General features: G+C 42.2%; 2 protein-coding genes and 1 long non-coding RNA gene across 7 annotated transcripts; 1 reads left to right on the forward strand and 2 right to left on the reverse strand.

The window, feature by feature from the left end:
• Positions 1-14,186: 14,186 nt before the first annotated feature.
• On the reverse strand, positions 14,187-58,407 carry SLC38A1 (solute carrier family 38 member 1). Of its 5 annotated transcripts, XR_011139479.1 has the most exons (18): positions 58,140-58,373; positions 49,713-49,802; positions 49,198-49,410; positions 41,941-42,016; positions 41,232-41,347; positions 35,371-35,444; positions 33,650-33,742; positions 33,221-33,302; positions 31,921-32,003; positions 30,962-31,020; positions 30,700-30,825; positions 28,455-28,534; positions 26,499-26,599; positions 23,118-23,236; positions 22,448-22,589; positions 22,245-22,342; positions 20,948-21,128; positions 14,187-17,221 (listed from the first exon to the last, which is right to left on the reverse strand). XR_011139479.1 is itself a non-coding variant. In XM_068933982.1 (17 exons), exons 3-17 carry the CDS (start codon positions 49,314-49,316, stop codon positions 21,051-21,053), a joined length of 1,446 nt encoding a protein of 481 aa, XP_068790083.1. In that variant the 5' UTR covers positions 49,317-49,410; positions 49,744-49,802; positions 58,140-58,373; the 3' UTR covers positions 14,187-21,050. The 5 variants fall into 5 exon arrangements, 3 of the variants coding, with proteins under 3 accessions (XP_068790083.1, XP_068790074.1, XP_068790059.1); XR_011139478.1 differs by lacking the exon at positions 49,713-49,802; XM_068933982.1 differs by having other exon boundaries at positions 14,187-21,128; positions 49,744-49,802.
• LOC138066245 (uncharacterized) lies at positions 55,628-80,922 on the forward strand. The gene is made up of 3 exons (XR_011139480.1): positions 55,628-57,239; positions 67,972-75,056; positions 79,520-80,922. It is a non-coding gene; the product is annotated as an uncharacterized lncRNA (long non-coding RNA).
• Positions 80,923-81,547: 625 nt separating this feature from the next.
• Positions 81,548-98,443, reverse strand: SLC38A2 (solute carrier family 38 member 2). Its single transcript, XM_068934011.1, has 16 exons — positions 98,113-98,443; positions 97,128-97,314; positions 96,714-96,795; positions 96,465-96,580; positions 93,283-93,356; positions 93,086-93,178; positions 92,810-92,891; positions 89,696-89,778; positions 88,677-88,735; positions 88,399-88,545; positions 87,540-87,619; positions 87,336-87,436; positions 86,827-86,951; positions 85,871-86,015; positions 85,661-85,758; positions 81,548-84,900 (listed from the first exon to the last, which is right to left on the reverse strand). The coding sequence occupies exons 2-16, from the start codon at positions 97,244-97,246 to the stop codon at positions 84,802-84,804; spliced, it is 1,503 nt and encodes a 500-aa protein (XP_068790112.1). The 5' UTR covers positions 97,247-97,314; positions 98,113-98,443; the 3' UTR covers positions 81,548-84,801.
• Between the last annotated feature and the right edge of the window lie 7,192 nt (positions 98,444-105,635).

A 105,635-nucleotide genomic window follows, 5' to 3' on the forward strand; every position in this document is an offset into this window, starting at 1 on the left:
ATTTCTAGCAAAAAAAGGTTGCTACAGTAGCTCCTTTCAGATAACAGTCATGTTCACTATGATAGCATTGTTTCAAAATTAATTAGCAAGCAAGTAGTAATTAGCCAAATCATATCAAGGAGGGATCAGATTTTATTGCTCATCACTTCCAGTCAGGTGAATTGAGATAGATAATTCTCGGTGAATTAGACCGAGGTGACACAAGATCTGAAACCCGCTCGATTCATAGATCACCAGTATCACTGGGAGCGCCCTTCAGCCCACCACAGCTTGCCCAGGGGAGATGAGCGGCTGCCCGGCCGATGAGCTGTGTTGATGCACAGCCCTGTCCGTGCCGGGATGAAATCGCAGTCATGCACTAGTACCCCTAAGCAGCAGATGGCAGCATGTCATTCTTTGAGAAAATTATTTGGTGTCTGGGAACGAAAATTCATAACTGTGCTGCTGATGAGAAACCGCAAACTCTGGCGAGACACTACTTTAATGTCACGTTACAATCCCCATCCTTCCAACACGCCTTCTGTCTTTTACAGGCTATAAATTACTTGTCTCTGCCTTTCCCCTTGAGATAACCTCTGATTCACACCCCTTCCTTCTCTTCCTCAACAAACACTTCTTTTACAGGATCAATAACACTTCTTTTTGCTGGAGTTTTATCCCAGTTATCCTCTTTTTTCTGGGGAGGGTTAAAGGCTGCAAGTTGTCAACGGGGCACTGAGCCCAATGACAGTCCCTCAGGGAAAGGGCCCAGCAGAGATATTGTTAGTTCCTATTAGATGACGCCAAAACTTCACAGGATCAGGCTTTATATGACCCGACATATTTAGCATTGTAATGGTACTGTAAGTGAGGATGTGCATTGTTTCCTGTGATTGTCAAGCCTTTGATGGAACTCCTGGTATGTGATGAATAATATTATTACAATATTGTACTTTCTTAAACATAGAGGGCATAATTAAAGTCCCACCCACAAAGGTCGGATACGTCTGACCTGCTATTGTTAAGAGTTAAGAGACTTCAATTTATTTTAACAATAGCTTGTTTATAATATGCAGTCAATGAATTTCTTGTCTTTGTGGAAGGTGTTATTTTGCTATGCCAGGAGTTTTGGAGTAAAGATAAAAATAGAGGACAGACACTATTGAAACAATTTGTCAATTACCCCAAGGTAACCAACTTCAGTGATATCAGTAAAATCATTATTTACAGCAATGTACCATCTGGTCACATATGTTTAAAAACAGATCTATCCCCTTAGTGGTAAGATTGCTAAATCAATCGTATTACAGATTACAGGAAGCTATAATACTTAAAAAAAAAAATCGATATTTTCCAGGTATGTCGCTTTCTTATTTTAACATAGTAAATTAGTTTAGACAAAAAATTATATTTCTCATTTTTATGTCAGTTTTTTACTCTCTGGATCTCTTACAGAAGCACAATCCTGTTCTGCTGTATTTGTGTCTAACATTGCTTTGGAACATTTAGGGGAATCCCGTAAAGTGAAAAAGAGTTTGAACAGTTAGCACAAAAAGCATCAAAATAATTGCTAGTGAAAGAGACTAGCAAGGAGCAATCTACTTTTAAACTGTTTTATGCATATGATAGCTCTCTGTGTATAATTAGTTTCACTGTTTTTCTGATATGACCGCTTAAATCTTCAGAGGTATTTCAGTTCTGAAGTCTAGGACGAGCCTGCGGTCTACGTTTATTACAAGGAGCCTAAACATTTTTGTGGAATCAGATATTAGTTCCTGATATACTACAAACACCCTAATCTGTACTTCGCTCGGTTACGGTGAAGCAGCTGGTTGTTGCAGGCTGTAAAAGAAAAACAATGAGAAACAATCCATCCTTCTCACTTTTTAAATAACAAAGGTGTGAAAGCGGGCAGAAACTTTACATCCAGTGAAGAAAAGTTTATCAATTAAGTCCTTTGCGATAGATTTCCACATGACGGTTCAAGCTGCTGCAAGCGGTTTGTGGAGTGAATTAACCGAAACTCAGTTCCTTCAGCTGCTGGGCAGGGAAGGATAGGAAATCTCGCACTCCTCTGGTGCCTACGCGGCCTGTCCACCTCGTATTCTCGCACACATAGGCACACACTATGGAGAACTCTCGTTGCCCTTTTACTGAGAAGACCATGCTACAACCACCTCACAAAGTGGCAATTTCGGGCAACTCTGCCTGCTCTATTGTTCTTCCAGCCCCTTCCTTCTCTTCTAGCCCCACCATCGTCCCTGGACAGCTTCTGGCTGGCTGTGCTTGTCCGCGTGGTCACCGCGTGCTCGGTGGGGCAACTTCTGGCCTGGCCTGCATCCAAATTTACTTACCACTGAAGCCCATGAATCAACGGGGACTGCATGTGTATATTATATTACTTTCCTTTCATACTGGTGTGAGAGGAACTCATCAGCATGTATGAATATATGTCGTACTGATGAAAATGCTGGACAGCTGAAGCAAAAAATCTCAGCAGCGTCTGGCAGCATTAACAGCAAGGCTAGAAAAGAGTACGAAGGACAGTGCCTGAAAGTGACTTCTCAAATTATTGCATGGATATCTGCAATTTTTCTTCTCAGGCTGGAGGGGAGAGGGCAGGGTTCAATACAACGTCAGAATGAGTCTAAATTTTGTTCATGATTGATTAAGCTGTCTTACTTACATAACCTATCTAATCCTACCTCTTAGCTCTGTAAATCACATCCCACAGCCCACTTCTTAGGCATCAACCCAGAGGATCGTGATGAAAAGAAAATCTCATTACCGATCAGCAGTGGAAGTAATAGAGAATGGGATGTAAAGCAAATTGTAACTTTGCTGCCTAGATTAAATCAATTTTATCTTCATTTTTATATGGTATTAATTCCTAGACAAAAAAAAAAACCGCAGAGAACAGTGTCTGGGGGTGGGGAGAATAAAGTAGATTTGGACTACAGGATTTTTTGTGACCAGAAGAGTCCAGATCTTATGCTTAAGGTGTGGGACTAGGGAGTGAGGAGCCAGAACATCATGTTTACCCCAGCATCCCCAGTTAAGCCCACAGATGAGCAATGAGGATTTTCAAAGAGACACTGAACGCAGGAAGAGAGCTCTCACTGGCATCCTGGCCAGCAGTAGCAACGTGAGGCACTTTAGAAAAATTTACTTTTATTTATGTCTGTAAGTAGGAGCTCAGCTCTTCTGGCAGTTTATCCCTAGTGGAGGAGACCAAGCATTTGGAAAATCTGACCTTGCGCAGCCTCCCGTGATATCTGGGAGGTGCAGTTTTGTGTCTTTGATTCTTTACATGCAAAAAAAAGGCAGTGCTGAAAACATTCACCTTTCAGGGCAGGGATGGGTATTAATTCAGTCACCACTACACCGAAAAAGGTAGAGGCTTTATACAAGTAGTTTTGATCTCGTCTCTTTGGATAGTTGTGTTTTTATTAAGGTAAATTTGCTTTTCATTGGGACTGAAATAAGATGCAGTTAATGAGTATGTGGGGAAGAAGTGGGAAGTGCAAGCAGAAGGAGGCACCGGCACAGTATTGTCTGCAGGGGCCTTGAAGCCCCAGAGGGCTGTTAGCTGGATATCTGCTGTTCTCCAGCTGTCTGTACCTGGAAAACAGCTCTTTTGGGGGGTGGAGAGGCCTTGATGTTCAAACGAGCCCCTGCAGACTTTGAGGATGGAGTAAAGGAAGGTCTTCTAGTGACATAGCACCATCTTTCTTACACCTTCTTTCACGAGAGCTTAATCCAGCACTTGGCAGAGCTGGGGAGTGGGATCACTGTGGCCATTGCTGAGGGAGGTGATGCCTGCACAGCCCCGTCTCTCTTTGACCAGCACTATTAGGAACCTTGTGTTTTGCAGCAATAGCAGAAGAAATGCAGCCAGGAAGGCCATGTGAAATCAATTTCTGTTTAATTATTAATTGCATATTGCTGTGCCGTACTGAAGAACTCAATCAAAACCCTATACTACCCAGCTACTTTTGGCTGCTTTCCTGAAGGTAAGCATGTGACTTTGGTTTCGACTGCTACTGTAAATATACAATTATTTATAAACTACCTCACAGGGACCATATGGTCCCCTTTTGAATAAAAATGCACAGACGGAGCTGAAAAAATCTGTGAAAGAGAGGCATAGTAAATTGATACGTAGCATACCATCTGCTTCCATGTGTGAATGATGTTATAACAAACTGCAGGAGGCACAGCTAAGAGAACTGTGGAGAGCCAAACTCCTTTATGCTGTTTGCAGATCTTCTGCCAGTCTTCTGCCTAGTATCATTTTTGCATTGTCATTTGCTGTGGCGGTAAACCGGGAAAGGCATATTGGCTAGCTGCTACGTGCTTAGGACTAACAACTGTCTCTGGTTTTCCCTGCATATTAGTATCCAATGAGCACTCTGTAGTTTGACTTCAATTGCTTTGATCTTTGCTAGATTTATGAAACACATTGAATATCACCAATCAGCCAGGCTAAAGTTAAAATATTTCTGACAATGTTTATTCTGTAGAACAACAAGGAAACTGCTGTAGAGCTTCTCATGCATTGAAATATTTTCCATATTGGACTGAAACATATTACAGATTTGCTTGAGAGGATGTTAGAATAACATTTGTGTTAGTTCTCAGTTACTACAAAAGACCTTTGAAAGTGGCATATCTCTGTTTTTTATTATTGTTATTTTAATATCAGGATGCCACAAGTACATGCGTCAAATGGAAACCTTTGAGAAGAGCCTTCAGTTTGGCTATTGTTCTTGACGCCATCCAGGTTATGGTGCAGCAGTGCTCAGTCTTAAAATGAGTAGCTGGCTATGCAGGTAGAGGGTGGCTTGTTGAAAGGAAAGGGCAGTGTAGCAGGTTATGAGTGTGGACAGGTTGTCCCTGTACTCTGCTCTGTTCAGTGTTACAGAAGCCAGAATGCTGGCAGTCCCTCGAAAGAACAAAGGAAATGATTGAAAAATTACAGTTTTATTATGGCAAGAATAGAAAGGGAAAGATGACAAGTGGGGCAGTCAGTCCCAGGAGTCTGGAAATGGTTCAGTGAACCTGTATGGCAAACGCAGTAAGTTATTTTTGCTCTCACGTGGTTTAGAAACTAGACTGAGGGCCACGCAGCCAGTTCTGCCTTTCCTGCCTGGCCCATAAGAGCAGGGAGGCAGAGAGCACAACGGTGCCTCCGCCTCAGCTGTGTGTGGGACGCCCTGGCACGTGGCCCATCCTGGCTGGTGTAGGGCAACCTCAGGTCTGAGCTGCCCCTGCGATTCCCTGGCTGTGGGTTGCAGCACCTGTGTGTGGCAGAGAGCAGAGGTACAGAGAGGCGCTCAGAATCTTTGTAAAAGCTTAAGAAAGAGATAATTTTTGATAAAAAGGCAGAGAGAATATACATTTAAAGAATATGAACAATCACATTTACAGAGTTAATATTATTGTAATAACATTGTCAATAATATTATCAATAATATTATTAAAATGCATTTAACTTGCTCAGGTTTTGACACTGAAAGTCCAACCTCAGGCTCAGTTAGTCACAAAAAGACAGAAGAAAGGGAGTTATAAATAAACGGAGCTGCTTTATTCTCTTCCCCTGGCCTCCTCTAGGCCCTCAGATGCTGAACAGTAGGCAAACAGGCCTTCTGGCCTGCATCCCCTTGCCGGGCCAGTCTTCAGGAAGGAGTAGTCTTAGGCAGGCACTTTCTCCCTTTGCAGTTTGTTTTACTCCTCCAGCGCAGGATACGCTTGAACTGAGTCCACTGTCTTTACTGACTGTGCATTGGAGGCAGTTTGAGACTCTCTGTTCACAAAGAGCAGTACAAAACACTAAGATAGAGTAGTGCGTCAAATGAAAGTATGGCCCTTCAAGGCACCTGTATTTTAATACAAAGCTTTGTGTCAGACTTTCTTTACGTCAGCCACTACTGAGGTTATTCATAGAAGATCCTTTTCCTCTTATTCCCACTTCTAGGCTTCCCAGATAGCTTGCAGCTTGCTGGATCATCTCTTTACCGGCCCTACCAAACTTCTTTGGCTTTCAAGCAGCCTAGACGGAAGATAGTCCAGCTAAAAGCACCATCTGCTGACTTGAAACGGAAAAAGCAGCAGGCACCCAGCATCTTGCAAGCTGGTCAAGGCTGTCGCAAGACACGAGGTGGGTGGCTAAACGATACAAGCACATTGGACTTGTGTTACGACTGCTTTTTTCAGATGTCAAAGCAAAACACTCAGCGTCTGGCTTGTCCCAGACCTTGTCCTGTGAAAAATGCTGTGAGCGCCACTGTAGATTGCAGTTGCCTCATTTCCTTGCTGGGAAAGGTAGATTTGTTCCACGGGTCTTTAGGAGCTTGTACGGTAGGTAGAGTAACAGTTCAGTTTCTGTGTGTTCAGATATAAAATGATAATGCGGGAGGAAATACTTCTGGTGACCTAGTTTCACCAGGGGTGGGAGCAGATGTATTTTCTATAGCATGCAGTATTGCTGCAAAGCCTATTGGCTTAGTGTCAAAATGCGGGTGTCCATGTTGATTTGCCACTTGATTTTGGACAAGAACAATACATTTGTGTCAGTGATTAGCCTGCGCATGTAGCCCACAAGGAGAAAAACATACAGCTGATGTTATTTTTGCTCTATAGAGCATGGAGATGAGGAAAAAGAACAGTAGTAGACAAAGAAACAGTGAGAAACATGAGTGCATTTGCAAAGCAACGTTGACTCAAGAACAGAGAAGACTCTTGTGCCAGTTGTGCAATCCTCAGTATCCATTGCTAGGCATATTGCCTACCTCATCTCAGCATGGGCAGCCATCCTTCACATGTTAGGTCCGGTTTTACATTAAACTTTACACCTGCGCTTCCACTTGCCTTTAATTTTTTTTCTCGATTAGTTGCACTCTGCAATAATGTTGACCTAGAAGGTCCGGAACGCCTGCAACTCGGTTACAGTGGTTTTCATTCCTTAAAATGTTTTCATCAGCAGTGCAACACTGGCATCTTTTGTTATTTGTTTTCCTGGCAGTTTGTTGGTTCTCTGTATCTTTTCAGAGTGAGTTTAGATAATTTTTCATTCCTTATCAAGGTTGGAACCAATAACATGTAATTTCTGTAGCAGTAATAGAAGATACAGCGTTGAAAGGTACATAATGTTTCTTTCAAAAAAAAAAAATCACCAAGCAATTCATGTATTGGTTAGTATCTCTGTAGAGGCCTATTAAGGCAGTTGTTCAGACTGTATAAATCTGAGAGTAACTCCCTCGGGCGCAGTGGACCTCAATCAATTTGCAGCAGTCTGTGAACCTTGGAAAGTCTGTGGAAGTGTTGGCTGGGAATAGCACTGTGTATCTAATTAGTAAATTAGTCTGGTGCCTTTCGGTAGTGTTCTTAGCACTTGACACTGGCTGCCAGTGACCTTTGTGAAAGAAGCCCTGTCCCATCCCAAGATCTTAGCGGCTAAATTTCTTCACTTGTAAAATTCAGCACTCTAAATGGCATCTTTATTAGCAGTTGATTAGCTTGTATTTTGTTGAAAATGTACAGCATTTTTGTATAGGTGCTATATAGCTAATCTGGTCTACGGTAACTAGATTGTGGGTGTTCTGCCTTTGGCTCATCCCTGAGCAGCAGCAAGGACACACGAAACCTCTTTTGCATCTCTGAGCCAGAAGACACCCCAAAAAGCCAATACTTCTCAGCCAGGTATCAGAGATGGTACAAATTGTGTGCTGGGACAGTGATTCTTTCTGGTGGAGCTCTAGAGACGGTTATAGGTGCTGTCTCGATGGATGTCTATAAAATAGTGGGGTTGAAATCACTGCGTGTTCTTCTTGTGGATGAATGCCCTCGTCATGCCTCTTCCTTGTGAAAAGGGCACCTCTTGGAGCCAGCTTCGATGACTCTTGCTCTTTGTGGATGTTGTTTTCATTGCTGAGCAATGCTAACCACAGTGTTTTCACAGAGGTAGGTGACTAGGTAAAGAGTATGTTGCAAGACATGTTTTCTAGCTATTAGTTTTGACCTATTTTGTTTACTGGCATCTGGACTGCTTGTAAATACCAAAATCAAAAAAACTTTCCATTTTTAGACAACTGTCCTTAGCCAGAGTGGTGTTCAGATGCCCTCAGAGGAAGTATGGGTTATTTCTGCAGTAAACAGGACTATCTGTGTGCTTGGCAGAGGGTTGTAATGTAAATATGTGTGTGTTCTTACTTGCATTAACTGGTTTATAATCTTTCTCTGTATTTAGGAAAGTGAAATTGTCCCCAGAGAAGTCAAAGTATTGCTGATTTACACAGTCTCAGTGTTTGCCTGGTGTTGTTGTGCCACCTACTTGCTCAGTATTTTAGGTGCTTGCCTGGGGTTTACAAACTTCTTGGGGTGCATCTTCCATGTGGTGAGATTCGGGCTCTGTTCAACTGGGAAGAGGAAGAGAGAAGAGCAAAGTTTGCCCTCTGTATAATTTCGCAGGCAGGGACATGCCAGAGCACTGGACAAAAAAAGATAATTAGCGAGTGCAAGTCTATCACACTTTCTAAAGATTACTCTGCATCTTGGAGGACCTTAGCTGCCCTATGAGAAAGATTTCAGGCCATTTCTCTATCTTCCAGACCAAAAAAGATCAAAATGTGGTCCTTTCTCTGGATTAAGTTGATCCTGACTGTCACAGTAATTGATCAGATCTTACATTAGGAAAACTATATTCCATGTGAAGATGAAACATCTGGTTTTGCAGTGATGTTGAAGGTTCATTGAAGCCATTAGCGAAACTAGAATTCAGTTATTCAAGCTTCTTCACAGAACAGCTTTGATAGTTTTCGCCTCCAGAACTCTTTAACAAAACAATTCCTGCATCTCTTAGTGCCCACGCTCCTGGGGTTTGTTGAATTAACGGGAATGACTGTGGATTCTAGTTAAAATAATCTGCCTGTGTAAAGCCAAGGACTTGACCCTGTTTGTTCTGCCCTGAAAGATGCCAATTAGTGCTCCACTCAAGTCAAAATTTAACAAAGGCTTGAATGTTCCTCTGCCTGTTGCTCAACAAGATTGTTTATCAATTTACACGGAGGCCACAGTGCCTTTTCAAAGTGCTGCTGGAAGCCTGCCAGAAGTAGTAAAAGAGACTGCTTTCATTGTTTAAATGCCACTGAATACAAGAATGGCAGACTGATGCTTGTTTTCCTTTTATTTTATGATGATCTAATTGTAAGAGATATATAATTCCTTGTTATGTCAGGGAAGTTGTTTCTCCAGCATCTGGTACTTTTCTGATTTATCTACAAACTGTATCTGAAAATTAGTAGGACAGCCAGCCTTCATGTAAAAGTACTATTGGGAACTGCTGCTTAGACAAAGCCTGAGAAGACTTCAGAGTGTGCAAGAACTAGATTTGTCAGTGAACATATAATTTTTTTTTTTTTTTTACATCCCAGTAAATTACAGGCTTTGGTTATGGTTTCAAGAAATGTGTTCTACAAATGTTGTAGCATCTGTATGCTGCTGTTTTTACTGCAGTCGTTGTACAGGTCATTAATCTGATCTCACATCGTAAAAATTTCTCCACCCTCTTTATGAGTTTCTTTGTTATCATAACACTTTCCAATACCTTGGCGCCTAACTCTGCTACACTCCATTATAATTACCCTGGGTAGAACAACTACTTTTTTATACTTGACATGCTTGGCTCTTTCAAATGGTGTTGCAGAGCACCATGTTCACCACATTTCTGTGGTAAATTGAACATCCAGGAACGCAGTTGGGAATTCTGCAGAATTGGTCTGGGAAGACATTTGGCCAACAGACTCCTTCTGCTCTGAGCCTTGTTTGAAAGCTTGGCAGCACAAAAGCTCTGCTCCTGCGTTGTGTTCCTCCCACCACTGATTCGCAGATGAAAAAGGATTATAGACGTCTGCAATGACATCCATGAAGTTACTCCAGCGACATCAGTGCAAGTGAGAGCAGATTGTGGCTCTGAGAAGACTTGTGCAGGAGGACAAATTGTGCATGTGTTTTAACTCAGCTGTTGGTGCTGCCACCATACAGTCACCTCCAGCACAGCAGGACAGGCCGAAGGAGCCTTCGCATGAGCTTTCACAGGCCACATCCTCCTTTATCTGACCTCACCAGCCAGCTCACCAGCACTGCTGCAGCCCCTTGAACCCCTGGATTCTTCTATCTGCGCACAGCAGGCGACCTCCAGATGGGCAAGTTGAAAAGAGCTGGTGCCTGCAAAGGTCACAAGAGAGCCTTAGGAAAGAGCCGGGACCTGAATGTTCGGGAATATTGCCACTTTGAAGATGACCTTATTACAGCAGGGGCAGAACTGTAGACATACAGTGCCCCCCTGGCACATACCGGTGTGCCGGGGATGGGGAAGAGAGGCACAGGACAAACCCGGCGCTAAGACACTGACCTTGCACAAGGGTATTTGCTTTTGCCAGCCACAGCCCTGGTAGCTGTCGTGTTGCCTTGTTAGCAGTGAGCAGAGGTGAGATTGGTTTCTATAGAAACGCAAGGGAAAAAGATGAAGTAGAATAGCAGAGATAAATGGGAGCCTCTGCATTTGGGTCTCTTACCACTGTCTCAGGTACTTTAGGAAAATAATTATAGTTCTGGCGAACAGGTTGGTCCCACTTCCCTCTCCTCTCAGCCCCTCCTCTGGCATTTGCAAGGCTCTCGGAGAGACTGGCCCTGTGCTGCTCCTGGTGCAGGGACAGGAGAGCAGAAGGCTGTGGCGAGCTAGGGAGGCAAACACCACGTCCATGGCAAAGCAGCCTGTGACAGATCTTGGGAACAAAGCGGAGAGGGTGGATGCCTATTGGAGTCCCTGACCAAGCTTTTGTGGCTGTCCTGCCATGGAAAGGAGAGAGGAAACGGCAGCTGCCGATGCTACTGCATTTGCTGTTTTATTGTCATCTTTCTAATCACAGTGAAACACCTCTGCACAAAGTCTGTTGCCATCGTATGTTATGCAAATAAACAGAAGCTGCAAGGGGACATTATTTCAGAAGGAGGATATCATCTGGTAGTAAATTCCTGAAATATTCCCAAAGTATTTTTCGATGCAAGGTTATGTCCTCCCTGCTGCTATATCCACACTGGCTTCACTCCATTGCCTCACGCCAGGAACACTTTGCCACCCATCAGATCTCCCACGGTGACTACCTCTATGTCACCTATTGCTCTGCCATGTTTGAGGGATTTGAGGTTGTCCACCTTCTAAAGAAAGTAAGAGGAGCAAGCAGCACTTGGCAGCTTTGTGCTGAAGTCTAACACTCATCACAGTAGCATCTGAGCAACTTCAAGTGGACTTGAAGCATGGCTAAAATTTGTCATGCATGTTCTTTCAGCTGCTGAGTTTTTATTACTTTGACAAAATGGAAACCTGCTGCTTGTGCATGTTACATAGGGAATGCTATGTGGGTCCTGTCCGCAGGGGTGGGAGGTCAGTGAGTTATCATTCAGTGGGAAAGTGATGAATGACTTATGTTACATGGACCCTGGAGAGATCCAGTAGTATCTGATCCCCTCCCTTGCTATTAGGATTGTTCTTTATATCTTTCCAGCAGCCAAGGCTACCTGACTTAGCAATATGTTCCAGTTTTTGCAAAGCTTGCATGAAGTGAGCATTGCTGGGAAAACAGCAGAAAACAGTGGAACAAGTAATTTTTCGAACTTGCTTGAACACAAGTCCCCGGAAGGAGTCCAGGAAGGACGAACTCATAGGAGCATGTTGTGAGTATGGTCAGTGCCTGATTCAAGAGGGCACGATCTCAAGTAATGACCTCCACCAAGAAGTAGGCAAGTTTCACCACGTTTACATCTATGGCAATGGGACACAGCTTAAAATCTGCTGACTACTAGGCAAACACACTCCTGAATGAACATAACATGCAGGAGGCTGGGGATCTGGTTAACTGTTAGAGACAATTACCTCTGGGAAAAGGACTCGAGGCTTAAAGTTGGATGGCCTTCTCCAGGGAGGGAATGTGGGTCCTGGATATGTTCTGACTCCTACTGATATATTTCTCCCCATTTTTTCCAGGGAAGTAATCTCTGTGTGGCAGGGCTCACAGCTGAACCAATAGCACAGGGATCTCAAAGAGGGCAGCAGTCAGCCGGGAACCACTGTCAGCATCATGAGATGGCTTTGCTCTGTGGACTGGCTCTCACTGACAGCACTGGCTCTTGCTCAGGAATAGAGTCTCCCCTGCCCATACCAGTTTACTTCCTGAGCCCTATTGTCTAAGTCTCAACCCAGCTGCACCTTTTTCCAAGAATCCCAATAACCTCAGGTGTTTCAAGCAATAAGCCACGGCAAGGCTGAGGCACATTAAGCCAGTGGAACTGTCCCTTGCCAAAGCCATGACATTTAGCAGTGTAATATGAACAGCTTTAAGAGATTTCATTTTCCCTAATTGCAAGTTGAAGCAGAAATGCATGATACCTAGTATTTGTAAAACACAAGCTCTCATATGACAGATGCCAGGCTGCCTGAAAAATTCTAACACTGGGATCTCTATCGAAAACAGTCAGAGGGTCCTATTATGGCCACCGGGCCTGCTGGCACAAATGAATGCAAAACAGCTGGTGCTATTGTCCTGCATGAATCCGAGGAGAACAAGGGGTAAGAAGTTACGTCCACATTCAATTTATCAGGGTTTTATGATAGGATAGGCTTGGAAATGAACTTATCCTAGCTGCTACCATCTCCTTTCTCTCCACACTTCTTAAAGTTGGTGGACTTACTTCCAGCCCTTGACACACTGGGAAATAAAACACCTTAATAGTGGCCTGAATGGAGACTTCATCTTTAAGACTGAGTGTGCAATTTCACATGAGCTTAAGTCAATCAAAGACCACACTTGAACCAGACAGGGGGCTCTTCCCGTAGGTAGAGCTGCCTCTCTTGCCCTAGAGAAAGGTAATTTTATTTTTTTCCTTTTTTTTTTTTTCTTCCCAGTAGGGAGTGCTCTGATGAACTCAGAGATCTAACTGACCATGTGGATACAAGAAGGCCAGTGCCAAGCCAAAGGCAGAAGTGTGTGGCTGGAAAGGAGGCTGGCGTTCCTTCTTTGGCTGTGTGGTTTTAGGTGAACTTCAGGTGAAGTTGGGAAAGTCTACTTCAGAAGGTGACAGCTGTTTCCTCTTTTCAGGAAGAAAATAAATGCAGTTTCTGCTCTTTTGCTCTAATCCACAACCCGTGGTAACCTTGTCTTAAGGTATGGCTCTGAGATGATTATATTTTGCTGGGTGGAGATGTGGGAGCAAATGGCCAAATGGGACAGGCTGCTAACTCCGGTCAGTGCAGGAGCTTGTAGCTCTGTGCTTCCGGGAGCAAGGCTTTTGAGATAGGTCCTTGGTTTTGGCTTGCCAAGAATCCTCTCATACATGAATCCTCCCATTGCCTTTGCTGCAGAGAGGACTTGGGGAATAATGCCACAGAGATATTGGCTTATCTCTCCCTGTTCAGTCAAGTAAGCCATTTATGGCTTACATATCTTATGGCTAGGACTCTAGCCAAGAGCTCTTTTCGTAAGTGGTCACTAAAACCTGAGCACTATTAAAATTAGTGCTCTAAGGCAAAAAGTTAACATTTTCCAGAGCTCCTAAGCCTCTGACAGAGGCACTTTGGCAGATATTGCTGGGAATGCTTAAGGCATTACTGTCCTCAGATATCTCATCCATCTGCTAGAAGATTCTGCTTCCGTAGCCCAGGAAGTACAACAGGGGTTAATCCGCTCCAGGCACTAGTTTGGCATCTGAGTTCAAACCCAAATACAGAGGCTCTTGAAGCTAAATCACCTGGCTTTACCCTGAAGCAGACAGGGGAACACTTGGACAGCCTTCAGGAAACAGACTGGACAAAGCACTGGGCTAGAGCAACAGTATCGTCCTCAGCCACTCCGACCTGTGGTGACTCTATGCCTCTGGCTTCAGGTCCCTTTAAAACTGTATTGGAAATTTTATGTAAATGCTCCATAGCCTTGTATTGATACTTTGCTCTATATACTGCACAGTCTAATGTATTAGCTTTGCAGAGCTGCATGCCTTGAGTTCAGTGAGACTACTCGCATGAGTAACAGCTGGAAGCCCATCCTGTTTAAGAGATTATAATGTGTGTATATATATGTGTGTCTATATATGTGTGTGTATATATATACATATGTATATTCACCCCTTTGAAAGAAAACAGCAAGACCCTGACATTACTTTAGATCACAGTTTTAATGTTTAAAAACTATAGAGGTAACAAGAGATTATAGAACTTAATACATTTTTTATTTACACACAGAAACTGAAAAACTGCATTGTTTATTTGAACATGAACAGCACAAAGTATGGTGATGTTAGCAGGAAGCAAAATATTACAATGACTCACTTGAACAATCTACTAGAGATGCGCTCATATCAAGTGTACATCATTCAAACAGTATTGTTTATAGTGGATCTGGGTGAGCCTTAACATACCTTGGGACTCTTAAAAACAGGTTTATATAAACAAGTCAAAGTTCAAGTCTTGTGGAAAAATACCTTTACAGTTTATATTTTGTTGGCTATAACACTGCAAACGAAATGTACATTTGTATTAGTTTGAAAAGGTCTGTAAAAGTGACTGCGTGTAAGTTTTTCCTTAAATTTGTGCTCGTGGTGAAAACAAACGTTACTTCAAGTTTCACTTTCATCCAAGACTATAAAGCAAACATGGAAAAAATACATTTATTTTTAGATACATTCCTCAACCTCTGTTTTTCATCAGTTCTGAAAATTACACTTCTGTGTTTTACAAGTGAGAAATTCTATGCGGCACTTGCCTATAGCAGCACTTCACCTTACAGCCGAGGCTGGGCTCTCATGGAGGCACTCTCAGGACATACACAACTGTCCCCCTTCCAGCATCTCCGCCCCTGGATGTGCACGTATCCCAAGACCAAAACACTGGCACCCCATCATGGCCTAAGAAGCCCCCCTGTGTAACGGGAGGTGCAAGCAGTCCCTTGTCAGCTGGCCAGAGCGCCCTCTCCTCAACTGGGAGGTGCTCGTGTTTTGGCCACAAGATAGCAGCATGCCTGGATCTGAGATGGAGGAACAGCCACCGGACTCTGCAGAAATGGAGCTGCAGGGAGCAGGCTATAAACAGCATGAATTGTTCTGGTTGTTGCCCACCCCTGGCTTAGAGTACTTTTTCTGAACTACAGCCACGTCTTGTGGCTGAAAGGGAAACGCAGAAGTCCTGATCCGACTTCTATTTGTACTAGTTGCCTTCTGTGGAAAATATTGGTATACATGCCTGAAATATCAACATGGCATAGCGCTGGGTCAAATTGCTGGCTGCAGTTTGCTCCAGTTTCTGCACAAGGCCTTTTCTGCACATTAATGCCATGTGAGATCTGCTGAGGAAGTAAGAGGTATCTGGGTGCTAAATAGGCCCCTTACATAGGGAGACATCTTACCCAGCAGCAAGACTGGATAGTTTGCTATTGAGAAAACAGGGAGACGTGCACTGGAATTAATTCTAGCAATTTCATCGGACCTTTTATTTTTCTTTTATTTGTTGTGTTAAGCAATGTAATTATAATTTCAAGTTAAGAATTTAACTTGTGAACTCTTGGGAGAAAGGAAAGGATATACATTTTGCTAAGTCAGAAGCTAAAGTATTTGTATTTCTATTAAAATTATTCTTAATATGCAGAGACTATTTCAACACTTCTATATCATAGGGGATAAAGAACTGCAAAAATATACAGCATCCTATTTATTTACAATATATATATATACATAAAAATGAAATTTCCTACAATACAACACAACTGCATAGATTTGTCTTCAGAAACATAGGCATGTGTACAATTTGTGAACTCTAGACCTTTCCAGCCCTGTACTTTTTATTAATTCTTTATCTTTTTCACAGTTTGTTACAGAAATCCTTACATTAGATACAAATAAAACATTCTTTGTATAGGTTATAGGAAATAAAGATTTTCCTGATGCCAAGTGCTCTTGGGAATTTTTTTAAGAGAGCACTGTGGTATCAGCTGATAAAGCCATTTCTTGGAATTGCTGATGGAACTGAATACATTCTGCTGTGCCTTTCTCCTAAAGACACCAGGGGTGGGACTGTAGGACTGGAGGTGGGACAACACCACATGGAAAGAGTTTTATTTTGACCAAGATGCTCTTTAGCCTTAATGTAAGGTTCAAGCAAAGAAACGTATCGATTTAAAGATGAACTAGAGATACCATTAATTATTACTGTTAGTTATTAATGCACCATCTCAGAAATAGCGATGGCGCTTATGTATTGTAAGGCAGACATACAGACAAAACCCACAGAATCTCCATACGCTGTCCAGCCTGCATTTACGTGTTTGACCTATCCAAGAGGAGCACAGGCTATGGATTTTTACGTAGCTCAGGAAAGCAGCCCTCGGGCGTAGACAGGTATCCTTGATCTCACAGGATGAGCCTGGCCTTTCTGCACTAGGCCTGCCTGTGCTAGGGCTGGGTGCCACTCAGGCTCCGCTTTGGCTCTACAAAAGGTCTGAGCCGGTGCACAGATTTGCCATTGGCCCTCTGACCAGAAGAAAGTGTCACCTGGAGAGATCACTACTCCCCAGATATTGTTCCCAAATAACAATTTATTCTATTTTCTTTATTATGCATGTTTACCACTGGAGAGAGAGAACAATAGCTGTATTCTGCAACCGTAAGGGTGGTTTAAGCTAACGAGTATTTTCTTTGCAATGTGCTGTGGGCTAGGAGAGGCAGCAAGGCCAGCTTGTAAGCATAGGGTTAACTCCTACAATCTCACTAGGAGCCCCTGTTTCTAAGTAGACCTTCCTTGTCCCTCACCATTCAATTGTTGTTATTATGCACACAATAACTTTCAAGTATTTTGTTGTAGTTATTAGGAGCAGTTTTGCATCCAGTCTATGAAATTTGCAGTGCTCACACTAGTGATAAACTCTCTATGAAAAGAAAGCATGCTACCACCTACTAAGTAGATACGGTACTCTGGATCCTATTAATTTTACAACAGAGAAACTCCTACAGCATTTCACTGTGCTTTTAAAATCCTAGCTAAAATGTGGGACTCGTACATCATTGGCTACAAGTTCACTATTCCAAATGAACTGAATAACAGCAGTACATTTTACAGATAACCTCATACAAATATTGTCATCCATCACTGATGTTGACAGTTACAGCAGGGTCTATTGCATTCTGTTAAGAATGTATAAACCTGATGAGAAAACAAAAAGCACGTTATTTCACGTTCATTACCACAGACATCAATAAACACATGATTCCTTTCCAGAAATATCTATAAATATGATGTCAGTAAATCAGTCTAAGCAAAATTCCCTCTTTTTCAGAGACCCAGAAACAAAGCCTATTTAAAGACTCAGGATTTTGGGCGTCTATTTTTCAGTATCTAAGATATGCTTTGATGGTCCAGTACCTTGGGTAATTTCACTCCGTGCACACACCCACCTCATTCTTCTCCCTATTTATCTAGGAAGACTCCAGTATACAAATAAACTGGGAAAAGGAGAAGACAGAGGAGCAAAGAGGAGAGAGAGGGATAGTGATGAAAGAGATTTAGAAAGATGCAAGGAGCAACCAGTCACCCAACAGCCCTTCAAGTCAAAGGAGGCTGAATGCCAAGACTCCATGCCAAAAATTCAGTATTTTTAAACACCAGACTTCAGAATACTTTGGTGGGGATGGGGGAATGTCACACTTATGACCTTGCTGGGACCTTGCACAGCAGTTGAGACCTATAGCTCCTATCTGGGTATTATTTGAAAGTTGCTCCCAGGATCTCCCTCCTCGCAACTCCCTGACGCACAGAGCTGCACTGCTCATAAATCAACAGCAGAAGAAAGATAAAGGGGGAAGGAAAGCAGCAGAGCCCTGGAACATTTTGAGGATAACTTGTACAGTATTCTCAGGTTTAAGTTAGCATTTTTGGGATGAGATCCAGAGAGGCACCTCAAAACCTAAAACGTGACCCCAGCAAGCTGATTCAGAGAACAGAGTTAGATGCTAGGCTCCTTCTATAGCTATCAGGGAGAGCTGGGTGCCTGTGAAAGGGGAGCCACAAACTTGCACCCATCTGAGTTGGGAAGATGCCCAGAACTAGCTGCAAGGAGGTGCCAAGCACAGGAGTTTGACTAACACCTGGATTCGTAGGCTATGGTATGGACTTCTTTCCTGTGAATATGGGCCTGCCTAAGCAGGAATGAGTCACATACAGAGAAGGTACAGAGAGAACTGGTGACCCATGCCATCGCTGACAAGGGTATGAGACCTTCCCTGCTGGAAAGTACAAGCTCCTGGATTCTCAACCTGACTCAGCCTCAGGGTCCCACATAACTCAGCGGTTAGTATTTCAAATGCTAGATTAAGAATACCTTGGGGGAAGGATGTCACACTTGTGACCTTGCTGGGACCCTGTGCAGCAAGGAATGGAAGTTTAATGGATCAGAAGGAGAAAAGACTAAAGAAAACCTGACTCTGTAGTCCAAAAGGCCATTTTGTTAAAAGGGAAGAGACTTCTAGTTTTGATCTTCCTTATAGACAAGGGTCGATTTTTTCTTCTTCTTCCTTTAAAGCCAGTAACTATGTAAGTTAAAATTTATGAGGAAGCTTAAACCCGTACCCATCACTCATTTTGTTAGTCCCTTGTCCAGTTGGCTAGTTTGTATGACTTACTGTTGAAATGAGAGTTTGCCTCTCTACAGGCTGAGGTGGACATAAAACCCACCTCTCTCATTCCCAGGAGGAGTACTGTCCTAGCTAGCTTATTATTCAGAAAGGTGGCTTTCTCCCTTGCTTTGTTTTTGAATCAAAAGAACTCAGACGCTAGGCATCTGTGCTGGATTCAGCACTGCCACTATATATATGTGCACTATATATATATACTGCACTATATATATGTTTTAGGCACACGTCTGGATCTGGCTGCTCTTATTTCTGGATCACAGAGGAGTATCGGCAGGAGCTAAGTACCTTAATGTCTAGACTGAGATACAGATCTAGAAGCCAAATTTAGTAAGTTTAGTTTTTGCAGCGTGAACTTTCTAACTAACCTTTTCCAACTAAATTCCAACGAAGGCCTCTAACCTCTCTGGATGTTACCCTTAGAAATCAACTTTAAAGGTCCTTAGAGGTGCCCTGTGCTCTCAACTCTCAGTGACTTCAAGCAATGTAGGATAATGCAATGGAAACTGAGGCAATTCAATAGCTCACAGAAATCCCAAGATCTTGAATTCTCCATCCCTAACCTTAAAAAGAAGAAGTTGCAATGACATATAATACCCACAGACAGCACTGCTAATGATGGTCTCCTTCCATAGTTACAATGGGAGTTGAAAATGAATCAGCTACTGGGAACAAGAGAGTCACTGCATACTGACAGATACATCGTGAATGCAGAGAGGGCATTACTTAGCCCTTGAACGTGAACCAGGGCTCTCTTTAGCCACTAGTTCTTTCAACAGGAGCCGGGTTCATACTTTGAGAGTAAAACTCAAGACACTTTTTAACCCACACAGTAAACGATGCAAAGCGAACACGTTTATGTAGCTGGCAGTGCACTAATAGAAGTTGTCTGCTTAAGATGGTTAACAATCACCTGCTTAGCATCTGAATCTCTGTAAGTAGTTCTCTACACCAGCTATAAGGCATTAGGCAAATGCTTATTTTGTGGACAACAGATGCAAGTTACAGTGTTTCTGCTAGTAGTAATTTAATATCTTGTCTTTAATTGTTATGGAGAATTGAGGGATGAGAAATGTAAATGAAACATTTTAAAAATAGAAAGTGTTTATGTTTGTTTAAAGAAGTGCTAAAGATTTCATTTTCCATTAGAAATCCAGCAGGGTGAGTCAAATCCTGCTCCCACTGCTGTCAAAAATCCTGCTGACTTCAATGGAAGGAGGATAGGACATAGGAGAGGAGCCAGTCTTTACAAGGTCAGCCTTGGGTATGTACACATGAATGCCAGAATGCAAAAGGCATAAAGTATGATTAAATCTGTAGGTTTCAAAAAAACTGGACCTTGCCATTTTTTTCCTGAAAAGAGTGGGGCATTAGTAAACAGGTTAATGCTGAAGAAAATGCAGATTTCCTATGGAAATCTTGAAATATCTGCTTTTCTTCACTCTCAAGTACTCTTTGCTTTCAGTGAAGTCTATTTCTGGTCAGTTTCAAACTGAAATATACCAGGGAAATGGTAGCTGGTGATGATCTTCCTTCTGCTCCCTGCACCCCTTCATAAAAACACACACACACAAAGGCACGCCACACACACACACACACACACACACACACCCACACACACCCATCCCCAAAGTGACAAAACAGCCAAGTCCTGTGACTGGCTTATTCCATCACAATGTTTTAAAGACGAGCACCATATTTAGGACCTACATTTATACATTGCTAATTTACGCTCTCATGGTGCTTTTCACATTCACATCCAGAATGCTACACTTACTCGGTGAGGCAAATGGTATACAAAACAATAACAAAACAAAACAAACAAACAAACCAAATGCATACAATTTAAGAGTAGAATTTTGGTTAAAAGGCGAGTGGAAGGGTGTGAACTGACAACATTTGGAACAATTATTCCAGTCTGGACTGATAACAACAAATACTGCTTGCTCTAAAGGAGCAGAGCTTATGGTTTAAGGGCTAAGAATAATAACGGAACAATGCAATTCAGGGGTGGAAGAGGAAAAACAAATTAATTATGATGAATTCCTATGAGCAACGCTCTATCTATAATTGTCTCACAGACAATTAACACAGACCTAACGCTGATCTGATAACTCGGTATCATGGGACAGGGTGATATGTCTGTTCGAAAAATGGGTCTGTTTACTGCAAGCAAATGCATCCACAACAGTATTTTCAGAACTGGATAGTCATTATTTGGATTTGATTTGAGTAAACTCACAAAAGATGGAATAGATAACAGAACGGATGGTTGCGATTTTGGTGTGTAGCAAACAGGGATGTCTCCTTTTCATAACGAGGTTAGCTTTTAGTGGCTTTCGGCACTACTGTACCCAATTGTAGATGACCAAAGGAATGCTCACTAGGGAAAACATTATCCCCAGTGCCAAGAAAAGAGAAGCCTGGAACAAAAAGAAAGGCAAATTAATGAACAATTAATTGAAATATGGTAACTTTTCTTCTTCTTAAGGAGATTTACACGGTGATGTATCAAAGTGATCAGTGAAAACGGAATAGCACTTTTGGTAAAGATAAGACCTATAGATAACTAAACAGACTAGTGTCATTAATAATTATTCGCTGAACACCAAAACCAATGTTTTCTATTTCCAATTCACTTCTTAAATGCTGATTATCGCTGAAGAGGATTAAGCGAGCCTGTTTTTAGGACTCATTAGCTCTACTCCTTTCAAAGCCACATGGAAGTGGCTTTCCCCATTGGGTACGTGTCTATGAAAGTTCAGCCCTTTCATCTTGGAGTCTGTGGATATAGCCAAAAGCGGAACATGGGTTTCCTGCCTGTCTCTTCAGAGCAGAAAGGACTGACTGCAGAATGCTCATAGTGCACCCAGCCGTCCCACAGAAGCTATATGGAATTTACAATGATTCCTCTCAAAATGGAAAACTGGCAAAAGCTCTCTCTGATACAACACAGTATTTGCTAAATTTTAGAGTGGGATTGTACATGAGTGTTGTCTCTTTTCAGCTGAAACTTTTTCTTGGCCTCATGGAAAATCTTCTCAAGGCTCTGTCCTATACGCTTATGCATGTTAAGGGTTAACATTTCAGCTGGCTTATTCTGATGGAAGCACCCTAAACTGGATTCAGGTCCCCTAAAACAGAGCAAGAAACACTGCAAACAGAATGCTCCGTGCATTGAAATGGAGAGTGCTTGTCTTGCTGAAAGGGCTGCCAAATGGTACTAGAAGGGTACCCTGCCTCCAGCTACTGCTGTTTGCAAAGCTGTAGCTCCCCAGCTGGGGCCGAGTTCCTCAGTAGAGGAGAACCCAGGGAACAAAAGCGGTTCTGCACGGTAAGGACCCAACACTGGAAGGCTCACAAGGTAGGTGAAGAAAAAGGACAAGCGAGGATGACAACTGACTGAAGCAAGAAGGGAAAGTAACAAAAAGAAGTTCACAAATACGTTCAGATAGCCAAATCAGATCTGCTTTCAATACTAGCACATTTTAAGGAAGGACAAAATAAAAGCATTGCACTGACTGGAAATAAACACCTACCCAAATCCTCTGAGTCAATTTTGCTCCATCCTGATGTGTAATTTTTAAATACAAAGATGAAGGAAGAATGAAAATCAGCATATTGGCAGAAGTAACCCCTGCAAAATTGAAATAAATGAGTTTTGTTAGTTGTCAACAACAGCTAATTCTTATATCGCTAATTAGTAACATCTTTTTAGTAGTACAAAACCAGGATACCATACCTACAACTCCGAAAATATCCTCCATGGTTGGGATGAAAATGACTAACAGGTTGATGATAACCAAAAGAACAAAAGTAACCAAAACATGACAGCATAGGTCAAATTTTTTTTTTTTAGCCAGCTCAAATAATGATGAACGCACCTGCAGGAAGAAAGAAAGTTCTTTGTCAGGAATAGTCTAAAAGCCAATTCAAAACTTCTCGTGTTTTTTCTTACTGATTCTTCTCGTGACAACGAGCTCCCCATAGAATCAACAGAAATTCTGGGGTCTTTTGTGTAATGCCCCTTGAAATAATCTTTGCAATTCGTTTGATATTTCAAAACTGCAGGTGTACATGCAGCAGGATATTTCTCTTTGTCGTGCCTTTTGTGATTCTTCTGCACTTAAAAATGAATTTCACCTCTGAGCCTGCGCCTAGCAGAAATAAGAGAGGGCCCTTGCGGATTCAATTTAAAACAGATTTAAGACCAAAAGTGATTGATTTATTTCTGGCAGGGAGAACTCTTCCAGAAGTTAGTGAGAGTGTGGTGTGGGAAAATACTGATATAAGCTCAAGTTCTTTCTGTAGCGGCAGCTTCACTGATTCAGAAACTGCTGAGCTGTGTTTTGAAAAAATGCACTGTGTACAGACATTACCTGTTTCGAAGTTGTGTAGAGATTATTACTTACAGTGAAAAACAGCACTGGCACTGTGAGTATCACTGCAACAATTACAGCTAAACGCACTGTCAGGATAAGGATGTCATCTTTACTATGGTAATTGTGAAGCAGATCTGACTGCACACTGTCTATGGAAAAGACAATAAGATAAGTGTCTTAGCAAACAGGCAATTAATTCACAGAAACCATCGTTTAACAATGGCCTTCTTGAACAACGAGTGATTTATCTGCACACAAAAGAGTATGGAATGAAATATTCTTGAGGTAAAACAGCATTTTGAGCCAAATCCGAATGACCCCATTATCCCAGATTAATCCTTTGGAGGCCTGATTTAGGAATGCATCCTCAGTCAAGAAAGTACATGTCTAAGTTTAAGGTAATTTTCACTATAGGAAAGACAACAGTGAGACATACATCAAAATTTGCTTAAATATACAAAAAATAAGTAAAGTGAAAAGAAGCTATTCCCAGTTGGAGTTTTCTAACTGGGTTCTAAAGTGGGCTTTTAAAAAAAAGTTTCAAATGACATAAAAATAACCATGTGCACTGCAATGGCTGAATTTAATACAAAAGACAAGGGTGAGCTAAATTAGTATAAACAGCAAATAAACTTCCAGCAAAAAGCAGTGCTTCTGTTCTCAACTAAGAACAAAGTGTATCTTAGGTCAACTCTCAGCAGGACATTTTGACATTTGTACTCAAATCCTTCTGCAGCTCCTCGGAGGGATGCCCTTCTATTTTTTTCTCTTGAGCCTGCCCTCCCTCCTCAGTAGTGCTTTTAGCTCGGCCCCACGCTGGCCAGCTGCCCCGCATGCACTCCTGCTCTGAATGCAGCCAAGACAAATCGCTGTGGGTGCCTAATGTGGAGGCCACTGACAATATTTAAACAAGACCTCCTGCAAAAATGTTTTCTTTAAGCTGTGATAAGTACTGCAGAGTTGGTCTGCACGCACTAACCAACAGGAAAAACAAGTTGCAGTGAGATCTACGCATGCGTCTTGCATCTTTAAGATATCTAGTAACAACAACCTAAGGAAGCAGCTGTGCAGCCTACCACAAAAGCACGCTCATTGCCACTTTTTAGAAAAGCTCATGCTTTGTTGTTGCCTGCTAATCTTAGAAAGCTGATAGTAAAACGTAATAGCTCTGAAACCAAAGTCCCTAAAGGGAACTTCATGGGCACATGCCATTTAAAATCTTCGACATATGGCAAAATCTTGTGTATTTCTGAAGGGAGGGAGAAGTGTTCTGCAGCAAAATTCCCCACAGGAAGCCCTTCCAGGGAGAGATCATGTGTCAACAGTGTTGAATTCCCACCAGGAGAAAGAAAATGCTTTCCCACCTCCCTGCAGATTAGGAGTGGGATTTTTCAAGCCAAGCACATACACAGCTTCTGTGACACAGATCTTACTCTGCTCCTGCAAGCACAGCCTGCAGCTTCGCTACCACTCACAGACTGCAGCCAGGTAGGAAGTGAAAGGCAAGGCTTTGAGCTGAAGGTCTGTTTTCCTGTCAGCTAGATACACCGCAGAGCCCAACCACAGTGACCTTTTAAGGGGAAAAAAACCCACCTCTTTTCTGTAAATCTGCAATATAAATATAGTTATAACTGTAACACTTTCGAGAACATAGCAAACAGACAAGTAGCATTGCTGTAAAAAAGAAATGGCCAAAATAAAAATGCTGTTCTTACCCAGGTAAGGGTAGAGGAAAGAGTTAGAAAACTCTAAGTGAACATATGAATGATATCAAGGGTAAGAAGGATATCTCACTGGTAAGAAGGATAAAAGCGGAGGAATTTCATTTTTCCCTTGGTTTCTTTTTTGCTGTCTCTCAGGGCACTGATTCAGCAACTGTTAATGTTTGTGCAAGCCCAGTGGAGCCATATGAAGGCACCCAGCTTCCATCCACATGCTCTCAGTATTCAGGAGCATGAATATCTGATCTGAGGAGAGGGACACAAGACATACTAGCAAATGACTCTCTCATCCCCTTTTGGGAGAACAAGAAAGAGGCAGCCCCACCTCCATGGACTCCAGGCCCTGGCCCCCGAGGGGTGCGGGAGATTCCCGGAGGTGAGCTTTTTGGATCTGTTTCCTCAGATCCCTGGGGCAATCGCATCAGAATCTCCCCCCTGCTAAAGTGAATGGGTTCATACTGATTTACACCCACTTGCTCCCTGGGGCTACTAATTGGACCTTTAATTTTAATACGTTTGATGCATTTCTATGAAGATGCATGAGACAGCAGCACCTGACACCCAGGTGTTGGATGAGAACAGCTGTCGCTGTTGTCACTTGTAGTATATGTACACTCCCTTCCATCACTTTTGTTGGGAAAATCAGAACAGATGATCTCAAATTATTTTAATGCATGCAGACCCAAGTCTCATAATCAGAACGACAGCTTAAGAAAACAAACTACGAGACAGGGACACCTTTGAAAAAAATGCCAAATTTCGTATTTATTTATTCTCCCTTGCAACATGTAGCTGTCAATGAATGCTATCATGAATGTGGAGGCTGTAACTAAAAAATTACTTTGAATACAGTGAATAAGACTGATGACCTTTGGGTGATTCTGAGGTCTTTTGACAAGGGCCAGTTTTGTAGTCTGCCTTGCCCTTAATGGTCCACCATGAACAACCAAACCACATTTCAAGATTTCCATTATACTGGGAAATCGGAGTAGCTTCCTGGGCAACAGTCATATTTTATCCGACTTCACTTGACAGGGATACAATGTAATTTGTTTGCTTTTTTAAGTGAATTAATATTTATGACAAGAGACATGGTTCAAGTCTCAGACACTGAAACAACCATCCTTCGGCTGCTGAGCTGGGACAACACTCTACACTTCCCTAGCTACCCTACCAATTTATTGAACCAAGAGCTGAAGGGACCGACTCTAGGGTCACAGGGAAAACTTCTGGTCCTTTATTTCTATGATGACAGCGTCAGTAAGAAAATCAAAGAGCTATGATGGCTGATTTGATACTCATTTCCCAGGACCTAGTCTCAAATCAGTCTCATTTTATATAGATACGCAGAACTAGTCACATATAAATTATAACTAATGTGCACAAAATTCAGGTAATGGCCCTGAAACAGAAAACTTAATAGGGCCCAGCTAATCCCCAGTTCCTTTAGACAAATCTCTTGCTCACATTTTGAATATGCCTTTTGTAAATAATACCTTCACTTGCACTTTTCATCCACAGAGGGAAGAGCGCAAACGATTTGTACCTTCAATATGAAAACGTGAAGGAAAATTATTTGAAAAAGTATTTCAATATAAGTGAATGGGATTTTCCTTTTCCAGCTGCGATAATGTTATTGATTTCACATACATTCCCTTTCTACTTTGATGAGCAAAAGCTGTTTACTTACCATAGAAAGTCATATAGCCAAATATGGCAGTCATAAAGTACATCACAAACATGGCAAAAAATGAGATATTTGAAACCAACTGCATTTTTTTCTGTGAACGGCTGGAGAAAGAATAAAAAAAACACATAAAATGGTTGGACGATATTTGGATAGCTGTTCAAAAATGTATTAAGTCTTTGCATCAACATATTAATTAACTCCGGAGAGAATCATGAATGTATTTTCATTTAAAACAGGAATTCTTTGACAGTTGCACAAGGAACGGAAAGACTGGTGAAATGGATCTTATTCGGGGCTTGAGCCAAGCAGCACTGTGACCATCCTGCGGCTGTCTCCTTAGCCTTTTAAAATGAATGAAGGGTAAAGCAGAGTGGACAGGACAGCCTGTAAACACTTCAGTAATTAAATTAAATTGGGCCAAAATAAAGGAAGAGGGAAAATATACACAGAAAAAAGTATATTCTGAATGTTTGCAGAAAAACTTTTGTATCCCCATGGGCAGAAAATAATGAAAATATACAGACCACTGCAGACTATTTTAAAATGGGTCAAGTATAAACATTTCATTTTTAGATATTTTTTTCTGAAATATTCATGCTATGCTTAGCCTTTTAAGTGCACACAGAGACGCCCTAAATAGACAGCTAAGAACCCGCTGGAGGCACCTGAAACTGAAATCACCTGCACCCTGCGGACACCCCCAGCCCTCACCACGCTGCCCCCCCAGCCCAGGGCCGTCGGTCGCTGCCCCGTGATGCCGCAGCGGTGCCGGCTGCAGCCCCGCCGCAGCATCCCCACGCTACGAAACCAAAGCAAGCCCTGGGATCAAGACCCACGAGGACAGTCCCTGTCCCTCAAATGAATATCCTGACCGCTGGCACGACTCAGAGACGCCCCTACAAGCACCCACAAGGCTGGCTGTGCAGCAGGCTGTACCACCGCTCTTCGCTTGGAGACCTTAGTCTTTACAGCCTTCCTCAGGGGGTGGTCAAGAGCCTGTACAACCCCCACTACAACGCTCTTGGGAAAGGAATAGGCATCCCCCTGCTCAGAGCGGCATCTTGGAGCAGCTGCTGCTGCCCAAATTTAAAGAGAAGCACCTAGCAAATGAAAGCTGACCCGGAAAGCAGGTGGGCTGGGTCACCGGAGGGACTGTAACGTGCAATTCCCACGCTCAGTGAGCGACACTCGAGGGCCCTGCACGCTGCAAGCAGGCGTTGGTACTGCGTGTGGCATCCTCACGCCCTTCGAAGGGACACCCTATGTATGGCCTTTTTCTTACACAAGAATAAGTTGCTTGTGATAGGCACATCATGAGGTATCGTTTCCTTTTGCAGCAACACAGCCCATCCCTAACAGCTTTTAAAACTCACTGTTTACAGACAAAGGCCTGGTCACACTCTTTTTTTTCCTACCAGAGCTGTTTTTATTGGAAGCCTGAAAATGTCGTAGCACCGATCAATATGTCTGTCTGGCCAAAGTCCCAGCACAGATATAGTTGGACTGACTAAAGAAGCCCTTTGCTGGTATAAACCATGTCTCTTCCATGTTTCACTAAGACAGTCATACTGGTAAAGATGTTTTAGCACAGGCAAGGCTGAGAATAATTTTTCCAGTACTGCAACAGATTTTCAGTTACATTGGAACAGACGCCAGTAGCTGAAATACATGCGACTCCTATGCAAAATAATAATCTACACTACTTGGCTCTCCCAAACTGCTGTGTACTTCCAGAGGAAACTCCCAAAATATTGCATTAGCCTCAACCACACCCACCACCCCAACAGCACATCTGGGAATACAGATTTCCTAGTTGAGAGCCATGCTCCTTGTCTTGTTTGGTTTTAGTAAAGCACATCTCTTCTGAATGGCATGAATGACTCAGAGCATCTCTGCACTAACATTTTCCATACAAAACAGTTCAAAACAATTGACTGAAAAAAAAAGGAGGCTTACTCTTTAAGTTCGCTGTAGATGGGAAGGACTGATGGGTGGCACACAAAAGCAAAAGCAATGGTGGGCAAGGCATACACAGTCTGTTCAAAGAGAATTTCAGGAAAAAAGTTAAGAAGAATACATGTTTCCCCCAGTGGCATAAAGAAATGATCAGTGTTTTTCAACTACCTCAGCTCCCAACTTTCTGGACTCTCCAACTGAACATTGAGAGCCCTATTCAGGGAAGGCAGAAGACCTGTCGATTAGCACGTATTTAACACAACACGGAGAACAGTGCTCTTTTAATGGGAGGACAAAATCTTCACGTTGGTCATGCAAACTCAAGTCGGACTTTGTCCTCAGAGCACAGTAGTGGATGCCATGTGGCTACTGGTTTTGTTCCCTGGAATGGGTTTCCCTGCCCAGTTACTGCCTTTGTTTCTAATATATAGTCACTTGTAAAAGGGGATGTATGTTGGATCACCGCTACACTACTCTGCCTTGGTATGGAGTGGGGTTTGCACCAGCGGTGCTAACGCTGAAGTCCTGAAGGTGAAGCCCATATCCAGACTGTAAGAAAAGAGAAGAGGAATGTAGAACTTACAAATAAATGGATAATTCAAGGTACCACACTCAGTCCCTTCATTTCCCAGGCCAACAAAAGGGCTAGGAGGACTGTGGAGGGAGCATGATCAGTCCTTGGGGAAAGAGAGAGACCGTTACGTCACTGTTAAGCGCAGAAGGCCTCTGGGGGGAACCTCACCCATTTCTCAAGCAAAAATCCAGTGGGTTTCAATTGTCAGCGTACAGCCAAACTTTACAAGTGATCTCAGCATTCAAACACTTCCATTCTTTCCAAGAAATAGGTAGGAGCTGAGATAACTCGAAAAACAGGTCCTTTTGTGAGGATAGAATGAGTCAGTCCTGGTGTGCGGCTTTCCCCAGTGCCCTGAGATTTCCTTGCCTTGGTCACAGGAATCCCATTTCCACAGCAGCAGTTCTGGGATTGCCTTATAGGGTACACCCGAGTCCTGTAAGACTCAGAAAACAGACTGGTTGTTCTCCAAAGGTCCTTCCTCACCCGGGCCTGGGCTGCCTTTTCTCTCCCAGGATGCCGTTCCTCAACAGGGGAACCGGCTGTCCTGCCACACACCAAAGTTGCTAAAATGACTGGCAAATAGTTGGCCCCGAGGGTAAATCTCAAGAGCTCGGATCCAGCGTGCCTAATTCCGATGGACTGAGCCTTCTGAAGCGCATCTCTTGACTCTAAAGTAAATACTAACGTTTACTTTTGGAGAACAAGATTGCCCTTCAAGGTTAATTATCAAAAACGTATCTACACCTAAGCTAATGTTGCACGCACCAAGTTGACTAACTCTCAGTTAGTCACACTGCATCTGGGCTGATGGCTCCCCCCAACTTAAAAAAAAAAAAAGTGTGCTCAGATTAGTTCAGATTAGGTTTCTTGAACTGAAAGCTGGTACAAAAAATATGATTTTTGCACACATATACTATTCCTGTGCATTCTCCAAGATGCAATCTGCAAAACCCAGAGGACCCTGCCCTACTCGATAAGGACGCAGTTTAACGAACGCTTCAGACTGGCACTGCTGAAAGAAGCAATCCTACTGCTTCCACAGCTACAGCCGCTTGCTCTCTCGTGCCTTCTCCCCTACCCTGGCACGTTTTCTGCAGCTGTGCAGTGACTGAGGACAGCAGCCAGTTGAAAAGCAAGCAGACTTTTCCTGAATTAGCTTTCAACTGTATCTTTTTCCCAACCCAGTTGACCACATGGCTGTAGAAACACACTGTGTCACAAAGGAGCGGTTTGGGTGCAGAAGGACAGAGGGATTACTTCTAGGCTTTGGATGCAAAAAATGGCTTACAGTTTCTGCTCAACTACAGTCTAAAGGCTCAGTTGTAGCATATATATTAAGAAGCAGCAGAAAGGAATGTCTCCCAAAGAAAACGTTTGTTGTCCAGTGACAGCTCGGGCTGACAACCTTAGCACATCCACTACCAAGGCAGCTCACTCTAGCTCAGCTTCCTGGGGAACAGAGAGGCAGAGTAAGACTGCAAGGAATTAAATTCAACATGGCATTTCCATAAAACTGGGGAGGGAGACTGTTCGTGCATTCGCTTTCAGCGCACGTGTGGAAGGATGACAGAATCAGGCCCTACCCAATACTTTTGATTGATTAAAAACATGGAGTGCGAGTGCATATATTATGTGCATTAAAAATAAGTATCATAAAAAGAAACATACCTTGGAATTAAAGATAACATACTTTGGCTTACACATATGCTCATGTTCTGAGCTATTTGATAAGATAGGTGATGTTGCATTTAGCCCCAGTTCATAACAGGAAATTTGAAACTTCTTGTATATAACCTAGAAGAAGAGCAGAAAACAGCTAATTGCTAATAATAATAATAATAGGCAAATCAAAATTAAAATGTCTGAGAAATTCTGAATATTCTATGAAGCAACTCTAATCCAGCCAACAGAGCAAGCTGAATGAACTTACCACTATGAGGAAAAATACCATGCAGCTTAATGAAAATCCACTGGTATAGCCAAGATACCCTGAAAGAAAATCAAAAGAAAGCTAATCCATAACTATTTTACTCTCCGTATCTGTTTTTTCTTCTTCCCTTGATTATTTTATGAAAAGTTTAAATTTATTTAACATGTATCACAAGCTTCTGGACAGCACAAAAGCGTCTGTCATTGATTTGGGAACCTTTCACCTCACGAGGCTCCTGGCTTTCAAACTCATCAGAGCTTTGTCTGATCGGTTTGTCTTACGTATTATTTTCTAATCTTTCTAAAGGTCATCTTTATGGCAGCTAGAGTAATTTTACTTTTGAAGAGAGCTATGATAACTGAAACAAACTAGAAAATGGGAAACTGCCATCGGGACATAAACCGAATTCCGTGACATGCAGCAATGTGAAGTTACTGTGAGTTAGTTTCTCCAATGAAAGAGCCCAACATAAGTTCAGCGCCAAAACTTGTTAAGTTATTTCAAAAAATACATTGTGTACTCATCAGCAACTCTGTGGACTCAAAATATGATCCTCTGTACGCATGTAACTTTACAAGTCTAATACCTCCAATTAACCTGACCAATGAAAATCGTAACACTTATAGAAAAATTAGCAATTTTTGCAATCCCACCATTTGTAAACATATTCTTACAGTTTCCACCCAGATTACAGTTACCTCATAAAATAACCACCCTTTTAACTACAATTTTTTTTAATCACACGGATTAAGCTCATCTGTACTGCGTGCACCCATTGACAATTTAGGCCTACTTCTTCCAAGACGCTCAAAACGCAGCTAATTCCTGGGCCAGGCAGCTGCTCAGATTACAAGGAGAGCACAAACTTTTTTTATTATATTTGAGTTGTTGGTACGACTGTCAGCGGCACCATGTCCAGACTTGTTTATTTTATTCCCATAATGACATTTGCACCTTACCTAAGTTCTTAAGGAGACATAAAGGGAGGATTATACCAAACGTCACAGCGACAACAAGAAACCTTCCATCCACGTACCATGCCCTGTATAAAACATCAAAAAAAACCCCATGAACACACCTTAAAACGCTCTCTGATTTTCCCTATACTGAATCAGCCACTCTTTATTTGCTACAGTAACAGAGTGATCTTTGGTCTTCTTACGCTACAAGCTCCTACAAAAGGCAAGTTTGGGGCCATGTCTGATCTTTGTAGAGTACTGGAGTCATTTAGCATCCAGTTCGTAAAACATGCCACAGTTTTGCCTCAGACACAGCAGATTTTCAAAGAAGCTAGACAAAATACTACCCTAGGACTGAGATCAGTGACCGGGGCCACAGGGTGGAGCAGTATCTACCGCAACCTGATATCAGCCACCCTGCCAGGACGAGGAAGGATCATGCAAAGGGCCAGACCTGCAGCACAGTGCAGCACGGTGGGGGGGGGCCCCACTGCAGTCTGTTTGCTGTACCGCCTGGGCACATGCCTGAGCTGCCAACCGGGCTGCTGCGGGCTGTCACGTGCTACCCAGCCACGGGCTGCGTCTTCCAGCAAAGGGCTTCAAACCTTGTCCTGCTGCAAAGCAGGAAAGGGGAAAACGGACAGCACTAGTAACTGTTCTGTTCAATTTTGTATGAAAACCTGAGGAATGGGTTTTCTGTTTTTTTCTGCTGCATGATAACACATGACAAAATCCAGTGCAAAGGACATTTAATACTACAAAGAAGTACTGTTCCTCTGTTAAAGATGCTGGTAAACGTCAAGGAGTAATAAGTGGCAGAAATCTAAGTATAATATTCTGCTATTGTCATGTATGATGAGTATTGAAGAATTTTGTACTGTGGACTGTGCTTCAGGGGCAAAATCCTATAAAATGCTAAGAATGTGGGGAAATATTTAATATCTTAAACTTGGGTTGTTCCCAATGGGTGCTGAATATGCTCAGTATCTTCAAGTGCTGCCTAGCACTGTACCAGATTGGGTCCCATGATGTGAATTTTTATAAATTCTAATTTTAAAGGAAAATCTGGTGTTTACAGGCAGTGACTACTGATGACTTGAACTTTTATTTCCCTTCCCTCCTTCCTTCCTTCCCAAAGCTGTCTTATTTTCTATTAACCCATGGAGATATTCCTGTGAAAATCTCTTGTGGACAAGCACAGAGAACATCCAACACTTAAGAGCTTCTATAAACACATGCTTAAGCTTATCGACACAAAGTTAAATTCTAAAATCAAATCACCAAAATGAATTAAACTTACGAAAAGGATTCTTCTTTTCCCATTAGAAACTTTATGGCAGAAGGCAACTCGTTTTTGACTATGAAGAGATAGCTCAACATTGCTGGAGGAAGAAGAAAGTCATTTTAGAAAATGGACATGACCTTTTGTGGAATATGCACAGAGAAGCATCCTGAACCTTTCCCCATGTCAGCCTCTTAACGATAGAAGACACAGAACTGTAATTGACTGTAAACTACTCATCAAACAGTAATATATCATTTTAAAAAGACTGAATGCAAAATAGTAGCTAGAGCCATATGAAGGAGCTAGAAAATCCTAAGACACCACCAAGAGAATGAGGAATCTGACTGGCTGGTAACCATAAATGAATCCACTACTAAGATGTCCCTGGGTTTTGTCTTTTCTTTTTCTTTTTCTTTTTTTTTAAATACCCCTCATCTTTTTTACCTCCAACATTCTGAAGAGATGTAGATCCAAAAATAATCATTTTTCCTGGGGTACCAAAGACCTGCTCACCAAGCTTTTCATATACCATGCAGCCTGTGTTAAAAGGAACGGGGAGACGAATAATTAATATATCAACAAAAGCTCTCGAATGAAAAAAACAACGATTCCTTTTCAGCTAACCATTCATCTGTGCAATTATATATCTTGTGCCCTTTCCAAATAAATAGAGCTTTCTCGTGTAACTAGAAGGGCTTAAACTTATATGGGAATGTTTTCTTGACCTCTATAAATGTTATGTTTCGCTACCAATCACTTTTGAAATTTAAGCTCTTAAGGAGGCTATTATGCCCCTTTAATGAATCCATCTGTACCTCTTGTGACATTTAAAGTACTGGTGTCCCCATTCTGGCATATTAGGTTTGCACCCTCAAGGACAGTGAGGTAGAAAGTCTTCTCTCCTGACAAAATTCAGCCCAGCAGGATTCACAATTCAGCACTGGCAGCCAAGTTAAAAAGACACAGACCCACAATGCTGTAATTTTGCTTGGTTTAACTAAACAACTTAAATGAAGGCAGCCACTGGTTTATGTGTTGATTTACAGTTTTTAATGCTGAAGCATTAACTTCTGAATTCTCAATGTGCTATGTTTTTGGTAAAAGCAGGGAAAAGCGTAAACTATAACTAAAACTTCACTTTTAAAATTTGTCAAGCTCAAGAAGCTCCTCTATTAATTACATTGTGTTTCTGTTAAATGTTCTTCCATCAGCTGTGAACATTGTGAAGAGGGTGAGATACACAAGAACGGAGAGAGAAATATTGCAGATGTTACACTCAACAGGCTATTTTAAAAATTTATCTCACTGTTTGGATTTCCCTACACTTCCTTATAGCTGACAATTCTTCTTTGAAACTTGTATAAACACTAAGTTTGAGCTTAAATGTAATGTCATCTCCAGCAGCATAGAAACCAGGGCTTATATTTTGAGAATTAACAGAGCACAAATGTGTGCACAATTAGGCAGGCACCTAATTGAAATAGGCAGTTGCTGTCATTATACACACTATAACAGTAACTCATGTATGTCCAAATTAAATATTTAAATACGACAATGTTCCTGTGCACACACAATTTTCAAAAACTGGCTTCAGAGATTATTCCCTAAGGAAAGAGACTGTTGGACTTCAGAATACGAAATCATTTAACACTGTATGGATAATCTCTAATTTCTGTGTTTAGAAATATATTTTGCTTAGAGATACAATTCTCTTGGTGTAGCAACTGTTCCCTTTTACCTTCTTCTAGGAAAGCTCCCACTACACCACCAAGGCTACCAGAAATTTCACCACTACCGATTAATGACAAAATGCATTTCCAAGTAAGCTTCACTATAAACAAAGATTCACTAAAATCCATTTGAAATTGGCTTTGTAATGCAGAGAAACTGTTTGAGATGTTCCTTCTGAAAGCGGAATTTCACTATAGCAGAATTCACTCTTTTTCATACATTTTTCTCTTTGTAATGATGGTTAGATGCTGCTCTCCATTGCCATGGCAAAAATTCTTTTTAATTCTGGGCTTCTGACTGAAAAAGTGTTAGGTCTTTCTGTTATGTCAGCAAAGCAACCCATCTTTCACAAAGCCCCTGGCCTGATTCTGACTACTTTTCACCTCTTGTTCTTTACAGTTGTACTGAAATAGTATAATAACATTTTAAATTACCTGTTTCCTTTGAACACACCAACAGGAGATATATTGAATAAATAGATAACAACGTCACTGAAACCAAAAGCAGCCTACAAAAGAATGAAAAATGCATTCTCTTACTATTAGAGCTGAGATGTAACATTGCAATGCTTTATGTGTCAGGTCATATTCTTATTGATGCCGAGATGATTTTTATACTCTTCTGACAATGCAAAGAGCCCTAAAAATAAATGTAATTTACGTGCCGTTCACAATTTCAGTACACTGCACTGGACATACAAAGCCCTGTACGCGCAAGAATTCAAGCAAGTACAACTTACTTCGTAGAACTGGTGTGTGCATCCTATTAGTGACTTACAAGATGTCCTGTTACATAAAAGTTAAGATTTAATCAGAGCAAGAATAAGCTGCAGATGTTCCTCGCCACCCAGTCTAAAGTTTTACTCTGGAAGTCGAGTAAAAAATTTCAAAGGCAAGTCATCCATTTAAGGACTTCCAAGCCAAAGGGAAGCATCTTTTCCCACGTCATGGTCCATGTGCTACCAAAGGTGTATAGGAACGGGGTTTTATGTGCTTCCCAGGGACTGTCAACGGGGGGAGAGGAGGGAGGCTAGCACGCTGCCCAGAGTCGTCCTGCTCTCCGCCCACAAACGGGTCTCCCGTAGGAGACATGGCTAGCACAGTTTGGCTGGATGAAAAAGATGTGCTCTCTCTAGCTTTTATCCTGGCAACATTACTAGCCCTATCCTCATGCCGAGTGATCGCCAGAGTTGTGGCCTCGGGGCTTTAAATGCTGAGCATGACAATGGTGGAGCCTGTACCTACCCTCTCACCTTGCCCCAAGACCTGCCAACACCAGCTTCTCCCAGGAGCAAAACCAGAATCTGAAGGCTCGCACCCCGTCCAGGCAGGGACTGGTGCTCCCTAACTGGTGACACTCTCCATTCTGCCGTGATCCATAATTCGACTTTACACACAGAAGAATTACAGAACGTAATGACCAAACCGTTTGCGTAGAGAACTTGCTGGCACATATAACAATTAGTCAGTGCTAGGGGCTAAGTGCATAAAAACACATTTGCTCATTGCTCTAGGACTTTGAGCCAAGCACCATGTGTGCCTTTCCCTCCGACACCCTGACACACAAAGACCTGATGATGTTTTCATGATGTGTGCGAAGAGCACTCAGACAATCTGCTGGCAATTCCTCTCTTTATTATGACAACTGCCCTCAGGACACCAAGAAAAACAAAACTAAAATTCAGCAGAAAACAAACTGCTACCATAGATAGGCAGCAACACATCTTTTTCATAGTAATACACAGAAAGAACAGGATAAGAAGCCTTCCCCTCTCTTTTTAAAATTATCTTAGACTAGAAATATTTTAGTGCCAATTAATGACCCCGAAGTTTCCTGGGGCCAAAGGAGCAGGGGAAATATGAAGGGGGGATATAAGGAACTACTCTTTTGACAGCAGAGAATGATGGTTGACAATAACGCTGCACTTCGCACACCCCAAAGGGTGTTTCTAACTACTACTTAATGCTGGCGGGGGTGGAGAAGGGAGAGGAGACCGTACAGGATGAGCTCCATTTTTTAAGCTCTGGCTAAGCGCCGCTCCTGCCCGTGCTCCCTGCAGACCCACGCGCCCGCGTCTGCAGCGTGGGGGGCACGGCGCTTACCGCCGCTGCTGCTCGGCTGCCCACTGAGTCACTCCCAGCCCCAAATGGCTCTGGCTCTACGAGCCAGAATCAAGCCCATTTTAATATTAAAAGCTCCTGTTTTTCAGGCACTGAGCTCATGGAGTCTTTGCAGTGGTAAAAATAACACTTCCAAGCAGCCAAGGATTTATCTGATCTGTTGTCCTTACCTCCCCAGGGGACGCTTACAGAGACACTTGGCATTTTCATTAACGCTGTATGAAAAACTTGTTTGTGTTAGGCCTGTGGTATGGACAAGGATATTCACGCCAGAACCGCCCCTTGGAAAGGAGTGAAAACGTCCATGCCGCGCTCTCCGCACAAATTCCAAACAGAAGCAGGGGAGCTTGGCCTGCAGTCTCAAGAGCACTCCCCTTCTGATTTTGCCTACTTTTAAAGAAGTGCTGGCAGCTACATAAAGACACCAGCACAGGCAAAATCTGCCTCCCTCCACAAATCTAGAATAAACAACTTAGGGTACGGGATTGATATAGCATTAGGAAGAACAAACTGTTCCTGCAACACCAGTGCTGTTTGCTCACAGCTGCCACCTTACCAAGAGAGCTGACATACGTACTGTCCCCAGCCCGCTGTGGCGTCCCAGGGTTTGCGACCACAAGACCTGCGAAGCTCGCGCAGTCACCTGCCTTACTGCACAAAACAGCGCTGGGCCCCCGTGAGGAAAGGGCTGCGGCAGAGCAGGGCAGAGCGGCCTGGCGTGGCTGCAGTATCCCCCCGTGTGACCTCCCAGAGCGTGCCACCAATGCACAGGGCAGGGCAGGGATAGCCAAACCCACACACAGCTGGCTGTAATCTCGTACTATACCTCAGCTAACTTGCCCTGTGTCTCAGCAGTTTTGCAGATCATCACAGAATCACAGTACGGTCCAGTCCAACCCCCCTGCTCAAGGAGAATCACCTACAGCAGGCTGTCCAGGACCACATCCAGGTGGCTTTGACGATCTCCAAGGATGGAGACTCCATAACCTCTTTGGACAACCTGTGCTAGTGCTTAGTCACCCTCACAGTAAAGAAGTTTTTCCATATCTTCAGCTAGACCTTCCTGTGTTCCAGTTTGTCCCTGTTGCCTCTCGCCCTGTCACTGCGCACCACCGAGAAGAGTCTGGCCCCATCCTCTTGGCAGCCTCCCTTCAGATACCTATATACGTTGATAAGATCCCCCTTAGTCTTCTCTTCTCTAGACTGAACGGGCCCAGCTCTCTCAGCCTTTCCTCATATAAGGGAAGCTCTAGTCCCTTAATCATCTTAGTAGCCCTTTGTTGGAGCGGTGCTTTAGTCTAGCACTGCATCACATCAAAGGCACCTTGCATTTAGGCAGCCCCGATGTCTCCGCAGTGCGATTCAACGCTGCAGTCCTGGGGCTCCAGGGTGGCACCACAGGCAGAGGCAGCTTAGCTGCGGGGAGTGCTCCTGTCACCTGCAGGTGCCTTGATCCAGCGGTAGCCTTCTAAGCCTTTTGTGCCATCTTTCTGCAGCAAGGTTTTCTCTCCTTTTACGAGGAAAGGATGCTTTTATTTGGCCTAGGCTGTAGCTATTAACAATATTAGGGTTGAATTTTGGGTGAGTTCCTACCTCAGTTGTTTGGACTGGAAAGTGTGACACTTCAGTAAGGCACTAAGTTACGCAAATAGTACGGAGAATATATATTCATTGCCATGCTTATTTTGCACGTCCTATGCCAAGAATATAGGATCTGAACTGATCCACAGCCCTGGTAGTGTATGCTTCAGACTGCAGCAGTGCAAAAGTTGTGAGAGTGGAAATCAACCTGCATCTGCTTTGTTAGCGCTTAAAATGCTCCTTTAATTTTTACACCTCTGTTTTCTACTTTTCTACTGCCAATACTGGCAGACAGACTACCTGGACAAAGCAACCTTGAAACACTCCCGAATTATGTAACTTAACAGCAATGAATGTGAGTGCTTTCTCAGGTGCAATAAGCAATTAAATTATTGCTAGGACTCTAATCACTTGTAAAGCAGAAAGGGTTCTAAGATCTACCCGGTGATAGAGACAGCAGAACTATACATTTATTGGAAAAATGTACTGAATCAAAGTGTGGGAAAAATGTAATCCTGATGGACTAGATTTAACTCTGACACTACTGCATAGTAAAAGAATATTTAAAGCAGTTCAGCTTTCAGGCCTAATTACAGACACCACATGAAGAGATCCTGCATCTCCAGGCTTCAAAGGTGAAATCCCTGCTAGCCTGGTCAGTTAGTTCCCGCTAGCTGCCTTATCTTTGATCGCCATAGGCTGATCTAGCTCAAGGCCAACAAGTCTAAAGGCATTATAAAGCTAACAAAACCGCTTATCCACTCTTAAAGCCACACAGTTAGTTAGTTACATTATTCTGTAGAGAATAATGCTGTTATTTACTGCATAACATCGCTATAAAATATTCAACTTTGGCAGTTTTTGGTAAAATTTGCTGGTACAGACCTACACACACACTACTTGCACCAAGAGAAGCCCAGTCACTATCACAGACGTTCAGAAGTTTTCTGGTGTTCAGAATCACTAGTCTGATCTACTTCACTTAAAAGAAGCTACCCTTTCACATCCTTTAAAGCAAACACATTTCACTGAAACTCTCATGAAAATCAGTGTGTTTGCTGAAAGAAAGAGAAGAGGATGGCATTACTTATAGGAAACTAAAGCAGTAAGGAGATCTTGTACGTGCAGTATGATCATCTTTGGTAAAAACTATTTCTTAGCTGAGATATTATCTCATTTCAGAGGAGGTAACAACAAAGCTGAGCAGAGGCAACATTTTACAGTACTTTTTGCAAACACCAAACTGTGTTCTCACAGGTCTGCTTATTAGAACATGGGTGGAGTATCACAGACAGGTTAGACTACTGTCCAGAAATACCCAGCAAAAATGAAATAATTTCAGTCCCTCTTTATAAGAAAGATTAAGTTAAAATTGGGCTCTGTAAATTAGAACCAATCTTCTTTATAGCCTCGCTTGGTTACAACACAATTATGAGACTGCATGTTCTTAACGTAAGTAAGTGGATTAATTCCTTGGATTATTCCAAGATTTAACCCAACCACAGTGAATTATATAGTAGCAGCATAGATGTAGCTACCCTGGCACAAAAGCCCGGCTCTACATACTGCTTTGGCTATCCACTCTGTATTATATGGAACTTCCATTAAATATTTCTCCAAAATCTAAGCAACAGCAAAGCCCTAGACTTTCAGGTTTGCCATTCAAGAAATGACATCTCTTTAGAATTATCCGTAAAGGTTGAACAGTTCTCAAATACTGTAAGTTATTATATTTCCTCCCTCAATGAACATGTATTACTGGAATCTGTGCACAATTCCCAACTGATTTCTTAACAATCACTATTCACAATAAAATGTCTCATACTGCAATCCAAAATAACACAGTATGCTGTCTCTTAGTCATTCCTTGGCACTGTTTCATTTTAAACTATAAAATTCTCCTTTACCAAACGCCTCTTTTTTGGTGGAGTTGAGTACTCTACCTCACATCCTTTTACATACTAAAATCTTGGCTATATTTATATTGGCTTCTAAGGACTCACACATAACAAATTGAAGAAACTGTGGGAGTGAGATGAAAACGTAATATGTAACATATGAACGAGTATAAATACTCTTTTCTCTTGACAAAAAAGGTAGTTATTGTACCAGGCATGATGAAAGCTCTAGAGCTTCTATAAAGCAAATAAGAAGCAGGTACTACCACACCGTAGCTATCACTACTGAATAAAAATGCTATCTCTAATATTTGTGCAGTTTGTAGACGATGGGTAAAATCCTGGCTAGGCTTAGGTCAGTAGTAAATAACATGGACTTAATTTGCTCTACAACTACAATTAGTGGCTTTTCTTTCACAATTTTGAATAAAAAAGCATGTCCGAAGCTTGTAACCAACGTTTTTAATCTTGAAAGCTATACTTGAGCATCTGAGTCCATCTTTAGATAACTAAACAACTGACCTATCCATCAGTTCTCTGAAATCCAAGCTATTTATACAGTTTGGTTACAGTGAAGTAAAAAAGCACTTCACATTTTAAATGGACTATAAATCACCTCACTTGCTTGCAGTGCACGTATTCTTTAAACACAATGAAATTGCACAGAGACCTGCTACTTAGCACACAGATACTTACAAAAAAAGGAGAATTCCTGTGTTGGCCAATGCAAAAGCAAGGCCTAAAATTCCACTGCCCATAATAGCATTGCTGAGATTAAAGACAGACATTCCCAGTGAAGTAGTTCCTGGAATCTGGAGAAATGAAAAATATACATATAAGTAACAGTTTGGAACACAGCAGAGAAATGCATCTGTACTTTGAACTGCAATATTTTTGATGTATCAAACATAAGTAGCTACTGCTACGGAAACAAATCAATAAAGAAGTGCAAGGATTGAAAGAGAAAAGGTGTCACTGAACTTTCTCATAGCTACATTCTGATCACTGTTTATAGACTGTGTAAGCTGACATAAATGGTACAGGCAATATATAAATCATAGTACACTTCCAGTTTGAAAATCCATCTTTCACTATGTTTGTGAAACATCTTAGGCACAATTTATACACTGTAAAGCCATAAGGAACCACCATGACTTCCTGCCTAACAAAGGCAAAGAGGACCTCCCTTGACTGAACTGGACCAAAACGCTTGATTTTTTTGGTGTTTATTTTTATTTGTTTTTTTTTTTTTTTAAAGTGCTGAGCATGAGCAGTTCCTACTGGAACTTGAATTTCAGCTATAATTGTGTGTGTTCAGCACTTCTGAAGACCACATCTAAAGGCTGTGCATATACACAATATATAGTTCATTTTGACAGAGAAAATAACAGCGAGAGCCACTTACATATTCATCACATTTCTTTTTTTCCAGGTGACTGTTTGTAAGACTTCTTCTGCTTTCGCGATCCGAAATAAACTTGCTGAAAGAGGTGAGAGGATTTATTTCCAGCAGGAGTGTTTATAAAATGCAAACACGTTAATTCTATGAGCAGCATGTAATTACAAAATATGCAATGTATAAAAGCTGGATGAGAAAAGAGGTCAAACTCATAACTATTAATGAGCCAGCTCATGCTTCACTTACACGAGCTTACATTGGGCACCAATAAAGGTAACACTAGCACAAGATCAGAATGAATGTATATAGAATGGTACTTCAGGAGATTTAGCAAAGCAAAAGCACTCATTTTGCGAAGCGGAAGACGATGAATTTGCACAGACATTAACAGGGCCCTGTTAACGGACTTATCCAGGTACCCCGCAGAGGTGTGGCCACCACCGGACCTTAGCTACAAAGCTGGCGCCCAGCCACACTGTTCGTTTTCTCGGCGCGCTGCAGCCCTCGCCAGTCACCGAGCCGGAGGGCGTCCAACATCGGGATGAGCCTGTGGGAAGGCGGCTGTAGCACCTGGGTACTGAAACCCTCCAGTTACCACCCGTGAGTTGACCAGGCTAGAGTTAAAAGGAGGAAGAAGTGCTGCCCGCAGCCACCACTGCCTGGGGCCATCCTGAGCTCAACGGCAGGCTCTGTCAAGATACTGGAAGCTCTGGACTACTACTTTTTCATTAGAGGGTCTTTGAAAATCCAAGTATTAAATTCACCAGACTGCGGAATTAAACACTTCTGTGCTGGCAAGCACGGAGTAAAAGCTTTTCCTTCTCGGCAGTCGTTACTTGTGCTTCGTCCTTGAGACGTACCCCTCAGGAACTCGCTGTCGCCAGAGCAAGATTTGCCTCCTGCCTCTGTGTTTCTGCCTCCTTGGCATTTATGACGCTTCTGATCTGGGTTGGTGTTATTTTCTCCCAGATCCTGTCTTCAGCGAATGTTTTAGTTTGCGTTCGCTTGACTTTTCAGCTTTTGAAGGCTTATGCAAAAGCAAGTCCCCGGCACCTTTGTTAATTTACAGACGGTTCTGAGGCCGGGGCTATTGCATCAGCCGCTACATGCACTACCTTCCTAGCCAGCGGCTGTCACCGAGTTTCGGAGACCCTTTTTGCTGCAGATAAATTAAGGTGGCTCTTCTTAAATGAAAACAAACAATAAACTAAACCCTGTGGTTTGTTTTACGTAAAGAACAGCCCTACTGGCCTCTTCCCACAGCTGGGACTGTCCCCTGGCTAGGGACAGACAGGTCACACTCTGACTCAGACTATGTCTTACTTCAACGCAGCCAAGGATATTCAGGCTGGTAATAAGACAGGGAATTCATAAATATAAAGCTCTGTCAAAATTCCTTACTACCCTGGTTCTGACCTAACTACTAGCAATGTATGAGAACAGGGTTTCTAAGTTTATGCCAAATTGATACAGTTGTAATGCTACTGATTCAGTTTCCACAGCTGACACATTGGGCCCTGTGTCTTCAACATTTTTTTCATAAAGTTCCTTGTGCACAGTCTTTAGATATAAAGGCAAACATCCTTAATAGCAAATGTCTTTAGAAGTCTGACCTTTCTCTACTCTGTACTTCCATTTGGAGTTTATCCCTTAAACTTGGAAAAATCTGTCAATAAGTATAGTATTACTGCTGCTTTTGTTGCAAACTTGACTCCTACCCATCAGTCTGCTTTGACTGTCTTCATATAGGTAACAACCACCTACAGATTCCTCCTGTATTTTTTCAACTATTAACTTTAGAAGTTAATTTGCTGCAACACACAGACATCCAGTCCTAAAGGTTTAGCAGTCCTAAAGAAGTCGGAAGGGATGACTGAACCTCCTCCACTGTCGTAAGAAGTGAAAAGCAACCACTTCTATGGTAGACTGATCCAAAATTAACTTTCTGAAGTTCACCGCATAGGTAGCTTACCCTCATGGAATAAAACCTCAAACTGGTCTTCTACAGCTTCAGAGCTTGCATATTTTCTTTTCATTTCTGTTTAAAGCTCATCTCTTGAATATAGGCAGCTGAGTGTGAACAGTTTGAAAAAGACATTCCAGCTCTCTTGTGAAATACCCTGCAGGCAATTTTACAGTCAGGAGCAAAGAGAAGAGTTTTGTCTCCTTTCGATTTTGAAGTGCTGCTGGGAACATCTGTGGACTTTGCCTTCTTCTGTCATTTATGGAGATCCTGTGTCATTTTAGATTTTGTCAGTTACAACAGAAGCAACTAGTCTGTTCCTCTCCTCCCCTTTCTGCTCATTCCAAGTTATTTAGCTCCTGCTTAATAATTACAGAAATAGTAATGTTGTAGATACTATTCTTATTGCTGCTTGGTACTAAAGTTCAATGAAAATTATTGGCAAAGAGTTTACAATGATAAAGACAATACTTGAATCATACTGCTCAAATATGAAGCCACCTTGGAATTTTTAAGCAAAATATTTTTGAGGGGAAAAAATGGCTTCTCCAGAATCAGTGTTTTCTGCACCAACAACTTATTTCTTTCTGGATTGAGCTTGAAAAAACTAATCTGATTTCATAAATTGATCCAAAGTACTGTTTTGAATTAGTCCTACATTAAACTGGATTGGACCTGCTGTCCAGCCTCTCTTCTCCTGTGATAAGCTGGGCTGCTCACCCATGCCACATTTCCCACGTCACACTGCAGATTTTTCTCCATTTCTGCCGTGTGATGTGGACTGAAAGACAAACGTCAGACAAAGGACTGTGGCTTGTATGTGTGAACAGGGCCACCAGCCATCCAAATCATGACTTCTAAGAGGGACATAGCAATGGGCGTAGCTTTTTCAGAGAGTGCCTCCCAGCCACAGGACTGCTTATGCGGAAAGCTCAGCAGCAATGCAGTTGTGGGGTGCACAGGAGACCGCCTGGTCTCGAGGCTGCACTCCAGCTGTGGCCACATTCATTACTGCAGTCAACATAATCTGCAAGTCCAGACGAGAAGGTTGCCTCGGGACCACGCTCAGTAGGTGGTACAGACATGCTGTATGACACCATAAGTTTTCCATAAGTGGAATGTATTACTGAACTAAAAAAAAAAAAAAAACTAAAAACAGAAAAAAGGGGAGGAAGGCAGTCCAGCAAATTCAACAAAAAAATTTTCCCAAGATTTTGCTTTTTATGAACATTAAACTTTTTCATTCCAGGGTATTTTTCTCCTACAATATGAAAGGGAACATATGTTGCAATACTGGAATTTCTAGTTAAACCTTTACATGCATCTGCGCTGTTTAACAGATGTTCTGAGAAACTGGACTATTCACTGTCACAGAATGCTGCATATTTGATCTTTATAAATATGACAGGAAAGAAGTGAAACAATTATTTGCTCCATATTCTCTCAACCCTCACAAGGACTAGAGGCCACTGTGAGAGGTGCTGTAGAAACGCACAATAGGACGGTCCATGTCATTAAAGCTTTGTGACTCCCCGACAAGCATGAAATCCATTTGTGCTGTTGCTGTTGTTGTCTTCATTGCAAACAGTTTATTCATCATCAAAAGACATAACCTGTTCTTGTGTACTTCTGCTTTCTAGTCGCATTTCACATATCACAGCTGAGTATGAAGAGTTTATACTAAACTTCTCAGATATGTTTATAAAAGAACATCCTGGCCAAAAATAATCAGCTCATCCTTGTGATGAGTTCATCCTCATACTTGGCTTACAGAAAATCTGTTAGTCTAATTCTTTTTCTTGTTTCATTTAGTGCAAGGTAGAAAATGAGTCTTATTAGCAAAGTGGCTTTAAAAAGACCATGTTTAACTATGGTTTCAGAATTAAATTTATTAAAGGACTTACTTATATGAGAAATGTCTCATAAAGGTGCTGAGTTAACCATTTTGCTTAAAACCATTTAGCTATCTCAGATATATTTAAACATAATTAACTTAAAGTGGTATTTGACAATGCCTTAAACATTTGTTAGCGAAATCTAGTTTTGCCAAGATGACAGACCTCTATCCTTAGGCATCTTCCTAAACTGAGCTGTAGCTTGAGCAACAGCAAAGATTTCCAAGGCAAGCAGGAACAAGAAATGTAAAAGAAATTTTGGTCTCGCTTACACTGGGAAACTTCTACCACATTTGGGTATACCTACAAACAGCCTTGTTAGCTGAACAAGGATTGCTGCTAATCTACCAGCAGCTGTAAACCAAGACAAACATTCAGTATCATGCTAGCTGCTGGCTGAGAGTTTAATCACTGTTATACATATAAATTTGATGATGACCAGCTGAACAGATTTTGTCCTGTCACGCAAAGCAGTAGGTCATCTAAACACTGGTTTACAGTCATGCTCAGAGATAGCAAAGTTGTATACCCAGGATACCTAGTTAACAGCACACCAAGACGGGGATGTCTGGATTTGATGCAAGTTTCTTCTTCACTTCCAGAAGAAATTTAACATTTGCATATACAAAGAGAACCCCTTCCCAATATAATTGACCCAAACCAACACTCCCTCCCAGTGGTATATATAACCTTATATATAGGCCTACATACAGGCTGGAAATCCAAAAGAAACTAGAAAATTTTTTTCCCTAAGATCTGGAAATGTTTGAGCTTTAAACACAGGCCTGGAATCAGCTCCTCACTGGTATATCTTCCCCAAAAGACCCTTAAAACCTCTGACTTGCATTGAACATGGTAAACTATGTACTGGGAAAAGAAACAGGTTTAAAATTGAAACAGTGCAAAATCAGACAAGTTGAAACAACTAAAAAAAGTTAGTTGAAAATTACAGATCTAATCTAAAGCTCAAGTGAAATCAACAAAAAAAGTCCCACTGCTTTTAACAGACTGTGGAGTTTCACTAGCCTTACACCATGTGTCAGACAGCACAAAAAATGCTCTTTCGTGCACCGACTAACCTCTTATTCCTCAGAGAGAGAGCATTCACCAAAATAGTCCCAGAAAGAGAATGACTATATCCTTTCAGGTAGTGTTTGGGCACGGGAGCAGAACAGGGTCTACCTGTCTGCTCATTGCCCTTGCGGGCATTGAGGCACTCACACATGCTGGATGAGAGCTTGCACGGGCACGAAGGGTCCTTTGGCTCCGGCTGCAAGGGAAGCTGTGCTGGTGCCAACGTGCTGCCGCCCAGGCAGGCCACAGCTGGTAAAAACAGCCTTGAAACTCTTGGTTTTAAGGTGGATATCAATGTGAATGCATTGCACATTTAGGACAAAATACTACTACCTAGTAGGCATGAGTGAGTAGCTATCTAGTGAGCGGCCCAGCAGGCAGACGATAGATAACCTTAACAGGCTACTTCCTATAACCAAGAGATGCTTCGCAAAGGAAAAAGAATCGCCCAGAAGGGAATGGAAATTGTGGAACGCTTCTGTCTACCCTAACAGCCAAAAAAGTAATTAGAAATCCTGTCACAGTTTCTGACACTCTTCCTCACCCACTTTTCTTCTTGCTTTTGCAGGTAGGGTACTGGGACATCTCCACGCTCACCATGCACTAACTCCTCAATGCACACCTTGACTGTCAAAGATTAAGCATATATGGCGCTCTCCTTCCCTACCCTCCACAAACATTCACTGAAAAATGAAGCACTACCAAGGTTTTGCCCCATAACAGCTACTTGTGGCAGGGGCCAGAGTCGCCGAGGCACAGCCAGCCCAGCCCAGCCGCTCCTTCTCCTGTCATGGGTACAAATCCTCGCCCGGCTCAGGGGAGCGCGCTTCCCGCTACCGCTTCCTAAACTCCTCACCTTATGAAGTGAACCAGTAGAAAAGCCAGCAGGTTCATATTTTGTTTTGGCAAAGTTGGAGGTCTTTCTTGTCAATCATTATTTATTCTTTTATTTCATTTGTTTCATTTATTTATTTATTTTTACAGAAGTGGCTGGTGTTTCATGTTGGCACTTTCCATCAAAGAAGTTGCATCAGAAAATTCCTGCCCAGTTCTAATCTTCATCAGTGCAGCTGCAGTGCGGTCACATTACTAAATCTCGCAGCTGGTAACTGCCCCAGGACTTCCCCTTAACAGAGCGTGACCTGCCCGGCGGTGCAGGGCCCAGGAGCGCCAGGCAGCCTGCAGCTGCTCGGCCCCTGCCACAGAACTGCACCCTTGCTTGCGAAAAAAATGCTCAGAATTGCATTTTTACACTAGAAGCTGCGTTTCACTGAGTAGCCAGAAGCCCACCGAAAGCTGCTGCCAAAAGGAAGAAAGGGCAAGAGGAAAGGGTTGGTTCAGGTTTTTAAAGATCACAAACACTGGCAGTAGCAGTCCACAGCGCTGCAGTAAATAAACAGGATTATGTGCAGGCACTGGCTTCCTTACTAGCACAAGTACCTGGATCCCTGAACAGAAACCTTCATACTCCACCTCCGTTTGCAATATTTGAACAGGAAGTTTGATAGGAAAACAGCTTCTTGTTTTAGAGCTCACAGAAGGCAAACGCTGAACATCAGCAGGTCTTTGCTATAAACATGACACAGTCCCACACCTGTTGGACACTGCTAGCTGACAGAAAGGCTGGAAGGACTGCTGTAATGCGAGACAGGTTGTTCTTAAAATTAACAAAAAGCTCATAGAAAGAGAAAGCAAGTCAACGGTCTATTATTTACAAGCACATACTGATTTTTACTGAAACTGACAAATAGAGGTATTTTTGAAATGTGACCTCAGTTAGGTAAAGTTTCTCCTTCAGCAGCTTCTTGCTTGCATTGTCTTCGAGAGCAACGGCCACGGCACAGGTTATCTCGCTGGCTTGCGAATGTGGCCTGGAACAACTTCTCCTGCCAGCAACGCAAGCTGTGAATTCCCTGAAGCTTGGAATACACGGCTGCGGCCAGGCGAGTCAAAACCGTAATACTAGAGGTCAAAGGTCAACAAAGTGATTTGTCCAAAATTATTCTGTTGGTCTAATTGTATTTATTATTATTACTTCTTTCCTGTATGTAAACAGACATTTCAAAATGTTGGCTTTTTCCTACGTTATATGTTTGTGCACTGTATTAGACTAATTTGAAAGATTCAAAATGATGAATAAATTGCCACTCTGTTTGCTTTATCTGCTGTTGCAGCCTATGCCCAACAGATGTCACATATGAAATTCAAATTACATCTTCAAATGGAGCATGACTTAGTAATGAATAATTCAATACATATACTGAAAATTAGAATGCTGTTTTTAAATAGCGTGTTTCTTAGCAATGGCGGCGTCAGTGGAAAAATACTCACCTATTTATCTGGCCATTTTCCACCTCTGTGAAATCATTTGAATCATTGCTGATGTTATCATCTTCAGGAACAGTCATATTCTGCAATTCAGTCAGTTCTAATCCAGCTTTGAAAGGCATCCTGGGTGAGGAACTGTACGTAGCCAAGAGTCTATCCAAATATTAGTGTTTGGTTGGTATCTTGCAAGTAAACTGCAGCCACAACGTGAGCAATCTAAATAAAACACAAGGGAAAAAAAAAACAAGATGTATACCACCAACAGTAGACAATATCACCAGAAGAATACAGTGAAACCTGGACAGCAGAGACCATCTTTACCAACCAATTTGTATTTTTAGAGGCACTTCAGGTGAATGAATGCTTTGCAGAAGAGTGGTAACTTTATACTCCATAATTAGATGAACTTCACTAACCAGGCAAATTTACTCAGTTGCACAACTAATTGCTGAAGATGGTACTTATATTTATAAACTAGTGAGCAAACCAATAATATTTCAGGAAAAAAGGTTAATCACCGTAATTAAAGAATAAAAATGTTTTGCTTGCCCAAGTCCCAGTTAGTTGTTTGCTGTTCATCCTCTGTATGTTCTCCATGCTGCTTCTCACTAAAAAAAAAATAAAATAAAATAAAATGCCCTCTCATAATTTTCATACCTTGTGTCCCTGCTAAGGACACACTTGCTGCTAAGTGTAGGGAGCAGCGGGATACAATTATTCCAGGATTCTGTTCTACTAACATCTGTATTCCTGACATTTGAATTGGTTAAGATTAATCAGACATAAAGCACCCTCTGTAAATTCTCTTTGCCGAAACACTCATTCTGAGCAAGGGCAGAAACAGACAAAAACAAATCCCTAAACTCATGGAACATATGAAGAAAAAATAACGTGTATCTTGTATCCAGCAAGCATTGCCTAGAGATCAGCTGGTCTCTCCACTGCCGGACGTGTTGTGCAAAAGCACCTAGAGTAACACCAAGGTAGATAGGACAAATCTGGTCCAGTGCCATATTTCCTCATTGAAAACGCAAATCAACTGAAAGACCGCTATTTTCCCAGCTGAACTTCAACTACGACGTAACATGGGGGCCACAGGATGTTATTTAGAAACGAGCTCCTACAGCACAACCCTCTTAATTCCCGTTCTGTGAACGAATTTTCTGCAGTAATGCCAAAGAGGTATTCGCCATTCACCCTGGGGTACTTTATGAATGCCCACACATCAGATTCATTTGGGGACATTATCAGATTGTCAGAGCTACCTCAAAACCACGAAAATACTCCTGTACAACGAAAGCAAGAGTATCCCCATCTTTTACAGGGCCTCAAGGAAACAGGGCAGGCCTTAGTTCACTTCTTGTTCAGTTATGACAGCTGCTTGTTTCATATGAATTTTACAGGACCCAATATTTCTGGCTTATGCTACATCCTCGCCACATATAAAAGGGATTTGTAAAAATAACATTTTCGCTGTAAATAGTTTCTCAGAAATTTAATTTTGTCTTGCAGTTTACATTGTCTTAAAAAATTGTCTTTCTCCACGTATCCCAGTGTGTCCAAATTTAAGGTATAAATTTAAAGGTTAGCCTAAAACACTTACGATAAGGTAGAATCTGCTCATTTCTACAGAAGGAGCCACTATACAACGAGTTACACGGGCGGACAGCACGGGGAGGCAGATCTGGCGAGAGGAAGGTGCTGTGGGATGTGAATTTGGTCCTTTGCAACTCACCTACACAAGAGTTTTTAACTACAGGTACTAGGAGGGCAAACATCTGGGTATTAAAATGTTGGCATAAGAAAAAAACGGATTTAAACTGCTGATAAATAAATACAGACTGGTATGTAGAAGGTGGTTTTAGCAGTGGCACTCTGGAACAGTCTTCCCAGAAGCAGCAGGGATAAAATAGTCTACCTGTTTTGAAAGAGAAACTTGATCTTTTTATAAAAGGATAAAGCCACAGGAGAGAGCGACTGCTGAGGTGGCGCGCTGAATTCTGAAGCTTCTTGTGACCCTGCGTTCCTAAAATAAAACAATTCTTTAACAGAAGTGACAATGTCTGCACAGAGATTGGCATCCACGGAAATTTTAAACATAACATAAAATGAGCACCGCAACTTTCCCTTTGGGTACAGTTTTGCATCTTAGTACCCCAAGAGGATTTTCAGAATTGCCTCGACATTGCCTGCGCTTAATAAATTCCACATAAAGTGTTCCAAAAATAAGTGCTGAAATTAGCACTTTCATGAGGTAAACAATGTGCTGGAGAGCAGACTTCACAGCCCACTGACATGAAGCTCCTACTTCTCATTTCTGCTGGTGTCTAGCTGAAATGCTGTAAGGCCGGACTAACAGGAAAACAGTTCACTGACTTATTTGCAAGGAATCTTTACAATGCAAAAGTACCAATATTTTTTGTTTTTACTAAAACTCCAATTCTATGAAAAACTGAATGAAGACAGAGCAAAATCTTAGTGCAATCGATGTTGGCCGGAGTGCGAGCAATAATTTCAGCAGATTCAAGACTTAAAACAGATTAGCTACTTCTGCAGCAGCAGGAAGACAGGCGACATCTTTCAATGTATATCAGGTTCTTCCTAGGCTTAGTGATCTACTTAAAAAAAAAATCCCCAAAACCAAAAAAAAAAAGAAAAACCAAAACATCCTGAAACAAAAAAACTGTTGAGTGAAATAACGCATTGCGTTTCCAAGTCTGAGAAAACCTGGTCTCAGCGCCAAAACACTAGGAGAAAAACAGAGAAATATGGGGCTGGCGACTGAAACGCTAGCTGTGATAGCTTTAACTCATTGCAAGAGTTCTCCAGCTCACTGGAGAAGGATAACCACCTCATCCTTAGCATCTCCATCTGTAAAATTAAGGTGATAATAGTGATAATAACACTCAGTTTGTAAAGCACTCGCCTTAGCGCTGAAAGGTGTGATATGTGAGATACTCAGAAAAAACAAACTAAGCAAAACTCTCCATTTTTGCCAAAATGACTTTACTGTGGATATGCACAGTGTAACGTCTTTATCGGAGCTAATCACTCCAGGCTCTCTTCACGTTCAGTGAAGTATGAAGGTGGTCACAAGATTTCCCCCCCCAGAATGCCTATTTTAAATGTCTACTTATGGATGTGACAAATCGCACGCAGATTCTAAATAAAGTCTGCAACCCCTAAGAGCAGGATTCACCTCAACCAGCTTTATTCTCTGAAAGTTGTGTTCATCATCTGAACCCCACTGCTGGGAGAGAAGAGAGTCTGGCCCTGCCAGACTACTTCACCCCAGCCCAGGGGAGGTGTTTGTAAGCACGCTGAACGGCTCTCTGCAAATGTAGCGTTCTTCTTGTCAAAGCGACTTTGACTGGAAACCTTACACTGAGATAGCCGAGTTAAACGAGTCTTAACCTCAAGCGTCAACGTCACTAAAAATGAGGAGAGAAAAAAAAAAGTTTCAGCTAATGAAATTCTCCGTAGGTTGATTTGGAGCTATACTGGAAGAAGCACGATAGTATTTGTATTTAAGGCCTTTTCATTCACGAAACGTCATAGAGCAAATTCAAATAAAAATGCTATTTTGGCAAAAATACCAAGACTGAGCTTGATTCTTAATTGACTCTGAAAGGCAATAAAAAACCATCTGACCAGTGAGGGTAGCAATCCCAATCAATGCCAGTCACTGGGCTCACTTACCCTGCCACCTTCAACGCCCTCCCCACAAAAGGAAAGCAATATCCAGATACCGGCAATCAAACCTCTCTCTCCCCAGACATACACAAAGTAAATCTACGACAAGAAATATGAATTCTGCTCTTACTTGGAACTTTTCCACTGAGACAGACAAACACTGCATGAATCACCTCGAGAAAAACCAGGAAAGAACTAATGCCACATTTGAAGGAACGTCAAAGATCTGTGTTTTGTAGCTGAGCTGGGCCCTCAGTTTAGTAGAAAAAGCACTCCACTAGGCTAGAAGCTTGCCTTTGTCTTTAGACATCCCATGACATGTCTTGTAAAACCTATTTTAGATAATTTATTTATCATGCGCTGCCTGCAAAATAACACCACTGCCTTAAAATTATGAGAAAGATAACAATTGGTCACAGACTCCATATGAAGGACTGTGAGATGACACAAGAGGATAAAATGAATTTATTTTTCTCAAGGACTTTGAGACCTTCACAGGCCATTAAAACATATTTTCAAGAACTGGGGTCTTTTTCTCTAATGTCTTCTGAAACATTCTCCCCCGCCCCCAATCTCTGCAACCCCAGTTTTCTGGACTATCAAAGCATCACAACAGCAGTAGCGGGCTTGAAAAGTTTGTGTATTTGGAAAATGTGGAGACTCTAACTTTATTTCTTCTCCTGGCTTAAGCAGGAATCCTTTCCAGGCAATACCCAGAAGAGGTGTAATTCCAGAAAACTCTTCACTAGAAGTCGCATTTCTTTGTGATTTCTTTTTTTGCACGCTTTGATTCAGTCGCATCACTTCTGGAGGTAACGGTGATGGCATGATTCACAGGGGTTTTTTTTATATCCTGGAAATGACTTAATTCAAAAGTATGACCTTAGATGCATGCCTGCGCCAAAGTTGACCAAGTACCTAAGAGGTGCTTGGAGGCAGCAGTGAGTTTCGATGCCATTTTACCCCTTTCTAGGCACGGGTGTTTGTCACATGACCTTGCACACTCACTGTGTGCTTCCTTCATTGCGTTTCCTGCAGTCAAACGGTCTTGTAGTTTCGTGATGCACTTATCCAAGACACACTAAGCAATTTTAACTATAGACTTCAAGATAATTTAGTTAAAAGCTGAAATATAACTCAACTTCCTCTTCAAATGGAGTTCTGCCAAGAACTCCTCTCGGTAGGTTGCAAGTCATCAGGATCCAGTGCTTGAGTTTCACGCCAGCTGTTTTATTCCTGCAAAGACTGCGATGTGATTTGTCTTTCTTTCTTCATATTTTGGTATGTTCCTTCAAACAGCAGCAATGTGACCAGTATAATGAAACATTGAGCCTGAAACTCTGTGTATGAACTACTCACGTAAATGATAAAAAAGTAATAATAGGTTTTATATGTAACGGTGTCACATTGAAAGCGCGGGAAGCAATTCTCTCCTTTTGTTCAGCATTGGTGACACCTGACATCTGGAACATAAAGTTCCTGTTTTACTCTTAACCTACAGGAAGGACAAAATGGAGAGATTAGAGAAGAGCCATTGAGATAACAAAGAGCTTGGAAAGTAAAGACTGACTCACATCCACTGAGCAAACATCTGTGGTGCTGAAAATGTCATTGCCTCTAGCTACTTAGTACTGTCCCTCTCCACAAGGCTAAAGCCACGGGAGCAGAAGTGGCCAAGACAGCATTGTGCTTCCATCCCCACTGCACCCGTGCCTGGGTGCGAGACACCCTTGCCATGGGGCTCCAGGCTGTGAGGGAGAACAAGCGAGGTGCCAGCATGCACCCGAGGTGCCAGCATGCACCCGAGGTGCCGAGGCTGGAGACACCCCCGGCCATGGCAGTGTGGTGGGGAGAAGTCCTTGCAGCTGCTGCAGCTGTGCACACCCTGAATGTGAGCCCTAACCTCTCATTTCTGGGCCCCTGGCTAACATAGCGACTCTGTCCTCCAACACAGCCCCAAGATGCAAGGAATAGGAACAGTTAAAAGATAAGGTGTGTGTGTGGTGGGGAGAAACAACCAAGTGACAGAAAACCTGATAAAGCAGCTCAGAAAAAGATGTTACAAAAAAGGAGAGATGTACACAAATGCAAATTCTCAACCTTCTTCTGTACGGTGACCTCGTGTTGCAACAAGAAAATGTTCCTGCCCTGTCCCATCACTTTCAACACTGCCCTTCCATATTGCCATAAAGAAAGGGGAGACAGTCCTAAATTAAGTCTCGACAGGCCACTCAGTTGATCAAAGGCAGGCAAATAAGAAACCATAAAATTCCAGTCTGATTCACGCAGTGATTCATTATTTTAGGCAAAACACTTAAAGATGAGCCATAAAGTAAAATGGTTTTAAATACGTTTTTGTTTTGAGCCCTGCCCAGCAAATTTAGGGAAGGCATTTGGCAAAGGAATATAGTCACATTTTTTCCTAATTATATCTCTCTGTGAAATCCTCTCAACATTCTCGGCTTTGCTGAAGAGATCCCAGAACAAACCACTACAAATACATGAACTCTTGTATTCCACAGAAATTGTGCTGTGAGAGTGGTGCTTTATGGGTTACCTCAATAAAACACACCATCAAAATGAATTCATAAGGACTTAAGAGCAGCTTAAAAATTCCTGTTGAAATCAAATTTTTGCGCTACAGAAGGAAGAACTCTTTGCTTCAGTCTGCAACTTGCTTTTCCTTATTTCTTTTTTTCTCCAGTTTACATGCAACTTCTTTGCTTCAGTTTATCTGTAAGAGACTCACAGTGATATTTACCTGATTATACTCACAATATCTATGTAAAGTTAACTGGATAATGCCTGCAAAGCACTCTGAGCATGAAAAAAGCCACCATCTTTACTAAGAGTGGCTGTTCAATCTTCTTGGATTGGATTAAGGCTAAAGCAATAAATACAGATCAGAAAGGAAACACTTGCGTTTACCTTTAGAACATTTAAGTAGTCCCACAACATTTTGCTTTTTTTCATAAAATGTATTTTTAGAGCAGTAGTTATTGTCAGACGACTTGCTAAGCTTATTCCTACAGAAATGAGGAAACTGAGGAAAAGATAGAGGGAGAGGGGAGAACACGGGAAGAAGGAAAGTCCCATTTATGCTCAGTCACCACTGTTTCCTGAGACAAGAACAAAACCAGAAAGCAGAAAACCCCGACGAAAGGCAGGACAAAGACCCAGGATGAGAAGCCAGAAAGCAGGCATGTCAGAGAGCCTTTCCTCCCCATTCCATGTGTTAAAATCCTTGTAAAAAGCAGGATTTGGTCACGAAGGACAATTGATCCTCTGTGTTCTACGACGCTGCAGAAAGGGTCTAACAAGGCAGACGATAATCCTTTGTACGGGGGGTAGGTGGAGAGCAGCAGTCTCCTCCCAGCCCGTCTCCCATCCGCAGCCAGGCTCGAGAGAGTCCAGCAGGTCCCACTATGGCCCCAATAGCCTGGAGCAGCTGGGCAGAGGATGCTGCAGCGTGCCTCAGGGAAGCGTTCGCTCTGTGGTGCCTCTTCAAAATGAGAAAAAAAAAAAAAACCCTCCAAAAAGGCAAAGTCAAATAGGAGTCGTTCAGCACTACCGTGAAGCAGATTCCATTTTAAGTCAGTGAATTTCCGCTAAGTCGCACACCACAAGGCCTTTGCTTGCTGGAAATATGATAATTCCAAGATTTCAGAGAAGTTCTGCCAATTGATTTCCACACAATTTCAGAATGGGCTCCAAACATGAAAATGGCAGTTATTGATATTATGTATTCTTCAGCAACAGATGGAATTTCCTTTTAGATACTTTTTACAGAACGTACATACTTTGGTGACAACGGAAGTAAAAGTTGGATGGAACAATGCTATTTCCCCCCCTCTGTAGCTTGATTTTAGGTGGCTAAAAAAGAGCATTTCAAATCAAATGAAAAAAGCGTGTTTGCTAGTACTTCACTTTTAGAACAACGAACTGGTCAATGTTATTTTGCCTTTCAAGCAATAGTAAACAAACAAACAAAAAAAACCCCAAAAGCTGAATGAAGCACCACACAGCAGCCACAACAATCATTTGGAATATGGGTTAGCAGAAATGCCCCAAAGCAGTATGTGGGTCACAGAACCATCCAACGCTATGTGGCAGGTTCAGGCTGCAGGAGAAGGCCACTAGCTTCTCCTGCAATAAAACCAGCTGCCAGACATGGGTTTTATTTCAGTTCTCCTAATGTCACATAAACAAAGCACAGGTTTACACACTTCCTCATCTCCTCTTTCATGAAGGCGATAAATTATAGCTTACAGGTTGCATTACCAACTCCGAAAAACAAGGGAACAAAACCTCTGCCATAGAAGAAAGCTACACGTACGGATGGACACGTGCACGTATGTATAGATGCATTCAAACCTAGCACCTTTTTGTTCTCGTCTTTGGCTCATTCAAAGCAAGCAGCTTAGCTGTTACTCTATATTTACGGGCAAATACACACACGCATATATATATATATATATATATATATGTATATGTATATATATATATATATATATATATATGTGTATATATATATATATATATGTGTGTGTGTGCGCGCCCCGGGCCCAGCCTACATCTTCTGAATACCGTAAAACTTCCACGGACTCCGCCGGCAGTGTCGGATTTAAGCGAAAAGCAGGCACGCTTCTGGCTAAGGCCGGATTAAAGCCGAGGCCACGGACCCTGTGGGGCTGCGACACACCCGACCCGGCCGCCCGTTTGCGGCGATCACGTCTTCCAGCTCCTACCGCGCAGGGTGGGCGCTCTCTTTATTTATTTTATTTTATTTTATTTATTTATTATTATTTTTTTAACGCTGCCGGCGAAAGCGGATCGCATGCTAACTGCCATGTTAAATTTAAGGCACGCTGCAGTGGCTGGCCGAGGCAGCATCCCGCGGGCACCGCCGGCGCGGACCCTGCGCCCCGCGGAGGTGCCGCATGGCACCGCGCCCCCCACCCCCACCCCCACCCCCGCCCGCCATCGCGACGCCCGCGGGGCTTCCCCCCCTTCCTCCTCCCCTCTCCCCACTTTCAGGTTTTGAAATTGGAAGCGCCCGGCGGGGAGGCACGTTTTTGGGGTGGGGTGGGGCGGGGGGGGCGCCCGGCGGGGACAAAGCGCGGCCCGGGGCGCGCTGCGCTGGCCGCTCCGCCGAGGGCAGCGCGGGCCGCGGGTCGGAGACAAAGGCGGAGCCGGCGGCGCGGAGAGCCGCTCCCCCCCCCCCCCCCCCGATTGCATCAGATGCTGCCTACCTTCCCCAGGAGCCGCGGGGTCCCCCTCGCTGTAATCCGCCCTCTCCTCGGCGGGAACAGGCCGGCGGGGAATTTTAAAGCTTAAAACAAATTTAGAAATTTAAAAAAAAATAAAAAGAAGGGAGGAAAAGCGGGGGAAATTAAAGCGGAGAGAAGCAGACGGCGAGGAGGATGCCGCTCCTGCGCCGCGCCGCGCCGCGGGTTTGTGCATGTGGCGGTGGGCGGGCGCGCGAGCGCGCGGGCGCGGGCGCGCGCCGGGCCGGGCCGCGCCGCGCCTCCGGGGCCGCGCCGCCGGGGCCGCCAGGTGCTGCGCGGGGCGGCGCGGAGCCCGCGCGCCCGCGGCTGCCTGGTCCCGCGTGGCCGCCGGCAGCGATTCCGCGCTGCGCCGCGCCGCGCTGCGCCTGCCAGGCGCCCGCTGCGCCGCAGCCAGACCTCCTGCGTGGAGGTAGATTTTTACCGCCCTTTTTTTTTTTAACTCCTTTTTTTTTAAAACTCCCTCTCTCTCTCTTTTTTTTTTTTAAACTCGTTTTTTCTCTCTCTTTCATCTTTGGCCTGCCCGAAGCAGAGCGCTGTCTGGCAGGCACGCCTGGCTGTACAGATTGGGGGATTTTCGTTGTGTTTTCTCTTGAAATGGCTACGGCAGATCTGGCATCATCGTGTTACCCAATTTCCTGTTTCATCATGCAAAACATATATACTGAAAATGCTGCCATTTTTATGAAAGGTCAGAGTGTTTTCAACTGGAGCAAGGCACGTTTTCATATATAAAGGAGGATTAACTTCACTATTAAACATAGAGACAATTTGCTAGAGCTTATGACTCCCGTAGCTATAAAGCATCATAGTAGCTTATTTTTGCAGCTTTTCGGAACGCAAAAAAACTTTGGAAGCTGAGCCTGAAACAAGGTGGCCTCGTCGCTGACAGTGTGGACCCCAGCCCCTTCGTTTCCTCCTGGACTACGCCTGCCCCGCGCAACAGAGGGGGCTGGGGCTAGGGCTGGGGGCAGCTGCCGCCGGCGTCCCCCAGCGAGGAGGGCTCCCGCCCTGCGGCCTGCACCGCTCGTAGGCGCCTTGAGATGGCAGGCCAAAATGGCCCGGGCGCACGCCAAGAACCGCGCGTTTCAAAGCACCGTGCTTGTATATACCTGCCCGATTGCCTTTATGGTTCCTGTGCCGCGTTTGGTTTTTTTTTTTTTTTCCCCCACCCGGGTAATTCTTTGGATGTAAAGTGCTGTGCAAACACTAATTTAATTAACACCTGCTGCAGCCTCCCAGGAAGAGATGTACATCCTTCCACTAATGAAGCTGAGGCTTGAGGAGGAGTTAATTGCCCAAGGTCGTTAAGCCAAGGGCTGGTCTTTCAATGCTTCCTCGTATGCATAAACCTCTCTCAGTGCTCACATGAGCGATGCATGTAGCCCCGTGGAAATTTCATAGCCAAAAAAGATACTGGGTCAGATACCAAGTCGGGGGCTTAACTCCTGGTCCAATCCTGTGTGCAAAGCACCAGACTGTTGTCCATGCCAAAAAGCAGATAAGAAAATATTTGCAATTTACTCTTACTCAGTTATGCTTACTTCTCTTTAAACTGAGAATCAACCCCCACAACTGCTAAATAAAACTTATATTTAAGTGGTGGACATGGTCACGTGTCCCTGATGTAGAGAAGTAGAAGCAACTTTTACTTTTCTTTGAAACAAAATGTGTCAGACTGATTATCGGATGACTAGTATGTAATTTGATGCATTCTGTTACCACCATTAATGCTATCCCTGCAAAGACAGACATATGTAACTTAAAATAGTTCCAATCTTACATTGCTGTGTGTTGGTTCTTGGAACTAAAGTAGTTAATTTTTACAGAATTTGGGAGAAATCTGTTTAGCATATCTTAACAGAGCTCCACAAAGAGTAGTGCTTTTCAGAAACAAAAGCTTCTTTACTGGGTATTTTTGTTGCAAGGTTAATATTGCACATTTTCCCACTCTTCTTCTTAATATCTTTCTGATTCTTGACATTGTTGATTCTATTTTCCTTGTTTTTCTGTGAAACTTTGATGTCTGTGACCAGTGGCTTCTAGCTCTAACTTTTGCTATTTCTGTAAGCTTTTTTGTCTATAGATTTTAATGTCATTCGCTCCCCATTGCCTTTATTCACTCTGTATTGGCTTTTTTTTTAATATCTTTTTTATATACAATCTCATTCCTATATCTGGCTTGAAATACACTGACGATTCAGGAATTTGCTTTTATATTTCTGGCCTGCCATTTTTCTTCCTGTTGTCCGTCTGGAACTGTCTGTTCTGTTCTTGGATACCTTTCAATTTACCTTTATCTAGTCAAAATGGATCCTCTTCTCTTTTGTCTGAAGTATTTCCTTGCCTTTCTCTCCTGTCACCGATAAGCCCGCTTCCATCCTTCCTTTGTTCAGACCTGTAAATTCCAAATGATCTTTAGACTGTATTTCAGCTGCCTATAATGCATCAACAGCCACGGTCATTTTGAGAACTACACTCCAAAGTACAATGTCCTTCCAGAGTGTGTAAAATTCCTTTCTGAATTGTCCTTCCAACTTGCGTGCTTATTGACTGATCCAAACCATCTAATAGAGACAACTGCTGCATAATGAAAAACTATACCTGTATAATAAAAATGAGCTTAAAAGAAATCAAAACACACCAAATAATTCTTTGTTCGACTAAGTCGTCACTTAGTCGTACAAGCTTGTCTGTACACAGTTTTTGAAATCTGTTTGATTTGGGGTGCATTTTTTTTAAGTGGAACCTGGTTGGCTTCTTTGCAGTCTTTTGCTTCTAAATGGCTGTAAAGAGATTCCAGGCAAAATTTTGCACCTGGCACAAAGCTGACTACAGAGACTAAATTTGGATGATTATCCATTCAATTATGTAACCCCTGGGCATATATATGCCTACAGCGCAGGGGAGAGCTGAGGGGTGGGGCGATTCACTGGTGCCCATGAGAGACGCCCAGCAGGAGAAGCGGAGGTTCTTACAGAAAAGTTCTTTCACCTCTATTTTAGTGCATCTGTCGTTAGCATGTTGGTACTTAAGTGTTAGCGCATGTGTGAAAGAGGGGAAAAAAGAGAGAAGATCAGAAGCAGAAAACCAGCTGAAGGAGAGAAATTCTGTGTTTTGCAGAGAGGCTGCTTGATGTCAGGAAGTAATCTTGAATTGTCTCTGAAGTCTCGGACTGGTCTTCAAGAATGACCAAGGGTGATGAGGAAGCCCAGGACCTAGTCAGTGACTATTTTTACACCTCTATTTATCTTGTGTCAGCCGAAGTAAAAAGCACACGGACTTTGGGGGATTTTTTTTTATTTCCTTTTTTTTTTTTTTTTAAATTCTCTATCTGTTTGCCACAGAAAGCCCATTAACTTTGTTCTCTGAATGGCAGTGTCTAAACCACTGGGCTTCTCACAGGAGGGGGCAGTACTGGTCCTCTTTTTGAAAGTATTTAACCCGGGAGATCCCCTTCCCTTCGAGGCATTACAGAGATTCTCTGCTGGAAAAGTGTAGCAGATCTGCTGCAAGGACGAACAAAGTGCTAGTACCTCCCTAGACTGAGCACAAACACACTGAGCGTACGCTTGGGACCCATGGACATGTGTGAACTCTTCCAGGGTGATAAAGCAAGCTATTGCACTGCCCCATGTGACTTTCCTCTTGGAAGTAAATTAAATTTGTCAACAAATATCCGCATTCTCTCTAGTCTGTGGTGCCAGGATTTGCACTCTGACAAAAGGAAAGGCTTCTGGGAAGCGCACTTGCTGCTGCCGCTGGTGCTAGCAGGGTCCCACTGTTGATTCGCTGACACTAGTTGACAAGGATATTTTGGCTAACAGCTGAGCAAGGGAAAACATAATTGACTACAATGTGTAGTGGGGAGGTCCGTACATGACTGGTCTTGCATGATACTCCAGAAATGACTGCCTACACTTGTCGTAGAATTCGTAAATGCTGATAGCATCAACTGTGTTTAAACATGCGTTCATCCGCCTCCAACTCTGCATGTTGAGACAATCAGTTTCTGCGGGCTGTGAAATCTTGCACGCCTTGCTGTGACTCCATGAGCATGAGATAACATCGTTTGTTAGTGTCCTAGCCAAAGTGTGGTGTACAACTGTGATGGCTAATCCTGCTTTAATGTGAGGAGTTCTCCTCTATTCTTCCTCTTTAGATTCAGGAATTCACGCAACGAACCAGGTAGTCGTGCTTTTTCTCCTTACTTTCTGACCGTCTGCTCCGACTCTTTTCTCTGGTCTAAACAAGTGTTTTGCTAGAATGCAATTGTTTCAAATTTCTTGCATGATCCTAAGGAAAGAGCAGTGACTAAAACAAAGAGATCTGCACATACGGTAGTGATAGCAAAAGCTTCATTAAACAAGCTTTAAAAGTATGTGTAACAAAATGCTTTTTCAATTTAAGCTCTTTTAGGGTGTTGATTCATACTGCCAATTTTTAGTGCAAGTGTAACTAGACCATAATACTTTGATCTTTTGAAATAAGTAGACTCAAAGTATATCATAACCATGATGCAGGGTTGTGTTACAATGCATAGGGGAGATCCTCTGACCTTTCCCCCAGAAAAGGATATTTTTTGCCATCCCGTTGGTATAGGGTAACTTTAAAAGCTTCCCCTGTGTGTATTCAGGGATATTCTCTGGGATGGTGAGTTGCTGTAAATGGTCTGTCTTGGCAGCCTGTGACTCCTAGTCCCAATGTAAGGTGCAGCTATAGAAAATGAGATGTGACTAGGAACATGAAATAATTGATGACTGTTGTGAATTAAATCATACTGGGCATAATTTCTTCAGTCAGGGACCAGCCTGATAGTGTACACCTCAGTAATTAAATTCTCCTCTATTAAAAAGGAAAAAAGGATGAAAAAAGTTTAATTCAGAATTTGACTGCCAAATATTACACATCTAAATCCATGTCATTAATGAAAAGTATTTAAAGTTGTTAGAAATCTGTTACTCCTTCTCAAGTCTACAGGGGCTGAGGAAACTCAGTATCCCTAGAAGTCAGAGTGCTTATTTAGCTGACTCTGTACGAAATTAAAGGCTAAGGTATATGTATCTCAGTTGCATATGCTGACTTTATTGTTATCCACCAGTAATGTATACTGGGAGTGTTATGGGACCATGAAGCATCATGAAATTAGTGAACTTGGAAAAAAAAAAGGTGCAAATTCTTATTTTTGACAAATCCTATTTAGTAAGCTAGAATAAGTTTTTCAGGATGGTGGTAAACACAATGGAGGAACTCTTATCACCACAGTCAACAAACAACCAATAAAAATCAGCTTTGTACATAAGAAACTCTTTGTCAAATTAAAGAGCTGCAAGGTAGAGGACTAAATTGAAATGGAGTCTTTTAAAAACATCTTGACTGCTAATATATTTTTTAAATAATAAAATAAAATAAAGCTATTGACATTCCTAGGGAAAGACATGTCAGGAAAGACAGCTGAAATACAGCAGAAATGCTATGCTTATTTAAAAGCTGAAGTTGTTAAAAGTGGACAGGTGCAGTATGTGGTGTCAGGGACCTATCCCATTGGTCCTCTGATATTTCCATTAAACTTTGCATTCTCTACAATGCAAACAAATTCTGTTTTCACTGCATCCATTCGACCTAAATGAAGCCAGTGGAAGCAGAATTTCACCCAGGATTTGAGAGGCTTTGGATATCATGTACTCCTTGAAATTTCTGCCCTAAAGACAGTGACAGTGCTCTAGGGCAAAGCAGTGCTCTGTGTGTATTTGTTCCGTGATTCTTATATTCACATGGTATATGGAAGAGTCAAGTTCTACCGAAAACATATAGAACTGATACAGTGAAGCTAACCAGAACTTCTTGTTAAAGTTATACCAAAACTTCCTGATCTGCTTAAGAAAGTGAAGTCTAGACCAAGCTAGCGTGTCCTGTTCCCCTGGGCCTCCCTTGCGGCATGGACCTGGTCAAAGCCAGTCGCACCTCCTTGACATGCTGTTGAACTCAAGCTATAAATAACTGAAAAAGGAAAATAGCAAACAAAAATGCTGAAGTATACAGCTCTATTAAGAGTCATGCTTGAAAACATTCTGAGGTACCTACGGCATCACCTGTTTCCATCTCTATTTTGAGGCTTTATATAGTAGCTATTGTTATAGTAATGAAGTGATTAGATTTGTTCTGTTGCCTAATTGCAGAGCTAGAAACAACATGCCTTCCTGCAATCCAGTTAAGTATGCTGTATCTGAATTCTCTAATTCAGAGATAGTCTTTCAAAGATAGTCTTTAGGAAATGATCTTTAGAGCAAACCTTTTTTTTTTTAAAGTGCACTTGATTGAAGAGTCTGTCATATTGTAGAATTATTGATCATGATAAATACATTTTCCTTACACTGTATTTTTCATCTCAGAGTCTCATAATATTTTACTACAAGGGGCAAGTAGTAGTAGTCCCACGGCAGATGAAAAGCTTGGAGGAAAAATTAGAAAATTAATGTGTTGTTCAGGGCTACCTATCAAATGGCAGAGCAAGACTAGGTAGTTCAAGACTAGCTACCCATTTCTCTGGTGTCTCTGAGGGGGAACCTACAAGCAAAAGGCCTTTCGTTGCATTTCTCTAGGATGGAAATCAACAGTCTTCCATGCAGGTCTTGGTGCTATTGATTTTGGTTGGAAAACATGAGCATTCACAAGCTCCAGTTCGATACGGTACCAGCAAGTTTTCTTTTCAAGAGCTGCTGCCCTATATTAATATAGTAACCAGGAAGTTTTATATGATAAAATTAACAGAAGGAACGCAGAATAACAGGAGAAAAGACATTTTAAAGCAGTATATATATATCTTTCTTAATTATCAATATATGCCTCTACAGAGGTCGGTCTGTCTTCAACCCAGCTTCTGTCACTTTTGGAGACGGAAAGCTGAGCCTGCCCCCTACCAAGATCTGTTTCATTCTGTCTTCCAGTGACCGTATGTTTATCCACCTAAAGCTGTGTTCCAAAGTTGTGGACTTATATCCCTCTCCTATGTCAGGCCCGACCTGTGGCTCTCAGTATGATTTAGGAGTGGAACAATACCTGCTTTTTTTGACAACCTCTTCCGATAAACGGGGGTTAGCTGAAGGTACTATTCACTTAGCAATACATGCAACTAATTGTATACATTCTTACAGCAAACAAGATAGTAATTAGCAACGGCACATACACAACTCAAACATTATTAGAGGCCCTTCTTACCGGAAAAGCGATTCAGTACTTTCGATTCCCGCTACTTTATCTCATCTACAAGTCCCTCCTGTTTGTCCATCTGTTTCATATTATTTCGTCAGAAGATGAAGAAATCAAGTAAAGTGTTAATAAAATTATATCAGAAGAAAAGCACAATAAAATTTCTAAGACGCCTATAAAAGTCTATGCTGGTTCAAACGGAATTATCTTGATGTATAGAATTGTAGAAAAGATTCTTAAAACAGCATGGTGCACCATGAGCTTCACTAGTAGAACTAGTGTCTAAAGCTCTGGGTAAACAGAAGGCAGATGGCCTACAACCATACATAGCATATGTAAATTTATATATTCTACTATTTCATATTTAAAATTTATAGGTAGATTATATATAGTACAAAAATGCAAAAAAACTACAAATGGGTTTAGAACACCACACATGTGATGCACAAACTTGATTGTATTTTTGTTAGAGCGTTCTCAGTCCAAAATGGCCATTAGAAAATGCTCTGTTCCTAAAGCCTTACCTTGGCAGCAAATCATAGCCTGATCCTGCAAATATTGCTCACTCAAGTATTGAAGTCATATTGTAAATATTGTTATGAACTGGAATACCCTAAACTGCCTGGCCATGTTTTTATGATTACCGTAATGGCCTAATGTAGTTGCAAAAGGAAGGAGTAAATGCATTTTGTAAGTGTGTTTTAAAATATTGATGTTCATAGCAAATGTTACCTAGTCCAGGTTGTAGATACTTTTCTAAAAGAATGTCGTCTAAAAATGCTGTTTTCAGAAAGGATCGAGATGGAGGTTTCACAAAGTTTCACAGAGCTCACCGCCCTGCTTCACTTCCGCTGTTGTGGGAGGGCGTGAGGAAGTTGGTCACTCAGTCATCCCAGAAACCATTAGGGCCTGACTGAAAGCTCACTGAAGTCGGTGGAGACAGGCAGCTACACTAAGTGTAGCATGTGCTAAAACACTTTCCCAAATTTGGTCCGTAATGGAGAATCCAGGTAGTAGTGATGTAAATAAGTGCTCAGAAGTTGCAACCATGTAGAGGTAAACAGCAGTCTGGGGAGAAGCACACATCCCTCTTAGGCTTGCACAGACGTTTCATCTGCACTGAGCCAGGCTGGGGAATGGACCTGGGTTAAGAAACAACCCCCCCCAAACTTTTAGCTCAGATTTGTTCTCAGAAAGGCCAGTTAGTTACACTGTTGCTGTCCCAAAAGCCTGTACTGGTGTTTTTAACCCGGATCAGCTGCCTTGAAGGGCTGCTCTGGGACTGTACTTCACATCACTGGAAAAGGAATATTTCTTCCCATCCCTTCCTGTCCCCTTTCCACTTGAAATGCTCAAGCATCCCTGCATAGCTGCTATTTTTCCTTTACCAGAGCAGGTCCCTTTCTGGGATCTAAGCAGCCTTTGTGCAAGTACTCAGACGCTGGAGGCTGTGGGATTAAGACAGGGTGAGAGGTAGCTGTGCAGAGGGACAGTGCCCACCACCGCACAGGCACTAAGTGCCTGCAGGTGAAACTGGAGGGACCTGAGTGCATGCAAGGCCAGGGAAGACAAGACAAACTTCACGATGTCTAGGGTGTCCTTATTTTGCAAAAAGTTTGATTGTAAGTTGAATGTCAGTAGATACCCCTGGAGATAGCAGGGAATTTTACGAGGCGGGCTGCCATCTCCAGTGAGGAGGAGGGCCTGCTGCTGCTTGGGTTTTCACTGCTTTTTTTATTTAATCGGATGCACTGCTAGATTTTACATGCTCTGCTGACTACAAGGTTTTGCACCAATATCTCTGCCCTCCTCCTGGTCCCAACGGAAATTTCCGGGCCCTTTGCTGAGCTGGCCAGGGCATGCTGGGCATGACGGGAGGAGGTGCCGGCCTTCTCAGCCTGCTGCGCATGCCTCCGCCTGCCTTGCCCCGGGCAGCCCTGACCTGGCATACACGGCTGCACGGCACCGCTGCATCCCCAGCACCTCGTCCCTGAACCAACCCATTTTTGCTCTGAGCAAAACGTAATGCGTTGTACATTCCTGGGTGAAGCCAGAAGCAATGCACGTGCCCACCCAGCTTACTACCACGTAATTGTGGATCGCTCGTGAGGGAGTTATAAACCCAAAGGCGAACTAATATCCCAGCTGTTTCCTGGGAAGACAGACTCCTCAGCTGACCTAGCATATGGCGCAGCCTATAGTCAGGAGCTCAATTTGCCACATTCACCATGCATCTCCAAAGCCTTGGGACGTGCTTGTCTGGGCTGTGCTTGGCCAGGGTGCGTAACTGCTGTATTCACCCTGGGCAAGTGACAGGGTCACAGTTTTGTGAAACTTGGTGAGAGTTACCTGAAAACAGAGTAGCCAATATTGAAGGGGAGCTACTGCAATTGATCCATCCATCCTTGGTGCACTGTGGCCACCGTGTCCACAACAGCTGGGGCAGGGCGTCAGCCCTGTGACTGGAAGCCACCAACACCATCCCCGACAGGGAAAGAGGCTGGCGACAGAAACGTTATGTAGAAGTGAGAAAGGGTATTTTATGTGCCAACTTGGAAAGATAACAACCATTTTTCTGTCTTTGTTTCAGGATTTACAGCCCCTGCGGTACCTGCAGCTTGCCAAGGTCGCAGCCACTCGCTGCAAGAATCAGGAGCGAGTGCCAGAGCAAGCACCCGGGCTGCAAGGAAGAGGATGAGTGAAACGAGCAGGCTCTACCCGGTGAACGTGCACAGTCACAGCGTGGACCAAAGCCAAAGCGAATGTCGAACGCAGGCATGCCTGTGTCCAGCCCCAGAGCGTGGAGGAGCAGGGCTCAGCACAGACGCTGGGAGAACCGGCATGACAGCCGGGAAAGCGCAGCGCTGCTGCAGCTTTCTCCGTGCTTCTGGTCTTCTCAACTTGCTACACGTTTGTCTGCTGTTCAGGTCCTACAGTTCCCGTCCCCGACGGTGAGAGCTCACCCGTGCCCGGTAGTCCCACAGGAGCCTGGCTGCTGCAGGGGTGGCCGTCCTCACAGCCACCTCCTCTTCCAGCTGCTGCCTTGCAAACACCTGTGCTGCTCACTGGATTACAAATACGTATTTATACCTACACCTATAAGGAAGTGGCACTGAGTAAACAGAACAGTTCTGCAGTTTTCCTTGTTTGTTTGCACTGTTTAGTTTTTTTGCAGTGAAATCCGTGCTTTTTCTTCGAACTGAAGAAGTTCGGGCAGCGTTCGAGGTCGCTGGTGGATGGCGTCGTGCGCCGGGCGCTCGGGGAAGGCAGGAGGGCAGGCACCGGTGGTGGTCTGCCACAGACAGGCCTGTTTGCGTGGCGCTGGCCAGCTGAGAGGCGTGACGTTGAGCAGGTCCGCCAGCAGCAGAAGGTATACTCAGAAGGTATGCAAGCTCACCCACGGATTTCCCTTCTCTCTTCTTCGCTGAACCGAAAGAAATCCAACCCCACAACTCCCCCAAACCACCTAATCGTGGTCCCCGGAGTGCACTCAGCGTAGGAGATTTTGACAGGATTTTTTGATTGTGGTTTTAAGAAGCCAAAACCAGGACCTTAAACGAAGCAGTGATCCAACGTTGGGACAGGCCCGCTGCCTACAATGAGAAAAACATAAACAAGCGCGGCAGCATGTGCTACAGGAAACAAAGAATCTGAAAACATGGTATATCAGAACATGTTTGACTTGCATAATTTTATTTGAAAATGCCCTGGATTCTACCGTAACAGCGACTGATGGCAAACTGACCAGAAAGCCCCACCCTACGCATAGCAAATATGCAACAAGTGGCGAGGCAGTGTCCATAAATAATCAAAAAGCTCTCGAAGCTAGATGCTTACACCATTATGCAATTATTGCAATCTGAGCATTTTTTGAGCAGGGCAAATATTTGCTCTCGATTTCATGGGTGACTCTGCTGCCTGCGTGTACGTACATCGCGTCTGTAGACAGAGGAATTCCAGGCTGTCCTTGTTTGCTTTTGGGTTTTCACGCAGGAGGAGCGTTCAGTGCCAGCGCGTAAGGTTACATATACACAGCTATTTACTTTTCTCTGACGTTCAGCTGGTTTTAAATGGCAGCTGATGCTTTTCAGTTAATTTTTGGCTTGGAATAAGCAAACATATGGTTACCACTGCCACTCACGACTCATTAAGTTGTGTTTCCTAAGCAGGTAATCAATTACCTGGAAATGCCGTGACAACAGAGTTTATGAGCTGTGCAACGCAAAGAGGACAGTAACACCACCAGAGGTCTCCTTCTTTAGGCCTTGTGCAGGCAGCAATACTCTATTGGGACTTCTAAAAATTGGCCTCAATTAAGGATATTTCCTCAACATTTTAATCTCATGTTTGCAAAATTTCCAAATTAAAATTCATCTTTTTCCCCCACCTTTATCCTTACTTTTTTTTCCATTTTACTAAGGGCTAAGTTATATCGTTGTCTTGTGAAAGGGTGAAGCATGAATTGCATTAGTTAAGGATAAACATAACTTTCTCTTTCCACTTTCCACTTTGGTAATTAAAATACCCTATTACCAGCTCATCTGCGTTGCCCAGCGTGCTGGGGAAGCAGAGCTAATCAGGACTTCACCCGCTGCTAAGGGGTAGAGGATGCAGGAGCAAAAAGCACATACTGTTCCCTTCTTCATGTTGGCGATGTTACGCAAAACCTAGAAGGCCCGTGTGGGGCTGTACGAGTATGGCTGTTTACTTTCATGCTTTTTCCACAGTTTTGGAGTGCAAGCTGTAAATTTGGAGAATGAAAACAAACATTGACTTTTTTTTATTTATTTAGGTTTTAACTACTCTTGGCACCCCTGGAAAATATTAGGCAACTAACGAAAGTGCCAACCCACCTTCATCTAACCAGTCTAAAAGTACTGGGTCAGGTTGACTTCAGTCATATGTCATTTGCAGGCCTATCAGTTTCCCTAAGAAATTAATTCTTAGGGTGGAAGTGTTTATTTTCTCCTATGCCAGAGGCTTGACTGTATTTAATAACTTGGGCATTGCAAATGCCACTATCAACACTTGGATTATTTATATCTTTGTCATGCCTGCATAGCAAAACTTGCCCTCTGGTTTCCAGTCATTTGGATTATTTGGTGTTTATGCATCACACTCTGTGACAATAATATGGGACACAGTTCATGCAGGTAGGCTGCTTTAATATACTTTGGCAAGTTTACAGGCGGAGATGGTGTTTGCTATAAATTTGACTAATATCGCTGAAAAAGACAAGCTTTTGAGCACCCAAACCCTTCTTCGGGCAGGAGGGAGAAGGAAACTCCAAAGCTGAGCATAAACTGAGGATAGTTGCTCTAAGCTGAATTAGGTATGAGTTAGATAGATAAACTATCTGGCAGAAAAGGTAGTTAGTACTTGTGCATGGCAGTGGAGGGTTTTGATAAATATTAGGAGACATTTATCTCTTGGAGTACGGAGGGTATCATCTGGGTAATGAGGAGGTGGAAAAGGAGGAGATTGTGCTGTGCTATGAAATCAGTGCCTCAGTCTGGATTTAACGTAGATGTTTGTTGCTTCTATTTCAGACTTGAAGAAGAGCCTGTGCTCCTGCAAGCTTGTTTTTGTTTTTAAATTAGACTAGTTAGTCCAGCAAAAGATATTATCTCTGCCTACAAATCTTATCCTGTTTATGGCCTTATGCCTTTCTGGCTATTATATCGCTACCTCCTTCAATACACTTTAATTGTGTACTGAATACAGCGTACTTACTTTGACATATGATAGCACGTTCTAATTTTTCATTTTATAACATGTAAGGGAGAAGATATGATTATATGACAAAGTTAACTAAGGAAAGTAACAAAATAAAGTCATCATTTTTATGGGACACTCCAGATTTTAGAGTGGATTTTTCTGAGAATATATGTCCCTCTGCTCTACCACAATTTTTCTGCAGTCCTATTTCAGGTGACTAGAAAGATATCAGTGTTAGTTTTTTGGCATCTAAATTGAAAATGTGATTAGTTTAGTTCTGTTTTCCATCCCAGTTTTGATATGCTTTCAATTTGGGAAACATGTTTTTGTCTCTTTTCCTTTTTCTTTTCCAGGAGATAGGTGTACGCTTTTTGGACAAACAGGAAGTGCTTTATCTTTAATACAGACATGTTATGACAAATAACACTCTGACTGATACAGAGTGGTGTTGTCCTCAAATATGCTTTCCCTTCCAGATTTTTTTTCAGAACCCAGAGTTAAAGAAATTAGGAGCTGAAGTTCTGTCAGTCCCACATGAAACCTGAACCACACTCATAAGTCTAAGCACAAAACTGATAACAAGATGTGATCAGAGTTTGCGTATGTCAGCTTCATTTGCAAAATCAAATTCTGACAGGAAATGGAAAACAAGAAAATCATCCTCAAGAGGATTCTAATAACTCTGAAATTTGAATTTTTATCTTCTTTCATTTGATCCTCTTTAAGGATTAATATAGTGCGTCAGGACAGTGCCTCCTACACAAGGAACTTAACAGACAGAAAGTAATGTTAAAAGGTTTTATATCACAGCAGAATGAAAAATGTTTGTAATAACAGGAGAATGAAAAATGAATTTAAAGGGAACAGTTGCTTTTTTGTAATTATACTACTTAATAAAATCAATACAAGAACTGTCCTAATTTTCCCTGAGGTATGAGGTTGGCCTCTAATTAGCCAGGGAGGAAGAAACACAGAAATATTTTGTCATCTGATCTCGTTCAATGCACAATCCGGGTTTTGCTGGTTCGCCCAAAGTGCCCAGGAGAGCCACAGGGCGCTTGGCCTGGCTGCGGCTGTCTGGCCGAGCAGCTCTTTTCTGCACGGTATGTTTTCAGCACTTGGCACAGTGGTGGCTGCATTCCCCGGCAGCACAGTAACATGTACAGTTAAATAAAATATTCACACAGAAGTCATATATTTTGCTTAGAGGCCCCCTGGGATGGTTCTCTTAGCGTTCCTAATTTCCACGCTGGAAAGTCTCCTTGCAAAAGTGACAGTTTCTTTCTTTAAATGCCTTCAGTTTGGTTATCTCAGAAGTTCATCGAAGCATTTTGTGAACTGTGAAAGGGCATCTGTGAGAAATTCTGTGACTGGTACAGCTGGAGTAACGTCTGGGAATGTTTTTTAAGAGCCTATAAAACTGAAAAGACAGTTTGTTCAAAGACGAAATACCTGGTAAATACATGCCAGAAATGTAGCTTGTTTTTCCACAGTTGGTCTCGCCAGCCACTTAGAAGCTGTACCCTGTGTTCCAGATGTCATATGTGAGGCCATAAAACACACACAAGCATTTTAGCCTTGAAAGGGAAAATAGCAGGAGAATAGTTTTGGTAATGATCCTGACACAATTTGTAATAGGATTAGGTCTAAGCCCTGGAAGTTAGGATAACTCTTCTCATGCCATGGTTTATAAGGGCTTTACCCCTCTGCCTGTCTCCTCAGCACACATCTGAGTCACTTGCTAGTTTTGCTGCAGAATTTGAGCTCTATTTTTATGTGTATATATATTCCATACATGAGGACTTGAATGTAGGAATAATTTAGGCTCAAGTTCAAAAATTCTTTAAAGTGAGCATTAAAGTTGGTAGGACCGTTCAAGCTGCTTAAAGCGTATACTTACTCACTGGTTAATTGGGATCCTCAGAGCCCAAGTACAATGCAATTAGTACAAACTTTGCCTTGAATTTCAAACAGAACAGGATCGAGCGCCCGCTGGCCTATAAGTAAAAAGATGAACTTTCTAAACCTGGCTATGACAGGAGCTGCCCAGACTGGTCATATGTCTAGTAAAGAGAAAGAGCACCAACAAGAGGAGAGCTCCTGGGGACCTGCTGCGCGCACCTGAAGAAGTTGAGGGAAACCTTTGTGGGGCATCTGAGAAAGAGCAGAGTAGTAGTGGTTGTGTGTGTTTATACTGCCTCTACGTAAAAGGTCAAGGGCACAATCCAAACCAATGGCACTGGCCACCAAATCCATTCTGGACATGGAATTGATGAAAAATGAGGCAATTGCTCTGAGGCAATGCATTGAGTGTTGAGGCCCCTCTTCTGCAGGAACAAGCACACACACACGCACGTACATACAAATATATAGCCCAAATTGAACAGATCTGTTAACCTGCTGGGCTGACCTGGCTGTGTTAGACCACGACGCATTTTCACTGAGCTGGCTCTCTCGCCAGCATATCTTGTGCAGATACCTGCTCGACTGTCTAAAAAATAGCGGCTCTTCAGCGGCGCGCGGGTGCCGTGCCGCGGTGTGCAGCAAGGTGACGAGCCACCGACAACCAGCCCCAGCGCGGCCCCAGCTCCGGCGGCCAGAAGAAGGAGAGCTGCAGAGGCCACTGCGGTGCCTGTGGACAGGCGCAGCCACATGGCTTTGGTCTTCTCCAGCATAGTCACTGTGTTTCGAGAACAAATGTTTGTTTCGGCAAAGAAGCAGCCCTTGGACTGTAATGGCAATACTGTCAGGCTTGAAGACCTTTTAACAAGCCCTGACCGCTAGCTTTTCTGTGTAGAAAGGTTGGTTAGAGGAGAAGTGAATATTTTTGCTGGGCTTTGGAGGGGATTTTCAGTTCTGTTTCTATTATTGCCTCAATTAAATCCGTGTAACTTTATGTTAGGTTTGAAAAGAGTGAGCTGGGGTGGATTTATGACAGCTAGTACAACCGTTACATGAGATTGCTACTGGTAAGACTGAGATCTGCAGAGCAAAGACTTTCTCCATTTTTGTATCTTTCAAATAAGCGAGCACATTCGACAACAGCAATGTAACCCAAACTGATCATTCACAATCTACTATCTTTCAGTTTCTGTGTTGCCGTACTCTTAGAAGCAATTCACTACTGTCATCCGCCTTCGGTGCAGCCAGCTATAAAGACAAGTGAAAAAGCCCTCACATTCCATTTAAAATACTTCTTTACTTTGCTCCTTTTTCAGTAGGTAAAGTTATTCATCCTCAAAACATATTATGAGAACAGTCATAGGTCAGACCATCTATTTTATTCCACAAAGGGTATTTTCAGCTTCCTGGAGACAAAGATATTTGCTATGAGTCAAGGTCAATTCCTCTCTTCAAATGTCAATACCGCATCAATCTCTTGGCTAAGAAAAATACTTATGCTCTTTTCCTTCCTGCCTGATTACTGGAAGATGGCATGAAACCTACTGTTTTCTGCTAATTTTTTATTTTCAGGAAAGTGAAGTCACTAGTTCAAGGTCAGAATCTTGTTTGTGACTTTGCAACTTTAAGATGATCCTTGTGATTCTGAATATTTTTAATTGACTGTGAGTGCGAAAGTGTACAGCGTCATTGGCACATTTTGCTATTGAGTGACAATCCCAGGGTCCCTAAATGCGATAATCTATTGAGCTGAGTATTTCCCTATAGAATGAATCAATTCTACATCTTACACTTGTAGTGTCAAAGCTCATCACTGCAAACGTTCCAGGACGACACAGGATGTTCTTCTGGAGAGTGCCGCACACGTATCCATGTGTTTGATTTGTTGTGGCTGTTCAGAAAAAGGAGGAATGGTCTGGTCTGCGTGCGAGGGCCCTTGCTGGGCTGCGTGGCTGTTGCAGGGACCAAGGTTGCTGCGTCGGCCGGCGCCGCTCTGCCGCGGCTGCGCTAGGACGCCTCGCTGCGACGGCAGTCAGTGCTTCTTTGTTTTTCAAGGTGAGCTTGTTCTTGTCAGCTTGAAAACCAGAACAGGGAAAGGTTTATGTATCTGTGGCCGAGAGTCAGATCAATCTGAATAAACTGTTCATCCATTTTTGCTTATTTCTTATGGTTACTCACTCTAAAAATCCAGTTTCAGGTGGTGATCTGGACCTCCACATTGCTCATACAAGATATCTCTTTGATTTCACCGAGCATGTAAAAGCTAATAATTGCTCATGATCGGCAGGAAAGGGTTCTGGCTTATAATGATTTATTTTACTACTTATGTTAATGTGCCGGTGGAAAAGAAGATAGTCTTGTGGGCACTAAGTAACAAGAGTTAAGTAATGACTCAGGTTTCCTTGGAGACTGTCAACATGTACGGTTTTCTCCAACCTTTTTCCACATAATTTCAAATGATTATGAATATTTATGAATTGAGCTACTTGACCGGCTGGGCCCTTGGACTCTGCGCTGGCTGATTTCAGTTCTTCACACGCTGTGTAACGTGTATCTCAGCCAGGAGCATTCCCACAGACTCTTTCCCCCCTTCCCCCTTTCTTTTAAGAGAAAATAAATAGCCAAACAAACAAACACAAAAAGCATGAAATCACTTTGGGCTTTCTGCTATTTTGCACAGACATTAGGGGATCTACTTTCTCTCTTCTTGGCAAACATAAAACGATTCTCTTTTTCTGTTCCTCTCTGGGCTGCTTCTCCCTCCTGCCTTTCTCCTGGCTTTCTTTCCTTCCCCAGGGCTTGCTGCTGCGGCGCAAGCCCCACTACCAACTCCAAAATGCAGTTGTTACCTTCATTTATGCTCCATCATCCTGGTTAATCGCTTAGCTGCTTCTCCACACACACACAGCCTGGCCTCTGGCCAAGCATCCTTTTTGTTGGTGCTCCCTCGCCTTTTTTCACCCAGACACCTTTCTCTTTTTGGCAGCGCGGCCAGCTTCGGTGGCCTGCCTGCTCCCTTCCTCCCCCAAGGCGTTTCTGCACCCGCCAGGGATTTTCTCTCGGCTGTGCCAGTCCAGCTCCCCGCGAGGCTGCAGCCTGAGCAGGCTCATGGATATAACTCAGCTTATACGAAAAGAAAGCACGGTCGCTGAATATTTCAAACCCAGATCAGTGCTCAGGGTAGCCGGTCAGCATAGCTGCAGGGCAGTCAGCTGCAGCAGGAAGACACAGCGAAAGCATCATGTAATTACATTCTCAGTTACCCGTTCCAGCTTTAAGGCAAACCACAAGTTTAATAACAAATATGTCAGTTTGTTTGTCATACTTATTGCCATGATATTGCAATATTTATCCCTGTTTAAGGGCAAATCTGTATTTTTCTAAATGCCTCCCTAAAAAAAGTAACAATCCACACTTCCCCATTAAAAGATGTTTGTGGTTCTACCAACTAAACAGAGTTGATTCAGCCATAGGCAATACAAAAATAAATTCAATGAATACAATACAATTTAAATTTTTGTTTTGTTTGGTTAGTAAATAGTCTGCAGATAAGCTGGTTGGCGGCAGACATCAAATTATATGTTTCAAAAATTCCCTCCCTTTTATAATTTTATAAAATCCTATTGTAAACTGCAGGACAGTGTATTTGCAAGACTCTAGAAAATGGTGTATTTACTTACCCTTTGAAATTAGTTCTCCTTTACAGTCTCTAAGAGGATCTTCTAATGGGAATCTCTACAAAGCAAATGAAAAGTAAGGACACTTCTTTAGAGGAAAGAAGTCCTAATAAGTTTGCAAAACTTTGTGAGAGTTGGAAAAGTGAGTATGTAAGGATGCCTATGGTGGAAGGGAGAAGACAAACCTACAATGCATTTGTCAGAAGAAAAGAGAAAAAAATGAAACCAGGAAAGATCTTGCAGAAGAACTGCTACGGTTTTATCTCTGTGTTATTAGCCCACATATATAACAGAGGAAGTACCCGTGTCTAGTCACTTCTGGTGGCCCAGCGAGGAAGAAACCTGAACTATATGGGCAACTCAAGTCAGCCAGATGACAGCAGAATTGACAGAAACAAAACCATCTGTAGAAGTACTTTAGATGTCATATGTTTAAGTTTCTTCAGTATTTATAAAAACAGAAGTTAATCAGAATAGTTACTCAAAGTAGTTTTTGATGCCTTTTGCTAGAACAAGCAATTTCCTGTAGGATTTCAGGCTACTTCGAAGTTTCTGGATTAGAAAGATAGGATCTGATTCTTTCCCATCCTTATACATAGTGGAGAAAGAAAGAAACTTCAGAAGTATAGTTCTGGTCAAGTGGTCAAGTTACCACTAAAAAATACAAAAGAGAAGACGACTGCAGTTCTCTGCCAAACTAAAATTTGCAGGAGAGAACAATATGGATATTCTAGCAGTTAGCCACGTTCAGACATAATAACCATCATAGGACTTCTCCACTGGGACTCAGAGATAAGCAGCATATTGATCCAAGATATGAGTTCTTTAAATGGGTTGAGAAATTTAACCACAAGATGGAAACTGGCTCTGTTAAGTGCAGGAATAGCTAAGTGATGCATTTGACCTACCGTAAGGGCTGGAAATCTGTGGCAGTAAAGATTAAAATTTGTGTTATGTTAAGTGGCTGACTCAGAGAGTTTTGAAACATGGCTCATATGCAATAACCCAGCTAATGACATGGCTTGTATTTCCTTTGATAGTTTAGAAGAGCTCACTGCAGGGTTTGAGAATGGGTCTTGGGAATGGAAAGGCTGCTGCATTTCCACCTCATAATAAATTTGGGGTTGAAGACAACTCTTCAAGATCTGAAGGAGCAAGATATGGGAAATACGGCAGGCCTGAAATGAATGCTCTCACAGAAGAATTAAAGGGCAGCTGGCTGGCTAATAGTGTGAGTATAGGCTTCAAAAAGTACAATGTGCAACAGGAATTTGGAGAATCCTGGACGTCAGCATCGGCTCTTAACTTACAGAATTCACCCTCGTCTGGTTCACTAGGAGAGTGACTTGCTGGCTTCACTTCTCTCCTTGACCTTTTATTCTCCAGTCTTTCCATGTGAGTCCAAGTAGATTTGAAGAACCTTTGTAGCCTCTATTCACAGTGTATGCACACGCGCGCACACACACTCAGAGCCAGACTTGATCTGAGCCACCCCAAACCATGATCATTCAAGCATGAATCATTTATTTCAGGCTGTTTCCTCAAACACTTGTGGTCTTCATAACCTGCTTAGAAGAACATACTAAAAACTGCAGCCTTCTGAAGTCTGTAAACCCTCTGACCTGGGCAATGATGTCACGAGGATGACAAATAAAGTGAACATTTCCACTTCATCCACATCCATTGCAATGAGAATTGCCCATCAGCCCAGCACAACATTGCTGAAATGATGGCTGTCATGTGAACATGGTGCATGTCTCTCATGAGACTTTGGCACCACTTTTACCATAAAAAGTTGATTGAATTAGTGCGAATTTCTTCATCTCCTGCAGTTAAGACATTTTGGCTTGATGTCTCCCCCTGGATCCACGCAATCAACAGCCTCGCTGCTCCTGGTGCTGCTCTTTTGCAACAAATGCCTGTGCAGAACGACAGCCCCCAAGAGCTGTTTGGCAAATTCTTTTGGCCTTGCTGTTTCCTAGTGTTGACATTCTTAGGAGCTTCTTCACATGTTTTCCGGTATTTTCCAGTAAAACATCTCTCTCATGGGTTTCATTTTCATTTGGGGTCCATAATCCTTAATGAGTAGTAGTTTCATAGTGACTTGGGCTCTAGCCCTGAGAAACACTCTATTAGTGCATGAAATTACCGAACGAGACAGGAAGGAGCAATATTGGCTGTTCATGAACTGGTATTTATTTTAACAAAAGTAGAATCATGGTTGATCACATTAGCCCTTGCCCGGTAACTTCCGAACACTTGGGAATACCCATAGCGCCTGACCTTTCTCTGCTCCATTTTATTTTGCTACAGTCTGAGCCGTTCGCAAACGATGTGTCTAGAGTCTAGAAGATTTAAAGATCTTCGAAAAGATAATTATGCAATCTACGCTTCCTTTCTAAGACCCATAATGAATTTCTATGTTATTTTTAGTATGTATTTAACATTTATTATCTATCATCTGTTCAGGTTTTACAATAGGACAACCCTTTTTTCCTATTTAATATGTATAAGCAATGACTAAAATAAAAATAACATTTATTTATAATCTAAATAACATTTTCAAGCATGATTGAAAATGGCAGCTCTTACTGAGATTACCTGGCAGTTCTCTTACTGCAATATGTTTGTTCCTTTTGCCTTTGGTAACTTCGGATAATTCTGCTGAAATTTTCCGTTACTAGTAACTGCAGCAGGGTGACATTTTTGTGTGTCTGTGTGGAAAGAAAAAAATATTTGGCCCATTTGAGAATAAAGTTAGGGAATAAAAGACATTTCTCCCTTAGTAAAAAATTAATAATTTTTCCTGGGAATAATTTCCCTTCCCTTTTTCTATAGCAGGGCTTCAAACTTGGCCAAAGGATGGAAGGACAAGAGGTACCCAAACTGGGTATGGAATCGGTCTTCTCTGCACTGCTAAAGATGCCCACGTGGGACTGCTTAAATGTTGGAATTGAAGGGATGGCCAGAGAAAAAGAGAACTGGGCTTGCAGAGTGGAGGCTACGAGGAGAACATACAGGCAAGGAGGAAAAATCAGAGGAAGATATTTTGAACTGCAGAGAAACTGGAGCTGATTTGGTAAGGTAAGTAAGTGTGGAAGGGTGGAAGCTGAATAGGGAATTGGAGCTGTGCTGCCGTACAAACTGTTTTATGAGCTAAATAGCTGGGGGATCAGCGCCTCAGGGTATGAACTGCTGTGACCTAACAGATGCACGTACGCTTGAAGATGAGGTGACTGGACATGACTTTGGGGGATGGGAGCGAGGAGGAAGAGGTAAGCTTCACGGGACCCAGAAGAAAGTAAAGATGCTGTCTCTCACCTGCAGAGGACTCAAGATTCCCAGTCTGAGCATTCCTCTATTGTCAATAAACCCTCTATAAGTGACAGCTTAACCCTATTCTTGCAGTGAGTAAAGATGTTCCAAACGTGATTTTACAGACACTGTCACACAAAGCAATTTCTGTTTTTGATGGATCTCTTTTCTTTTAAAATCATCTCTCATTCATCACAGAGGGTGCGCTTGTTCTTGGGAGGAAATGAGAAGTATGTAGAAAGAACGCTTATGACTGCAGGACTATTTCATATATTATTTACATTGATGGAAATCAGAAAGGCGGGCTTAATTGTTCAAATAGTCAAGACGTGTTCTAAGGAAATGGCTTCTATACCGCTATGAAATTTCTGTGTGATGGCAGGGAAGCTATGAGCATAAAAATTTCCAAGTGTGACCGCTGTTACCAAGTGGCTAACCTGACGCTTAAGATCCTAAGAAGCGATGATCACCCAAAACCCATTTCTTATGTCAGTTGACGTTACACTTTGGACATATATAAATAAATGCTGAAATACAAAATAAGCAGGCGCAAGATATTTAAATCGTGCCCCAAACGCATGGCTACTTCACCGTGCTCACTCTCCATAGTTCACGTCCCCAGCTGCATAGACTAGATAATAACACCTTCTCATATGCCTGGAACGTTGTGAAAATGAATAAATATTTATGCTTCATAGACGTGATATAACAATGAGCACTAGAGTAAAATGAGGACATTCATCACTCATGAGAATGGGCTTTGAATACTGAGCGACGCATAAGCACTGCGACCACATATCAAACATGACAAAAAATGAAATAATGGATAGCTACTCAGTGACTGAAGCAGAGGTCCCGGTGGAAAACTACTGTATGATTGTGTAATTAAAGCAATCTTAATTGAGGCATTTCCTCCTGATTTCAGAGTATCTAACTTTGCTCCTTAAGTATTCCTTTCAATGGAGTGTTTTGTTGTGTTCACATCATACCGAGTCAAATCTTCAATTTCTTTCTTTCACACACAATTCCTAGTATTGGGGAAGTTTGAAGATTTATGCTAATTGATGCAGATTTTCAGAGAATGAAGAACTGATATGCTGCACTTACAGCTTGATCTGTATTCAATTACCAGAAGAGAGAAGGGCCCCAGTTTTGAAGATTTTTACAGAAGCTCAGTAATTCTCCTACAGATAATTACAAGAAAAGGGCAAGGGATTTTTAAACTCTGGCAGGATTCTTCCATTGTGCATATACAAGACTGAACACAATGAGTCTGCTCTCCACATATGCCTGCACAATTCTGTAAAAATTGACAGAATACAGGTTCCTTGCAACATTTCATCTCATATTTTCTTTCATGTCCAGTTCTTGTTGCTTTGGCAACTGATTAAAAAAAAAAAAAACAACTTAATTGTACGCAATTTCCCATTTTTTTCTTCCATAAAAGTGCTCATAAATAAATTAAACAAGCATGAAATTAAATCTACAATTTAGTATCAGCTTTAAAGAAAATCCTTCAAATACTTCCTCCCCACCCCAAAACACACAGTGTGGTTTAGGATTATCTATTTATTTATTTCAGATAAAACAAACGTACAATGTTTCATTGAAACTGCTGCACTCCCTGCCAACAACTGGAGCTGGACTGTTGGCTTCTGACAGTACAGTAGATATTTACATATGTACAAGGATGTACCGTAGGATGCCTGAAGTTGATGGCCTAACACATATGTTAGATCATAAAGGTTGTTAAGTCATTGCATTCAGGAAATCGCAACATCCATGGTAAATTTTACATGAGAAGCTTACACGAACCCAAACAATGTCTTCTTTATGGACCCAAGTGACTCCTGTGTTTATTGCAACATATACATTTGTAATAAATACAACCTTAGTGTTTTCTTACACACCTTAGGTGTAAACACATTATTTCTACTTTGTAAGCACTACATTTTGCTGTAAAAGAACCTTTCCTTTGACATTTCTTATACAGATGTACAACATGAACAACTCATTGAAATGATGCAAGAATCAATAAGGAGAGGAATATATACATAGATCCCAAATCCCAAACCTACATTATATACACTATACTTACAGTATATACACACATACAATTTATGTACACAGACTATCATAAATATTGAAAAATAGGTTTAGTTTTAATGGATTAATGTTTTATAAATAACATGTTACATTTATGACTGAAATAGCATGGAAGACGGTAATGCCTAACTGAGGTGACAAAACAGTGGTTTAATACTGAAGCTGCTCTTTCAGGTGGTTTGTTATTTAGGTAATTTTAAGCAGATAGGTCTGAAAAATTCTTACATTGGAAATCAGCCCAGCCAAGTGGAACTCAACTGGCAGCTGGAGAGTCAGTCATCAAATAATGAGATACATCACCCACAAATTGCTACATTAAGAGAATTAGGTGACATACGGTGTAACACAACGAGGTGTCATCACGAAATCTTCCTCCTCTCTGGCTGCTGAGAGGGATTGTGTAGTGACTTCTCAACTAGACTTCTTCCTCTTCTATGGTTACTGAGAGAAAGGAGGTTATTTCTCACTTCCTTTTTTTTATGCTGGCAAGGGAAGCGCTTCATCCCTTATGTGCTACAAATTGCTCAAAGGTAGAGAACATTTCAACCCTCTTCCACCTTTATACGTACGTGGAGAGGAAGAAGAAAAGCTGCCAAAGTGCAGAGGCCTGTGCTCAGCACTCCTGTACATAGATCAGGTAACGTGGGTGTAAAGTACCTGAGGCAGAGAAGTACCTAAGGAGCTTTAGTCAGTGCTGACTCTAGCGTTGTTAATTGCCAGTTGAGTACCACCAGGCTAAAAATACAAACAAGACAAGAGGAATCTAACTCCTCATTATAGTTGTATATTACAGAAGTAGTGACCAGTAGTAATAGTCATGCAGAAGTACTGATACAAAATATCTGCAATTTTTTCACAGATCTTAAATGGCTGGGCAGAGACTGACATTGCCTGCCACACAGTGACTGTAATTTAGATTTGTTCCCGATTGATTCTACAAGAACAAGAAATCTTAGGCGCCGTATAATCAATGGATTTCATGCACTTACTTGTTCCCTGTGACACAGCTACTAAGCAGAACTTTGTAAATCATATTTTTAAAACAGTATGCTAGATGAAGACAGCTGACCACATTGCCATGACTATTTCATTAATAAACTCTATCTAGGCTCTTGTACCCAATATTGTAGTGTTCGAGAACCTCTTATAAGCCAAGTACACTGTTATGCAAGTGTTATTTCTCTTCAACCTGGGATAAGAATGAAAGAGTAAACATGCACTAGAAACGAAACAGCTAATCACAACCATACAGCACGTGTTTCATTAGCTTGCTAGCTAGGGCTCATACAAAACCTACCTACTTCTGAAGCAAACAAGTATGAGATGACTATCCAGTCTATGAGGTTATCTTTACTACTACTATACAGTATAAATTGCAAAAGGAATCCCAGTTGCATATGTGAAGAGAGTTTGTACCAAGCATGAAATACTGGTGCAGTTATTTTGTGGATCTGACTTACAAACAAAATAGTCAAGTAATTCAAAATCCAATAATGGATGAGTAATTTGAGAAATACTGTACAGTTTTTGAATATTATACAACTAGTAAACCACATTAGTGGTTTAACAAATTTTTGTTTTCCTACGGTGTGTTCCAAGAAAGACTGGGCAGAAAGAAAACCAAACACAGCTACAACTGACAATGGACCTTATTATCATTAATAAACAGAACTCCAAGAAGGAGTTTTATATTAATGGCATGATATGCTCTCCAGTGCCATTCAGTTTATATCTGCAACTGAAAGAAAGTCATAAAAAGCAAAATAACCCCAAACCCTGTTTCACCCAATTGCACTATTGAGTACCTCAAGAAGGGAAATTTCAACACCATCTTTATGAGTTCTATATTAAGTACATTTTTCTCAAATCTACCCCTTCTGAGGGGCTGATTTTTTTTTAAAGCTTGAAAATTTGAGTTTCTATATCATTTTTGGAAACTAAGATAATTGCAGTTACTTAGGTACACTGAGAAAGGACATCGAGAATTATTTTCACTATTCTTCAAGTTAAGTGAGTTCCATTGAAAGTATTCATAATTAAGAGGATTTTGACTTAAATTGGTTCTTTTTCTGTTTTGGTCAGTAGAAATATTTTTAATATAAGACTCCTTCTAATTCTGCCTCCTCAGAAAGGCAAACTACATTTAATTTAGGACACTGACTGATTAAATATTTTTACGAGCTCTTTATGTTATTCTTTTGTTCTTTTTAGAAAAGTGTTTCTTAAAGTCAAAATAGTGCTTTTGAGGTCCATAAGAATTTTTGGTACAAAAAAATAATAGTTTCTCTCTCTCTCTCTCTCTCTCATTGGTTATTTAAACACTTTGCTGTAAATTAAGAGCTATTTCTCACATCAAATGGTTCCATTAGGCACATTCAAGTAAAATAACAAAATATCCAAGTAACAATGACAAAAGCCAAACACGGCTTGATAAAAGTCTACAGAGAGTTCTGTCCATTCTCTGGAATGGAATAAAATTGTCACTTCCTTCAGCCAGACACTCATGTGGTTTGATGTTAATATCCACTTCCATCATGCAGAATAGTTTCTTAAAGACAGAGTTCAGGTATTCTACAGTCAGAAGAACCAGCAACAAAGAATCTGCATTTTAAAGGAAGCTGAATAGCTCATTTTCACTCTCAGTATGTATCTGAGGGAACACTGGCGTTTGAAGTGGAGCATTAGAGATTAAACCGGGACAGTTAACGGCCATCAGACGCAGCATTCTGGGTCCAGTCTAGAATAATCAGTGTCATACACCCAGTCATCACAAGTATACCACTTAGAAAGAAGAATGCAGCCTGAAAAGAAAAAAATATAAAGAACTATTTCAGTTTCTGCTACTAAATCTACAAAGTCATGCTGATACATGGCACAAATCCCAGCCCTGTGCGTAACATTTTAATTGCTCAAGAAGGAAGGCGTGACCAGTAAAAAAGACAAAGATCACAGTAAACAATAAGGAGATAGCAGTCTTTCCTACTAGGAGTCCTTTTTCAAATAAATCCATCCATTTATTTTCAATATAGCAGACCTCATCCTCAGCTGAGGGAAATGAATGCAGGTCTGCTGATACCAGGGAGGTGGTGCCACTCTGCACTGGACAGATTCCGAATCAGTATGTCTAAGATCAGTAAGGGCACCAAGATCAGTCAGGATGGCCCAAATGATCAAGTGGAGGTCAACTCTTAGAGGGTAAGTTAGGTAAGTCAGTCTCCACAGAAAGTTTAAGGGATAACCACAAGACATTTTTGTATGGCTTTCATTGTTAATCAGTTGAAAACTGGTTGTGGTGAGCAACAGAATGACCTAAGTGTAGCACTGCTGTTGGGTTAGGGAAAAAATAGAGAAGTCACTGAAGTGTACTGAGTCTCATGACAGCTTTCTCCTCAGTTTCGAATACAAATAAAACTACCCATGTTAATTAAGATAACATTAAGTGCCAATTCACTGACTACATTCACCAGGATTTCAAAACACTTAAGTTATAAAGAAAGAAACTGAAGTTCTTGCTCTGAATTATTAAGCAAGTATAACCATTATATATTTGTCTATACATACCCCAATCTTCTGCACTGATTTCATTGGTTCCTTCTTCACTAGTTTGATATAGAATGCAGAAGGAAGTATGAAGATCAGCATGGCAGCAGCAGATGCGCCTGTATTTGAAAAGCATAAATAATTTAGAAACAGGTAAGCTTAATTTAATTAGATCGTAGCTGAATTTTCTGAGATCTGAAATAACCTCTGAACTTCTATGAAAACACTTACCAATGAATCCAAAGATGTCTCGAATGGTAGGGACAAAGATAACAAGCATGTTTGTAAAGGCCAAAAGAGCAACTGTAATAGAACAGTGACGCCACCATCTGAACTCTTTTCCTGCCCACAGCAGCTGGGTAATGGAACTGCGGATCTTTCATAAGAAGGAAGAAGAAAAAAAAAAACCAAACAAACAAAACAGAGAGAGAGAGAGAGAGAGAGAGAGAGAGAGAGAGAAAGAGATTGTCACATGAACTATAATTTTCTTCTGGAAGTATTTCAACATCTTTTTCCTGGACACCTTAGATTTTAATAGAAACTGAAAGGGATGAAAGTAAAATCTATTTTTTACAGTTTACTTCTTGCACTTCACAGGTAGCTAGCTACATGTTTCTGATCTGTTTTTCTGCTTCTCTTGCTAATTGTTTACATTTTAAAGCACAGTAAATAAGAGAGAAAAAAGAAAATAAACTTGTCACGACAAAAATAAAACTCAGATGTTTTATAAAAATATTTTTTCTTTTATAAAATGTAAGGATACTACTCAATAATATACACTCAATTGGCCCAAATTCATGTTTAAAGTGTACTAACAAAAACACACTGACGCTTGTATGCTGATAATAGCGTAAGCACTTTTAGAAATAACAATCTTCTCCATCTCCTCAATTTAACCCTATCAGAAATACAATGCAACGGAACACATTTGAATCTACTGCTTTCTAAGCGTGGCCTATTTATTTAAATTATTTCAAGTAAGGGTATATAACGATATTTCATCGAGTTTATTAGAAAGAATTTTCCTTTTTTCAGTTAAGAGAAAAATTCTATATATTAATAAATGGTAGCTGCCAAATCAGTAAACAATTGTAGCAGGACAGGAGATAGATAAAAATAAAAAATGGCAGTAAGACTTAAAAAAAAAAAACAATAAAAAACAATGAAATAAACCAGAAATTACTTACTGGGAAAATAACTACAGGCACAGTCAGGGTTACAGCCATAAGTACCGCAAGACGCACAATAAGAAGAAGAACATCAGCACCCAGATAAGCAGAGTAGGTATGAAGCAGTTCTGGTTCAACTTTTCCTGTAATGAGAACAGTAGTAATTTAACTACATGTAGTTAACATACTTCTCAAGCAACTACTACTTCTGCTCAAAATTCTAAGTGCATTTGACAGTTACAGCAACATGAACTGAAAGCCTCCAAGTTCCTGCAAGCATGTCTCCACTTCACACAGGGATAAGTTGGAGGCATTGAATCCATTCTAATCCAATTTTAATCCTGTGCTTTAGGCCTAGCCTAATTCTACTACTAATCTCCTTTTGGGTGTGCACTTCTAAAAATATTAAGAAATACAGTGTGTTTTTAGAACCGATACTAAATGCCTGCTCGCTCCAACTTAAAAAGAACACGGTGGTTTTGTACAGCATAATTCATTTAAAAGAAAACAGGGAAGGTAGTATTCACCATAAAACGTCAGATATCCGAAGAGAGCAGCCAATAAATACATGAGAAACATGGCAAAGAAAGAAACGTAGGACACATTCATCATCCTTTTACGGCTTCGGCTATAAAAGGAGGAAGAGAAATATTGTTAGCAGTGAGAAGATACTATTTTACACTACTTTTGTTTGTACAGTGAAATTATAGAGACACGTCCCCAACATTTACCTTTTCAGTTCTTCATAAATAGGAAGAATTGCAGGATGGCAGACAAAAGAAAACGTTAGGATTGGGACAGCATAGACAGTCTGAAAAACATAAATATGCTTTTTAGGTATCTCAGACATTAGAATCTCATCAGTAAATTTCCAGTTTTTGACTTAGGTATCTCCTTCAGCCTTTGATAGGGACTAGCTGAAACTGACTGAAACATTGGCAAAAGTTTAAACATCTCCTGGGTTTTTTTTTCTTGCCCAAATTCTGAGGCACTGAATACTCTCAAATCTCACTGAAATTCATTCTGAACTGCATGTACTTTGTATTCCTATGGAGAGGCTCTGCATCACACGGGCCTAAACCTTTACAGCCTGACCTTGGTATTGGTTATCACACAACACTTCCTTCCCTGCGGAAGGGAGATACACCACCGTAATTGCAGGTATGCATGAGAGCCAAGACTCTAGGATCGGGAATTTAAAGCCTGATCAAAATCCTAGCAGACATTTCCCATGCACATACTTACACCATTTACTTCATCTTCTTCTGCAATCTACTTTTTCCAATGCTTTTCTAAACTCCCTGAATGGAACTACTGTGCCACACACAAGGCTTGAGAAATGCTGTGCTGAAAAATCTTATGAGAGAGGTGTTTACTGCCATTCACGTGAGGCAGGCATCAAGCTCCCCTAATTTCTATGCATTTAGAGCACAGAAATACCCAGTCTGCAGGAGATGCACAGGGCCCTACTCTACTGGAACTGAAACTGCTAGCACATTCCAAGTTTACACTGGGCGATTACTTTAGTGAAAAATGACCTACTTGATATCTAGTTACCTTCAACAGATAATCTGATTTTTAGTCAGTTACCTGTGAATTGAAGATGAAGTACTTTGGCTTGCATATATCGTCACTTGTTATGTTTTCATCTATCAAAGGTGCCAATGTTCCATTTATAGTCATGTTCATGATGTCACTGTCCATAGGACAAGGAATCTGAAACATCTTCCAAATTACCTAGAAACAAACCCACGTATTTGTTATGTTACTTTACGTAATGCAGCATGTGAAAGTTTCCAGATACTGTTTTTAATTTCACTTTGACATGCAATGTTATAAGCACTGGAAGTCTACACAATTATACTTACAACTATCAGAAAGAAGACCATGCAAAGTAAGGAAAATCCACTGGTATAGCCCAAATATCCTGTATTCGAGAAACAGAAAAAAATAAAATCTATGGTAAACAGAAATACTACTCATGTCATAAAAACTTTATGATAGATTACTTCCTGTAAGTGATTATTTTTGGATTGCCATTTTCTCTCTTTTTTAAAATAAGTAGTTGACTACTCATTCACATTTTCTGCTAATCTCAACCCAGACCTGAAAGTTCCCAAAGACACATTAGAAAAATGCAGCAGCGAGAATCTACTATCAAACCTCATTCCTTAAAAAACAAAAAACACCCTATATAAAATTGTTATTATGTACTAAGAATGATTATAGGATTAGTTCTAACAAAATACACTCTGAGCTATGTTAGACTCTTTAGCCCCCATTTCTGTTTTTACTGATTCATTTAACTTTGTAAAATGTAATAACTCAAGGAAGTAATTCATACTGAGACTCTCTGTTATTATCTAGTTTTCTTTGAACAGATTCTGTTACCCAAGGTATTCACATATACTACTGAATTACAGTCATTTCAGATTAAGGCATCTGGTACCAATATTCTACTACTGCTTAGAACCAAAATGAAAATGGATGACTTTTTATTTACATTGCAAAGACAATTTAACTGCTCAGGGCTAGTATCCTTACTCTTGTGAGACTCTTGCGTAACAGTTAATCACAACAGTAAAGAACTTTTAACAACCAACAATACTATTTCACTATCATCCAGAGAAAAGTAAATGAAACTACACGGACAGAAGGTACTGCTGACCCTTGTTCTAAAGCTACCTGATCAGCTGTCCTTCTACATTCCACAAACATATCTGTAACCTAAAAAGATACTCATCTCAATCCTCTTTTTCTGTCAAAAGACAGAAGTTGCGAGACAGCTGTCAATTCACCTAGTACTCCAGGACTCCAACATCTTATTTACCCGTTTCACCAAAATATTTCCAATGTAGTTTTACTTTGATCGTACTTTACTGCTTACCTAAATTTTTCAATAAGGAGAGAGGAAGAATGAGAATGATAGACACCATCAGCACCAGGTAGTCGCCATTAAGATACCATTCTCTGTAGGAAAAAGGTAGTATTTATAAGTAATCAAAGTATTTTAAAGCTATGATATCTGTAGTTTAGTCTTCACACTTATCTTCTCCTACAACATGCGGCTACTCAAAAAACAAACAAACAAAAAAAAAGCAGAATCTGGTATCACAAAGAATTGGCATTCAGCTTACTATACTGACCTAAAACCCCCCTGGTACTTTCCCATCTCACCCCAAACCTGCATTGTGCCTTTCCTTTAGTGTCCTTTTCTAAAATAAGTACGCATCTGGAAGTCAGAAAACAAGAAAAAGTAAGTGGTCAAAAAACAGCCAACTAGGATTAACCATATAAAAACAGTATTTTAGTTAAATGTTGGTTCCCAACTTTCCAGATGTATTAGAATTTCGCAGGGCCTCAGCAGGATGGTGATCCACTTTTAATGACAATACAATTCTGCTGAGTGCTCTGCAGGAGTTAAAGAAAAACAGATGAGGGCTGGAGTTCAGGCAGTAGCTCAAGCTTGCTAGCTGAGAAAACTCCAATAGGCAGTAGGAGTCTACTAGGGGCACGTTTAGTCCCTTCTAATATAGAAACTGTGTTAAGAACCTCAGAAGTTTTCCTCCTTCAGATAATTTTTGTTATTTATTCAATTATGAAGAAGCAGCCTTTTTTTTTTTTTTCCCCAATAGAGACGTTTGGAATGTTACAAAAATCACCATCTTCCTTCAAAACACAGGAAAAAGCTGGCTCAGGGTATTTATGAAGCAATTTCATTGAACTAATGGAAAACCCGAACTGAACATTTAACAGTGGCAGGTTAACTGATTTCTTCATCTTATCCTACAGGAATATCCTAATTTGTTAGGTAGTTCAAGTAACTATTTATTTTACTTATTTCAAGTAAGTATTTATCCCAAATATGAATTCTTGAAATACCGTTAGATGATACCGTAAAAGGATACATTTCAAAATGGATTGTATAATATTTAGATAAACAAGAAAATGTAATGGCCCTACTGGAAATCTGGGCATTCAAACTCGGTTGTTGAATTTTAAGCCGATAAACACTAGTGGAAACATGAAATAACTTTAACAGACTTGCTCTGGATTTACATAGTAAACGCAAAAAGAATTTGATGATCTCTTTTCCAGTTTGACCTGGAATACTGAATTTAGTATTCCAGTATTTAGTATAACTAAATTTAAAGAAACAGATTTTAGAAAGTTCAGATGTGTAAGACAGTAACGTGATGTACCTTCCCCACTTGCGCCTCCCCCCCTTTTTTTAAAAAGGAAATGCAGACTACTGGCAAACTTAAAAGAAGCCAGAGCTCACAGAGTCATGGCATTTGATACAGTCCTAAGAACGTGTACTGTTAGTGTGCATGGATCACATGAAGGCAATCAGAACTTTCAGACCTTTCCGTGCTGAAGAGCGAAGAATGAGAATGCAACAGCTTAACTGTACATGGAGTACCTTAAAAATTTTTAAGTAAATTGTAATTAACTGAGCTAATACTTGTAATACTGCCACCCAGTTCCAGAATATTTTATCCCACATTAAGCATTATTTTGGGGCGTTTGAACAGGTGTAAGTGCTTATATTTTTTAGGCACCAGGCTGCCAGAGTGGAATCCATGTCAACGGTAGCCACCCAGACTCCCCCATGCAATGCATGGAGTCAGTTACCTCCAAACAGGGTCCACAATCGCCAGCACACTGAGAAAAGCTTTACTTTAAGTCAGCATACAGCTGCCTCTTGAACCATAATTGATTCCAAATTCTTCTCTGAGGAGGACAGTTAAAAGCACTTGTCTCAAAGTCCCCTCATAAATATTGTTTACTATAGGAACTTTCTTGAGAAGTGGAAAATAAGGACTTGAATTCAGCCAGAGAAGGGAAACGAACCTTCTTGGGAAAGAACTCATAACCACTTCACAGTTAAGCAAAGGGGACAGGTAATCTTTCCCTTTGAGACCGTAATTTAAAAAAAAAAAAAAAAAAAAAAAAAGATAGCTAGCACTGTCTTCCTGACAGTATCTATTAGCAAACTGTAAGAACACCAAATGGCTTGACCCCCTTGGGGAACATAGGCAGAAAAATGCCTACCTTCTGAACTCAGGCTTAGGCGTGAGTTGGAGTCTTGAGCTGCTCAGCCCTCTCAAGACTGGGACACTTCAGGACAAGGCACAGAAGTACAACTCTGAAGAGTGAGATTTATAGCGCTTAACTCTATCCATCTGAACTCAGGCATCTTGTTTTAGATAGCTGTTCTGACACACCCTCTCAGTACAGAGTGATATGATAAATTGCTCTTTGGAGATGCCCAAAACAAGTGTCTAAATCAGGTGCGCCGAACTGACCACTAGAGACAGTCATCTCTCTCCAGGGATTAAAGCGAGACTAGATGACTAGCTCAAAAGAAGTATCTACCTTTCAGACTGTTACGGTTAGGTCAACTGAACCTTACCCATGAAACCCATTTTTTCAAGTAAAGCAGAAAGGTCAAGCCACTATAGAGTTAAGGTGACTCCAGGGCTAAATGGCAATGAATCTATCATTTTGGTCTTGGGCATCTAAATGCTACTGAAGTTCAATATTTAGCCCCCATGCTCCTTTTTGAAAACTGTCCCTTAACACCTTCATTACATAACTGCACCTTAATCTTACATTCAATCACTTCCCACAATATTAACATCATAAAAACAAAATTATCAGTCCAAACGAGTTGGAATACATTCAAAAAAATACCACAACCATATTTACCTTCCATTATTGAGAGTATATACTGACTGGTACATTCATCAACACTTACCTGGCATTCTTTAGAGAACAGTTTTCTGTAATATGATGCGATACCTGTATTTTTCTACCCTTTTCCCAGGACACGCTGGATTTAAAGCGGACCACTTGGGGAAGGGCAAACTTACTTTATCTCTGTCTGAGTAAGAAGCTACCCTATGGTGTAACGAACGTGGTCTTCATATAAAAATGTATACAGTCTCCATATTTCTTTCTCCTAATAGTTTCTCTGATGAGGCGTTCTAACACCTACCCTGTGTTCTCTTCGATGTTCATAAATGTCTTGATGACCAATGGTAACTCATATTTCACTATGAAGAGGTAGCTTGACATAGCTGTAGGTGAATAACATCATAGATCATTACAAATATAGAATATGGCACAAGATGCAAGAATCACATAACATGTTTCATAACTTCACTTGAACACAAGCAGTTAATGAATGCATGTTGTGTGAAAAAAAGTCTCCAAGAATAAATAGGGAACAACTACTACTGAAAGTACAGACATTTTTAAATCTTATCCTCACCTCCAATGTTCTGCATTGTAATTGATCCAGAAGCAGCAAGTTTTCCAGCCATACCAAATGCCTTCATTCCTAACTGTTCATATAATAAAGAGCCTAAAGAAAACAAAATAAAATTCATTATACCATATACCCAAAGGGTACATTGTAGACAGGTGTAGTATGAAATAACATGTTTGCAAAATAATCGTTTGCCATACCTCCTTCATTGGCAGTCTTCAAAAGGAGATGCACTGAATACAAAGAAAATATTGAGACAAACAGCAGGAGTATCCTAAGGGGGGGGGAAAAAAACACAACTTTTTAACAGCCATAAATGACTTATCCTAACCATATGAAATAAATACAGTATGTATTTATCATACATATTAAAAATACATATTAAAATACAATCCAGGAAAAACGGTACATTCTAAGGCTAGCTAAAAGTGTTTTTAAAAAAACCCAATCGATGTCTGCTTTAACAAGGATTTTATATTAAAATTCATTTCAGAGGTACGTAGAGGAATTCTAATGCAGGAATAAATAATACTTATATTTAGTATAAGGTGGCATAAGCATGGACAAGAATCAGGCCATTATAGCTGAACATATTTGATACACATCATGTAACAAAATATCAATAGGAATGGTTTTATGCCATTGTAAGAAACTATTCTCTTCCTTTCATGGTTCAGTAGTTATGTCAGGAGTCTTTCTTTTAAACATCAGAGTTGTGACTAACTGTAGCTGAAGTGAAGATTATCTCTCCGTCTTAAGACAAATGAGCTCTTCAGCCTAAACCTGTGTGTGTGCCTTTTTTTAAAATGCAAAGCAAAATGAAACTGTGGAAGTCTTAAAGAACAGACTGAAAATTAAGGTGCGTTAAGAGCTGAGCATGTCTGACTTCAAAGGCAAAGATGTATCGATCTTAATAAAAACACTGCTTGCTTTGCTCAAAAGCTACTCTTCACGTGTGCTTACATGGTAATTGCTAGTGGCTTGTCTATCTTCCCTATAGGCTTTATGCGAGAAGTATGCTATTTCCACAAACATGGTTTTACATTTAAATTTCAAATCTCTCAAATGAACCACAACATATGCACTTCCTGCACACTAGGGGGGACTGTTCTTTACAGCTGAAGAACGCAGAGGAAACCTACAGTCCATCGTACACATGGGGGGGAAAAAAAGGCCCTTATAGCAAAACAAGCATTCTGCTATAGCGGAGTAAACGTAAGAAATAACCCATCTCCTCAAAAACTTGAGGCTCAATTTATTGAGTGCCCACTGTGCTCCTTCAGCTTCTTTTTCTGTGTGATTTTTAGTGTCGGTGAAAGCAGTAAAGACAGCATGAAAACTGGAAACAAGAACATGCGAGAAAAGCTTTACAGGTCTGTACAAGGAATCTAGGAAACCTGTGTTAGTATGTCTATTCAACACCTGCAAATGCACACAAATCAACCTCTGTATTTGCGAAGGGTACCTATTAACTGGGATCTAATTCAGCCATCTACTAGAAACAGTAGAGTGAAATGTGTAAGGACTGCATTTGATTAAAACAGTACAGCTTCTGGATACCTTAGTCCTAACTTTGAATGGCTGATAGTTCAGTCAATAAATTCATCTAGAAGCTCACTGCGGTTCTGGCTTCAAGATCAGAACATTCATTTATTGAACACAGCCCTGAGACAAGTGATTTCACACAGTCTAACAATTTACTGTCATCATCAACTACATCCAGATCTGAATCTGTAGCCTAGTTACTAAAAAGATGTCTGTACTGCCATTATTATTCTAAATTATAACCCCTCAGTATCAGCCGTGATTGGTATTTCCACTTTCCTGTATCTGAACTACGCTTAAGTTTTACCAAGCTGGCTCACCTTTAAATCAATATTAATGAAAATAGATGTGAATGCACTATCTGCAAATGAAAAGTAAACACACCTAAGGACCATGGTTAGGAGCAAATCTGCTCCAACATCAGTTAAGATTATTCTCTTTTCCCCCTCACTTTTTTTTCGTTTTCGGAGATGCTCTAATGCGCATTATGCAAGCTATCTTACGCCTTTTGCGGAAGAACTTCAGAACACGAAATTGGCTTGTAAAAGAGTCAATAAGTATTTCTATGCCCCATTTATGCTAAGCTTTTCATAAGAGTTTAGTGTCATTTAAATAACAAAGCCTTAGCAAAAATAAATATAACACCAAATAATTAAAATAAAACCATTTAGACCAAAACTTTATACATCAGTGGTTTCCGCAGGAAACTAAACATCACTCCAGTATGTTTAGAAATATCTGAAAGGGAATTTAACCTGCAACTTCTTGCAAATCTAGCAACAGAGTAAACTAAATTTTAAAGATAAACATTACACTTCACTTGTTCTTGAACATTCAGTACATTTATATATTTCCAGGGTAAAAATACGAAATTCGTTGAAACATATCCATGGATGCTCATTAACACTCAGTCACTTAAAACTACATGTTGTGTGAGCTGAACTGCCTCCAACATATCTATTCTTTCCTAAGAATACTCCTTCCTAAGAAATTTAGAAATGCTGCACATAATTGCTTACTCATGTCACTTCCAATTATGCTACTATGCTACACTTCAAAGGTTTTGCCAGTATAGGTACCCCAAGAAAGAGATATTGGTAACTCACCCCACCCCTTGCAGGGAGATAGAGCTATTTTTTTTAGGTGTAGCTTAAACGAGCTCCCTGAATTGACTAAAAGGACAGCAGTAAAAATGATTTTTTGTTGATTTGTGTTATACCTCTGCAGGCATAACTTTTATCAGTTGGGGGGGGAGGGGGGGGCGCCACATCCCTGGCCAGAAGAACTGTGCCACAGAAGCCTTTAAGAGTAAGCAAGGTCAGACTTGCAAGAGCTAAATAAAAATCTAGGGAAGATGAGGATTATTCTAATTTGCTACAGTCCGATCCCGTTCTTTTGGTGCACTTATGACTCCCACTAACGACAACAGTAATTTTTCAATTAGTTCAAATCAGCGGGCTCTGAGAGAAGAACAAATACAGATTTCAGCATGTTAAATGGCATCTCTCCCTTCCACTTGTATAATGGAATTTTCAAGGGAACTCTACTAACAGTTATTTATGAAGGAACCACAGCTTAAGAAAGCAAAGGAAAATTTACTGTAAACTGTTCTACAGATGGCAGAACTTGCAATATAGCTGCTTAATTCATACAAGTCTTTCTGAATACATCACATTCTCTTTTCTTCATTAAAAAACATTTCATAAATCCTACAACACAATCTTGTGCCTACGGCAACGAGTGGGCATTTTGTAAAGGTCAAATTTTACCTCAAACATTTATCCAGTATCGATTACAAAGCAGAAAGCTTTTTGATGAACTGTTAAAAGATACTTACACAAAAAGAGCAATTCCAGTGTTAGCCATAGCATAAGAGAGACCAAGGATGCCGCTACCCACAATAGCATTGCTCAGATTAAATACTGACATTCCAAAGGAAGTAGTACCCGGATGCTGAGGAAAGGGAGACAGGTAATAGTTAACAGAAAGTTATCACTTATTTCAGAATTAAAACAAACATCTTCTATTTGGCAAGAAAGCCAATGTTTTGCAGGCCAATTTTGAAACGTCATTATAACATACTTACATACTGAGTTTCATACTTCTTCTTTCCAACATTGGAGTCCAGCAAGAAATTTTGATTTTCTGGATCAATATCTGCATAGTGGCTGTAAGAAATTATTTCATTGTTAGTTATCATCCCGCACAACTTGTCCATTCACTTCCCTTTGAAAGTTTCCGTTCTACTTCAAAGGGGATACGAGAAAACCAACCAAACAGCCCCCGAAGAACCACCCGATCTCCCATCCCGCCGACCGCAAAACCTGCCGTAGGTGTTTGCGTCTGCAGCCGTTCCCGGTCATCCGCGGTGCATGCGAACACCGGGTACACGCGGGTCTGACCCGGAGCGCTAAGCTGGCCTTAGCGCAGGCCTTCGCCGCGCGTGGCCAAGGCTCAGCTGCTGCCCACGCACCGCGCGAGCGCCCGAGCCCCCCCTGACCTCTTCATGGCGGCCGGCTTGGTGGGGTACGGGTAGCTGAAGTCGTTGCTGTTGGAGCTGTAGCTGCTGCTGTCCTCGTCGGGGGAGATGTTGAACTTGCCCATCTCCGCGCTGCTCATGGCGGTGGCGGTAGGGACGCGGCGGCTTCTTTTGTCCTTGGCGGCCGGGCCGGGCGGGCTCGCCGCGCCTGCGGAGGTGGGAGGCGACGTCAGTGCCGCAGCGGGCGCCGCGGCCCGTCACGTGGCCAGCGCGCGCGCCCACGGCCCCCGCCCGCCCGCCCGCCCGCCGAGTGGAAAAGTACCAGGCGCGGCGGGGCGGGGGGCGCGGGGCAGCGGCCAGACAAAGGTGGGCGCCGCGGCGGCCGGCCGCGGCTCCGGTCGGGCCGGGCCGGCTCGGGTCGGGTCGGGCGGCCGCGCCGCCTCGCCTCGCCTCGCCACGGCGGTCGGCGAACCCGCTGCCGCCCGGGGGGCCGGCGGCGGGGCAGCGGCGGTAGCTGCAGTGGCGACGCCGCCTTGCTGTAGCTTTCGTTGCTATAGATAGGTCTGAGGCAGCAGCACCTTCCCTTCCCTCCCCCCCCCGCGAGGGAAAACTGATGCAACAGCGATGGGCGATTGTCACACTGCCTCGGTTGGCCTCCCCCTTCGCATGACCGGTCTCCGCTGTTTACCTCCCACCTCCCTCCGCTCCAGGGGCATCAGGCATCCCTGCGATTTTCAGTGGAAAAATGCAAATCAGTCACAAGACTGCACCAACAGCGCCCGTGCGCCGGGGCTCGTCTTCCCTGCCCTTCTGGGATGCAGCAGCGTCCCTGCACGCATCCGACACGGCCGCAGGCAGGAGCAGACCTCTCCAGGGCTTCAGGCACCTTTTCAAGTGCGGAGCCCTGCCCTCAAACAAAGCCACTAGCGAGCCGCGCTGCGCTGTGAAACTCGCCCCGTTCTTTCTCAGGACCGGGTAATAGCGAATATTAGATATTATACGTTACCTTACGTAATGCTCAAAAGCGAGGTTTTCTCTCGAAGCCTCAGGATAACGAGGCTTACGGTGCCTTCTCGACTGTTGCTTCTTGCAAGGAAAAAAAAAATCCTTAACTATAAAACGCCAGCAAAAAAAAAGCCTAAATAAATAAAGGTAGGGGGGGCAAAAAACACTTAAAAAGCCACCATTATAAAAGGAGGGGGAGGAAAAAAAAAAAAACCCCAGCGTTTTCCTGGTGCACTCGAGCGGAGTGTCGGAGCCGGGCGGTGCGCAGCGGCGTCGCTCCCCGGTCTGACGGCCCCCTCGGGGCGCCGCCGCTCTTCAGGCAGGAATGCGGCGCGTCATCGCGGAGGGGCGCGGCGCCCGCCCCGCCGCCGCCGCCGCGCCGCGCCGCCCCCCGCCCGCTCTGCCCAACTGACCCCCTTCCTCCCCGCGGCGCCGGCGGGCGGGGGGGCGCTGCGGCCCCCCCCTCCTCCCCCCCAAAAAACGGGGGATGCGCGGATAACGGCGAGGGGGTGTCGGGGGGAGCAGCGGCGGGCTGGGGCGCGCCTGAGTCATTTATCAAGCCCGGTCATCTTCATGTGCTCCTGCGGGAGGCTCGGTGGGGCAGAGGGGGCGGCGCGCGGGGACAGCTTTCCCGTGTTTATAGCGGGGATAATTACGTTTCACAAGAGAGATGCGAAGCTAATGCGTTTGTCAGGAGTGCTTTGTCTAAAACGTGTTTTCATTTGCTAAGTGCAATACATACATACATATACACACACACACACACATATATATATATCTGTACACACTGTGTGACCTTCTAGTATTTAGACACTGATGAAGCTTCCCATCTGTCTTTTACCTGACTTCCGTACGTTTCCGGACATTGAGCTTCCCGACTACATCGGGGCAAAAGTTCCCAAGGATAAAGTCATACCCAGCGAGCCAGAGCCATAGTTACTCGCTGCGGTCACTTATTATTTTTAATATATGTTGTGATGCACGTGGAAGTCTAGGTCTTGGGGACAGCTGAAAGACTTGAGATTTGAGCTATCAGAGCATTTCCTCTGGGAAATAATCTGGAATGACGGCCTCCCTCTAGTGATGTGAGGTAGGATAAAGCCCATTTTTAGGAGGAGAGGGAAACAAATCTTATTTCCTTCCCATCAGGTAATTACTCACTCCGGAAACTTTTGAGGATTTTGTTGTTCAATCCCCCGTGTATCTGACTTGGACAGGAACTGACTTGCAGCTGGGGGGGGGGGGGTGGGGGCTTTACCGCATGTTAGTCTTCAGGCTCCAGGGAGAGCTGAGGAGGAAGGATGGGTGTGCTGAAGTGGGCAGCCGGACTTTGTTGCTGTACCCGCTCATCTCCCCTCCTGGGGGGTTTGGTGGTGGGTCTTTAACTGTTCGTCTCATTCCCATCTCCAACGTATATTGGCTGCAAACTGCAGCTCTGGTCAGCAGACTTGCCTCGGGAAGCGCAGGACCCGTTATTACTTGGGGGAGTGGGTTTCAACCCACTGCTCCCCCTGTGCCATCCCAGCGGCCATAGCCGGAGGACAGGAGCCTGACCTGAGTCTCATTCCTCAGGAGGACGCCTGGGTAATTAAATCGTTTCATCCCGCTGTATTAAACATCCTCCTCTCTCCCTTCTCCCCACCGCCCCCCCCGGTCGCCACGGCAGGAACACCTTGTGCAGCTGCGTGCGGCGCACCCCGACTGCCCGGCTAGGGGCAGCGCCCAACCCGGCTGCACGGCTGGTCTGCAGCGAGCGGCACCCTCCGCCGCCCCGCGGAGGCCCCGATCTGCTCTGAGCCCTTCTCCCGCCGACGCCGGGCCTAGCGGGGAGACGAGCCGCAGCGGCGAGCGGGAAACTGCCGGGCGGCGCGGTGCGGACGCGAAGGGAAACGGGCGGTGAGCGCCACAGAAGGTTCTGGAGCGCCCCGAGGCGGGCGGGGGGAGGAAGGGCGGGCGGGGCGGGGCGGGGCCTCGCGGGGCACGCGCAGCAGACGCCGGACCGAAAATTTTCCACAACTGCAGTTCTCCCCGCCCTCCCCCCCGCCACCATCCGGCCTGTGACGTCACGCTCCCCCCCCTCTGTCCCTCCCCCGCCGCAGGGCCGGGCTGCAGCGTGAGGCGGCGGGGGGGGGCGGGGCCGGGCCGCGGCGGGCTCCTGCGCAGCCGCGGCGGAGGAGAGCAGTGGCGGCGGCGGCGTCGGCGTCGTACCTGCTTCCCGCGGGCTGGCTGCCCCGGGGCGGGGTGTGTGTGTGTGTGTGTGTGTGTGTGTGTGTGTGTGTGTGAGAGAGAGAGAGAGAGAGAAGCGGGGCCAGGTGAGGCCGGTGGCGCCGTTGGTGGCCGGCCGCGGTCGGAGGTCGCCAGGGGCCGGGCGGGCCACCAGCCGCGTCCCGTCGGGAGCCCGCGGCCCGGCCCGAGCCGGGGGCCGCGCAGCCTCGTCCTCGCAGCCATGTCTGACACGGCGCCGGAGCGCAGGGCCCGCAGCTTACTGCCCTGCCGGTTCCGGGCCCCCCGGGGCCGCCTTCCCGCCGCTTTCCAGATAGAGCGAAGCTCCGGTTAGGTGACCCGTGAGGTGACTAAATAAGTTGCATGCAGACTGCCTATACACCAGCACCCTGAGTCCCCGTGAAAACCCGAATATACCAGTGGGCACTTGGCAGCAGTCCCGTGGGTTAAACCGAAGGGCCCCACGACTCCTGATAAAAGTACAGTCGCGTTGGTGAGAGAAGTAAATCCACGTTGACGCTGGAGACGCAAGGTCATGCACCTTTTGTATTGGAGCAGCAAGCGCCTTGTGGCACATTTTCCGCTCGTTCATCTTCTCCAGGCGTTGGCAGTTTTGCAGCATTACGGTTTACCTGAGACAGGTCAAGCTGACCTGCTTACTGCGGGTTTTACCATTATAACAACAAATGTGAAAACAGTCTTTAACATTTTGGGGACCATAGCCGTAGGAGATGTTGATGGCAGCACCCTTTTCAAGGCAAGCACACGAATTTGGTGGATGGTAAAGATTACCGTGCACGTCTGATAAATGCAGAAGCCGTCTTCATAGATAAAATCATTTGCTGTGAACGTCACTGCTTTTCCAGAAAGAAAAGTTGAAAACATTTTACACCTAAAGAAAAATCTTACTGTACATGTGTTTGAAAAGTTTTTGCTGCAACTGTCCTCGTATCAGAAAAGAGAATAAGATTTTTCTGTTCATTTGTAAGAGGAAAAATTGATAGAATACATTTAGGAAGGAAACTTGCTGTTTTGTTTTATCTACTGGCCTCATTATTGGAAGCTTCACTGTGCAGCATATAGAGTACAGGTGTGCGCTTCTTCAGAGTCATGAGTCTTTAAAATCTTTAGCCACAGAACTTATCAGATGGTTCAAATGGCCCATTTTTAAGCTCTTTTAAGTTAATGCCTCACTAATTGAATTATGACTTTCTTGACTTTGTTCGCAATTGTTAATAATGTCCTTGGCAAAACATACACACAATTTGTATTTCATCCAATTTTGAACTGAGTTTTGGAATCAGAATGATAAAGATAATCAGTTCCTCCCACCATAATTTCAACTATTTATTTATTTTCTTTCAGTCTCACTTTTCTTTCTACTTTGTTGTTTTCTCACTGTTCCTGTTATTTCTTCTGCCCTTTATCTTCAGTCTCCTTATCCTTTATCCCTTAGCCCCCCTCATCTTTATTCCTTCATTTTTTTCCCTGCCTGTTTCCCTTTTTACTTTGTGTTTGTATCTACTGATTTCAAGCTTCCTTATAAAGTTTGAGTTTTTAGGATAGTTACAAAGGTGTTTTTTTTTTTTTTTGGTGGAGATTCTGTTTCCACTTTATTTATCCGTAAAAGAATCCGGCACAATTCTAGAGACTAAAATTGCTAAAGATTAAAAAAAATACTGAAAAACATATTTCTCTATTTTCTTGAATGTATCTTGGTGATATCTGTTGGTGATTTCTCTATTGCTCCTAATAAGCTAGTGAGCTTTTCCTTGCTGAAACCCCTTACAGTGATTGAGGGGGTGAGTCCTTACACTTTCAAAACAAAGCAAAAATTGATAAACAAAAGTAAGACCTATTACTGCAAGGATGTTGTGAACAAAACTATCAATTAATCTTCAATTACAGCATTACGGAAATTCAGTTATCTTTGATTATATAAGTGGAAATGAACCAGAGTTTTCAGTTTATTATACAGGAATGTAACCCGGTTTTTGTAGTTGAAGAACTATCTGGTATACGCTTCTTAATATGAGTTTTCAGCTGAGTTGACACAGTAGATTCACCTTTTGCTCTAACATGGCCTGCCAAATCGCAGCCAGTGAACAATTTCTTTTTAAATTGGATTAGTTGTTTTTATGTTTAGAAAAAGAAGTGGTTGGCAAGTGTATTTACTTCTTCTTCGGTCATGTTTTAGCAAATAAAAGGCCTTTTCAATATAATATGGAAAGTTCTTATTTCATACTGTTTCTTCCTACACATAAACAAATCTTGTGGAATACTGTGAAAGTATCTGTAGCACATGCACAGTACAATAATTTATGTTTGTAGTTTGCACTGAAAAGTTATGTGTACAGCAGTACTCTAAAAGTCCAGTCCATCCACATGGTTTTGAGATGATGCTTCCTGAAGTGCCCACAGGACATATAATGAAATATGTACTATATTATGTCAAAGTAATCTGTATTCATGGCTCCATAACCTTCATTTTGCTGGTACTTAGTAAGAATAATATGAAAATCCTTAAACAGTAATGTGTATCTGGTGAAAACCTAGATACTGCCAAGAGGCTGAGGAAGGTTCATAATGCAGAGTAGTAGCAGGGACCGGAGAGCCAGGTGGTGTCTCGAGTGAAGTCAGTCCCCTTTACACGGCAGACACATTACGCTGCAAGGACGTGCTGAAAGCGTGGGTGAACGGTGAAAACACCAGGATTCACAGATTTACTGTGTAGACTCAGTGCTCCACAAAGGTCCAGGTGAGGCTGAGGATTCCACCTTCCTTCTGACCAGCTCGTGATTGGTTCATTATTCCTACCTCACATTGACTGCCTGTGGCATGCAATTAATGAAATTATAGGTTCTGATTATATGCTTTCTCAAACAAAACTTCCACTGAAGCCAAGAGGAATTACGAAACGTGTAAGGAATGCAGGATTGCATATCCTGCCTCTTGGGCTATATGATGGTGAGTTGGAGTTACATATTAGGCTTGGTTTAAGCCTTAATTTCTTCCCTCTGTGTTTATCCGAGTCTAGTTTCAGTTTTGCAATATGAAAACAACAAAATCACTGTGTTGAGAAAATAAGCAACAGCATTCTTTTTGAAAATATTACATTTACTGTAATTATAACTTGAATTTATACCAAACGTAGGCCTAGATTGTGAGTCTGAGTTTTTAAGCCATGTGATTATGCTATTATACCGCAATAAACTCAAAGCAGTGGGTGCTGCATATTATATTATAATACTGCTCATCCACAAGAAATTGTCAGCCTTAAATGGACATTGCTAGCTGCTATAAAAATAATTTTTACGTTAACGTTTTCAATTCTGTAAGATTTTCTTAAGGGGTTTAAAAATAGCATTTGTGCATTAATCAAAATTCATCTTTTCCAGGCAGCAAACACTGATTTTTTTCCTGTATGAAATTAACTTGAGTTAATTTTTTTTTATACAGTGTAAGTCTAGAAAAGTGCTAGGAATGGCATTTGTTAATTAAAGGAAGATCAGTCATTGTCTATAAGCTGTTCCGCATATTTTTGTTTAGATCCTTATGGGAATAACAGCTACTGTTTTTGTTCTTTTAACATGTGCTGGTAGCAGAGAATACAATTTAAGATATGTTTAGGTTCTCAAAGATGTTTTCCGCTGTAATTACAACAATTTGTACATCAGCATCACTTCTGTCAGCAGATCTTTGAGTATATTGTTTGTCAACCAAATATTGCTTCAGATCTTGCCAGTCACTTGCATTCTTGTGGGTTCCATAAAAAATAGCGTAAGTTTAAGAAATTAGCTGGTGTTCTCTAGGTAAGAGTTTCTTGTTCTCTAGGTAAGAGTTTCTATGCAAGAGCTGTATTCAGAAGGGACCAGAGCTGTGATAATTGTGTAGAATTAGCGAGACATTTCCGTGCTTCAGCTGTTAGAGTAAAGGTGGATGCATTGATGGGGTAGAGGGCGTTAAAGGGCAAACTAGGGCAGGAGATCGACCAGGAATATACTTTTGTGGAAAACAAAGCCTCAGTGAACCAGCAAGATCAGGCCCTAACTTAGTATATCTTGTCAAAATATAGCACAAATTGTTAACAAGAAATGTATATTGTAGTTAGATCTCTATTCTGCAAATGAGTATGTGTAAGATTGTACACATTATCCCATTTTTCTAAAATAGCTGATGTTCCTAAGTATTTTGCGGATTGACTCCTACTATGTGGATGAGACCCATTACCTATTGAACTTAAAGTTTCACTTTTCATCTACTCTAACAAAAACATAAGAAGGCTGTTTACAGAATTACAAAGAGTCCGTAAAATCTGATACCTTGTCCCCCACAGAGACCAACAGAGGATTCTTCTGTGAGCAAAGCGTAAGAAAGAGCATGAGAGGAGAAGTGGTATTTTCTAGCATTCGGGCATTTAGGATTTCCTGAGCCAGAGGGTGTTCCCTCAGGTATGTATATTTAATAGTTCCTCATAGACTTACCTGCATGACGTTACTGAATCATTTTTGAGCCATGTATAATTTGATATTTATCATAAGCAGTAGCAAAGCTTATTTATGCATTTGCAAAAAGTTCTTCCCTCTGCTGCTTTTTTCCCTCAAACTTTTTCCTGATCTGTTCATTTGAGATCCCCATGTTCTTGCACAGTAAGAATTTGGTTTTATGGACTGCTATAACACTTTGCATAGTCATCTTTCTTGAAGCTGAGCAGTCCTAGTCAATTTGATGGATGGGAGCTGTTTCATATCTTTAGTTCCTATTGATCTCTGTACTAGAGAAATTAGGTTTGTTAAGGTGTCTTCTCATTTGCTCAACAGTAACATTTAGACCAGGAGTCTCCTATACAATGGCAGTAAGCAGATTTTTTTCTTTACATTTTTTGTTATTGACTGTGTTCAGTCAATGTATATGCATATGCATGTTCTAACGTCAGGAGGAAGCTAGGAACGGATGAACCAGTTTATGCAGTCTTCCCTATAGGCAACAAAAAATTCCAGAAATAAATTAGTGAAAAAATTATTACATAAAGTCGGTACTGTGGGAAGGACAATTCTGTTTATATACCTACTGGAGAATTCCTTTGCTTGTAAAGAGATTGCCCCTTATGTTTATCGCGTCTGGGCAGAGTACTTCTACGAAACAAGCAGCTGCCGAGTCATGCGTTCGCTGAGTGGCTGACAACCTGCCTTTCTGCTAAGAATTGGTGGACTTTCTCTGCTGTGTATCAGCCGAGCGGCGTTACACCCCTTACTTTGGAAACGAAAGCATGACACAGCATTATGGCTGCGTTCACTGAAA

Source organism: Struthio camelus, chromosome 1 (assembly GCF_040807025.1).
Source record: "Struthio camelus isolate bStrCam1 chromosome 1, bStrCam1.hap1, whole genome shotgun sequence".
In the NCBI taxonomy this organism is placed as follows: Eukaryota; Metazoa; Chordata; class Aves; order Struthioniformes; family Struthionidae; genus Struthio; species Struthio camelus.

What these genes read in the sequence shown, in the direction of transcription:
- SLC38A1 (XM_068933958.1), bottom strand. Translation starts at nt 49,316, where the DNA reads ATGCCTTTCAAAGCTGGATTAGAACTGACTGAATTGCAGAATATGACT. An exon ending in GGAAAAGAAGAATCCTTTTC is followed by an intron (nt 32,004 to 33,220) that starts GTAAGTTTAATT and finishes TGTTTTATACAG; the next exon opens with GGCATGGTACGTGGATGGAA. An exon ending in TGCCAGTGCTGTTTTTCACT is followed by an intron (nt 22,590 to 23,117) that starts GTAAGTAATAAT and finishes TTCTTCCTGCAG; the next exon opens with GTGCGTTCATCATTATTTGA.
- SLC38A2 (XM_068934011.1), bottom strand. Translation starts at nt 97,246, where the DNA reads ATGAGCAGCGCGGAGATGGGCAAGTTCAACATCTCCCCCGACGAGGAC. An exon ending in ATTTATGAAGAACTGAAAAG is followed by an intron (nt 87,437 to 87,539) that starts GTAAATGTTGGG and finishes CTCCTTTTATAG; the next exon opens with CCGAAGCCGTAAAAGGATGA. An exon ending in AATCAGTGCAGAAGATTGGG is followed by an intron (nt 84,901 to 85,660) that starts GTATGTATAGAC and finishes TTTTCTTTTCAG; the next exon opens with GCTGCATTCTTCTTTCTAAG.